We start from the raw sequence: 144,179 nt of genomic DNA, 5'->3' as shown, positions 1-144,179 counted from the left end.
TGGTGAAGGCTTGTGGAGGACGCACCGCTCACAAGTAAGTTGCTTGTCACCAATATGTTTTATAAACCATAAACAAATAATAAACAAATCACATGAATGTGTCTATCTTGGTGCGTGCTGTTGATGAATAGTTTGAACCTGGTCTTGCATGTCTTAATAAGGAAGCTAAACATTGGTTTTCCCTATTTCTGTTCCCAACAGAGGAGCCAGGCACGGCCTTACCATGAGTGCCAAGCTAGCCAGACTGGAGCAGCAGGAGCAAGAGTTCATGGCAAAGTATGGCAAGAAAAACCAACTAGCGGCTGCAACACCAGATAGCGTCACCACTACCCAGCCAGCTGCCCAGAGCCCTGAGGATGAACTGACGGACAAGACCCAGGGGAAGAAGGCCAAAAAGAAGAAGAGGAAAAATCACTCCGAGGATACCCATGAGAATGTGGCTGAAGAGAATGCTGATGCTGCTGTGGTCTCCGGAAGTACCAACATGGAAGTAAAGGTGAAAAAGAAGAAGAAGAAGAACAAATATAATGAAAGTTCAAAGGAGAACACTGGGGAGGTGGTGGTGGTTCCTGAATAACTAATGCCTGTGGATAATACAGCAGACAACGCTCAGCCAACCAAGAGGAAACGTTCAAAAAAGAGGAAGGTGTTGGAAGAGGGCGAGAGCTGTCATCTAAATGGAGAGGTGTGTGAAACTGCTGTCATTTCTATAGAGAGTGAAGCTGGAGGAGGCAGTGAAGAGGCTTCAGAGGGAGAAGGTGCCACTCAGCAACAGACTGACTCAGACACTACTACCAAGAAGAAGAAGAAGAAGAAGAAGAAGTCGTCCTCCAAGAACAAAGAGGAGCCTCCAGTGGCTGAGGAGATGGACCACACTGATAGAGAAACCAACCAATCAGAGACTGTGGAGGACTCCCCTCCAAAAAAGAAAAAGAAACAGGATGCGGCAATAGAGGAGAGCGAGGAAGTGAGAACGGCGGAGGAGGAACCTAAAATAAAAGGTAAAAAGAAAAAATGCAAAGAGGACAAGCAGACCGTAGAGGACAGGTTGCACAATGTATCGGACTCCATACCTCTAAAAAAGAAGAATAAAGCTAAACAACAGAAAGCAGATTGATGAGGACTAGTGGTTGCCTTGTTGGAGAGGAAACAGGTCAGGGATTTGGGTCAGCGCTCTAATGCATCTCATAGACACATGAAACCATATAATGAAATGCAGTATATTTTTTATTAATGCTTAATGGCCATTATTGCAACACCATGCAAAAGCAAAAAGGATGTTTTGTTTCTTGTCAACATATTTATTTGTATGGAAAGATTCAACTACAGACTGTATAAAAAAATATATATATTCCAACCGCCTGTATGGTGGTCCTGTATTGTTAATGTTCTCAACATGGATGTTTTAAACAATGTTACATCAACATCAGATATGAGGTTGCTACATATGAACACAGTAATGTATTTTCTTTGCTCAAGAAACTTTCCTTACTATCTGTTGTGAGGTACATTTGCATGATGCTTAAAGAATTTCCTGAAGTGCCAATTAAAGCTGCTGATTTAGAATTATTGCATCGTTTATAAGTGATTTTATTAAAAATGTAACCTATGAAAGCCCTACACAATAGTTTTTTTGTTATACTGCTTTACAATACATCTTTGACTGTGTGAACGTGGCTCAATTTACCCTGACCATATTAATGCTCTACTCTCACAGATCCATCGGTTTCTCTGGCCACATAATGCAGCATTCCAATTAGCCAAAGGTGCATTTGTTTGGGTTAGTTAAAGCATAATCACGACCCCACACAGGCTGACGCTTCCAAAACCTGTGAAAAGAAAACATAACCAAATAAAATAATGATTTAGGGCTGGATTCAATTCGTATCGCGGAAGATCCACGTTAAGATTTAAAGATAATGGTTTCCGACATGCAGCATTGACTGTGAATGCAGTCTCGAAAGTGGGAACATAGATTTTCAATTGAGCTATAACGTGGATCTTCCGCGATACAGATTGAATCCAGCCTTTAGTGAAGCGTTGTTCTAGGTAACATGCTTCTTTGTTGTTTCTGATGACGTCCATCAACCCAAAGCCATTGACCGTCTTCAGCTATGTCAGTCAGGCCGATCCAGTACCCATGTACTTCATCATAGTGGGCTTGAGTGTTAAGAATGAATTCCTAAATGAAAAATTCATGAAACCACAAGTAGAAATAAATAAATAGGCTGCATTTAACAGTAATCCACAGTTTTGGGAGGGAGCGTTAGTGTCTAAACGTTATGGATAAATGCATCTTATCGGGTCCAAATGAAAGAGAATAAGGTATGAAAGTACTTCCTGTTTCCTGTTGTCAGCCCCCTACTTGTTTTGAATGGGCTTCAAGCTTATATAATCAAATTCATGAAAAGGTGGTTATACACAACATTAGGAACACATGCTCTTTCCATGACATAGACTGACCAGGTGAAAGCTATGATCCCTTATTCATGTCACTTGTTAAATTTACATTTTAGTAATTAAGCAGATGCTCTTATCCAAAGCGACTTACAGTTACTGAGTGCATACATTATTTTTATTTTTCATTTTTTCCCCGTGGGACACGAACCCGCAATTTTGGCGTTGCAAGCACTCTACCAACTGAGCTACATCTCTGCCGTCCATTCCCTCCCCTACCCTGGGCCAATTGTGCGCCGCCCCATGGGTCTCCCGGTCGCGGCCGGCTACGACAGAGCCTGGATTCAAACCAGGATCTCTAGTGGCACAGCTAGCACTGCAATGCAGTGCCTTAGACCACTGCGCCACTCGGGAGTACCTGATTAAATCCACTTTAATCAGTGTAGATGAAGGGGAGGAGACCGATTAAAGAATAATTTTAAGCCTTGAGACGTGTGCCATTCAGAGGGTGAATGTGCAAGACAAAATATTTAAGTGCCTTTGAACAGGGTATGGTAGTAGGTGCCAGGCGCACCAGTTTGAGTGTGTCAAGAACTGCAACGTTGCAGTTAAAAAAAAATACTCAACAGCTTCCCATGTGTATCAAGAATGGTCCACCACCCAAAGGACATCCAGCCAACTTGACACAACTGTGGGAAGCATTGTCAACTGTGGAACGCTTCTGAACACCTTGTAGAGTCAATGCCCTGACAAATTGAGGCTGTTCTGAGGGCAAAATGGGGTGCGACTTAATATTAGGAAGGTGTTCCTAATGTTTTGTACACTCAGTGTATAAGATATATATATATACAATTCTATTCGTATTCATGTATTGATTTGCTCATACCCAATTCCTTTTATCAAAATATTTGACGCTCAAGAAGTAAGACACATCGGCGAAAGTTAGAAAAGTCTTATTTGAAGCCCATTCTTAGCCTACAAAACGAGACAACAGGAAGTACCACTTTCATACGGTATAACAAAGAGTACAGTTGTAGCAGTGTTAATGAACTTCATGTTATAAGGGGATTTCCTTGAACATACAGTAGCTATATATCACATATTTTAATATGGTTCCTATTTCACTTTTTGGACATTTGTATTGCTTGAGTAACCCTTTAAAGGTTGTGTGAATCTCCCTTAAACCCATTTACCTGTAGCAGTGTCCTACCTGTTCCTCTTGACTGTCTATGTCAACCAAATCGGCATTGTTGTTCTTGCAGTGCTGTCTGCTTCCTTGCCAGGTCCTCCAAAGGTGACCAAATGGGACTTTAATGTGCAGAAACAGGTAACAACTGGATTGGAACAGCACCCAGCCAACTTGACAAGGTTAGCACTCTCTGTCTGTGCAACATGAAACATGCAAAGTAATATAATAATAATATATACCATTTAGGAGATGCTTTTGTCCAAAGCGACTTACAGTCATGCGTGCATACATTTGTTGTACGAGTGGTCCTGGGAATGAAACCCACTATCCTGGCATTACAAGTGCCATGCTCTATCAACTGAGCACCAGAGGACCACTACAACCAGCTACATACTGTTTTTGACATTTAAAGCAACATAAAGCATCACTGTGACATACATTCTGGACCATCAGCATATGAGACAATTCATATGAATGAGAAAATATTAACTAGGATGTAAACTTTACCTTTGGTGTTGGCATTTTTATATGGGCAGTAGTTATCAACTGGGAAATTCTTCAACTGAAATATGACCCCAAGAGTCCAATTGAGCCCATCTCTGTCTCTTGACAAGTTCATCCTCGCTGCCTTCAATTGCTGGTTTTCAGTAGACACATTGATGTAATCGCTCTGCAAAATGTGATTGGCTGCACTCAGCTTGCAGTAGAGATTCATTAGGTCCTGATTGGCTGCCAGTAGGGATATATGGTCATCTGTTAGCTGCTCCAGTTCCTTCACCAAATGTGCGCTGTGCTCTGAGAGGGAGATGCTGACTGTGTAGAGAGAAGGACATGCTTACTCAACCTGCACCTCTCCATATTATTTTGTCTTTATGATCCACATACTCACAGTAGACACAGAGAGGTATAATTGTTAACACCAACAGGACACAAATAACTCCCAAACACACTGCCACTCCACCAAAGGGTTGAGAGTGGGGAGTAGGGCCATCCTTCACTAGGAATAGGCCCTCCTTCACTAGGAATAGCAAAGATAGGAGTGAATTATTATAGCCACATTTTAATATGCTTCATTAGTGAATCTGACAGTATGCCATTATTTGAATTAGTTTTTACTGTGGTAAGAATGTAACTTGTCACAGAGAGGTACTTGATCAAACCTTAATTTACAATACATTTGGCATCAACGTTCTCCAACACAGAATTGATCAAACATGAAAATAATCAGGAATAAATAGCTGCATAACTTGCTCGCTTGTTTTAAGCATCCTTCAATTTGAATATTTAAAAACATGGTGATTTAAATAAAACTGTTTTAGTGCTAGGTCTGGCAGTGAGAATTAGCTTAATTGATAGAAATGAACTAAAAGAGAGTAAGATAGACGAAGAGAGAAAGAAATGCTAAGACTCACCTTTTGGTGAAGTAAAATGTGGATTTTTTAAAACCACTGTAGAATACTGCAACTCTTCAGTTCTCTGTCTGCACTGATCTGTTGTATTTAAAGCAACAGGCTTACGTTTCAGCATTGGACGCATTCATAACAGCCTTTTCTTTATTTTCCAGTTTATTTAAATGTATTTATTTACCTGTTGAAGTGTCCAGGGGTGATGAATGTTTTGGGGGATTTTCAAGTCCCTCAGTCAAGCACCTTATTACCTTTTTTGTTCAAGCTGAAGCGTGTTTGGTTACGCTTTCTTTCTACAAGTGTGACTAATGTTGTTATTATCCCCAGTAGGATCTGTATAAGTACTTCTGGGTTGACTCTGGTCTGCATTAATTACTCACAGATAATCTCCACCCAGCTGGCTCTCTCTCTGTAGCAATTGAACCTGGGGACGAGGTTACTTCACAGACAAAAACGTCACTGTACAGATTCACACATTTGACTCAGGAAGTTATGTTTACGTGTCATGATAGTAACATCGTTGTGTGGTACTCAATATGGAAAACTGTACAGCTGTGGGAAACAGAAATAACTATGTGCAGAAACAGAGATAGGATTGTCTTTCATTACTCTGTTGTTTTAATGTGAGCATACCTCTGAAGACTTTTAATACCCTCCTTATCAGTAGCGGTGCGTGGGTAAAATCACTGGGGAAGTCAATCAAGAATTTTCTTGCTGTATTACAACCTATGTGTTGTGATAATTGAGTTGTTTGCTCTATAAATCTTGTTAGTTCATATTCCTTCACACCGTAATATATAGGCCGAGACAATAAGAAGACACAGTGGCAGAATAAATTCAACCACACCTTTGTTTCAACACAAAACCGTTGAGCAACATCTGTCCGGTGAATTCCACAAAACATATTGCATGTAACAAACAGTTACATGACCTACAGCATGGTCAAGCAAGGTAATGTTTCCGACATCTTCAGACAACTAAACAACTATTGATTTAGAACCACGGAGAGTTACCACAAGTTGCAAAGAAAACCGTGTGTGTGTGTGTGTGTGCGCTTGTGTGTACAAGTAGAAAAAACATGTTGACTCACCCTACTTGTAGAGAAACGGCAATGCCATCCTCTTCTTTCATGTTGCCTAAATGGTCTATGACTCTGTCATTCAGTACACGCTTTTACACTGAACATACAGTGGGGGAAAAAAAGTATTTAGTCAGCCACCAATTGTGCAAGTTCTCCCACTTAAAAAGATGAGAGAGGCCTGTAATTTTCATCATAGGTACACGTCAACTATGACAGACAAATTGAGATTTTTTTTCTCCAGAAAATCACATTGTAGGATTTTTAATGAATTTATTTGCTAATTATGGTGGAAAATAAGTATTTGGTCACCTACAAACAAGCAAAATTTCTGGCTCTCACAGACCTGTAACTTCTTCTTTAAGAGGCTCCTCTGTCCTCCACTCGTTACCTGTATTAATGGCACCTGTTTGAACTTGTTATCAGTATAAAAGACACCTGTCCACAACCTCAAACAGTCACAATCCAAACTCCACTATGGCCAAGACCAAAGAGCTGTCAAAGGACACCAGAAACAAAATTGTAGACCTGCACCAGGCTGGGAAGACTGAATCTGCAATAGGTAATCAGCTTGGTTTGAAGAAATCAACTGTGGGAGCAATTATTAGGAAATGGAAGACATACAAGACCACTGATAATCTCCCTCGATCTGGGGCTCCACGCAAGATCTCACCCCGTGGGGTCAAAATGATCACAAGAACGGTGAGCAAAAATCCCAGAACCACACGGGGGGACATAGTGAATGACCTGCAGAGAGCTGGGACCAAAGTAACAAAGCCTACCATCAGTAACACACTACGCTGCCAGGGACTCAAATCCTGCAGTGCGAGACGTGTCCCCCTGCTTAAGCCAGTACATGTCCAGGCCCGTCTGAAGTTTGCTAGAGTGCATTTGGATGATCCAGAAGAGGATTGGGAGAATGTCATATGGTCAGATGAAACCAAAATATAACTTTTTGGTAAAAACTCAACTCGTCGTGTTTGGAGGACAAAGAATGCTGAGTTGCATCCAAAGAACACCATACCTACTATGAAGCATGGGGGTGGAAACATCATGCTTTGGGGCTGTTTTTCTGCAAAGGGACCAGGACGACTGATCCGTGTAAAGGAAAGAATGAATGGGGCCATGTATCGTGAGATTTTGAGTGAAAACCTCCTTCCATCAGCAAGGGCATTGAAGATGAAACGTGGCTGGGTCTTTCAGCATGACAATGATCCCAAACACACCGCCCGGGCAACGAAGGAGTGGCTTCGTAAGAAGCATTTCAAGGTCCTGGAGTGGCCTAGCCAGTCTCCAGATCTCAACCCCATAGAAAATCTTTGGAGGGAGTTGAAAGTCTGTGTTGCCCAGCGACAGCCCCAAAACATCACTGCTCTAGAGGAGATCTGCATGGAGGAATGGGCCAAAATACCAGCAACAGTGTGTGAAAACCTTGTGAAGACTTACAGAAAACGTTTGACCTGTGTCATTGCCAACAAAGGGTATATAACAAAGTATTGAGAAACTTTTGTTATTGACCAAATACTTATTTTCCACCATAATTTGCAAATAAATTCCTAAAAAATCCTACAATGTGATTTTCTGGATTTTTTTCCCTCATTTTGTCTGTCATAGTTGACGTGTACCTATGATGAAAATTACAGGCCTCTCTCATCTTTTTAAGTGGGAGAACTTGCACAATTGGTGGCTGACTAAATACTTTTTTCCCCCACTGTACTGAGACTGAGGGGTGATGTTTCGTCCGCTCAGATGCTTTCTCCGGTGAGATACATTCAGCCTCTTTTGCGAATTGAAGAACATTTATGAAACAGAGAGAGACGAAAGATACAAAAAAATGTATGTTTTTTTTCTTGGTCATTTTGTTTGGGAACCATGGCTTCTCTTGGCATCCATGAATACACGTCATTGCTCCTTATACAGAGACAGTCTTCTAAACAAAACAGTAATGTCAATGAAATCGTGAATTTTTCCCAGTGACTGACAGACACTATTATGAAAAAGAAGAAGTTGTCCAAGAACAAAGAGGTGGCTCCAGAGGCTGAGGAGATGGAACACACTAACGATAGAGAAAACCAACCAATCAGAAACTGTAGAGGACTCCCCTCCAAAAAATTAAAAAATAAACGGAATGCAGCAATAGAGGAGAGAGAGGAAGTGAGGACGGTGGAGGAGGAACCTAAAATAAAAGGTCAAACTAAAAAATGCAAAGAGGACAAACAGACAATAGGTGACAGGTTACACAATGAGTCCATACCTCAAAAAAAGAAATCATATGTAACAAGATTGATGAGGACTTCAATGGTTGCCTAAGATTGTTGGAGAGGCAAAGAGGTCAGCCATTTAGGAGCTTTTGGTCAGAGCTCCAATGTTCATTGCATCTCAAAGACAGATAAAACCATCATATGAAACACCGTATATTTTAATCTGGGCTCAATGGACAGTATTGCAACACCGTTAACATAAAAAGGCTGTTTTGTTTCCTGCAAAAATTCAACAATAGACTTGATAGTGAAATGGATATTATAAATAAAAATGTTGAGTCAACTGGTGTTTATATACCTCTAAACACTGGGATATCAACCTCAGATATGAGGTCGCTAGATATGAGCACAGCAATGTCCATGTTTTATTTTGGTTTCCTTACTTATCTGTGATGTCACACATTTGCATGATGCTTAAAGGGGCAATCTGCAGTTGCTTCATCCATTTTAGGACATAAATTAATGATATGTACCTGTGGATTCTTGAAGAATATAACTTGTAAATGTCTCATGAGCTTAGTTCAACTGCCATTCTCCATCACAACCCAATATATAAGCTTGTTTTCCTCCAGAGTTTGTAATCAAATAAAATTTAAACAAACACTCATAACACGGTTACAACCATAAAGTTTATATCATGGGTGGTCAGTCCTTGCACCCATAGCTCTTCTATGAATTTGACAGTGGTTACATTTCTCCAGCCCCATCCCTCAGCTTTTTACCAAAACAGGGGCGGGACACAAGCTTTGTTATTGTGTCAACTGCTGATTGCCGCTTTAAAGAAAAATGTTGTCAAGTGCCTAAAGCTGCTAATTTAGAAGTATTGCATAGTTTATAAAACTGAGTGATTTTATAAAAAACGTAACTTCCATTCTATTTATTACACTTTTACTTCATTTATTGTCAAAGTGAAGTTATTGATATTAAAGAAAATGTGCCTGATTTATATGAAAGCTCAAAACAAAACATACTTTTTTTAATACATTATAGCTACATCACAACAGATCCTTGATTGTTAACGTGAAAAATTACAAAACAGACCCTTGTTGGGGTCAATTCGAATTCAAGTCAGCCAATGAACGTTTTCCAATATTTACATACTGTTTTACCCACTTCATATGTATATACAGTACTGTACTTTAGTCAAGGTTCATCCTATATAACTACAGCTGCACACACCTTTTCTATACACACCACTATATATGTATATTTATATTCCGGACCTAGACATTGATCGTCCTGATATTCCTTAATTCCTTTATTTACATTTTGGGGATTTGTGAGATTTTTTTGTATTGTTAGGTATTGCAATAACATCTGCAAAATGTGTGTACCAGACAAATAAAATGTGATTTAATGTAAATTAAAATCACTTCCTGAATTGAGTGAATTCGAATTGACCGCAACAAACAGATGCAGGGGTCGTTAAATTAGAAGAATACAACTCAATTTAACCCTCAAAGGAAGATGCAATAATATGAGTTTAGTATGTGAGCATACCTCTTAAGAGAGTGTCCCCGCAATTTCATCTGACAATATTAATGCTCTACTTTCACAGATCCAACGGTTCTGCATGCTACACGATTCAGCATTCCAATTATCCAAAGGTGCATTATTTGGGACAGTTAACACGCAATCACCCCCAGTTTGTCTCTTCCAAAACCTGTGAAAAGAGAACACCTCCATGAATGAAAAGAAATGACTGAATCAAAAAATGATTTAACAATCCTTCTTTGTTGGATTTACACTGAATAAAATGTCCTTACCCATCAGTCAGATTCTGATGACTTCCACTAACCCAGAGCCATTGGCCGACTTTAGCTATGTCATTTAAACCGATCCAGTACCCATGATCTTTATCATAGTAGTATTGAGTGTGGTTATGAATGAATTCCTGAATGTGAAATGAATGAAACCATAAGTAGTTGAAAAAAACGGTGTTTAACAGTAATCCACAGTTTTGGGAGACAGTGTCTAAACGTTATGAATAAATGCATCTAATCAGGTCCAAATGAGAGAGAATAACAAACTGCACAACAGGTAGCAGCAGTGTAATGACCTTTGTGCTTTTGTCTTTCAGTAACAACTGGTTTACCTTGAGCTCATATCTATATATCACACATTATAATATAGTTCCATTTCACTTTTTGGAGATTTAATTTGTAGAGTTCCCCATTAAATGTCAAATGAATCTGTCCCTCAAAACTCTAGTCTGTAGCATTGTCCCACCTGTTCCTTTTGACTGCCTATGACAACCAAATCAGCATTATTTTGTTTGCAATCCATTCTGCTTTGTTCCCAGGTGTTCCACGGAGCGGGAGGGTACAAAATCTGGTAACAACTAGATTGGAACAACATCCACCCACGTCGACAAGGGTTACACTTTCTCTCTGCAACAATGATGAATTACAGTATGAGGTAAGTATACTACATACGTATTACCAATATTAGAGAGTAAGATACAAAGTGCAAAGTTTGTCTTCAGTGTACACTAGGGGTGTCAAACTCATTCCACGGAGGGCCGAGTGTCTGCAGGTTTTTCCTTTCAATTAAGCCCTAGACAACCAGCTGAGGGGAGTTCCTTACTAATTAGCGACTTTAATTAATCAATCAAGTACAAGGGTGGAGCGAAACCCTCAGACACTCGGCCCTCCGTGGAATGAGTTTGACACGTGGTGTACATTATGATGAAAACAAGGGTAACAGGAAGGAGGCTTACCTCCTGCGCCATCTTTTGGTGAACAATATTGATTGACAGGAAAATCTTCAAACTGATATATGACCCTAAGAGTCCAGTTCAGTCTATCCCTCTCTCTTGACACCTCTTCTTTCTCAGCTACTAAACGTTGGTTTGCAGTGCTTACATTGCTATAATCACTCTGCAAAATGTGATTGGCTATACTCAGATTGCTGTTGAGGTTCGTAAGGACCTGATTGGCCGCCAGTAGAAATGTACGCGCATCTGTTAGTTGCTCCAGTTCCCTCACCAACTTTGTGTTGTGCTCTGAGAAGGCAGTGCTGACTGTGGAGAAAGACATGTTTACTCTATGATGTCATCCTGCACCCCTCCAAAATCCATAATACTTTATGATCCATATACTCACAGTAGACACAGAGGCCTATAATGGCTGAAAGCAAGAGGACACAAACAACCCCCAAACATACTGCCACTCCTCGAAAGGGTTGAGAATGGAGAGCAGGCATCTCATCCACTAGGAATAGTAAAGATAAGATTCATGTTATTATAGCCATATTGTTAGCATAAGTGTATACATTTAATGGTAAGCGTTATTCCATAATTTTATGAAATCTAATAATTGAACAATAAACGGTGGATAATTTGACTATAGCCTCCTCGATTCAATCCAGACCACGGAAGATCCGCGTTACAGCGTGATTGAAATGTAAAGGAAATCGCGGAGACCGAATTCACGGTGAATGCTGCATATGTCGGGTCAATAGGAAATTGATTTACATTTTGCTATTTACTATTTCTTATTTTATTCAAGCGGATAAGGTAGTCACATAGGCAGTGACGTAGTTCCTCTATGCCAAATTGACGTTCAGACACAATAACGCGGATCTTCCGCAGTTCGGTTTGAATCTAGCCCTATCTCTCAAATGTACCTGTCATGGCAGGACTTTGTTGAGTGACTGCACTTCCCTTAGCCTTTACTTCAGCATATACTGTTTCTTCCTCTTTTTTCTCTGTGGGGAAGAGAAAGGGCAACACATACATATTCAATAATATTAACCCATTTGCGAACTCATTTGTTACCAAATCTTTGCCAGACATGCCACTATGCAAATATTATGCCATTAGTAAACCTAACATGTAATCCATATTGCTTTTTTAAAATAAAGATGTAAAAGTATGTAAAAACATATGTTTTATTCTCGGTCAATTGTGACCGATGTGAACGTACAGTGCTCTGCCTATAATAAAATTAACAGACATTCCTGCTATCCCTCAGCTCCAATATCTACTGTATATACCTCAGTCCACTTACCCACAAACCAAACTCAATTACCCACACATCCCAGCCCTGTTACCCCCATGCCCTAACCCTAACACCCACAATTAAGTACTGATACATCCATATCCTTAAAAAATGTCCTATTTGTTACTCATAGACCCCAGCTTCTTTGCCAAAACTCCTCATCCCTGTTACTTTCCTATCTCAGCTCTGTTACCCACTTTGCCTTGTATTCCCTAAGTCACCAACAGTAACCTATATCCAGCTATTCTCTGCACATCCCAACCCTGTTATTAGCATATCTTAGTCCTGTGACCTCTGACCTGTATACACTAATCATTTCATAGATAAACTCATTGTACAGTGGTATAACACTATTGCCCCATTCACTTTTTTTCCTACCACAAACTTGCTGCTAGAAAGGATTTGAATGGGCAATAGACGTCCATCCAGACCCAATATGAGCCTTGTGCATCCATACACCCCATTACTGATATAAACCAGGTAAAACCATGGGCATACTCATATAAAACAGGTCTAACCCAGTACCCAAGCCTCAACATTCATACAAACCAGGTCTACACTTGTACTTCAGCCCCAATATTCTTACAGACCAGGTGTACACCTGTTTTCTTTCTATTGGGTTAGACATGCAGGTCTACTGCTACATACCCCAATTGTCATAAGAATAGGTGTTCTTCTGCCCCAATAGTCATACAAATCAGGTCTACACCTGTACCTCAGCTCAAAAGATGTATGCACCTGTGCTTGAACCCAATTAGTCAACTAAGCCAGGTCTAAATATGTGCCAAAGCCTGAATACTCATAAACTGTTAACCAGGTCTTCACTTGCATCTCAGCTCCAATACTCCTGTAAGCCAGGTCTACACCTTTGACTGAGTCCCAATACTAATATAAACCAGATCTACACAGTACAGAGAGTGACATTGATGAAGAGATGAGAAAGAAAGGCCAAGACTCACTTTTCAGCGAAGAAACGATGGGATTCTTGAAAACCACTGTAGAATAATGCAGCTCTTCTGCCATCCTTTAGACTTCTCATCAACAGTTTATTTCTTAGAGATACAAGCACGGAGAAACCTTACCCAGTGTTGATCTACTGTATATGACACAGTGGATCCTTCTGTTTTTATCCCTAGTAGGACCTGTATTAGTACTTCTGCTTTGACTCTGGTTTGAATCATGTCACAGAAAACTATTTCACTGTTTCATCTGACTGAGAGGAGGAAGTTATGTTGACGTGTGATGATGGTACTGTCATGATGGTACTGAATGACACTGCAGTACTCAATATGAAAAGCTGTATGGAAAGCCGTAAGCCTACAACTGTGAATGGAAATCAGAAATAGTTTTGTACAGAAACAGAAATCGGAGTGTCTCTAATTCTTTGCTCACTTGTTTTAGTGTGAGGATACCTCTGAAGGCCTTCCATATCCTCCTCATACCCTCTAGTCACTGGTTGATTGAGAAGTGTATTGTGAAGTTGCCCCACATTGTGGTTCACTGGTTAACAAGTTATAAGGAAATGCCCTGACTTGCTAAGGCATCAGAATATTTAGAAATGTGTAACAGTCATTTCCCATATGTCTGCAATAGAGCTTCAGTAAGGGATAGTGGGGTAAGTTGAGCCATTTTTTATTTTTTTTACATTCAGCATATAGTATTCTATCTAACAAAGATACCCCCGGGTATGGGGTAAGTTGAGTGGCGGGACAGGGTATGTATGTTAAGCTGCCTACAAATTTCTGTACTGAATGAAATATTACCACTACCTTTCTAAAACAATTTCAATTTTTTATTTCACAAACACATTTCTACACAATCACTTTTAGCCTTTTAATCATTTTAAGCATATTTTAAACGCAGACTTAACACCTAACAAACACTTTGTACTTTTGTAGCCCTTTCTTGCAGTCAAATGACCTAGTGGCCTTATGGGTGTAATGTTATTAATATTGTTCATAATTTAAAAAACATTATTTTTTTAAACAGCCAAAAATCCAGTGTTTCTATGTCAAGCGGTTTTGTTATATTTCAGTCTTCTGTGATGTATATAGAGTGTAATATTGGGATGCAAACTCAAATTTGAATATATTCCAACTCTATATCTGACATTGTACAGGTGTCTTCTTTTTTTAAGGCCAAATCTATGTGTGTGAGGTGTATACTTTTGTTTCAAAGTAGATTTGTTTAAGACTACTTAGAAACACTCTGTGTGCCCCTGATTTATCCCACTGCAGTAAAAGGTTAAACACTTTTAACACAGGCCAGGCCCTGTTGTTACTTTACAGTGCCTTCAGAAAGTATTCTGACCCCTTGACTTTTTCCACATTTTGTTACGTTACAGCCTTATTCTAAAATTGATTAAAATAACATTTTCCTTATCAATCTACACACAATACCCCATAATGACAAGGCGAAAACAGGTTTGTATTAAAAATAAAAAACAGAAATAACTTATTTACATCAGTATTCAGGCCGTTTGCTATGAGACTTGACATTGAGCTCAGGTGCATCCTGTTTCCATTGATCATTCTTGAGATGTTTCTACAACTTGATTGGAGTCCACCTGTGGTAAATTCAATTGATTGGACATGATTTGGAAAGGCACACACCTGTCTATATAAGGTCCCACAGTTGACAGTGCATGTCAGAGCAAAAACCAAGCCATGAGGTCGAAAGAATTGTCTGTAGAGCTCCGAGACAGGATTGTGTTGCGGCACAGATCTGGGGAAGGGTACCAAAACATTTATGCAGCATTGAAGGTCCCCAAGAACACAATGGCCTCCATCATTCTTAAATGGAACAAGTATGGAACCACCAAGACTCTCCCTAGAGCGGTCTGCCTGGCCAAACTGAGAAATCGGGGGAGAAGGACCTTGGTCAGGGAGGTGACCAAGAACTCGATGGTCACTCTGACAGAGCTCCAGAGTTCCTCTGTGGAGATGGGAGAACCTTCCGGAAGGACAACCATCTCTGCAGCACTCCACCAATCAGGCCTTTATGGTAGAGTGGCCAGACGGAAGCCACTCCCCAGTAAAAGGCACATGACAGCCCGCTTGGAGTTTGCCAAAAGGCACCTAAAGACTTTCAGACCATGAGAAACAAGATTTTCTGGTCTGATGAAACCAAGATTGAACTCTTTGGCCTGAATGCCAAGCGTCACGTCTGGAGGGAACCTGGCTCCATCCCTAGGGTGAAGCATGGTGGTGGCAGCATCATGCTGTGGGGATGTTTTTCAGCGGCAGGGACTGGGAGACTAGTCAGGATCGAGGGAAAGATGAACGGAGCAAAGTACAGAGAGAACCTTGATGAAAACCTGCTCCAGAGCCCGCAGGACCTCAGACAGGGGCGAAGGTTCAGCTTCCAACAGGACAACAACCCTAAGCACACAGCCAAGTCAACGTAGGAGTGGCTTCAGGACAAGTCTCTGAATGTCCTTGAGAGGCCCAGCCAGAGCCCAGACTTGAACCCAATCAAACATCTCTGGAGAGACCTGAAAATAGCTGTGCAGCGACACTCCCCATCCAACCTGACAGAGCTTGAGAGGATCTGCAGAGAAGAATGGGCGAAACTCCCCAAATACAGGTGTGCCAAGCTTGTAGCGTCATACCAGAGCATATGTGCGGAGTGGAGCGGTGAGAATCTCAGCTCCTCGCTCACGGAGCTGTTCACCCGCTCAAAACCACATCAGGCCAGTCCGCTCATTATCGCTCAGCGCTCAACGCAGTTTGCATCGCGCTCCACTCAAATCGCCCCCGCTCACTCCAAAAAAGGAACAAAATCTGCATGTATTTCACTTTTAGCTTAAACCACAGCCTTACTTTATCTCCCCGAATTTGTTGCATACAGACTCATCTCGGATTATCCATTCTGTCTTGAAACGGGGATCTAACACTGACGCTAAAATGAGATGTTAATCAGTATAGTATATTCCATAGCGAATTGACACGTTGTTTGCCAATGTTTCTGCAAAAGCAGCGATGCCCATTGGAAGTGCAGCGTGAGTGTAATCGGTGAGCAGGGATTTGATTTCTGTGACAGCAGGGAGGATCATCCCCAGGTTCCCCAGCTCCTTCTGCATTTTGTCTGTGAGGTCTGCTAGTGGTGTCAGCACACTGACAAGGTGCGTCAGCTGCCGTACTTGATTCAGGGTGATGTTAGCAACATTAGACTTGAGTTTGTTTTGCCATAACGGGTCTTTTTGGAACAACCGGATGAACGACTGAATCATCCGCAGCTGGCTGCTCCATCGAATGGCGCAGGCATTTGTGGGGCGGACACCTAATTGCTCGGTTTCCTCTGTGCTCTTGCGTACACTTTTCACCAGGTGCCCGACTTTCACTAACAGCCTATTAATGTTGTCGTGCTCGTTAACGGCGTTTTTGATCGCCAGCTGAAGCATGTGAATGGGGCATCTCAGATGTAAATTTGACAAAGTAAAGTACTGATTTATCATAGTTTCTTGGGGGGGTGTAGCACGGTTGAGCTGCGCTGGCGAAGTGTTGCATCCCTTCGCGTTCTCCTTTACTCAGCGGTTCATAGTCCATGAAAATCATTTTAAAAAATGCTACATCCAGCTCTCTTTTTCTCTCCCTTGTTATGGTTGGGCCTTTGCGTGCAGTGAATACACTTTTGAATTCCTCAACCCTTTTCTCTTGTTGCTGCTGCTGCTCCTCTCGCTCTATAAAATACAAATTCATGGACGACACAAATTAAATTAAACAGATGGATTCTGGGTCAGGCTTGAGCATGCTTCAGACTCGTGGTGTGAGCGAGCGAAATTGGAGCGGGACATAGGGCGACGCTCCGTCCTTTTAAAAATGCCGCTCTGCGCTCTGTTCAAAATCCGTCCGCTCACGCTCCACGCTCGCTCCACTCCGCTCATATGCTCTGCGTCATACCAAAGAAGATTTTAGGCTGTAATCGTTGCCAAAGGTGCTTCAACAAAGTACTGAGTAAAGGGTCTGAATACTTATGTAAATGTGATATTTCTTTTAAATGCGATGTTGAGACTGTTCTGTTATTTTTTTTATTCATGGAAATTCACTAAAAAGCTGTATTCTATGTGACATAAACCTGTATTTGATTTGGCATTATGGGGTATTGTGTATAGGTTGATGAGGAGAAAAAAAACAATTTAATCTATTTTAGAATAAGGCTGTAACGTAACAAAATGTTGAAAAAGTAAAGGGGTCGGAATACTTTCTGAATGCACTGTAACTATGTGCAGAAACAGAAATAGGATTATTTTATTCCTCTCTTGTTTTAGTGTGAGCATACCTCTGAAGACTTGCTATACCCTCTCTATACCCTCCAGTCACTGGTTGATTTATAAGTTGACCAAGCCACATTGACTGGTTACAAGATAAAGGAAATGCCCAGACTTGCTAAGGTGTCAAAATGTAGTAATCGGTTTCCCATTTGTCTGTAATATTAATTAATGTCCCATATGAATGCAATAGATCTTCAGTACACTAATGAGCCAACCCTAGGAGGTAGAATGGAAACGGTGTTGCTACAATATGAACGTGGGGCAGCTGCAATGTTGAAATATTGTCACCAGAGGACAGTAGTGAGGTCGAAATGGATCAGAGAATATAGCTACACCACTTGTTTAATGAAGATGGCGTCCAATCCTTTATTCTGTCCATCAATTACCCAATTAGATTAATTTGATGAGAAGTTATTTTGTACACAAAATAGTCTCACAATATGTGTGTATCAGATAAACTAAAACCATTATGTTCATATTACATAAAATACTTGCAAATGTATATGCAGAGACAGTCTTCTAAACACAACAGTAATGTCAATCAAATCGTGAATTTCTCCCAGTGACAAAACCAACAAGAAGTCGTCCAAGAACAAAGAGGAGGCTCCAGTGGCTGAGGAGATGGAACACACTAATGATAAAGAAACCAACCAATCAGAGACCGTGGAGGACTCTGCAAAAAAAGAAAATGAAACGGGATGCAGCAATAGAGGAGAGCGAAGAAATTAGAACAAACAACAACAAAAAAAAATGCAAAGAGGACAAACAGACAATAGGTGACAGGTTACACAATGAGTCCATACCTCTAATAAATAAATCATATGTAACAAGATTGATGAGGACTTCAATGGTTGTCTAAGATTGTTGGATAGGTAAAAAGGTCAGGCATTTAGGAGCTTGTGGTCAGAGCTCCAATGTTCAGTTCTTCTCATAGACAGATGAAACCATCATATGAAACACAGTATATTTTAAGCTGTGCTCAACGGACAGTATTGCAACAATGTTGTTTACATACTGTTTTACCCACTTCATATGTATACACTGTATTCTAGTCAACGCCTATCCTATTTAACTATTGCTGTACATATACTATTCTTCAGATATACTACACATTCTATCCATATACTGTCCATATTGTCTATGCATCCCTTCACACATACGGTACCAGTCAAAAGTTTGGACACACCTACTCATTCCAGGGTTGTTCTTTATTTTCACTATTATTCTACAATGTAGAAAATAGTAAAGACATCAAAACTATGAAAAAACACATATGGAATCATGCAGTAACCCAAAAAGGGTTAAACAAAACAAAATATATGTTATATTTGAGATTCTTCAAAGTAGCCACCCTTTGCCTTGATGACAGCTTTGCACACTCTTGGCATTCTCTCAACCAGCTTCATGAGGTAGTCACCTGGAATGCATTTCAATTAAAAAGTGTGCCTTAGTAAAAGTTAATTTGTGGAATTTCTTTCCTTAATGTGTTTGAGCCAATCAGTTGTGTTTTGACAAGGTAGGGGTGGTATACAGAAGATAGCCCGATTTGGTAAAAGACCAAGTCCATATCATGGCAAGAACAGCTCATATAAGCAACAAGAAACAACAGTTACTTTAAGAAACGAAGGCCAGTCAATCCGGAAAACTTCAAGAACTTTGAAAGTTTCTTCAAGTGCAGTCGCAAAAACCATCAAGTGGTATGATGAAACTGGCCCTCTGCTGCAGAGCATCAAAAATCGGCTATTAACTGCACCTCAGATTGCAGCCCAAATAAATGTTTCACAGAGTTCAAGTTACAGACATCTCAACATCAAGTTGAGAGTTCAGAGGAGACTGCATGAATCAGGCCTTCATGGTCGAATTGCTGAAAATAAACCACTACTAAAGGACACCAATAAGAAGAAGAGACATGCTTGGGCCAAGAAACACGAGCAATGGACATTGACTGGTGAAAATCTGTCCCAGACACACACATGCCGCACACACACTAAAACACTCACACACGTATACGCAATCACGCACGCACACACGTACAAGAGGGTGGGGGTGTGATATAATCAACTACTAGAGGACCATTTCTCACAGCTGTTTTAGTGGGAATTACTGTATCAGTATGACATGTTAAAAGCACATAATTACATTAAAGGGGCAATCTGCAGTTGCTACATACAATTTGACCTATTAACGTATGATATACAGTGAGGGAAAAAAGTATTTGAACCCCTGCTGATTTTGTACGTTTGCTCACTGACAAAGACATGATCAGTCTATAATTTTAATGGTAGGTTTATGTGAACAGTGAGAGATAGAATAACAAAAAAAAAAATTGGTGGCAAAACCCTTGTTGGCAATCACAGAGGTCAGACGTTTCTTGTAGTTGGCCACCAGGTTTGCACACATCTCAGGAGGGATTTTGTCCCACTCCTCTTTGCAGATATTCTCCAAGTCATTAAGGTTTTCGAGGCTGACGTTTGGCAACTCGAACCTTCAGCTCCCTCCACAGATTTTCTATGGGATTAAGGTCTGGAGACTGGCTACTCAGGACCTTAATGTGCTTCTTCTTGAGCCACTCCTTTGTTGCCTTGGCCTTGTGTTTTGGGTCATTGTCATGCTGGAATACCCATCCACGACCCATTTTCAATGCCCTGGCTGATGGAAGGAGGTTCTCACCCAAGATTTGACGGTACATGGCCCCGTCCATCGTCCCGTTGATGCGGTGAAGTTGTCCTGTCCCCTTAGCAGAAAAACACCCCTAAAGCATAATGTTTCCACCTCCATGTTTGACGGTGGGGATGGTGTTCTTGGGGTCATAGGCAGCATTCCTCCTCCTCCAAACACGGCGAGTTGAGTTGATGCCAAAGAGCTCGATTTTGGTCTCATCTGACCACAACACTTTCACCCAGTTCTCCTCTGAATCATTCAGATGTTCATTGGCAAACTTCAGACGGCCCTGTATATGTGCTTTCTTGAGCAGGGGGACCTTGCGGGCGCTGCAGGATTTCAGTCCTTCACAGCGTAGTGTGTTACCAATTGTTTTCTTGGTGACTATGGTCCCAGCTGCCTTGAGATCATTGACAAGATCCTCCCGTGTAGTTCTGGGCTGATTCCTCACCGTTCTCATGATCATTGAAACTCCACAAGGTGAGATCTTGCATGGAACCCCAGGCCGAGGGAGATTGACAGTTATTTTGTGTTTCTTCCATTTGCGAATAATCGCACCAACTGTTGTCACCTTCTCACCAAACTGCTTGGCGATGGTCTTGTAGCCCATTCCAGCCTTGTGTAGGTCTACAATCTTGTCCCTGACATCCTTGGAGAGCTCTTTGGTCTTGGCCAATCTGATTGATTGATTGCTTCTGTGGACAGGTGTGTTTTATACAGGTAACAAGCTGAGATTAGGAGCGCTCCCTTTAAGAGTGTGCTCCTAATCTCAGCTCGTTACCTGTATAAAAGACACCTGGGAGCCAGAAATCTTTCTGATTGAGAGGGGGTCAAATACTTATTTCCCTCATTAAAATGCAAATCAATTTATAAAATTTTTGACATGCGTTTTTCTGGATTTTTTTGTTGTTATTCTGTCTCTCACTGTTCAAATAAACCTACCATTAAAATTATAGACTGATGATTTCTTTGTCAGTGGGCAAACGTACAAAATCAGCAGGGGATCAAATACTTTTTTCCCTCACTGTATCATAAATTACAGACACTGTATTAATTCATATACCTCAAGCATCAGGGATTCAATGTATTGTTTTTAAAGCTGTTGAATACAGACTTCTGGTGCCAAATGTGTCTGTAAAGGTACATCTTTGAGAAATATGCTTGTGGTCTTGTGAACATTTTGAGAAATCATATGAAACTTGTCTAAATGATATGATAATGCATAATATGAAACATTTTATTATAAGTACAACTTTAACTTCTCCAGAGCCTGTAAAGTACAAACAAAGTATTCTTGCTATTGTGACCCATGATATTAAATGGGTTAAGAATGTAATTTGTACTTGATTAACTGTAAAGATACTTGATTAAAACATAATAGCAGAGTAGATTTGCCATCACAAAGACAAAAAAACATGATTCAGCATAAATAGCTGGCATATCTGCCTCACTTGCTTTAAGCACCCTTCAATTTGAATATTCACAAACAATTGTGATTGTTATAGTCTTCAGTCTGGAACTGACATTTTTGTAAACTGATAGAAATGAACTAAAAGAGAGTGATATTGATGAAGAGATGAGAAAGAAAGGCCAAGACTCACCTTTCGGCGAAGAAACAACGCGATTCTTGAAAACCACGGGAGAATAATGCAGCTCTTCTGCCATCCTTTAGACTTCTCATCAACAGTGTGTTTCTTAGAGATACAAGTACAGAGAAACCTTACCCGGGTTTGATCTCTATGAGAGGTGGTGGCCCTTGTTGTTTTTATCCCTAGTAGGACCTGTATTAGTACTTCTGCCTTGACTTTGGTTTGCATGAATCATGTCACAGGAAACAATTACACTGTTTCATCTGACTGAGAGGAGGAAGTTATGTTGACGTGTGATGATGGTACTGTCATGATGGTACTGAATGACACTACAGTACTCAATATGAAAATCTATATGGAAAGCCGTAGGCCTACAACTGTGAATTGAAAACAGAAATAGTTTCTCTGCTTACTTGTTTTACTGTGAGGATACCTCTGAAGGCTTGTCATACCCTCCTATCAGTTGTTGATTGAGTAGTTTTTTGAGAAGTTGGCCAATCCACATTGTGGTTGACTGGTTTACCCTGACTTGCTAAGACTTAACAAAATGTAGTAATTCATTTCTCAGTTGTCTGTAATAGATCTTAATTAATGTATTATAAGTCTGCAATAGATCTTCAGTGCACTTTTGAGCCAACCCTAGGATCGAGGTTGAATGGAAGTGGAGTTGCTACAATATGGACGTGTTGAAATACTGTCCCCAGAGGGTAGTAGTGAGGTCAAAATGGATCTGAGAAATAGCTACATCAAGATGGTGTCCTATCCTTTATTCAGTCAATCAATTATCCAATTAGATTGATTTAGCCTATGATTTCTAAACATACACCACATGTGACAATCGGAGTTGTCTTAGTACAAATACAAATGTTTCCTCTATGCTTCCTGTCAAGTCTCTCCATTTACAGTGCAGTATTAGAGTGTTGTATTCATGCTATTGCATTTAGCCTTACATATTGTACATTCAATAGTCTCACAATTATGCACAATATGTGTGTATCAGAAAAAAACTGCTGTAAAGAAATACATGATTTCATAAAAATAACTAAATATGTACTTGTAGAGAGATAACAGAAATCATTCAATCAAAATGTGAATTTCTCCCAGTGAATAAGCAGAAGACATTCCAGCAGTGCTAGAGTTAACCCCAAATGACATCACTGCTCACTCCCACCTCCCTCTCTTCCTCCCTCTCCATCCCTCCTCCCCTCTCTTCCCCTCTGCCCTCCCCCTGCATTAATTCCAGTATGAAAGGAGAGTATCTCACCAGCGGTCACACTACAGGAGGCAAGCAGCCTCACAGCACATTCTGACCCTCAAACACAGGCTTGGAGAGAGAGACCGAATCAGCACCTCACACACATTGACAGAAACTGCTCGCTCCAGAGTGAGGCTCTCTTTACTCAACCAGCATCACTATCTTTCCTCTCGCTCTCTCTCTCTCTGACATGGAGCTCCACAACATCCGACACCACCACAGCCACCGGACCGACGACAAGCTCCAGATGCTGAACCTCAACCAACGCCTGGAGACCTACCTGGGCCGAGTGAGGCTGCTGGAGGAGGAGAACAAGCTACTATGTCAGGAGATCCAGGCCCTGAGAGGCAGCGGCCAGGGGGGGCGGATGGGCCTGGAGGACAAGCTGAGCCTGGCCAGGCAGGAGGTGGAGGAAGCCTGGAGGGAGAAGGACCGGGTGGAGCTGGAGCTAGGGAGCCTGGGTGAGGAGCTCCAAGCCCTGGGGCTGCAGAGACAGTGGGAGGCGGACGCCCATGGGGAGGTGAAGAAGAAGCTGGCAGACAGCAGGAAGGAGATGGAGGAGGAGAGGAGGGCTCAGATCTGGTTAAGAGAGAAGGTGAGCCAGCTAGAGAAACAAATCCAGTTCCAGATACAAACCCACCAGGAAGATGTTGCCGGCTTCCAGGCTACACTAATCCATGTCAGACCTGCACTGCCACCCCCTCCACCCCAAACGGGCACCCAGCTACCCAGCCTCCAGGAGCTGGGTGAAGAGTACTCCCAGATGGCTGTCAGGGCGTGGCATGAGGCGGCCATGGTGTTTCAGGGCCAGGTGAACAGCCTGGAGGAGTCTCTAAACCAGGCCAGAACCCGGTTGGCCCAGGTGGGCCAGGAGAAGATTGAGAGCCAGCTGAAACTTCAGGCCCTAGAGAATGAGCTGGCATCAGCTCAGGATAGGAGGCAGTATCTGGAGAGGAGTGTGGTCCAACAGAGAGACAGGCAGAGGCAGGAGATACAAAACCTGCAGGTAAGAACAGTTAAAGTAGCCGACCCCTGGTCTTTAGTGTGGGCGTATTCATGGGTGTGTGTTTATTCATGTCAATTTCTCATAGGTAACTTTGTTATATCATTGTCATTTGCCAATTAAATCATATAATAGTATCAATTAGCTTATTTAGAACTCCTGTTCACCTGAACTGAGACTGAAGCCATAAAAGTGAAATTCCTAACCTTACTATTAAATTCCCTTGAATAATCATGCATTGTTTAAAACGTCTTGTGTGTGTTGTCTGAATGTGACTGCTGTCTGGGATTTAGAACCTTCAAATGATTTCAGTCCAAAGACAAATGACAATGTGCTTATTGTGTATCTTGCCAGTTAATCCAGACAGCTGGAGCTACTTCCAGTTATTTCCAGCACAGGGGGTGGGGGTGAGCAGACCAGAGCAAAACAAAACGTTTGAAATGTCAGTCATAGTAGAACATTTTTCAAATGGACATGGCCCAAATAAAAATGGGGAAAATATGGTAATTTTATTAAAACGAACAGAGGTGTTTTTATCCAAATGAGTCTGATGATATCTATGATGTAGAAACATGCCAACTGAGTATCTCTGAGAAGCCTTATGTTGTGCTCCCTTTCTTTTTAAATGCTAATTAAATGTTTGGACAGAAACGACATGGTGGGGCTCTGGGTATTAGTTCCAGGTCATAATTTGTCCAGAAAGGTAAAAAATCCAGACTGGGGCCCAACCATTAGATGCAGGGAACACAATATGGAACATTCTATGTTCTATTCTGGGCATAAGCTCTTGCCATGGGGCCAGGAACCAGAATTCAGTGCCTTCAATACCTGTTCATGTGCTATAGTTGGATGACAACAATGCCATTTCTAATAAATTATCTTCCCTTTTCCTGTTCCACAGGCCCATCTGGAGGTGTTGGAGATGGAGAAGGGGGCTCTGGGAGATCAGATTGACACTCTCCTGATAGAAAGTAGGGGTCTGCTGCAGCTGAAGATGTCTCTAGGCATGGAGGTGGCCACATACAGGTACGATACATCTCAGTACATATATCAGACACCACATACTTCTCTCATCATCCCTTTAGCACTAAACTATAGACATTTTGGGCCAAATGCTAAAGGGTAACTAGTAAATCATGCATTGATGTCAATTGGAGCTTTGCTTGAAAACATTAGTTGTATAAAATGATCTCAAGTTGGACTTCAGTCTTAACTAGCTTGTTTTCCTTGTCTGTTTTTCTTCCCAACCACTGATCTGATAGACCATGACAGGTGAAAGCATTATGATGGCAATCCATCCAAATATTTTACTTATCAGCTGTAGAGGAAAAGGAGACAAGGGGAGGAAGCCATGAAAGACCATTGGCACACAGCCAAAGGTGATCAGAGGTAGTCATTATTTTATGTAAGAGAGGCGTGGGAAGGTTCAAATAAAAGCGTCAACAGCTGAAAAAAGCAACACCAAGCCCACGTATGTTTGATATCTGTAGAAAAGCCTGCCGATCAGAATATGGAAATTGAGGTTAATGTTCCACTCATCCCATCTTCACTAATATTTTCCCCTTCTTCTTCGTGGTCCTCTGTAGCTCAATTGGTAGAGCATGGCGCTTGTAAAGCCAGGGTAGTGGGTTCGATCCCCGGGACCACCCATACGTAAAAAAAAAAAAAAATTATGCACACATGACTGTAAGTCGCTTTGGATAAAAGTGTCTGCTAAATGGCATATTATTATTTTCCAAGAGTTATTTTTCTTTTTTTGCCGATTTGTGAGAAAGCCATCATTATTAGCCCCATGCCAATACTGATTCAGATGTCTAGTTTACAACATTCAGAGATGCCTTTTCAACTGGGAGTTAAGACTGAGCCCCATCACCCCTCCCCCTGTGAGAATGTGGAACAATATGTAGATGTCCAAGGTCTGTTGTCCAATGGGGCTCAGCCGTCTGGCCTAAAGGTCATCACCTTGAAAAGGCCAGTCTCGGCTGTCTTGAGCAGGGTAACTTTATATGGGCCTCTATAGTGGCGCCTCTCTCTTTCCCTTGGCCTCTTCCCCCTCCATAGTGACCCCAAGGTATCAGCAGGGAATGACCAACGTATGAGCTATGGGAGTCTAGAGTAACAGGAATAAGAGGCAGGGGGAGAAGCAGAGAGCAAGTCTCAAAGAGATTTACTAAATGCATTAAATTCATATTATCTGCACCTATACAGTACAGAATGTCATTCTGGGATCATATTGGGATATTCATGTGCACCAGTTTATAAGTATTTATAAGTATTGTTTCATTAGAGATGCTGGTCTGAATGTGTGTTGGAATGGGCATGGTCCACATCTGTGAATACAAATTGTATTAGTTCTGCTTGAGCTAATCAGAATGTCAGGGCGTGCATGCCTGTATTTTAGGCTGTGAGTATGTGAGAGGGGGAATTGATGGCAGTGGTGTGCACTGCAGATGGCTCGTCAATGACAATGTCGTCCCTACATTTCCATAACAACAGATCTCATGTTGGCAACAAAAGCCCTCCCCCTTCACTCCTCTCACCCCACCCTATGACACATCATTTCAGAATACCCCCTAGTATGGCCAAACTAAAATTATTTTGGTTCTTTGTAATATTAGTATTCAAGCTGCTTCTAACCAGGACATATGATTTTCTAGATAGTGATGCAAAAAAAGATTACATGACTTTCCCTTTATGAATCCTTCTCTCATTTGTCTATGTGTGTTCTTTTTCTTCAGAGCTTTACTGGACAATGAAAGTCTGATGGGGGATTTCTCTTCAACAAATCAGCTAAGGAGTACCTACAAGTCTGGTAAATTATCACTTCATTCAGGAATCAACCAGCTATATCAGTGACTGTGTTGTAGTACAACATGATATTGACATGTACTCCTGTTACTGTATAATTTTACTAAAAACCAAGAGGCATCTTCCTTATCCTTAAGGTGGGCGAATCCTGACTCTGTATTGTACTGTATTGTAGTGCCTTTGGAAAGTATTCAGACCCCTTGACTTTTTCCACATTTTGTTACGTTACAGCCTTATTCTAAAATTGAATAAACAGTTTTTTCCCTCATCAATCTACACACAATACCCCATAATGACAAAGCAAAAACAGGTTTTTAGAAATGTTTGCAAACCCCCCCCCAAAAAACGGAAATATCACATTTACATAAGTATTCACACCCTTTACTCAGTACTTTGTTGACGCACCTTTGGCAGCGATTACAACATCGAGTCTTCTTGGGTATGACGATACAAGCTTGGCACACCTGTATTTGTGGAGTTTCTCCAATTATTCTCTGCAGATCCTCTCAAGCTCTGTCAGGTTGGATGGGGAGCGTTGCTGTGCAGCTATTTTCATGTCTCTCCAGAGATGTTCGATCGGGTTCAAGTCCGGGCTCTGGCTGGGCCACTCAAGGACATTCAGAGACTTGTCCCGAAGCCACTCCTGCGTTGTCTTGGCTGTGTGCTTAGGGTCGTTGTCCTGTTGGAATGTGAACCTTCGCCCCAGTCTGAGGTCCTGAGCGCTCTGGAGCAGGTTTTCACCAAGGATCTCTCTGTACTTTGCTCCGTTCATCTTTGCCTCGATCCTGACTAGTCTCCCAGTCCCTACCAATGAAAAACATCCCTACAGCATGATGCTGCCACCACCATGCTTCACTGTGGGGATGGTGTTCTCGGGGTGATGAGAGGTGTTGGGTTTGCGCCAGACATAGCGCTTTCCTTGATGGCCAAAAAGCTCAATCTTAGTCTCATCTGACCAGAGTACCTTCTTCCATATGTTTGGTGAGTCTCCAACTTGCCCTTTGGCGAACACCAAACGTGTTTGCTTATTTTCTTCTTTAAGCAATGGCTTTTTTCTGGCCACTCTTCCGTAAAGGCCAGCTCTGTGGAGTGTACGGCTTAAAGTCGTCCTATGGACAGATACTCCAATCTCTGCTGTGGAGCTTTGCAGCCCCTTCAGGGTTATCTTTGGTCTTTTTGTTGCCTCTCTGATTAATGCCCTCCTGGCCTGGTCCGTGAGTTTTGGTGGGCGTTCCTCTCTAGGCAGATTTGTTGTGGTGCCATATTCTTTCAATTTTTTAATAATGGATTTAATGGTGCTCCGTGGGATGTTCAAAGTTTCTGATATTTTTTTATAACCCAACCCTGATCTGTACTTCTCCACAACTTTGTCCCTGACCTGTTTGGAGAGCTCCTTGGTCTTCATGGTGCTGCTTGCTTGGTGGTGCCCCTAGCTTAGTGGTGTTGCAGACTCTGGGGCCTTTCAGAACAGGTGTATATATACTGAGATCATGTGACAGATCATGTGACACTTAGATTGCACACAGGTGGACTTTATTTAACTAATTATGTGACTTCTGAAGGTAATTGGTTGCACCAGATCTTATTTAGGGGCTTCATAGCAAAGAGGGTGAATACATATGCACGCACCACTTTTCCATTATTTCTTTTTTAGAATTTTTTGAAATAAGTTCTTTTTTTAATTTCACTTCACCAATTTGGACTATTTTGTGTATGTCCATTACATGAAATCCAAATAAAAATCAATTTAAATTACAGGATGTAATGCAACAAAATAGGAAAAACGCCAAGGGGGATGAATACTTTTGCAAGGCACTGTAATCACATTAGACCAAAAAGAGTGTGGGGGATGGTGTGGGGTGGTTAGGGGACTGAGCTAGGCACTTTGTGCTCTGTAACGCAAGCTAACTAAGAGGGTCCCCAAAGGTAATTGAGCCATATGGCTTTGCTTTCCGGTAATTCAGACTGGAGGGGAAGGAAGTCATGATCAATATCTCTCCATTACTGTCTAAACTCTGTTCAGGAGAACATGTTTCCTAATATTGCCTTTGGGTTGGGGTTTTCGAGATCTCTGTCAACCTAAGATAAAACTGAAGACATTTTGGAATAGGCAGAGATTTGCAATCAAAAAGCAATCAAAGCATTGGTGAATGTTTCCTGTTATTGCCAATATTATTGTCAGTGTCATTTCAACTTTATTGATGTCTATCTATGATAGACCCTGGCCTGTGGTCTACTATTACCATTATGTATGGTATACCTATTCAATAGTCTTCCTATGCCATTCACAGATGGAGTGCCCAGCTCTCGAGGGGTTAAGCAAAGCTTCAAGACACAGCTGGCTACCAGTCACATTATCAGTCCTATCTCTACCATCCATGGAGCAAGCCCACGATCCAATGTAACAATGATGTCCGCATCACCAATCTGGACTCAAAATCGGGTAACCCTCAATGAAACACCTGAGAGTTGTCGAAAGACAGAGGAAAGGCAGGTTGACTTTGGCGTAGGGTCCAACCGGCAGGTAAGTTGGTCAACACCTTACGCCAAAGTACCACAGGACGGAATATCAGTCGACCACTTCAGACCCCAAGATGTCCATGAAGAAGTCAACTATGCTGAACCTCTCTCACCTCCCACTGAAGAGGCAGGAGCTGATGTTGTATCTTGGCTTGGATCTGACCATAAGGAACAATCCATGTGGGATATGGAAAAGGAGGAAGAGGATCAGAACATAGTCAGAACCTGGGTTGCTGAAGAGAAACCAGTTATGGAATCTACCATGAGCCACCAGGTTGAGACCAGCTTCAGTATGCCAACTGTGTTCAGCACTCATGCTCAAGAGCTCTACAGCCCTTCAGTGAGCTATGAGAGAGCACATTCTACTGGTTCAGTGACAGGGGCACATTCTGGTTGCTCAGCGAATAATGATAATGATGTACGTTTTGAAATGTTTTCTGAAAAAGAGGAACCTCTACTAGATCTGAATGCATCGGAGGAAAGAGATCTTGAAACAGCAAGGAAAGATGCTGAATGGGTGGGAAATGAAGGCTTGGAATCTGAAACTGCATCAGTGCTAGAACAAGCATTTGAGACATTCACAAGCAGTCAAGCTTTTGAGTATGGGGTGGGGAAAAGTGGTTACAACAAGCCAATAGAGTTCAATCAAGAGGACAATATGTCATATGAATCTGCTCAAGCATCCCACGGTTCAGACGAGGCCTTTCACCATGTTAAAAGAGTGGAGGAAGATGTTATTAATCTCACAAAAGAGGATGATGAAAATGATATGTCTAACAAAGATGAGGAGCAATCGGAAGCTGAATTGCACCCCTATGGGTATGGTAAGGATAATTGGGAAAGACTGGGAGGGTTCAATAAGGAACATGATATGACAGAAAGAATCGATGAGTTCAACCAAGAGGAGAATATCTCATATGAATCTGCTCAAGCTTCTCACTGGTCAGAAGAGGTATTTCACCATGTTGAAAGAGTGGAGGAAGGTGATATACATTTCAGAAAAGGGGATGATGAAAATGATATGTTTAATAAACGTGAGGAACAATATGCATTGCACCCCAATGGGGATGTAATGGATGAATGGGATAGAGTGGAAGGGTACAATGAGGAGAATGGAATTAGAGAAAGAACGGATGATTGGAAAGAAGGAAAGGATCACATGAAAGCGGAAGAGATGAGGAATAACAGAGAAACCCAACCCAATCGGTCTGATCAAGAGTATATACCATCAGGCGGAGAGAAACTGAATCAGTCTGAGCAAAAGCATATACCTTCAGGCAGAGAGAAACTGAATATATCTGACAAAGAGGATGATGATGAGGCAAACTACTCTCAAAATACTTCTGTTTTATGGAGGGCTGAGCTAGAAGGAAACAGCTACTCTCAGGACAACACACTGGCCGACACACACCCCCTGATCCGTTACAAGAGCGACGAGACAGATACCAACACTCAGGCTTCACACATGGGCGAAAGTGACTCCAGTGATGGTGAAGAGGACAGGGAGGTTGGCCAGACAGCAACAGGCACCTGGGGCGAAGGCAAGTCCAAACAGTTTGACACCATGGAAGATCTGTATGAAGAGTCAGAAGGGGATGTCATAGATCAGGAAAGTAACATGGGCTCCACTCACACAGAGGACATGGATGCTAGCCAAACAAAGGAGCATGCTACACAGGAGAACAATGAGGAGAATGCTGTAGATCAGTTGATTCAGAAGGCAGAAGAGGAGCAATCCTATGAGGAACTTACAGAACCTGGAGAGTACTCCATTATGTGCTCTGATGAGGACTATAATGAAGAAATAATTGATAGATTGGTGGAGCAAGAGTTAGAGAATTTATCTATATCCAGTTACAATGAACACTTTACTGGGCAGATGATTGAGAGCGAGTCAGTACTGAGTCTTCAAATTGAGTCTCACACTGAACTTTCCCAGACACAAGACATGTTATACAGTGAGGAGGTAGAGCAGATACACTCAGAGAGACTGAATCAAACTGAGCAAAAGCATATAACCTCAGGCGGCGAGAAACTGAATCAATCTGAGCCAGGGTATATAACTTCAGGCGGAGAGAAACTGAATATATATGAGCAAGAACACATACCCTCAGACGGAGAGAAACTGCATCTATCCGAATCAGAGTATATACCTTCAGGCGGAGAGAAACTGAATCAATCCGAGCAAGAGAATATACCTTTAGGCGGAGAGAAACGGAATCAATCTGAACATGAGTATATAACTTCAGGTGGAGAGAAACTGAATCTATATGAGCAAGAACACATACCCTCAGACGGAGAGAAAATTAATGAATCAGAGCCAGAGAATATACCTTTAGGCGGAGAGAAAATGAATCAATCTGAACAAGAGTATATAACTTCAGGCGGAGAGAAACTGAATATATATGAGCAAGAACATATACCCTCAGACAGAGAGAAAATGAATCAATCTGAGCAAGAGCATATACCTTCAGGCGGGGAGAAACTGAATCAATCCGAGTCAGAGTATATACCTTCAAACAGAGAGAAAATGAATGAATCCGAGCCAGAGAATATACCTTTAGGTGGAGAGAAACTGAATCAATCCGAGTCAGAGTATATACCTTCAAACAGAGAGAAAATGAATCAATCCGAGCTAGAGAATATACCTTTAGGTGGAGAGAAACTGAATCAATCTGAACATGAGTATATAACTTCAGGTGGAGAGAAACTGAATCAATCTGAAAAAGAGCATATACCTTTAGGCGGAGAAAAACTGAATCAATCTGAACAAGAGCATATACCTTTAGGTGGAGAGAAACTGAATCTATATGAGCAAGAACACATACCCTCAGACGGAGAGAAAATGAATCAATCTGAGCCTGAGTGTATACCTTCAGGCGGAGAGAAACTGAATAAATCAGAGCAAGAGCATATACCTTCAGGCGGAGAGAAACTGAATCAATCTGAACAAGAGTATATACCCTCAGGTGTAGAGAAACTGAATCAATCTGAACAGCAGTACATACCTTCAGGTGGAGAGAAACTGAATCAATCCGAGCCCGAGTATATACCTTCAGGTGGAGAGAAACTGAATGAATCCGAGCCTGAGTATATACCTTCAGGCGGAGAGAAACGGAATAAATCTGAGCAAGAGAATATACCTTTACGCGGAGAGAAACTGAATCAATCCGAGTCAGAGTATATACCTTCAAACAGAGAGAAAATGAATCAATCCGAGCCAGAGAATATACCTTTAGGTGGAGAGAAACTGAATCAATCTGAACATGAGTATATAACTTCAGGTGGAGAGAAACTGAATCAATCTGAAAAAGAGCATATACCTTTAGGCGGAGAAAAACTGAATCAATCTGAACAAGAGCATATACCTTTAGGTGGAGAGAAACTGAATCTATTTGAGCAAGAACACATACCCTCAGACGGAGAGAAAATGAATCAATCTGAGCCTGAGTGTATACCTTCAGGCGGAGAGAAACTGAATAAATCAGAGCAAGAGCATATACCTTCAGGCGGAGAGAAACTGAATCAATCTGAACAAGAGTATATACCCTCAGGTGGAGAGAAACTGAATCAATCTGAACAGCAGTACATACCTTCAGGTGGAGAGAAACTGAATCAATCCGAGCCCGAGTATATACCTTCAGGTGGAGAGAAACTGAATCAATCCGAGCCCGAGTATATACCTTCAGGTGGAGAGAAACTGAATCAATCCGAGCCCGAGTATATACCTTCAGGCGGAGAGAAACGGAATAAATCTGAGCAAGAGAATATACCTTTACGCGGAGAGAAACTGAATCAATCCGAGTCAGAGTATATACCTTCAAACAGAGAGAAAATGAATCAATCCGAGCCAGAGAATATACCTTTAGGTGGAGAGAAACTGAATCAATCTGAACATGAGTATATAACTTCAGGTGGAGAGAAACTGAATCAATCTGAAAAAGAGCATATACCTTTAGGCGGAGAAAAACTGAATCAATCTGAACAAGAGCATATACCTTTAGGTGGAGAGAAACTGAATCTATATGAGCAAGAACACATACCCTCAGACGGAGAGAAAATGAATCAATCTGAGCCTGAGTGTATACCTTCAGGCGGAGAGAAACTGAATAAATCAGAGCAAGAGCATATACCTTCAGGCGGAGAGAAACTGAATCAATCTGAACAAGAGTATATACCCTCAGGTGGAGAGAAACTGAATCAATCTGAACAGCAGTACATACCTTCAGGTGGAGAGAAACTGAATCAATCCGAGCCCGAGTATATACCTTCAGACAGAGAGAAACTGAATCAATCCGAGCCCGAGTATATACCTTCAGGTGGAGAGAAACTGAATCAATCCGAGCCCGAGTATATACCTTCAGGTGGAGAGAAACTGAATCAATCCGAGCCCGAGTATATACCTTCAGGCGGAGAGAAACGGAATAAATCTGAGCAAGAGCATATACCTTCAAATGGAGAAAAACTGAATCAATCCGAGCAAGAGAATATACCTTTACGCGGAGAGAAACTGAAACAATCCGAGCAAGAGAATATCCCATTAGGCGGAGAGAAACTGAATCAATCTGAACAAGAGTATATACCCTCAGGCGGAGAGAAACTGAATCAATCTGAGCAAGAGAATATACCTTTAGGTGGAGAGAAACTAAATCTATATGAGCAAGAACACATACCCTCAGACGAAGAGAAAATGAATCAATCTGAGCCTGAGTGTATACCTTCAAAGGGAGAGAAAATGAATCAATCTGAGCCAGAGTATATACCATTAGGCAGAGAGAAACTGAATCAATCTGAACAGCAGTACATACCTTCAGGCGGAGAGAAACTGAATCAGTATGAGCAAGACCATATACCTTCAGGTGGAGAAAAACTGAATCAATCCGAGCAAGAGTGTATACCTTCAGGTGGAGAGAAACTGAATCAATCTGAACAGCAGTACATACCTTCAGGCGGAGAGAAACTGAATCAGTCTAAGCAAGAGCATATACCTTCAGGTGGAGAGAAACTGAATCAGTCTGAGCAAGAGTGTATTTCCTCAGAGGTTATGTATTCGGTGCACTCTACGATTCTAATGACATCTGAACACACATCTCTTAGAGAAAGTTCAGTAGAAATGTCCAAAGCAGAATATTTGGCTCAAGGTAAGGTCTTCAGTAGGGGACTGGGAACTGAAGTTGTACCAGACAAAATAGGAGAGGATGACCAGAAGCTTTCTATGCTGACTCATGCAGACTTCACTGAAAGCCATTCTATCCACAGCAGTTTAAATAGCAGGCTTGAGAGTCAAACCAACATGAACAACTTGGATATAGAAGAGTCCAACAGCATAGATGATGAGTCGCCAAATGCAAGCCAGTATTTGCAACCTGTCACCAAAGCAAATCTAACTGCAGATCAGAAAGACTTGTTAGATGTGGCGGTCTCCCACTATGAGGATTGCAATGCTCTTATAGAACATTCTTTAGAGGAGGTCACTAGCAATCAGGCAAGCCATGAATGTCTTCAGACAGATGAATGGGAAGTCTTAGAAAGTCCAAACAAACACCTAGAATCTGGAGATCCTTTTGCAGGTCACAAGAGAGACTCAGAGAGATCATCCAAAACTGACAGCAAAGGCCGGGACCTCCACAGCTTCCTCAGCTCTGGTGTACACAACAACTTCTGGGGTTCCAATCTGGAGACAGGAGCCCCCTATCAACCGGATGAGCCATATGACCATGTGACCGAGCTACCCAATCAGAACCTAGACTTGGCTGACAACCTATCCTGGGTGGATTTGGAGAATCCACAGGCGGCCAATTGGAACACCAAGATGGACAGTGACACACCTAAAGCGTCCACCCTTGAAGAAGAGGACAAACAGATGCCCCCACAAGTGAAGCAGCTGGTGTGTAGAGAAGTGGTGGAGGGTGTGAATGTTACTTCTGAAGGTTCTGAAGATGAGGGAGACTCCTGGTCATCTGGGGAAGAATAGGAACAATTTCAGCATGGTTTCTATAAGGAGTAAAGTAGAAGTACCAAATGTTATTGAGAGTGTAAAACTATTTACACTTTATAGGCTTTGAATTTGAGCATTGATTCATATTGATCCTCAAAGTGAAAAGTAAATGAAAAGATAATTTCATCCAAACATGAATGTACTATGTCACAGAATGTCATGACAATTCAATTTGTAATTGGCTGAGCAGTAAAATAGGAGTCAGTGCTATCCGGAATCCTTGGGACGTCCCTACCCTAAACCCTAACCTTAACCCCTACCCTTAACTTAACCCTAACTATAACCTTTACCTACACCATTAAAAATGTCAACTTCAATGGGGTAGGGATGTCCCAAGGATCCCGGATAGCACAGACCATAAAATATTTCTGCTGTTTTCAAAAACCAAAGTTGTGCCTTGGTGAACACCCTGCTGATACAAACCACCATTGTACCTACTCCATCGCAAGACATTGAGTGCCATTTTTTTAGGTTTTACAACTTGATGTTTGAATAGCCTTTTTTTTCCTTCTTGTTTTTATTTTGTATTTTTATTAGCCCATCCACCACTCCTTGTCTTTGGAGGACAAAAGTAACAATTAGAAACCAAATAAAGGACATTTGAAAGTCAAAGCATTCCGAACTGCCATTAATTGATACTTGATTTGATTGCACTGTTTGAAGAAAATCTATTAGAGCAAAAGTGCCACATTCCTCTTGAGAACCAAGGTATTTCACTGCACAACACCTAGGAGCTTGTTTTTCTAGTGGCAACTTGTATCTTAACATCTTAAGTAAGTCAATTTCATAAGGACTCCAATTGATATATATACAGTGCCTTCAGAAAGTATTCATACCCCTTGACTTATTCCAGTGAAAAGTGTTATTTATGATTATAATTTGATATTTAAACTCACACACAAGCAGCAGTGCATGGTTTGAAATCTTAGAAGAACAGTTTGCCTTACTTTTAATAAAGCATTTCACAATACAGTGTCAAAGTATAACTAACATACAATAAAACAACATGTTACCATATTAGTCTTAATACCTTATTAGTCATATTAGTTACACTTTGTTTACGATAACAGCAAAATACACTTGTGTTGTTTTTTGGCTAGTGTTCTCTATGTAGAAACGCACAAAAAACGTACATTGTAGCAAATGGAAAAATAAAACAAATTGACAAATATGTTTTGTATTTTTGCTTACAGTTTTTTTTGATTGCTTAAGCACGATTTTCAAAACAGGGCCCGTGTTTTCAAAACACTACACACAATTAGCACAACCACACACCCAATTAGCAAAACACTACAGATCCTTTGCAAAATTAAACACTCTTGTAAAAACTATACACTTCTTTTTAAAAACCACACTTTGTTACCATATGAAACACACATGTTTCACATTACTATACTCTGTTTGCACGAGTTACACTCTGCTGTGATAAACCTAAAACACTTTTAGCACTTCTACTTCCCTATGATTAGAGTAGGCTACTCTCAACAAAGTACAAATATAATGTAAATTCACCAAACACTACACAAGACCAATGTTGCAGACTGAAGAAACTCATTTATTTCTCAACACGCCCAAAATGTTGACATGGAGATTCATAATACTGTAACCAAACGTCACTTTACATATTGTAAGTTCAAAAAAATTTAAAAAAAAAAACTAGACATTGTCTCTTCGCCTAGCTGGATCTGGCCAGAGAATTTCATCAACATCGCAGGCAATGTTGTCATTAGCAAGACACCTTGGAAAGAAACGTCTTGAATGACGAATCCATCCTTGCATTGCTGCTACCTCCATCTGGTCACAGGCCTCCTCCATGGCTTGGATGAGGGGTACCTCAGCCTGGAGACGGAGATCATATACCTTCCACCGCCATGCCGAGAAAAACTATTCTATAGAGTTGAGGAATGGAGAGTATGGTGGAAGATATAGGACGGTGAAATGTGGATGTTGCTGAAACCAGTTCTGAACCAGAGCAGAGCGGTGGAAAGACACATTGTCCCAGACAACAATGTATTGCATATGATCGATTTGATTTGCTGCTGTTATGTTGTGCAATTGGTCCAAGAATGTAAGTATGAGTGCTGTGTTGTAAGGGCCCATATGGGCATGGCGGTGGAGGACCCCATTCTGTGTAATGGCTGCACAGAGTGTTATATTACCCCCACGTTGCCCTGGGACATTGACTATAGCCCTGTGGCCAATGATGTTTCTTCCCCTCCTTCGTGTTCTCGTCAGGTTGAACCCAGCCTCATCTACGTAAATGAACTCATGCTGGATCTCCTCTCCATCCATTCGTAAAACTCTCTGAAAAACAGTGTCAGGCAAAATTGTGTAGTTCAGTGTAGATCTAGTATACATATTACAGTACAGTAAAATATTATGAGACAGTATGCAAGATCACACTGCTAAAGTGAATACATACCTCTGCATAATCATGCCGCAGTCGTTTCACCCTTTCGGAATTGCGCTCGAAAGGCACTCGATAAATTTGCTTCATTTGAATATGTTTTTTTTTTAGGATGCGTGCCAGTGTTGATGTTGAGACCTGATGGATATCGTTGAAAATGGCGTGGTTATTGACAATGTTAGCTTGGAGCTGCTTGAGTGTTATAGCATTGTTGGCCAAAACCATGTTTACTATCTCCCTCTCTTGCTGTTCTGTGAACATAGGAGGCCTTCCCCCTTGTCGTCCCTGACCCTCAATCCTATGTAGAAAAAAAACAGTATACAATAGTACAGTAATTTCACAGGAAAAGGTAACAGAAGTGCTGATAGTGCATAGAATATAGTACTGTAAGCAGTTACTGAAACCGTGCAGATGTTTTTGATATGATGATATTTTTACAATACCTATTTTCCAGTCGAAATGTTCTCATCACACTTGCCACTGTATATCGGCTTAGATTTGGCTGTACTCGCAGTCCAGCCTCCCTCAGCGTCAGGCCGTGGTTGACAATGTGGTCAACCAGTGTTGCGCGGATCTCATTTGTCAGATTCGGTCCTCTTTGAGCACCTTCTTGTCTTCCTCTTCCTCTTCCTCTTCCTCCCCTTCCTCCTCCTCCTCGTCCTCCTCCTCGTCCTCCTCGTTCTCCTCGTCCTCCTCGTTCTCCTCGTCCTCCTCCTCGTTCTCCTCGTCCTCCTCCTCGTTCTCCTCGTCGTCCTCCTCCTCCTCCTCCTCCTCGTCTTACTCTTTCTCTGACTCTTTCCATTGTGCTTGAAGACCGATGAACTCACCTGCTGCTTTTTATAGTGCTTATACGCCTGATTGGTGTGTCTACAATTAAGCAAACAAGTGTTTGCACACCTGATGACTGTGTTGAACCAATTGGTTGGACGGTGTGGTAATTTGACAGTCAGTGCTTTGGTATTGCAAGGACGTGACTTCATGATAGATTTTTGTGTGTAATGTATGTTAACTGTGTTTAGTGTTTTGCAAATCACTGTGTGTAGAGTTTTGCAACAAGTGTAAGGTTGACAATGTGCTTATAGTTGTGCAAATATGGGCTGATGTTTTGCTTCTTGAGTGTAAGGTTTTGCTAATAGTGTACTACTTTTAATTTTAGTGTGTAAGCAATCCAAAAAAACTGTAAGAACTTTATGACTTATTTCATGATGCAGCTTTGATATACTCTACATTTAAATATTTACATTTGATAAATAAAGCTTTTGTAAAATTAAGGGAGAAAAACATATAGAAATATAAACAAATTATCCAGTAATCTCTTCTGAGGAAAGACCAGCGCACAACGGGTTCTGAGAATAATTATCCAGTGTCTGTTGAAATCTGGATGAAGCTCTTTAAAGACAGAGGAAAGCATGCCCTTAGACCAGGCCAAGAAAAGAGCTGGCTTCTCCCTCAGCATCTATCTGTTTCCTCTGTGTATTACATTAAAGTGAGTGAGACACAGGGGCGGTGTGGGAGGTGAGATTTGGCACCATCCCAGCTTTACTGACCTCAAAGCAGGCTAGCTAACAAAGCCGCACTGGGCCCTCCGTAACAAACAACCATCCCATGGGAAGACCGAGGGAAAATAAAGGCAACAAGGAACAATGGATGACCTCCCCTCACCTCCTCCTCTTCCCGCCTCACGGCCTTCTTTCCCCTTTTTTGTCATTCATTAGTCCATTTTCAGAACAATGGCGGCTATTTTAGCTGCTGGTTGCCTGCTCACTGCCCAAATCTGTGCAATGACTGATTGAATAAAGGGGGAAACCACAGCCATTCACAGAGAGAAGGGCTGGGTGCAGGAATGGCATTACGGCAGCTGTCTGGCATGCACTTATTCTCTAACATCTATGGCTCTTACTCAGCCTTGTAACTAGCTATGACAATACAACTTTATGTATTCAGTTCTGGGAATAACAATAAACTAACTAGGTTATATAGGCACAAGATGAACTACAGCATATGAAATAACAATAATTATATAAAGATATATTGTGGATGGATAAGCTATGTCTACCCTAGGAATATATGCCCAGTGCTGTTAATAGACTAATAGTTTCCTGACAAACAGCCAGGATGACAACATCTGATGCAAGAGGCTGAAAGGGCTTGGTCACTATGTCCGGCTGCGACCAGAGGCTCCATTTCAGCTGAGACATTCCGGCTAACCTGGGGGGAGGGGCTCAGCTGGAGGGCTGGGGTGTGTGTGTGTGTGTGTGTGAGAATTTGACACAGGAGGGACGTAAAACTATACCAGCTCTCTATAGGGAGTGTGTTTGCTCTCCTCCGACAACCATCTGTCATCCATTATTCCCTTTCTATTGATTTACTCCACATGTCATGGATGTGATGGAAGACCTGTAAAATCAGACGGAGGAAGGGGTGGCCTTCCTTTTCTCTGTTGTTCTAAATTTACGACTGGCCCACCCCCTGTAAACAGAATAGAAAAATATATACAATCAGTGCCACCTGATGCATATATACAGTGGGGAGAACAAGTATTTGACACACTGTCGATTTTTCAGGTGTTCCTACTTACAAAGCATGTAGAGGTCTGTCATTTTTATCATAGGTACACTTCAACTGTGAGAGACGGAATCTAAAACAAAAATCCAGAAAATCACATTGTGTGATTTTTAAGTAATTAATTTGCATTTTATTGCATGACATAATTATTTGATACATCAGAAAAGCAGAACTTAATATTTGGTACAGAAACCTTTGTTTGCAATTACAGATCATACGTTTCCTGTAGGTCTTGACCAGGTTTGCACACACTGCAGCAGGGATTTTGGCCCACTCCTCCATACAGACCTTCTCCAGATCCTTCAGGTTTTGGGGCTGTCGCTGGGAAATACGGACTTTCAGCTCCCTCCAAAGATGTTCTATTGGGTTCAGGTCTGGAGACTGGCTAGGCCACTCCAGGACCTTGAGAAGCTTCTTACGGAGCCACTCCTTAGTTGCCCTGGCTGTGTGTTTCGGGTCGTTGTCATGCTGGAAGACCCAGCGACGACCCATCTTCAATGCTCTTACTGAGGGAAGGAGGTTGTTGGCCAAGATCTCGCGATACATGGCCCCATCCATCCTCACCTCAATACGGTGCAGTCGTCCTGTCCCCTTTGCAGAAAAGCATCCCCAAAGAATGATGTTTCCACCTCCATGCTTCACAGTTGGGATGGTGTTCTTGGGGTTGTACTCATCCTTCTTCTTCCTCCAAACACGGCGAGTGGAGTTTAGACCAAAAAGCTCTATTTTTGTCTCATCAGACCACATGACCTTCTCCCATTCCTCCTCTGGATCATCCAGATGGTCATTGGCAAACTTCAGACGGGCCTGGACATGCACTGGCTTGAGCAGGTGGACCTTGCGTGCGCTGCAGGATTTTAATTCATGACGGCGTAGTGTGTTACTAATGGTTTTCTTTGAGACTGTGGTCCCAGCTCTCTTCAGGTCATTGACCAGGTCCTGCCGTGTAATTCTGGGCTGATCCCTCACCTTCCTTATGATCATTGATGCTCCACGAGGTGAGATCTTGCATGGAGCCCAAGACCGAGGTTGATTGACCGTCATCTTGAACTTCTTCAATTTTCTAATAATTGCGCCAACAGTTGTTGCCTTCTCACCAAGCTGCTTGCCTATTGTCCTGTAGCCCATCCCAGCCTTGTGCAGGTCTACAATTTTATCCCTGATGTCCTTACACAGCTCTCTGGTCTTGGCCATTGTGGAGAGGTTGGAGTCTGTTTGATTGAGTGTGTACAGGTGTCTTTTATACAGGTAACGAGTTCAAACAGGTGCAGTTAATACAGGTAATGAGTGGAGAACAGGAGGGCTTCTTAAAGAAAAACTAACAGGTCTGTGAGAGCCGGAATTCTTACTGGTTGGTAGGTGATCAAATACTTATGTCATGCAATAAAATGCAAATTAATTACTTAAAAATCATACAATGTGATTTTCTAGATTTTTGTTTTAGATTCTGTCTCTCACAGTTGAAGTGTACCTATGATAAAAATTACAGACCTCTACATGCTTTGTAAGTAGGAACACCTGAAAAATCGGCAGTGTATCAAATACTTGTTCTCCCCACTGTATACTCGTTCTATTAGACTCATATAATTGTATGAATACATCACCAAGGACAGACAAATGACAAAGCACTTTAGACAGAGCCGCTTCTGACAGGGTTTGGCTCCAGTTGCTATCTCACAACCACATCAGCTGCTCCAAAGAATGTGTGAATCATTCTCACATAAACGGTACCCTTATGATGGGATAAGGTCATGTCTGGCAATCAGCAACAGGGTAACGGAAATAATCACACGCGCCCAGCCAATGACCTTGATTAAAATAGAGTATAAGTTCTTCTAAAATGTGCAATCGTCTAATGGCAAAGCTGATATGTAGGAAAGAGACTGTCAGGCTCTCGACCCCTAGCTCCAAAATAAGGGTTTATTTACTATGGTTATGACTATGATTTTGGCCTTACTGACAAGAATCTGAATAATGACAAAAATGTTTTTATACTGAACAAAAATATAAACGCAACATGCAACAATTTCAAAAATGTTACTGAGTCACAGTTCATTTAAGGAAATCAGTCAATTGAAGTAAAAAAATTAGGCCCTTATCTATGGATTTCACATGACTGGGAACACAGATATGTGTCTGTTGGATCAGAAAACCAGTCAGTATCTGGTGTTTCCACCATTTGCCTCATGCAGCGTGACACATCTCCTTCGCATAGAGTTGATCAGGCTGTTGACTGTGGCCTGTGGAATGTTGTCCCACTCCTCTTCAATGGCTGTGCGAAGTTGCTGGATATTGGTGGGAACTGGAACACGCTGTCATATACGTCGATCCAGAGCATCTCAAACATGCTCAATGTGTGACATGTCTGGTGAGTATGCAGGCCATGGAAGAACTGGGACATTTTCAGCTTCCAGGAATTGTGTACAGATCCTTACGACATGGGGCCGTGCATTATCATGCTGAAACATGAGGTGATGACGGCGGATGAATGGCACGACAATGGGCCTCAGGATCTCGTCACGGTATCTCTGTGCATTCAAATTGCCATCGATAAAATGCAATTGTGTTCGTTGTCTGTAGCTTATGCCTGCCCATACCATAACCCGACCGCCACCATGGGGCACTCTGTTCACAACGTTGACATCAGCAAACCGCTCGCCTACACGACGCCAGACAGAGACGACAGAGGAGTCTGCGGTTGTGAGGCCGGTTGGACGTACTGCCAAATTCTCGAACATGATGTTGGAAGCGGCTTATGGTAGAGAAATTGACATTCAATTCTCTGGCAACAGCTCTGGTGGACGTTCCTGCAGTCAGCATGCCAATTGCATGCTCCCTCAAAACTTGAGACATCTGTGGCATTGTGTTGTGTGACAAAACTTCATATTTTAGAGTGGCCTTTTATTGTCCCCAGCACAAGGTGCAACTGTGCAATGATAATGCTATTTAATCAGCTTCTTGATATGCCACACCTGTCAGGTAGATGGATTATCTTGGCAAAGGAGAAATGCTCACTAAAAGAGATGTAAATAAATTTGTGCACAAAATCAGAGAAATAAGCTTTTTGTGCGTATGGACAATTTCTGGGATCTTTTATTTCTGCTCATGAAACATGGGACCAACACTTAGATTTTAGATTTTAGTCATTTAGCAGACACTCTTGTCCAGAGCGACTTACAGTTAGTGAGTGCATTATTTTATTTTTTCATACTGGTCCCCTGTGGGAAACGAACCCACAACCCTGGCGTTGCAAACACCATGCTCTACCAACTGAGCTACACAGGACTGTTAAGTTTATATTTTTGTTCAGTGTACATATTCGGATGCATATTTTGTCCACACTGTGACGCAGGAGCCAATGGATTATTTTATCTTGCCTCGAGAGAGCCGGATGGTACCAGATGCCCACTCTAATCCAATCAAAGTTGGCCCCCTGTGAATTCACTCTATCAGTTATATACAAACAAATGCTATCATGCATAAAAGAGGAGCCACACGCTGGCCCATCCCTGGCCATGTGATACACACACAATCGTAGCGTGCTCTCCGTAAATAGTAGTAAAAGGATGATGTATACGCAGGTTGACGTTTATTGTCATGAGTCTTGTCCTGGAGGCAGAACTGAGTGATTTCCCCTTAGGCCAGCTGCAAAGTCCAAATTGGCTATATTGTAATAATTCATGAAAACAAAAATGCTATTTTTGGTCTTCATTTAAAGTTAGGCATTAGGGTTAGCAGTGTGGTTAAGGGGAAGTTTAAAATAAGATCGTATGACTTTGTGGCTGTGCCAGCTAGTGACCACTCTGCAGAGCTGCCTCCAGAATAAGATTCATGACAAAAAACGCTAACCTGCGAGGTATACCGCCACAGACTGAGTGGTCTGGATTATAAATTATTATTAGTTGGCCATTGCCACTGGAGACAGAAGTGTATGTCTGTCTGAGACATGAGCTCATGTGCTACACAGGACAGAACAGCTGCCACTATGGTCAACTGTCTGGAGGAGGGGACAATACACCCCCACCACATCTCTCCAACTGGCTGGAGGAGGGGACAATACACCCCCACCACATCTCTCCAAATGGCTGGAGGAGGGGACAATACACCCCCACCACATCTCTCCAACTGGCTGGAGTGCCAGATTAAAACTGAGACATCCTGCCTTTAGTCCCTTTTCCCCTGTGCCACGCCTTAGAAACTACACTTCACAAGACACACACACTTCACTCTCTCTCTCTATCTGAAAATTGGGTCTAAACAGGGTCTTATTTATTAAGTATTTGTTTACTGTGCAATTTAATGTCCAATGATACATTTAGAAACTGAAATCTTGCACTTCTTTAAATAATAGAGATTATGTCAGTGGAAAAGTTATCATGCAATGAATAGACGCCTCAATACAACATTTCTCCATTAGAACCCCAAGTCTCGACTTCCAAGATCATTTGGCTTTTCTCTTTTCCTCCCATAACAGTTATGATTTAGAAACAGAGGAATTTTATATGAGCGTTAGTTGTTTTATTAGTATTAATCTTAGTCGTCATGTCATTCAAATACTGTGGCGTAGTGTCTCACATAACATGCAGTTTAAGTCAATTAAGTTTATCACTTTTCTTGCGAAAAATGGAATGTTTTAAATGTGATTTGATTTAGTAAATTATTCCTAGAAATATTTCCATTTTTGGAAACTAAGAAAAACCAAAACAAGTAAAATAATTCAGTAGATCTGAACACATGATAATGATGCCCAAAGCATTACCAGCACATGTAGTGACATTTTATGGTGAAAATACATCACTTCACTTCACATATCCAACATCTCTGGCAATTAATGAGATACTCTCTCAACAGTCCCATATTGTCTGTCACTTACCAAACAGATGATACATCACGTTTCATTTTTTGTTTAGTTTTTTGTATTGATAAATTATCAAATGTTTTGATAGTGAACAACACAAATGCACATTCTAATGTAAATCATAATAATAACAAACCAAACCTCTTTGTAGGTCAACTTGTCTATTTAATATATAAAATACGATAAAACATACGCAAAAAGGGGAGGGTAAGAAGGGACAAATGGATACTTTGGTACAATAACAAACACTTTTTTTGTAAAAGCAGTATAGAATTTGTAATAACATATCAGTGCATACTTTATTTATGAAAATATACACAAATTGTATATCATTCTCCAAAAACAACAAAAAAGTTTATTTTTTTTTACAACAAAAAGCAGACTAGCCGAACACAATATATTAGCTACAATTTATTAACTTTTTTCTTCAATTTCTATGTGATGTATATTCTTATTGATATTACATTTCATAATTTGTTTGTGTTACGCCCATGCATTGACATCTTTGTGTCTGGTCAGAAATAAATTAAATGTGTCTTGTCCCCACTTTACTATGTGTAGACTAAGTTTTGTACATTTGACAAAAAATTGCAGCATTGAACTGGTCATTATATTCAACTTGTTTACCACCTTTCATGATCTCACATGTACTAATATTACTACAGCGGTTTTGTTTTATGTCATAAATCGTGCAATATTAGTACACCCTTTGAAGAAAAAACAAACCAAAAAATGAAAACAAAACAAAAATATATTTATATAATATTTATATATAATAAAATAAAATTCAAATAAAACAAGATTCCTAACCTACACAAAACCGCAAAAAATAAAATTGTATTTTCTATATCATCATTACAATTACCATCGATGGTCACAATAATGATAATATTAACAGTAATAATAGCAATTATCATAGAACAATTATAATAAAAACAGACAATACAACTGAATAGAACTGTCACCAGCAAAAATTAACACTGGAAAGTGAGATTCTCTAAACATCATTCATTATACTTGGGTAATATGGGGGCGCAGGTTAACTATTGTCATGACGATTGTCTTTTCGTTTGTGATTACAGTTACCCTTAGTGTTGTTCTGAGATAATGTCAGAGCTTTATACAACACCTCGATTGGCCAACGTCCAGAGTACTAACCAACCACATCTCCTCATAGTCTGCTTCCACTAATCACCATTTAGTCTAGAGGTATGAAACATTGCTTCATGTATTGTGGCCCTATTCAAGACATAGCTACCATTATTATTTTAAAAAACATCAGGGTCAACGTTTTGTTCAAAGCTAAGGACACAACAGTCTTACAGTCTAAGGGTGTGCGAATATGCCGGCAGGCGTGATCGCTCGCTCTCTCTTTTTGCCAACCGTCTCTAGATGATCGTCTAGACTCCTGAAGAGTCAGGCTGCACAATTCCTACGGCAACAACTACAACGATATAAAACGATAAAGAGCCAATGGGAGGTCATTTGAACCTGTTCTGGACGGAGTACAGAGTGCAGAGTATATGTGAGTGTGGTATTTGATAGTGGTGGGGGTCAAATGAGAGTGAGATGGACTTGTATTTTAAGTCACTGGTAGGGTGCAGTCGAGTTTACACAACAGATCAATGAGTGAAATGCTGTAATTACTAAATGTGGCCAGGGAGGAACTCTCCTCTAACAGAAAGCATAGGGGATACTTGTCTGGCTAATGTGTGTGTGTGAATGTGTTTGTGTGTGTGTTGGATGAGTTTGATGTGCCTGAGGACATGCAGACATGACTGTCCCATTCTGGAGGACACCTGGCTTTTAAAGAGAGGGGGCATTTTGGGGGCTTGGGGGGAGGAAGGGGTTAAAGTGCGCTCTGTCAGAGTACTAACCACTGCCCACTCAAACAGTCCAATCAACTGCTACTTCCCTTTCTGTCCCTCTAGCACCCTCTCTTGGCTTTGCAACATAGTACCCTTATGTACACACACATAACTAGAAAGACAGATCCACTGAGAAGCAACACATTAGCTTTTAGGGATATCCTGCTGAACATATGTGAACATATATTTCTATATACAATCCCTGTCTATCATTTTCTCTGCATCGTATGCAGTTCATCACTTACTCTCAAAACCTGCTATCGCTGCTGTTTAAATATATATTTATATATATATGCTCTATATGTTTACTCTCAAAAAACGATGTCCCTGCTATACAAAAGCCATACAGAAAGACACACAGTGAACAAATTGTTTATATATACAGTTCTTCGCTTTTTCTCCCAGTTTACATCTCTTATTCAGAGCCTTCCGAAACACAGGCATTGTTTAACAAAAATACTTTTCGTGTGTGTGGATGGATTTGAGCGTGGGGAAAATCGAAAAGTCCAGAAGGTAGTAACAAAAACCTTTACACAAAAAGAGCATTTGAAATAAATATCAAAGAACAGGAACACACACGCAGCATCTGAAGTTGATCTGTAGGTATCTGTAGCATGTGTCGTAGAGCTGGTGCAGCCCTTCCCTGATAAAACAGTATTTTACCTAGATAAGGTACAATGTTTCAGATTAAACAGCTATTTGCATGGTTCTGATTAAATACCTGGCTAAAACTAAACAAGACAAGGATCATCCACTTTAGAAGAGTAAATCCTGTCTTATAAAATGGATAGCTAGTCAGCTTGACTCAGTGAATTTTGCGTTCTCAAATCGAAAATCGAAATGTTAATAGAAATGTAAAGATGGCTGATGGACAACAGTCAGACAGAGAGAGGACGTAGTATTCCATATACACCAATCTCATACTCTACAAAAACACCAAAAGCTGGATATAACAGTGCACTGGGCAGATACAAAGAAGTGGATTCATTTTGGTTGTCGTACTGTTTCTCAACAGCGCAGTGCAGCTGGACTAGAGACCTACTGTGGATAAAAGACAGGAGGATATCAGGTGTGTATTATTTGATGTAGAGGGGGAAGAGAAAACCCAGCAAAGCCAATAGTCAGTCAATTTTCGAGCTGCTCTCGTTCCTTTCAAAACGAAAAGGAGGCAGAGCGAGCTTGAACAAAAGAGAACTCATTCACTCCAGTCCTATTCTTGTCCAACACACTATGTTGACATGTAATCCCTGGTTCGGTGACTCTGCCCCTAAAGAGGGTGTTTGTGTGAGCATGTGTGTGTGTGTGTGTAGTACAATATAGCATAAAACAGTATGCAGCTTGGGTGTCAATGCATACATTTGTGAGAGAAAGAGGGTGTGTAAGAGCATGCGCAAATGGGCGTGTCCGGTGCATGTGAGTGAGGTGGAGGCGTGTGTGTGAGGTCAGCATTTACTGTACATACGGTAAGTAGGTGGGGTTGGGGGGAGGGGGGGGGGGGAGAGAGGGGGGCATCTCTCCCCTTCACTCTCTTGTTTAACACATCTATGTGACCCAGGTGTCCAGTCTCATTCTCTTCACGTTGGCCCCCTCCTGCTCCTGCTGCTCCTGCGTGGATGAGGGCCTCAGCAGCCCCATGGCCGAGGAGGCCCCTCCCTGGTGGTGGAAGTCCTGGGCCCGCCCCTGGGCCCCATCGTCCCGGTCCCCCTCGTAGGAGCTGCCGTTGCTGCTCAGGCTGCCGACGGGTGAGCGGCCCTGCATGGTGGATGGCTCCAGGCGCAGGGCCCCTGGGTACTGGCCTGACATAGGGGCCCCTGTGATGGTCACTAGGCCCCCTCCTCCGCCACCCCCGGCTGTGGAGCATGGGGTGCTGCGGTCACGGTTGGGCGACACGGGCTCCGACTTGATGCTGATGTTGGGGTTGGGGTTGGTGTTGATGGTCAGCATGGTGCCCTGAGGTAAGTGGCCCACTGGCCTGGAGGGACAGAGAAAAGAGAGAGAGAGCGAGAGAGAGAGCGAGAGAGAGAAATGGTGAGACATGTGCTGACATCTGCTGGTCAGCCAGGGTAACTGCAACACTCCTTATGAACACGCATATCAACATCACCATGAACATTACTTTAAACACAGGAGCCCAGACAGGGACCTGCAAACCAGCACACAGTGCAGTAAGCGCTGATGGAACATAGAGTCAACACCTCCACACACTAGGTGGAGGGGGGAGGGAGTATCCTAGATGACAAATGTGTCAGCAAATTGAGTAGGGGAAAAACAATCAGAACGTTGCAGATAGAAAGGATATAATTGTTTATGGGAGTGGTAGATAAGTGTCCTTTCTATGAACGGTGTAGGTCTTCATTTCTATGTGCAGTGCTCTATGTGTTCCACCCTACTGTTCACACACACTCTGGGCTGACAGCTCATCTTTTGGCTAATTGCTAACGACAGGTAATGTTTCACTGCTAATGTTTTAGGGAACACTGCGTCATGATGTAGATTCTACAAGAGACTATACTGAAGGGAGGTACGAATGATGGACTGAGGTTAGACACACGAACAGAGATGCAAACAGACTGGATGAAAAGGCCACACGGAAGCGCACGGTCCACAAGCCATGCAGACTGACTCTGGATTCCGAAAGACCACTCCCATAGCTTGCGTCATGTGTCCACAGTCACTTTTATCTTTTGCATGTAGTAAGTGATGCAATTGTACCCAGACATCTACAACTAAACACCCCTCCAACATCATAAGGTGAATGCACCAATTTTTAAGTCGCTCTGGATAAGAGCGTCTGCTAAATGACGAAAATGTAAAATGTAAAACAAGGCCAATTGGTAAATGCACACAGCCCTCAGCACCACCCCCCTCGATTGGAAAAGCCTACTCACTTGAATCACTTCACCCTTAAAATCAGGTCACCCTTAAAGATCCAATGTAGCCATTTTTATCTCGATATCAAATCATTTCTGGGTAACAATTAAGTACCTTATTGTGATTCTTTTTGACTATTTTAATTGAAAACAAACAAAAATAGCTTCTTAGCAAAGAGAAATGTCTCAACAGTGTGGAGGGGAAAACTGAAAACTAGCTGTTATTTGCAGAGAGGTCTGGAACTTTTTTTCTTTATTTTTCTTCTTTTAAACAGCTCTTACACTTGAAGGGTGTTATCATAATTCTCACAATTTCACAGTATTATTCCAACCCTCAGTGTGGAAATATACAGTGAGCTCCAAAAGTATTCGGACAGTGACACATTTTTTGTTGTTTTGGCTCTGTACTCCAGCACTTTGGATTTGAAATGATACTATGAGGTTAAAGTACAGACTGTCAAGCTTTAATTTGAGGGTATTGTCATCCATATTGGGTGAACCGTTTAGAAATTACAGCACTTTTTGTACATAGTACCCTCATTTTAGGGGACCGAAAGTATTGAGACAAATAAGAATAGAATATATTTCTAAACACCTACATTAATGTGAATGCTACCATGATTACGGATAGTCCTGAATGATTACGGATAGTCCTGAATGATTACGGATAGTCCTGAATGATTACGGATAGTCCTGAATGAATCGTGAATAATGATGAGTGAGAAAGTTACAGACGCACAAATATCATCTCCCCAAGACATGCTAACCTCTCATCATTACAATAACAAGGGTTAGCATTTTTGGGGGAGTATGATATTTGTGCGTCTGTAACTTTCTCAGTCATCGTTATTCACGATTCATTCAAGATGATCCATAATCATCCTAGCATCCACATTAATGTAGAAGTGTTTAGAAACATATTATATTGTTATTTACAATAAAAGTGACTCCAAAATGACACAATACATTATTTACCATTCATTTCTACTGGGCACAGAATAATCTGAAACACAACCAAAACAAATATCAAATGCATCCAACAAGTTTGTAGAGTCACAAGCTTGACGTTATCATTGCATGCAAGGAATATGGGACCAAATACTAAACTTTTTACTACTTTAATACACATAAGTGAATTTGTCCCAATGCTTTTGGTCCCCTAAAATGGGGGGACTATGTTCAAAAAGTGCTGTAATTTCTAAACGGTTCACCCGATATAGATGGAAATAACCTCAAATTAAAGCTGACAGTCTGCATTTTACCCCTATAGTCATTGTATAATTTCTAATCAAAATGCTGGAGGAAAGAGCCAAAACAACACAAAATGTCACTGTCCCAATACTTTTGTCGCTCACTGTATATAAAACACAGGAAAATCATGGTTTTGACTGCACTGGACCTTTAAGCTAATGCAATTATAAGGCACTATGACCCATTCATATTCTTGTATATTCTCTCAATTCCTCAGAAACAGAAAAAGTAAAAGAAGATGCAAGAATGTGCGTCTTTACCCTACAACACACACACATACCTTCGCTCATGTGCACACTCACACTCCCTAATCCCTTCACAGAGTTACTCTGCCTTTCTCTGTGCCAATTTATCAAGTGTAAGCCCGGCATTATGGACTTGTACAGGTAGATGGATTATAGTGCCACAGGGGTCCTGTTGCTATGGAGAATAAAACGGGCAGAGTCAGCAGGCCGGTGACAGTGATGAAGGCTCGCTCTTCAGGCTAGCTCAGAGCGCTAACACAGCTAGATCAGCCAGAAGCACACGGTTACAGTACAGTACAGTATAGCGCCGTTTCCCAAAACCTGGTCCAGAAGGACCATTGTGTGCACAGTTTTCACTTTAAACCAACCTCTCAATAAATTAGCTTAAACTGAGTTGATAGTGAGTTTCAAGGATGACTATTACCAGCAGCTCCATATGAAGCCTCTGTCGAATAATTATTGGATCTGGTTTTAATTGAAAACCAGCATGCATGGGGGTCCTCAAAGACCAGGTTTGGGAAACAGTGCCATGCTGTGTGGCTAGTTATACACTGAGGATAGATGAGGCTGGTGGGAGGAGCTATGGGAAGATGGGCTCATTGTAACGGCTGGAATGGAATTAATGGAACAGTTTCAAACACTTCATATGGAAACCACATATTTGACTCAGTTCCATTTATTCCATTCCAGCCATTACAATGAGCCCATCCTCCTATAGCTCATCCCACCAGCCTCCTCTGACTGAGGAGATATACAGTACCAGCAGAGACCCTCTTCCCTGCCAAATAGCAAGTTTGATTGGGAGGCCATGCTGTAAAGGGAGGGTAAAAAAGAATGTTTGAGAAACTAACACAGGGAGGGTGAATCAGAAACCTGCTCTCCATTGATGTACATAACAGACAGCCAAAAAACAGAGATAGAAAATAAAAAATACTTATTATAAAAGTGACTAAATCATTTTACATTCAAACTTAGTCAAACATTGGGTATTCATTTACTAAATCAAATGTAATTATAGACTCTCATCATTTGGAATTTAGTGACCAAGTCATCAATCTCTAAATAATTTTTTTTTTTAAATTATTTTTCCCTTTCCTGCAATGTAGTGTAATCAAGCTGGAGTGGATGTGTTGACACAATGATTCCCTACCCTGTCGTCTGTGCAAACACACAACTATTCCATGAGGAGAAAGGAGCTTTCTCTGAACTAAATAGGATATTATGAGCACAGCAAACAAATCAGCAGTGTGTACACAAAAAACTATTCATTACTGTGTACATTGTAAAACGTGTGTAAGGTAGAGACATAAAGGTAAGCCTTTCCCTGAACAAAACAGCTGGAGACAGAGAGCGAGATTTATAGAGAGGGAGAGAGAGACAGACAGAGAGAGAGAGAGTGAGACAGAGAGACAGAGAGAGACAGAGTGACAGAGAGACAGACAGAGAGAGAGAGAGAGAGAGAGAGAGAGAGAGAGAGAGAGACAGACAGACAGACAGAGAGAGAGAGAGAGAGAGAGAGAGAGATACAGACAGAGAGAGAGAGAGAGAGAGAGAGACAGACAGAGAGAGAGACAGAGAGAGAGAGAGATTGAAAGGAAGAGACAGACAGACAGAGAGTGAGTTAAGAGTGATAGACAGATAGCAAGGTAATGGCAGCAACTGCCACCTGTAAAAACATACTGAGGTAGCGAGTTGTGTGTGTGCACCATTTCTCCCATGCAAAAGGACATGTCCTTAATGCAAGGACACACTGACAGACAGACATGATCCCTAAACAGGAACCATTTCTCCAAAACCCCTTAAAACTCCTCAACTCAGACCCTTTCTCGCCTGAATGCATCATCTGGGTTCCTCAAACACAGAGACCAACACATCCTGCAAGGCTGAATTGACGTGTGGAAAATGATTCAAAACAAGTAAACAAAAACAAGTAAACAAGTCAACGTGGGAAGGCTAGCGGGACGCCCTTGACACAGCATTAACATTTAGATTGGTGTGCTAGTCAACAGGTGCATGCTAGTTGCAGTGAGTCTTTACAGGAGGCTCTGGAATGATTGGCCACTCAGTGCAAGAGAAGGAAGGGGAGAAAAAAACGGCAGAAATCATTTCCCCCCTCGCTTCCCACGGTGAGTAACCAGGGCTGACAGGGAACGCGAGGCTCGCGGCGAAAAACTGTCAATCACCTTTGATTGGAAGTGTCTGCTCACTGCGACTACCGTGCAAGGGAATAAAAAACAAAAGAGTGGGACTGTACGTATGGCCTATGTAATCAAACGCTTGTGTGAGAGAACAAATCGTGGGAGGAATGTGCTCTTCAGGGTAAAATGAGAACGGTTTGTTCAAGTGCCTTACTTGGAAGCAGCAGTTTCACTGATCTTTATGAAGTATGGATGGGTGAAATCTGACTATTGACCTTACTGTCAGGCCATCCATCTGCTCTGAGTTTATGACTGTGAAGACGAAAAAGGAGGACTACATTACTTATTCTTGGTGTGTGTTTGTGTGTGTGTGTGTGTGTGTGTGTGTGTGAGTCAGTGCTGTCCTGTGAGACTGACACACACAGCGCGGGGCGGCTGCCATATTCCTGTATATTTCTCTCTTCGGTCACAAGACTCAAAGCCTCAGAAACAAGATATAAAAGGAGGAGGAAAGACACAACTTCTACATCCAATTTCCACCACATCAAAGACCAAACAAATAAGCAAGAAACAAATGTTGGTCAAGAACAATTCCAGTGTAAATTACATGAAATCTAATTGAACTGTTATACCTTCATTATGTTATTTTGAATTGAGCCCAACCTGAGAGCCGCACAAACTTAATTTGATACGACATACAGTAAAAGCATGACGATAACCACACATGCAGAGCTAGATGCTAATTCGTTCACCTCAGGTTAGCAGCGAAATTGGAGATGCAGTTAGCCATCTCCCCATTCTGTTTCTCTGCGCCCCACATGCTGTGGACAAGAGGGGGAGAACAAACAGGCGGTTACATACAGCTATCCCGCAGCTAGCCTAGCCGCCGCAATCATAGAAACCTGCATTTAGCTCTAACAATGCTAGTAAAGAGACAAAGCTGACGGCTAATGAGGATCGCTAGCTAGCATTAGCCTACAGCAGGTGGTCAACGCACACCTAAACCTAAAGCGCTCTCGGATCCACGTGGGGAGATGTTAATGGAGAGGGAGTTATTTAGGTCAGCCTCTCAGACATACTCAAACTCAAAGTGGAGGTACATGCATACCAGAGGAGGCTGGTGGGAGGAGCTATAGGAGGACGGGCCCATCGTAATGGCTAGAATGGAATCAATGGAACTGAGTCAAACATGTGGTTTCCATATGTTTGATACCGTTCCATATATTCCATTCCAGCCATTACAATGAGCCCATCCTCCTATAGCTACTCCCACCAGCCTCCTCTGATGCATACTATACTATAGCTAGTGGATGCCAGTGACGGTCTGAGGTGTTCACAGTTTGGGTCTTTATTGTAGCTAGCAACCATGCTTCGCTGCTCTCGAGGAAAGATGCTTCATTTCATGTCAAATGCCAATGATGCACGGCTTTAGTGAGTCAGACTTGCTGATGAAATTGTGTGCATACAGTAAGTGCATGTGTGTTTAAGGGCTATGGTCTATAGAACAGGTAAGTACAGAGGGGTAGTCTGTATGGCATGGGTGAGGAGTTACTACTAGATGATTGGTCACATAGTTTGGGGAAAGTTTTCGGTTAACTTCCTTTTAACTGAATCTCATGAATTGAGAGCAACGCAGATATTGGTTTAGGGCAGTGGTATCCAAACTTTTTCAGCGGGGACACGATTTTTTCAGCAAAAATTTCCGGGGACCCCAGAAAAAAAATCTAATGCCACAACCTTCAATGAATTGCATTTTCATCTCTTATCAAAATGAAAGCATTTAATACATTTACTCAATAATTGTTTTTGTATATTGTTCCATACAATAAATCTGTACTCATAATTATTATTATTTCTGGGGGGCGAACCCACTGCAGTTCCCCTGTGAGCCCATTAGGGGTCGCGACCCCGACTTTGAATACCACTGGTTTAGGGTGCAGCTAGCTACACTTATACAATAGGGTGACTGGGGAAGTGTACTTACACCAAGTTACTGAGTGACGCCAAGCTGATCTGTTGTTGTTGTTGTTGTTGTTGTTGCTGTTGTTGTTGTTGTTGCTGCTGTTGCTGCTGGGATACTGCTGGTTGCTGTTGCCAGGTGGACATGTTGCTAGGCAGCAGCCCTGATGGCGTGAATGTCTGGAGCGCTGTGAGATCTGCACTTGTCAGCTGGTACTCTGAGATGGAGGGAGGGGAAGAGAGGGAGGAGGGAGGGGGAGGGTGGGGAAGAGAGGGAGGGGGCGGGGGAGGGAGAGAGAGAGAGAGAGAAATACTCACACATTGATCAAAGTGAATATGCATAGGATTCACTTACAGTGGTAAATTGTGCTCCTTTCTGCCTTTGCCAATTTGGGCAAATACATAGCACACTGACAACAAGAGAATAACTGAATAAACTAATCAAAAGTATTAACCCTTGTGTTTCTGTCATCCACTGGTCCTAATACACTTGCTTTAAGACACACTACAGACATACAGTGTGTGCCCAATTCCCATATTCTGCAAGCTTTGCCCGTGAGCAGCGAGTACCCTTGTCCTCTTTTACTCACCAGTGTTGTAGGCCGTCTGCATGGAGGAGAAGGGGGCTAGGAGACTGGGCGTCGCCACGGAAACCACTGGCGTGGACAGGTTCCCTTGAGAACCGCCTAACCGCTGAGCATTCTGGGAAGACAGAGGACACAGGAAAGATGCTTGAACATCAGGACGCAGGAAGTAAAGACTTATTTTACCCCATAATGTTTGTGCCCACGCAGTACCATGACATTCACGAACAGAATCAAATGCAAACAAAGGTGGAACATCCTGACCTGTATGGTTATTGACTTTTATATGACACGGAAACATCAACATTCAAGGAATCCATCTCAATAGCGTTGGCAAGGCAACACCATCACCACAGCCACGTGAAAGATTAGTTGGTGGAGGTGTTAGGAAGTGTTCCACTCAGTGGAGAGTCATGCGGATTGAATGAGAGGCATGCATCGGGCAGAACAACCAGAGAGAGCAATAAAGGGATTGTGTTTATGTGTGTGTGTGTGTTGGTGTGTGGTGATGAGTGTGTGTGTTGGTGTGTGGTGATAAGTGTGTGTGTGTGTTGGTGTGTGGTGATAAGTGTGTGAGTCGGGGCACAGATGCTCCAGGGGTGGAGGTCATTGTGCCATAGGTGTCACCTTGTAACTGTTTGTCCTAGTCAATGGACACACACACTCCAGAGAGTACTGTAGCCTATACACTATGACCTCCTCCTGCTCTACCCGACATGGATTATACACACATGGAGTTGACCCATGCACATGCCAAGATACATACAATGCATTCACTGAGAGAGCTTTTAGTCCATTTTGGATTCACCACACATAGTATGTATAAATGGCTACACACTATGCTAAAACATACATTGTACTGTGCTACTATTCGACTGATACTGCACTGTAAGTACTGTATACTAATGATCTACAAATATACCAGTATGACAGTATATCAGTAGGACACTCATGCCTGTGAGACCACAGTGTTGACACAGCAACCACAGTCAAGTCTAGGAGGAGTTTCTATTCACCTCACTCACCAACTCCAGCTCCTCATCGGTCTGCAGGGGGCAGTAGGATAGAGAACACGGGTTACAGCTTTGTACTAACCCGCTGATCTAGGATCCGCCCCCTATCCTAACCTTAACCATTGGGCTCATTAAGGGGAAATGCAAAACTGAACTCAGATCAGCGTCTGGGGGGTTACTTTATCATGCACTCACGAAAATATCAAATTTAGAATGGTAATTATAACGTGATCCTTCCTTAGCACAGTCTAAAGCCACACTCAAGTTTGAGTGGTGCCAAAATCAACGTTTTAATTTAATCTTACTATAATTGCTGTCCTATTAATTACTTTATAAACTAATAACAATGACTCAGCATCTGTTTTGTAGAAAAATATGTGAACTTCCGAGGGACACCACTCTGAGGAACAAAACGTTGTTATTACTCTAGACATCCTCCTAAATGGGTTGAGTTGAGTCATAAGACACAATAATAAATACATACCTCTCATATTTCAACTGTTTACAAATCAAACAGCGTTCGCTTCGTTTTGGTATTAAATGTTTATCTCAGAAGGAACAGAGATTCATAAAGATTCATCACCCCATTGTTTTGTGACTGGCGGGACACCAATAAAGTATTTATCAACGTGAGAAAACAACAGACTCAGTTTGGGCCAGTAGGGCTCCCATAGTGGATCTCTCTGTGGCTCACCAGCTGCATCAGGTTCTTGCCACTCTGGGAGGTGATGACCCGGAGATCAGGCTTGCGGCTGTTCACCATCTGAGGGCTGGGCGGAGGGGTGGAGACTTGGCCGGGACTACTTCCCCAGGCTGTTGCCGTTGGAGACGGAGAGAGGAGGCCGGGGGGAGGCCCTGGCACTGATGTAGCCGTTCGCTGGTTGAGAAGGAGACGGAGAGGAGATATTAATATTGTGTTAAGGAATGGATGGAGTGGTTGGTGTATGCCTCTCCCTTACTGTAGGACAAATGTAACACTGTGAATAATAGTATGAATCTGTAAACATTACTTGTTTTACCCTTTCACACATTACACTAACACTATTGACAAAACCTCATATCTTTTCACCACAGGAGTAATGTCACTCCTATGTCAACCCTACGTCATCCCTATGTCAACACTCAGACAGTCCACTTCAGGTCACGTCATGTGACACACCCCTAAGAGGAACAAAACGTTGTTATTACTGTAGACATCCTCCTAAATGTGTTGAGTTGAGTCATAAGACACAATAATAAATACATACCTCTCATATTTTAATTGTTTACAAATCAAACAGCGTACGTGTCGTTTTGGTTTTCAAATGTTTATCTCAGAAGGTCCATCTTTTTCCATCGAACGGCTCAATGGTGAGCAGTGTTAATCTGGGACAGCATCAAGCTACTCAGACAACAGCATTCCTTCTTGCCATGGGACAGACCGTCAGGCTGACTTCCCCTTACTGGGTTAAAAGGAGCAGTTGACTCAAAGAAAGACAGGCTCACTGTGTGGATGGGGGAGCGGGGGACTTTCCCAGCACTGTCAGGCACACAACCAGGCAAACACAGACAGTAGACACATACAGAGAGCGAGAGTGAGAGCGAGAGCGAGAGAGCGAGAGAGACAGCGAGAGCGAGAGAGAGAGAGACAGAGAAAGAGAGAGAGAGAGACAGAGAGAGAGAGAGAGAGAGAGAGAGAGAGAGAGAGAGAGAGAGAGAGAGAGAAAGAGAGAGAGAGACGGAGAGAGAGAGCAGAGAGAGAGAGAGAGAGAGAGAGAGAGAGAGAGCGAAGAGAGCGAGGAGAGCGAGAGAGACAGAGAGAGAGCGAGAGAGAGAGAGCGAGCGATGAGAGAGAGAGAGAGCGAGAGACAGAGAGAGAGCGAGAGACAGAGCGAGAGAGAGAGAGAGAGACAGAGAGAGAGAGAGAGAGAGAGAGAGAGAGAGCGAGAGAGACAGAGAGAGAGAGAGAGAGAGAGAGAGAGAGAGAGGAGAGAGAGAGAGAGAGCAGAGAGAGAGAGAGAGAGAGAGAGAGAGAGAGAGAGCGAGAGAGACAGAGAGAGAGAGAGCGAGCGAGCGAGAGAGAGAGAGAGAGAGAGAGAGAGAGAGAGAGAGAGAGAGAGAGAGAGAGAGAGAGAGAGAGAGACAGAGAGAGAGAGAGAGAGAGAGAGAGAGAGAGAGCGAGAGAGACAGAGAGAGAGAGAGACACAAAGTGACACGCACACATACTGTGGGCAGACACACAGTCAGACACACAACTACGCACGCAAACACACTCCCTAGAGCTGGGCAGTGTTCTGCGACAGCAGATAAAAGTTGCTCCATGACGTGTCCCAGATGCTACCAGCATGTGACATCGTTTCATCTCACTCACACATACTTCAGTTCAGACACACACACCTACAAACACACACACACACACACACAAACGTACACACTGATGGGTGACAAGGACAGAATGATGTTGTTTGTTCCAGACTCATTTGTGTCAGCAGTACCAATAACACACTACTTCCATTAAACATAAACTCAATGCGTAACAGTTATCATAAGTTCGCTCACGCCATTCACAACTGGATAGAGAACTCTGGGCAGCCAGTGGTTACTTTGTATTGAGGTGTTTTGGGATGGGAATAGTGTGTGAGCCACAACCAAGGGTAAAGTGGAACAGGGCGATGGTGGCTTTTTGTATTGTACCCGACCTAGCAGACACAGACACTCACTCAATCCTTCCTCTAAGAAACTGGACACTCACTCATCTACCCCAGCAACAGAGGGAGAAGGAGGAGGAGAAAGAACGTGTGTTTGTCTGTTGTTGGCCCCTTGCCCTGGGCTCTTTGAACAACAGGGCTCTAGTGTGTAAGAATTCACACTCATTATGTGTCTATGTGAATGTTTATCCATGCATGTGTTTGTGTAAGAACATGCTCATGTATGTTTCTAAGTATTTATGTGTTGTATGTGTATGTACCTCTGTGTGTGTGTGTGTGTGTGTGTGTGTGTGTGTGTGTGTGTGCTCTCTCTCCCAGGCTCTACTCCTATTACCCAGTGTCGGGCGTGGGAATCTCAGGAATGCCGGGTGACGTCAATGGTGACATTCCCTGAGCCCAGAGCCTGGGCCTGTGTTCAACAGCTGAGAACGACAGAGCGAGAGGGAGGAGGACGGGATGTGGAGGGAGAGAACGAGGGAGGAGGGGGAAGAGAGAGAGAGACAGCGGGCTAGCAGGGTGAGTCACTTGAGCTGTGTCTTGGGACCACCGCTCTGTTTACTGCACTGGAGGGTTATTGAGACAACCCCACTTTAGAGAGAGAAAGGCATTGTGATTACTGTGTTCCCTGTTCCATGACTGTGACTTGGGTCTGATTCTGAAACTTGAGATATGAGTGTGTAACTCATTGTCGTACGAGTCTTTCATTGATATCCATGTGAAAGCCGAACCTATGTTCACAAAATATAAGTTAAGATTTGGTGCTTAGTGCCTTAGTCACAAATAGAAAAGCATATTCTTATCAATACAATAATACAGCCATTCAGCTTTGGGGAAGATGTTGTAGCACAATATCTGATAATATTGTCATCTACCTATGACTGTATGCTGAGAGGAATTAGATTAGAAGTGAGGCTCTGGCCAGTGTCAAAGTCACCTCTGAGGAGATGGCTCTGCCAAGACAAGGTACAGTTTGAACCAGGGGGGATTGGAGTGTGTGTGTGGAAAGGGGGGGGGGGGGGGGACATGCGGGAACAGCTGCGATAGAGGGAGAGAAGGACAGAGAGAGAGAGAGAGAGCGAGAGGGAGAAAGCGGTTTCAGGGGAGACAGATGAAGGGGGTTGAGGAGACGGTGGAGATGTTAGGCCAGAGTGTTCATGTCATTCATGTCTCGCTCTACCTCTCTTTCTCCCATTTTCCCTCAGTCTTTCATTCTCTCTCGTTCTCTTTCCCATCAACCCCCTGGGCTATTTACAAGTGGCTTTCCTGTGACCCTCAGCTGTCGCTGGCCAACAGGTGTGTGTGTATGTGTGTGTGTTTGAGTACATAAGTGCCAGTGTCAGTGTGTGTGGCTGTTGCCATCCACCAGCTATCCTGACATCTTTTTCTCTGTCATCAAACAGTGGAGTCTGTCCCAAAGTGTAATCCATACACCTTTTATGCTTTACTATAACCCACAACTCCCATCACATCAAGGAAAGCCATGTTGGGTAAAAACTAACAAGCTAATAATCTATTTTCACAGCTACAACAGAGAGACGCAGTTCACTGTGTATACGGTATCATCTTATTTGCTAAGTAAAAACTACTCAAACACAACTAGGCATTTTAGCAGAAGTAGACGTCACTTACGAACTGGGCTCGGGCATCCTCCGTTGGAGTTGTTCAGTTCACCTCCTAATAGAGCACCTGTGGAAGGAAGAACAGAAGACGGCGGCCATGTTGTAAAGGACAAGTTGTACATACGAGTTGATTTTAATGGTAAGAATTGCTAAGAAAACATGAAGAACATGAATAATGTTGAATCCATAACACTGTATAACATTGATGCTGTTTAATCGACTACAGCTCAGCGTTCAACACCATAGTGCCCTCCAAGCTCGTCACCAAGCTCGGGACCCAGGGACTGAACACCTCCCTCTGCAACTTGATCCTGGACTTCCTGACAGGCAGACTCCAGGTGGTAAGAGTAAGCAACAATCCCTCCACCATGCTGACCCTTAACAGGGGGCCCCCCAGGGGTGTGTGCTTAGCCCCCTCCTGTACCCCATGTTCACCCACGACTGTGTGGCCACGCACAACTAACTTCACCATCAAGTTTGCTGACGACACAACGATGGTAGGCCTGTTCACTAACAGAGAGGAGGTCAGAGACCTGGCAGTGTGGTGACAAGACAGCAACCTCTTCCTCGGCGTCAGCAAGACCAAGGAGCTGATTGTGGACTTCAGGAAACCAGGGTGGGTGCACACCCCCATCCACATCGACAGGGCCGTAGTAGAGAGGGTCAAGAGCTTCAAGTTCCTTGGTGTCCACATCACTGAGGACTTAACTTGGTCCTCTCACACCGGCACAGTCGTGAAGAAGGCAGTGCCGCTTCTCCCTCAGGACGCTGAAATGATTTGGCATAGCCCCTCAGATCCTTAGGAACTTTTACAGCTGCACCATCGAGAGCATCCTGACTGGTTGTATCACTGTCTGGTATGGCAACTGCACCACCCTCGACAGGAAAGCCCTACAGAGGGTGGTGCAGACAGCCAAGTGCATAATTGGGGGTGAGCTCCTAGCAATCCAGGAAGTACATGCCAGACGGTGTCTGAGAAAAGCCTGAAAAATTACCAAAGCTTATATCCCCTGGCCAGAAGACTGTTAAATGGCTATCAACTACTACTGTCCCTCACACCTACGCTGCTGCTAAAATGATTATTGATTAGATCTATTACTACCACTACACTGCTGTTCATTGATTATTGATTGCCATTACCATTAGTATTGATCTATTTATCTTTCTACTGGTCACTATTACTCCTGTTTACATGTATATATTGCCACTAGTATATTACCATATGTATTTATATATTCCTACTACCAGTCACTTTTCAGCCCTGTTTACATGTACACAGAGTAATCCAAACCCTAGGAACACCTTCCTAATATTGAGTTGCACACCCCCTTTTGCCCTCAGAACAGCTTCAACTCGTCAGGGCATGGACTCTACAAGGTGCCGAAAGCATTCCATAGGGATGCTGGCCCATGTTGACTCCAATGCTTCCCACAGTTGTGTTAAGTTGGCTGGATGTCCTTTGGGTGCTGGACCATTCTTGATACACACGGGAAACTGTTGCGCGTGAAAAACCCAGCAGCGTTGCCGTTCTTGAGACAAACCGGTGCGCCTGGCACCTACTACCATACCATGTTCAAAGGCACTTAAATCTTTTGTCTTGCCCATTCACCCTCTGAATGGCACACATACACTGTCTCAAGGCTTAAAAATCCTTCTTTAACCTGTCTCCTCCCCTTCAACTACACTGATTGAAGTGGATTTAACAAGTGGCATCAATAAGGGATCATAGCCTTCACCTGGATTCATCTGGTCAGTCTGTCATGGAAAGAGCAGGTGTTCCTAATGTTGTGTATAATCCGCCTATCACGCCTACATTGACACTCATGCACACACACACACACACACACACACACACACACACACACACACACACACACACACACACACACACACACACACACACACACACACACACACACACACACACACAGCTGCCATACTGTTTACTATTATTATTATTATTATTATTATTATTATTATTATGTATCCTGCTACCAGTCACTTTCTCCTAATCCCTGCCTACATGTACAGTACATCTCAAATACTCCAGTATCCCTGCACATTGTAAATGTGGTACTGGCACTGACCCTGTATATAGCTTCCTCTCTTATTTCTCGTGTTTTGTATTTTTTGTATTTTTTATTATTAGTTATACTATTTTGATAATGCATTTTTTCAATATTACTGCACTGTTGGGTAGGGCTTGCAAGTTAAGCATTTCACTGTACTTGTGCATGTGACAAATAAAACTTGAACTTGTGCTGACATCAACCATTAACCACTGTCCACTCTGTTCCTTACCTGCGCTGGCCGGTCGCTGTGGTAACCCTGGAGACCCAGCGGTCCTCTGGAGAGTTGGTTGCTGTGGTGACAGCAGGCGGGGGTCTGTGAGGGTGGAGGTGACGAAGGAGGTGGTGACCAGGCCGCCAGAGTTACTGAACTGGAGAGAGTTCTGATTGGACACCGGCACCGTGACGGGCATGGAGAAGTTGGGCTGTGGGACGGCTGACTGGAGGAGACAGGAAGAGGAGGGGCTTAGAAATGTACACGCACGATGGGCACATGTATAATGGTACAGACACTAAGACACACTCTCAGAAGCATGTGCACGCACAAGCACACACACATACAAACGGACAGGATTCATTAGCATGCAAGTGACTTGTGGAAACAAGAAGCTGAAAAAGTGTTTGCTTTCAGATCACATGCAAGGTTATGTGTACATCATAGAAGCTACATGGGATTGTTATTGCATTGGTTATTGGTGACATGTCATACTGTACATCACATTATACATCTCATGACCCCATATAGCATCTTTAATTGCAGGGTAAATTGAAGAGAAACTATCGGAAAAAAGTCAGAATGTTTTGTCTGTTTATTTTTTTATTTTTGCACAGAGCATGGAACTTTGAGTATCTGATATGTAGCCTCTACCTGAGAAGTTGACTGCTAATTTGCTTACTTTTACCTGGAAGTAAACGTTCACCCTTAAAAATGTATATAACTAGTCACTAAAACGTTCTCTAAAGTATCAAGGAGTGCTTTCTCAAAGTATAAGAAGTGTAGTTGGCAAATAGCTTTGAACAGGTCCTGAGTCAGCTAAATAATACTAGCTGTGTGACCCAGCCCAACACCAGGTCCTAGTCAGAGACAGGACCCAGACCAGGGTTGTCCCCTCTTCTGCCTGTAACCCATTTCACCCTGTTCCTCATCATGGCAGAAAGCAGGCAGGGCCTCTATTTATAGAATATGGGCCAAGCGTGGCCTGGTACTGCATGTGATGAGTGGGACCCAGTTTAAAGAGAGGAAGAAGATGCTCTACTCTGTCCATCATATCGACCTTCCTTCCCGTTAGCATACAGTGCATTCCACAACTTTCCATCTGGGATGTATGTGTGATGTTATACAGTAGAAGAGATGGGAGCAGGGGAGACTTGTGTGTTTTGTAGTATATCTGTCATTATCTGATAATAGTCCTGTCATTCTTGTGACACACCATTTGTCAATGTGGAGACTGAGTGTAACCTTTTCCTTTCTTTATAGTATTTCAGTAGACTGAGTATTAGTCTGTGTCTGCATTATCTTGTTCTAGTGACGAACAACAACAGTGCTTGGTAATGTAAAGACAGAAAGGCATCCAGGCTGTCACTAGTGCTGTAGCTACTCTGACCCATAAGACCTGCGAGGCTGTCATGTCACGTACACAACTTCACTCAATATGCTGTATATGGCGAGAATGTTCAGGGGACTATGGAGACAAAACCAATCTGCCTTGGACTCCGCAGTAATAGAGATGTCTCAAATCCCAGATCACCAGAAACGGAGTAGAGAGAGGCAGAGAAAGAAAGAGAGAGAGAGAGAGAGAGAGAGAGAGAGAGAGAGAGAGAGAGAGAGAGAGAGAGAGAGAGAGAGAGAGAGAGAGAGAGAGAGAGAGAGAGAGAGAGAGAGAGAGAGAGAGAGAGAGAGAGAGAGAGAGAGGGGACAGGAGAGAGAGAGAGAGAGAGAGAGAGAGAGAGAGAGAGAAAGACAGAGAGAGAGAGAGAGAGAGAGAGAGAGGGGAGGGGAGAGAACGAGAAGAGAGAGACACACAGAGAGAAAGCGAGAGAGAGAGATAAAGAGAGAGACAGAGAAAGACATAGAAAGACCAAACAGGTGAGCCTACTGGGCATGCTGGTGGGCAGGTCTGGCGTCTGGGGAGGTAGTCTACAATATAAGGCAGCAGGTTACAGCACTGCAGCACTGCACACTGGCCAGGCAGAGAGGAGGGAGGGATGGATGGGTGGAGGGATGGATGGTTGGGTTAGTGTGAGGGGGCAGAGGTGTGGAAACGTGGAGCATACAGCACTGGGACAGCACTTCCTACACACACTTATCGTATACTCATTAAAACACTGTTTAATACTACACTGATGTACATTAAACTGTGCTGTGGTGTGCCGTTTGGACGGATGTCTCTTGGATAACAAGTTATGCAGTGGTATTGCTATGTTAGGTCAGATAACTGTCAGTGTGCATAATCTTAATACTAGAGTAGACTGACTCATTCGTTGTGTCAAGTACATGGCATTACAAAGGCCCGAAAATGAATCATATTGGATAAATAATAGTCTTTCAGCTTTTCCTCGGGCTAAGTGGGTTTGTTGAAGGCAGCTCAAGGCCTTCTACAACAGCATAACAAAAAACGAACCTATTTTTCTCAGCGGAGCTCTACATTGGTGTATTTCCTAGATGCGAGGGTATCAGAATGAATTAAACTCATGCTCTACTTTCCTTCCCTCCCTCTTGTCCTAGAAGCCTTTGAAAGTTTCCCTTTCAACTTTAGGGAACGTCTCATCCTATTTGTTTAGCAGTGATGGATTAAAACCACAAAAACAACTTTCAAACAGCGTTCGGTTGACCTTTAAAGGTCCTTGACATTTGACTACAATGTTGATCTCACCAGTGAATACTCTGTATAATACAATTAGATTGAATCGTTTTACAAAAAGAATGCTCAGTTTTTCTCTTAGTATTGTTGGAATACAGGAGGGAAAATGAGTGCTTTGAAGATTTCTAAGAATTTCAATAAACAGAGAAATAGGTCAAATTTGTCTCTCTTTTTAGTAAAAAATGTCTGACAGTCACAGCCTATTTCAAACAAACACAACAGGAAACACATAACATTGAAAACACTATCAAGGAACATCACTTAAATCTGAGCAGCTAAATCCGCTGTGTCACCAATGGCCAAGTTCCAGTCTTGCGTTATAATCCTGTACATGCCTATAGACTGCTTAGCCTGGCTAGCCTCCCCATGCTCCCCTAGTGCTTTCTACTCGCCTCCGGGGATTGCAGTACGAGTGGGATTAAGCGTGTATATCCCAGCCCCCTAGCTGTCATGTTGGTGGATTATGATGCTGTTGGGGAGATTGGTGCTGTATGCTTCCGTTTGCTCCAGTAGGCCCTGTGAAAGGTGTGCCGGGCAAGATGGGGGATGGGGGGCCAAAGCCAGTGCAGGCTTCCAATCGACTGGGGCGGGAGCTACACTCTCCAAGGGGTGGCAGATTAAATTCTATTCTTCTTCTTTCTACTCAGAAATGCTTTTACGAGCCATAAACACCAGTTCAGCTCACCACAAACACCAAAGTGTTGGAGATACGGCTTAGGTTAAATGCAGGATAAGCGGTATTCACTGAATTGATTCTATAGAGAGACATTCAACTTTTTTGCTGAACCGCTGCTGTAATGTAAGCGAGTGGTTGGGTGTGTGATAATATTATCAGTTTTGGATAACAAAACCTTTCCATCACCATTGGATTTTTTGTCTTGGTGACAATATCCTGCATAATACAGATTATGCAATACATTGTAGTACATGTTGCATAATACATTCTAAGAAACCAGGACTTATGTCAGGGATAGGTGTGTATATCTCCAGTTCAGCTCCTCCTGTGAGCAGTAAAGTCCTTCACATTGGCCCGACGGGAACTCGATTGACAAAGTCCCATCCATCGTGACCAATAGGGAGGCCAGATCAGACAGGAAGCCTGGTTGTAAATTGAGTGCTCCTCATTAAACTGACGTTAATGGCATTATTGAGACCTGGTGGAAAATAATGAATCATTAAAAAATTGGCACCAGAGAGAGGAATAAAGGGGCGATAAACTGTGGCAGCGTGCCAATTATAAGGCAGCCCTGGAGAGTGTCTGACAAACACCCTGGAAAATGAGGAACGACCTATCCGAACCTAGAAGGTCACACTTTATCTGTAAAACTAACGCCCTTTAAAAGCATTAATTTGTAAAAAATTTCTCACTCTAACGAAGTGGTGACAATGCATAATGAGAAGTATTGCTTTGAATGTGCTATGCCCCGTTTGCCATGGCATCATCATATGCCACTTTTATGTAGTCTTTATGAAAACTGTCAATAGCTTATGACTGATTCCTGAGACATGTTATGTCATGTTTATGAAGCCTTTACGATGACTTCCTAAATGGTTGGTTGTGACCACTCTCCAATCAGACTGTTGAGCTCCTCCCCCCGACCTCCTTGCCCGGGCACACACGATCAGAGGGGGATTGTGGGTAAAGAGGTGGGTGAGAGATGGAGGGGAGTGGGGGGTGGTGGGGTGCTCTGTGAGTATTTGGGTTGCTGTCTGCAACCGGCTCTGGGTAAAATCCAGTCCGGTCCGGTAACACAGCAGTTACGGTACAGCTCACGGTACTCACTGACAGCCTATAGCTCTGCATCATTTTATCAAACTCCTCGTCAATTTTTTTGTATTTCTCCTCAGTGTGGGGGGTGAGGGAGAAGGGCTCCTCGGGGTCTGGGCTCTCTGAGTCCCGATGCTCTTTCTTGTTCAGAGCCTTGGTCCGTTCGTTCCCACAACGGAGAGAGAGAGAGGAGAGAGAGGTAGGTTAGAGAACGTGACGAGAGGACGATGGTACTCACGCCATAGCGCTTGAACAGGATATCCAGGTCCTCATTCTTGCGGTACTTGTCGTCATTTAGCGGGCTTTGGTCGATGGAGTCGTCGCAGTCCGGCTCGGGGCTGTTACAACCGTTAAAGCCCTTCTTTCGCAACGTCTGAAGCAGTTAGAGGAGGAAGAAGCAGAGGAAGGAGGATGAGGGGGGAAACATTTCATTTTCACGCACAATTTTGTCAACAACACCCATTACATTTTACATTTTAGTCATTTAGCAGACGCTCTTATCCAGAGCGACTTACAGTTAGTGAGTGCATATATTTTTTCATACTGGCCCCCCGTGGGAATCGAACCCACAACCCTGGCTTGCAAGCGCCATGCTCTACCAACTGAACTACACGGGACACCAGACTGTACCACCATTTAAATTCTAATAATGATAAAGAAAAGGATATCAATTTGGGTCAAGAACAGTGATAGCATTCGAACAAGACCAATAACATGATTCTGAGCCTCAGATAATATTTCATCCATCCGTTCCAGGAAGGTCAATGCCAGTGTTTACAACATCTATGACCATCGTTTCAAAGCTAACCACCTTTAAAGGTCTACTCTACACAAATCAACAAAGATGTCTGAAATAAGGAGTTACAGTGCCTTGCAAAAGTATTCATCCCCCTTGGTGTTTTTCCTATTTTGTATATTTACAATCTGTAATTTAAATGGATTTTTATTTGGATTTCATGTAATGGACATACACAAATAGTCCAAATTGGTGAAATGAAATGAAAAAAATAACTTTTTTCAAAGATGTCTAAAAAATAAATAACTCAAAAGTGGTGAGTGCATATGTATTCACCCCCTTTGCTATGAAGCCCCTAAATAAGATCTGGTGCAACCAATTACCTTCAGAAGTCACATATTATTATTATATTATTACATAATTAGTTAAATAAAGTCCACTTGTGTGCAATCTAAGTGTCACATGATCTGTCACATGATCTCAGTATATATACACCTGTTCTGAAAGGCCCCAGAGTCTGCAACACCACTAAGCAAGGGGCACCACCAAGCAAGCGGCACCATGAAGACAAAGGAGCTCTCCAAACAGGTCAGGGACAAAGTTGTGGAGAAGTACAGTTCAGGGAAGGGTTATTTAAAAAAATCTGAAACTTTGAACATCCCATGGAGCACCGTTAAATCCATTATTAAAAAATTGAAAGAATATGGCACCACAACAAACCTGCCAAGAGAGGGCCGCCCACCAAAACTCACGGACCAGGCAAGGAGGGCATTAATCAGAGAGGCAACAAAGAAACCAAAGATAACCCTGAAGGAGCTGCAAAGCTCCACAGCGGAGATTGGAGTATCTGTCCATAGGACAACTTTAAGCAGTACACTCCACAGAGCTGGGCTTTACGGAAGAGTTGCCAGAAAAAAATACATTGCTTAAAGAAAAGAATAAGCAAACACGTTTGGTGTTCGCCAAAAGTCATGTGGGAGACTCCCCAAACATATGGAAGAAGGTACTCTGGTCAGATGAGACTAAAATTGAGCTTTTTGGCCATCAAGGAAAACGCTATGTCTGGCACAAACCCAACACCTCTAATCACCCGAGAACACCATCCCCACAGTGAAGCATGGTGGTGGCAGCATCATGCTGTGGGGATGTTTTTCATCGGCAGGAACTGGGAAACTGGTCAGAATTGAAGGAATGATGGATGGCGCTAAATACAGGGAAATTCTTGAGGGAAACCTGTTTCAGTCTTCCAGAGATTTGAGACTGGGACGGAGGTTCACCTTCCAGCAGGACAATGACCCTAAGCATACTGCTAAAGCAACACTCGAGTGGTTTAAGGGGAAACATTTAAATGTCTTGGAATGGCCTAGTCAAAGCCCAGACCTCAATCCAATTGAGAATCTGGTATGACTTAAAGATTGCTGTACACCAGCGGAACCCATCCAACTTGAAGGAGCTGGAGCAGTTTTGCCTTGAAGAATGGGCAAAAATCCCAGTGGCTAGATGTGCCAAGCTTATAGAGACATACCCCAAGAGACTTGCAGCTGTAATTGCTGCAAAAGGTGGCTCTACAAAGTATTGACTTTGGGGGGGATGAATAGTTATGCACGCTCAAGTTCTGTTTTTTTGTCTTATTTCTTGTTTGTTTCACAAGAAAATATATTTTGCATCTTCAAAGTGGTAGGGATGTTGTGTAAATGAAATTATACAAACCCCCAAAAAATCCATTTTATTTCCAGGTTGCAAGCCACTGTATTACTGGACAATGACTAACATTTTCAACAACAAAAAAATATAGAAATATATCTATAGATATGTTTTACTGTCACATACACCAGTTAGATGTAGTGAAATTAGTTGTTTTACAGGGTTAGCCATAGTAGTACGGCGCTCCTGGAGCAAATTAATGTTAAGTGCCTTGCTTAAGGGCACATCAACATATTTTTTCATCTGTCGGCTCAGATATTCAAACCAGCGGCCTTTCGGTTACCGGCCCAACGATCTAGTCATTAGGCTACCTGGTTGACATCTCTGTACAACTTGCAAAGTAATTGTAATGCTGCATATTGTTAAAGAACACTACTACTACACTCTTGCTGTATGATAATCAACAGCACCTCTAAATTGGTGTGAAGCGTCACGCCAACAAAAGCCATTGAGCGAAGTAAAGGGTAAGGGGTGAAACGGAAGCACACCATGGTGTTAGCCAGCCACAGAGCTAAAGTAGTCAGGCCATTTCAGCTCTAATGTACAGTGGAAAGGGTCTTCTTTTGAGATTATTCTGGAAACAAGCTTTACTGTAAGTAGGTTTGCCAGTGGGATCTGGACCAAACAGCAAACCAGATCCCAACACTAGCAAAATGGACTCTAACCTAGAGAGTGGCAAATTATTTTACATGACAGATGTACTATTCTGTTCAATTGTATATGCAAAGGGGAATGTGTATTTAGGTAAACCAACATAAATAAATGGGTATCTAAAGTATTGTGTGGCAGAAAGATGACTGTATTATCCACCATACAGTGAGTGCTGCCTGATGGAGATTTGATGACCAGATAAGTGGATGTTCTCTAGGACACCCACTAGGGACGATCACTGTTCTCTGTGTAGAGAGGATGACTCAAAACCATGAAATTCAATGCCAAGCTGAGAGGCAGAGAGAATAAAAGATGTAAAATGACTAATGCAGTCATTAGCTACCAAACTGTGAAGTTAAATCCAGGTTTACTGAGCTAAACCCCTCAATACAGATCAAATTAACTTTAAATATGATGCCAATATTATTATCCATCATATATAGTATGATATCCATAATATATATTATATTCATATTTTTACACACAGTATGAAATACATTCCACCCACATGGGGATGATTCTTTCATCAGTACCCAATTTCTCTGTTCAGGCATATACATTCAAATCAGTGCACTGATTAAATTAGACACTAGAACTTCCTGACACTGTCCAGCCATCATACTGTTTATTCTGCACTGTTCATGGAAAACATGATCTGTGTGTGTGCTGACCTAAAAAGCTAAAAACTGACAATGACAAAACTCTGTTCGGGGACGTGGTCATGGACATATGCAGCAGACTGTCAACAAAAACCTAAAATCGCTACATACAAAACTACCCTGACAATAGGACCTGGCAGTCCTATATAATGGTACACACACACACACACACACACACACACACACACACACACTGGCAGAAGTCGGTCAGCTGATCAGCTTGTCTCTCAGTCAGCTCCATCTGTTCACCGGTCCCTCCACACCTCTCCCCCGCTGGCACACTCTTTCAAGTGCTGCCCTCTATTGTGTTGCCAGGGTAAGATTCCCCTGCAGAGCAGCACAGCCTGACTGGCTGGGCTGTGAGCTTCCCTGCCCCTCCCCCTCTGGCACATCTTCTGCTCTCCCTCACCCTCTCTTTCATTCTCTCGCGGTCGCTCAGTCTTTCTCTTTCGGTCTTCAGCTCTCCATCGGTATCTCTCGCTTTCCATCACCTTTCACCCTCTTCTCTTTCACTCTATCCATTTATATCCAGTTCTCTTTTTCTCTAGATCTCATAATCGATCCATACAGTCCTCTCACGTCATCCTCCTATTCTCCCACAAGCTCTCCTTTGCTGCCCTCCTTTATCCTCGTATCCTGCCTCCTCCTTCCCTCCATCTCCTGTCTATCCATCTCTCTCCTCACCCCTGTCTTCTTTTGACCTGCTCTCCCTCTTGCTCTCTTGACCTATTCCCACAGCTTCCCATCCTACTTTTTGCTCTCACAATGCCATCCATCTCTCCTTTTCTCCAATTCTACCTTATCTCTCTCTCTTTAGAATGGATGTATGTGGTGAGCAGTACGGGCCGGGGCCCTTGTCCATAAAGGCAGAATGTAATGTCAATTCCCATTTGCAGTTGCCCGCATTCAGGTACATGGAGCCCCCCAGGGCATCCTGATGGAGCACAACTAAAGCCTCTGCTTGCTACACTACTGGGCTGCCAAAGAACACATCACTAACATGGCAGCATCGGGGAAACTGAGTGGCCATAGCGGCTCTGTCCTGCTCTATCCTCCTCATTCATTTGACAGTAGTACATCCCTGAAGAATGTCTCCCACCATTATCACAATGGCCAGCGGTGGGTGTTATTACTTATACATGTGGTTAATGGACCCCTCTATCTCTATCACACCATCTCAGGAGGGGCTGATTGCTTGCTTCCTCAGAGTACAGAGGTAGCGGACCATGCCCTCAATGGATATGGATGGTCTGGAATCTGCCGGATGTCGGATGTCAGATAGCAGCTCGTCCTGTGCTTGCTTCATAGGATGACAGTGTACTTATGCCTATGAGGAGGACCATATGATCTGTATCAGAGACCGAGCAATCACATCCTGTTGTATTTAACAGTCTGTCTAAAATGGGCATAATGCTGCATAAGCTCTTTAAAATATTGAGATTCAATTCAACTCAGGCATCAAATCACACTATTTATTTAGCTTGCCGTGATGAATAAATAAATGCTAATGACAGCAACAACAACAAACATGATGCAGACTAAGTGCCTGTTTAACAAAAACAAAAAACTGAATCTGATTTGATGCCATTTACCATCACACCCTGGTGCATCATCATAAAACCTATTACCGTCTCCATGGCGATCATGGTGCGTCATGTGACCTTTGGAGGCCACGTGATAAGGAGAAGCCCCCATTGACCCTGTCCTGTCCCGATTAGGATATTGGGATATGACAGGTCTTAGGGGACGTCCCAGGAATTTGGTTGACATGGCAAAACGGGATTAGTCCCGGGGGAGGGAGCATCGTCAGGCCAACAGAGGGAGGCCCGCCTCCTAGGGAACCATCAACGTCGTGATAGGACAGTTCTGAAGGGCCCTGGCCTCTACCCAGAACCCTGGCCTCTACCCAGAACCCCTTTTGGTGGTGGGCCTCTATATCGGAAAGTGTTGGGCAATTGTTCTAATTGGAATCAATTACTTAGGGGGAATCTTGTCAAGTGCTGTTTTGTGGTGCGTGTCGTGAGGAGCTCCTCTCACCGTGACCTTGAATCGGGGCAGTGACAAAGTCTTTAAGCCATGCTGTGGGAAGATCTTCCTCCTTGAGCTGCTTAAGAAAAAGGGCATCCCCTCTTCTTCTTCTCTCCTCTCCCTGGCTATTCATCTCCCTCCTCCTTCAGAGCTCTTTCTCCCTCGCTTTTCCTTCCCTCGCCCCTGATTGGGATCTGCAGTCAAGTGGATTAAGACGTCCTGGCAGTAGAGGCAGGCTGCCCACACACACACACACTACACACACAACACGTGCAGCACAGAGAGAGGCTGTGTGTGTACATATGCATCACCACCCAGCCGTGTACTAGAGTGAAGGAATGCCTAACTGTGTGAAGAATATTGAGTGTGTCTGTGAGTGTGTCTGTGAGCGTGAGAGAGAGAGTGTGTATGTATACACATTTCAGTGTTAGTATGAGTGCTTTTGAGCATTGGGTCTGTATATTTATGTGTGTGTATATTAATGTACTGTGTGTGTGTGTGTGTGTGTGTTTGTGTGCGTGTGTGTGTGAGTGCGTAGGGTATATAGTAAGCATAACGTATGACTAAGTGTGTGTGCGTGACTGCATCCAACTCCATAATTCAGAGACGCGGGGAGGCAGAGCCCCTCTTCTCTCTCTCCCTCCGTCTTTCTCCTCCTCTTTCCCTGCTCACCAGCGCCAAACGAATCATCTCAGCTCTGCCCCTCTCCCTCGCTACACAATACAGATGAAACTAAACAAGCGGTCTGGGGATTGGCAGCAGAACAGTGGTTTGCCTCTGGGCCTGAGGCTTGCAAAAGGAGATGGAGATGCATTGGGGAACCCTCATATGGATTCAGGCAGTGACACACTCCCGCACTGAGGCTCTCATCTGGCCTGAATATTGTATGAGGCATTCTCACGGGCCACTGCAGAGCAGGCGCATGCACACATACATGAAGGCTTACACACAAATACAGGCAGGCATACACACATTAGGCACACACACACACACAGAGGCATACACACACACAGCCAGTGGAGCTAATGTGGCCCGGAGTGGCCAAACGCCCTGCCACAGCACACTAGCACACACACTTAAGAGCCATCTGCAACTGGAGCTCCATGTAGCTCTCCCACTGAAAGCCTTCACCTCTGCCAGACAGACAGACAGACAGACAGACAGACAGACAGACAGACAGACAGACAGACAGACAGACAGACAGACAGACAGACAGACAGACAGACAGAGAAAGAGAGAGAGACAGAGAGCGAGAGAGACTCATTTACACTCTGAATGCCATCTCAGTTATTCCACGTGGTAATGGACAGCTGCAACTTCTGTAGCAAGTATTTCATGATCCAGTGACATGGTCTTCATAGAGCGAAAAGGCTTCACTGCATATAAATTATAAATGGTAAGTTAATATTTAAATATTTAAATAGCCAGTTAAAAACGTATTTTCCCATTTGTTATGAATCCATGAGGAAACCTTTATCAAGGCAGATAAATTAAACCGCACATCCATGTTGGTGAACAAAAGATATCCCTTGACCACTCATTCGCTCAATGTAACCTCATTCACATTCCCTATATAGAAAACTATCTCTATGCTCCTCCTCCTTCATGCAGCCCTCCATTTTGTGACAGAGTGGTTCCAGGGGGACCGGAGGCTTTTTGTTGGAGTGGCCTTGGAGCCCCGGCCAAGGCCAGGGGGTGGTGACAGCAGGTCCAGCTGTCCCTACCTCTGCCCTCCCTCCATGATCCCAGGCACCAGGCAGCCGGCCAGGCCTGGATGGATACTGGAACAGGCCCCACACGAGCCTGTAATCTGTCCACAGCACACTGGTACATTTAGGGCCTTCTAGAGCCGGCCCATGCTAGCTGCCCTCTCCATCTCCCTCTCTCCCTCTCGATCTGTCTCCTTCTCTCTCTGAGATAATGTCATGGAAGATACTGTAGCTGCCCTCTCACTCCCTCCCTCTCTCTCTCTCACTAGACATTTGCTTTAAGAGGAATGAATGATGAAGGCTTGTAGCTTGTGTTTATATTCATCTACTCTGGCTATGACAAACACAACATCCAGACAACTCTGGATTTAACCAAGGATTCAACAGAGAAAAGCACAAGAAACTAAAAAAGCAATCTTGAAAACTCGAACAGTTACCTAAAAAAGAAAAGAGAAAGTAAAAAACATCCTTTTTCCTGCTACATAAATGAAGACCTGATGTCTATGGATTGAAAGCGCTCCTCCAGACCAGAGTGGTGGTAGTCAAACATAAAACAGCTCCTGATATCAAGAAAACATCACATCAGGTCACATGGGCCTGTTATCAAATATAAATCATCAAACACTCCAGAAATATTACCAACTTAATTTATTAACAAAATGTAAAAAAAATTATAATGCAAAATCAGTTTATAGGCAAACCATAAAATAAAGTGTTATCAAATCTAAACTACCTTAAAAACTAGCATATTATGACCAAATTACAACTATATTACAACCACGGCTGTAAAAACAAAATGAAACACAGCGAGACATTTCATTACCGCCTCTCCTCCATGGCACTGTACTAAAATGCCATATTATAACACCTTTCCCCTCCCCCCATCTCCCCCACTACCTCAAAACACACAACCACCCTGTTCACCATCTCCTGCAGGGAATTTCACAACAACACCTCCCCGCTCTTCCCTCCTCCTCTCTCCCCCCTCCATTACCTCCATGATGTCGACGTTGGTTCGGCTCTCGTGGGGCTCGTTGTACTCTGTGTATTTGAGCAGGACCTTATCCATGTCGGTGCTGGCGTACTGGAACAGCTTGTTGGAGTGGTTGAAGATGATGAGGGCGATCTCACAGTCGCACAGCACACTCAGCTCATAGGCCTTCTTCATCAGGCCAAACTTCCTCTTGGTGAACGTCACCTGGGAGGGGAGGGATGGTGTGGGTATGGGGGGGTATATTAGAGGGTGGTAGAGAAGGGATGTTGTGGGGGAGGGTATTGGGAGGGAGGGGGGAGATTGGCAGGTGATATTGGGAAGGGGAGGGGGATATTTGGCATAGAAGGAAAGAGGAAGAAAAATAACATTAGCGATACTATAAAAGTGAAGGAATTTCTGGTACTGTATAATAATTGGTTAAACGTAATAAAAGTGTGAGGGAATATATCAATAACAGTAATTAAATACGTCTCTTAGAGAACAGCCAATGTGTGAACAAACAAGACATTACAGATAGCTAATTAAAGGTGACAACAGGGATGAGGTCCTGCAGTGTGTTGTGGTGTTGTTTATTACCACTCCCTTGGTATTGTGAGGCATTTATGCAAATGAGGGATTTGAATTTGTTTGTTTTGCTGTAGACAGGATCAGAGAGGCGCACGAGGAAGCAGATGCACGGAAAGGAACCACACATGCAGATTCTACAGCTGCCATGTGAGACCTTCAACTGCTCGCTCTCTCTCTTTCTCACTCTCTCCCCTCTCCCTCTATAATTGCTTGAGCACCCCCATGTTATACTGATACCTCTCTGTGGGGCAGGAGCCAGCTTGTGTTCTCTCCTTGTCCTCTCTCACTGTCTACGTCTCTCTCTCTCACTGTCTACGTCTCTCTCTCTCACTGTCTACGTCTCTCTCTCTCACTGTCTACGTCTCTCTCTCTCACTGTCTACGTCTCTCTCTCTCACTGTCTACGTCTCCCTCTCTCACTGTCTACGTCTCTCTCTCTCACTGTCTACGTCTCCCTCTCTCACTGTCTACGTCTCTCTCTCTCACTGTCTATGTCTCCCTCTCTCACTGTCTACGTCTCTCTCTCTCACTGTCTACGTCTCTCTCTCTCACTGTCTACGTCTCTCTCTCTCTCACACTGTCTACGTCTCTCTCTCTCACTGTCTACGTCTCTCTCTCTCACTGTCTACGTCTCTCTCATTTTCTTTTCTCTCCCTCCTTTTCCTCCTTTTCTCTCCCTGCCTTGTTCTTGCTCACTCATTGCTTCCCGCTGCCACAAATCAAATTATATCGGGGTCGTATCCATGGGCAACCGCCTACCACCCCCTCCCTCAAACCCCATCACACACACTCACACAATCATCTCCTTGCGCACACACACACAGAAACAAGGGGAAGAAAGTTCAGTGAGGACAATGGCAAGCCAGGCTCACAGAGCTGATAAACAATACAATTCCAATGTTTTTCATAACCAATTATAAGCCTGTTTATTATGAAGAGAAATACTCTGATTTGTGGGAGGCGTGAGGTACACCGAGTCTTCGACAATAATTAGTCTTGATCCTTCCTTCGACATGAATGCCAGGATAAACAAGCTGAACATAATTGACATTAAGAATAGAATTGCAAGTAACCAATGGCAACGAACGACAGAACAAGACATCCTCCATGAGAGGGATGAGTTGTTTCATTACCGTGTCCTCGCATGAGTGTGGTTGTGTGGCGAGGAGAGGAGGAAGCCACAGTGACAACCACAACCTCCCCAGCTGCTCTACTTTCTGCACCTGCATTGTTTCAGGAGTGTTCATGCTCTCTGTAGCATTCAGCGTTCAGTTAATAATCCATTACTATGTCAACTATTAGTGGTTCTAAAGCTCTCTGTTCACAACATGTATTTCATATGCAGTTGAATTTCAGTCAGAGTCCATAGCCTTGGGGACGGGGCCAATCCAATTGTGCTATTGACAGTATCTTGTAATCAACATCTAGTAGGATGATGGATCACCAATATTTCTCTCAACTTTTCTTGAATGATGAATCAACATAATGCTTGAATGCCTGAAGCATTTTGAGTCTGTGTGTGTGCTGTTCTATGAAAATGGGCATCCGTAAAGATTTAACAGAAGAAATGTAAGATAATTGCAGGATCTCAGGCCACCTAGTGTCTAAAACACTCAGGTTTTACTCAGCCAGGGATTTTGGGGGGGATGGCAGAGGCATCACATCCATGACTCAATAAGCTCAATCAACCAAAGCCCATTAACCGGTTGACTCATTTACCCTTCCATCGTCTTGGAACAATACTGGTGTAGTCATAGGCATGATAAGAGTTTTTACATACAAAGAAACATAATCCACACACACACACACACACACACCTGTCTGTTCCGTTCATCTGTGATCCTCTGTATTTGGATCTTTTTCCTTCCCATGGTTCCGGTCTGGCGGTGGGAGGGGCGGGGGGCGTGGCGGGGTCGGAGGGCACGGCTGTCCTGTGGAGGTCGTTGGTGGGCACTGTTGCCGACTAGGCTCCTGGCTGTCACACTCTTTCTCTTACACACTCTCTCTATCTCCCTCCGCTCCACCTGTCTGAGGCAGCTGCTCTAGGAGCTCTTACCCCTGCAGGAAAAAATGAAGAAGAAAGTCTGGGGCCACGTGGCGGGGCCTTCAGATCATGGTCTGTACAGCAGGCAGGTCATCCACTGGTCCTCTGAATTAGGATCCTCTTCCCCTCTTTACTGCACGTGTGTTACTCCTGGAAAATAGAAGAGAGCATTGGATCAGTATGAGATTCAGGAATTACAGGTATTGTTCATGTACCATTCTTGCCAACGTCCTTCATAAATCAACAATTGTCTTAGCCTTTAAACCTCCACAGTACTCGACAGAGAAACCAAAGCGATGCATTTAAGTCAGGGTTCCTCTCGGACAAATTAGAAGCACGCTTCAAAAGAGCAGCCGCAGCAGCGGGGGGAACTGAAGGACGGGGAACCCTTCTCTTGGGGTTAGTGTTTCCCATGGGGGCAAGTGAGCCTGGCGCGCACTGCGGGAGCCCCTCGGGGGGGGGGGGGGGGGGGGGACTGACCATCTATAACAGGGTTCTTCAATTCCGGTCCTGGAGGGCCGTAACACTTCTGTTTTTTATTTCTACCTGGTAGTTAATTGCATTCACCTGGTGTCCCAGGTCTGAATTAGCCACTGATTAGAAGGAGAGGATGAAAAACAGAGGTGTTTCGGCCCTCCAGGACCGGAATTGAAGAACCCTGATCTATAATAATCAAAATTATCGTTTTAACCATGTTTTTAGGCTGTACAGTGTTTGTTTACATTTATAATGTTTACAAACATTGGAGTAAAACAAGCTTATATTTTGGGTTCTGATGGGGTGTGACAGTTGAACTAAGCTCATGAGGCATTTCTAAAGTTATATTCTTTAAGAATCAATACATATATCATTAATTAAATTAGTCCAAAAGTGGGTGTAGCAACTGCAGATTGCCCCTTTAACTAAACAGGGATTTATTATTACTTTTTTTCTAATGTATAGCAATTTGTAACAGCAAAAAGAGAGACGGCAAATGAGAGAGTGCAGAGTACATGTGTGCATATGAATTCATGAATGAACGAGCAGACCGCAACCCGGGAATGGCAACAGAGGCATGGACCATTTTAATTAAGCCCCACTACTACTATTTGTGGTTCAGCCTTAAAAATAGCTCTCTATATATACATCCAGACTGTGTACTATTCACACACCCGCATGACAGTGGGAGCCGAGTCACTGCATTAGAGAGTGAGTGCATCTGGAAAGCCTTGAGTACACTTTCAACACTACATCACCCACATTGTTTACCTGAGAGAACAGTGAAACCACCCCCTGATTAATGCCTGCTCTGCTTCCATTACAATAAAAAACAAACAATGACGTGATAGAACGGATTCTGTGTGTCGGTGTGTGCACGGACACGGACCACACATTTGCTTTTAGTTGATGCAATTGCCTTCACTATGGCAATGAGTTCTTCATGAATTATGCACTACGTATTTGGCTTGGAGGCAGGACAATGGGAGAAGTCTGAGAAAAGGGGGTTATGCATGTCATAATGGTTCTCTTAAAAAGAAAGCCCTAACAAAAGAACTAGAGGCAGCTTCAGCTCTCGTTTTACATGGAAAATATGGAGGGGGTTGTATTAGGGCATTTCCACGGTAACGGAATTACGCTTTGAGATTTTTCACTTTCAAAGTTTAACAAACCATACAACTTAATGCACAAGGACTACTTTGAACAATTTACACAGAACATTTAAGAAAAACACATTTACTGGAAGAACTGTGCAGATGCAAAGTTTGGTAACATAATTACTGTAAAATTTCCCTCAGTGTTTTATGCGACAAAGTTTTCCAAAAACTCTTAAATATCTGCTCCGATTAAGATTCAAAGATGTCTGCAGAAAGAACAGGGTGTCAGCTATGACATGACACCTTTAGTTTAAAAATATATATATTTTGGTTATTGAACTACAGTAAGTGAAGTGGATTTACATCTGGTAACAGAATTACGGTAACGGAATTACATCATGAGTCCCTGATCTGTACTATACAGAAATGCATAATTATGGATGTGAATATCATTCTCTTCATGGTAATGTATCCTGAATAGGTACACAAAAAGGTAGAAATATGCAACATCCTTCTTTTGCATATTTGGGTATTATTCTACACACTGGCTATTATTGTAATGAGCTGCGCCCCCAAACAAGACCACATTTGGTTGGTCCGGACCAGACCAAATCTGAAACAATCATAGACGTCTATGTTTCACAAGTTTGGACATCACAGTACAGCACAGTAGAGTCGAGTACAGTACAGTACAGCAGAGCAGAGCACAGTAAAGTAGATACGTTCAGTACATTAAATTATACTGTACTTTACAAGTGTACTGTACTCTACTTCTTTACTTTACTGTACTGTTCTCTACTTGGTCTATTGTACTGTCCAAACTTGTGAAACATAGACATGTATGATTGGTTGACATTTGGTCCGGCCAGGGCAGACTGACCAAATTTCAACATCCATGGACGTGCGATGTTGGTCGGTGTCCAGTGGGTGAGGATGCTTGTTACAGTAAATGGAAAGAGGGTAGGTGGTAGGTGTCATGGTAGGTGTCAGGAAGAGCCGGGAGACGTGACATTAACTCGAGATAGAGAATGTGGCAGAGGGAGAGCGAGAGAAAGAGGGAGAGTTAGTGAGTGAGTGAGTGAGTGAGTGAGAGGGAGGGGTTGTCCATACTGTTTTAACAGTCTTGCTTTGACCACCAGATGACAGAAAGAAAGAAAAAAACAGTGGAAGGGAGGACAGTAGCAGGTGACCTGTGGTTTGTGACTACTATGATTTCCCATTGTAGCCAATTCAATTGCAGCAATTCCATTACAGATTTTTCGGTAATTCGGTTAACGATTTGGTAACAGAATTACGAGTTTGAATCACTTAATAATTAATAAACAAACTTGATATCAGTAAAAACACTACAACTAATTGGTAGGTCTTCCTTTACTTGTTTCTTCTGTTCAATTTCATTATCCTCCCTCCTCATGAGGGAGATAAATAAGAACATTTCTTCAAGATATGAGGGTTTTTGGTAATGGAATTTCAAGGCACAAGTAGGGCTGTTGCGGTGACCATATTACCGCCACACCGGCGGTCACGTGTCATGAAAGCAGTCAAATTCCACGTGACCGTTTAGTCACGGTAATTAGGCTTCTCCAAGCTCTGATGCTGCTGATTGTCATTAGTATCCCACCAAACTTGCTAACTGCCTGGTACTCAGCACTCTATTGTCCCTCTAATCACTCTGACATCAATGCAAATGTGTTTGAAAATCTAATCAAACACTTCATGAGAGTCCATGAGCTCATGTTGCGCAACATTTCAATAGGTTAGGCAATTGCGCGAGAAAACAGAGTGATGGCCTCTACTAAAAAGAGGAGGATCAGCTTTCTATAGGCTAGGCCTACTATATTTATTTTTCAGCTTTCCTAATATTAAGCACATTGCTTATATTTACAAAAGGAGTATAGCCTACCTGTCTGGCATGAAAATAAACCACGGGGAAAAGCATCCTCCATTCGCTATTGAAGTGCATAGATGACATGTATTTTTTCCCGCTGTCCCTATTACGATACAGGTGCATGATAATAGTCTATTCTAAATCAAAACAAATTTCACAAATATATTATTTAGTATATGTAAAGACAAGATTACCCTGATGGGTGACAATCACTTGTGAATTATATATTATCACTTGTAAACGATCCTCAGCATAAGAAACAATGCCTTTTTTTTGCTACTTTTTCTAATCATAGTCGCACACCTCATGTAGCCTAGCCCATAGGCCTAAATGTTTTAATAAGGTTTGTATCACAACTAAAGTGGCCAAATAACTTAGTGTAGAGAAGGGTTCTTTAATTCCGGTCCTGGAGGGCCGAAACACCTCTGTTTTTCATCCTCTCCTTCTAATCAGGTGCTAATTCAGACCTGGGACACCAGGTGAGTGCAATTAACTACCAGGTAGAAATAAAAAACAGAAGTGTTTCGGCCCTCCAGGACCGGAATTTAAGAACCCTGGTGTAGAGCCTGGCATACATAAGCTGCGCATGAGTTTCAAGTTTGGGGAAGATAATTTTCACCATAAAAATGCACCTTTATAATAAAAGCATTACATGCATAATTGCATTTGCGGTCACTTTTGATAATGGTGTTTTCCGCTAATGGAACATTTGCGCTTATAGCCTACTACCATGTGCTCATTGCGGCGCTTATAATGTAAAGAAATAGCCTAATAGTTGATCAACATTTGAAGCTAAACGTTCTGATCTGTTGCGTCAGCCACATTGCGTAAAAAATGTTTTTTTGACGCTAGTGGTTGTATTAATTTGGGATCTATCGCATCCCACAACTGTCCCAGACTATGTTTGGAATATTTATTTCTCGCACAGAATAGGTAAACCTTTGTACTATGGGGAATAGTAGATTGACATAGGCTAGTGCTTTTGCCGTTCGTTAGGCCTACTCATCTTGTTGACTGATGAAAAGTAAATGTGCACAGTTCTTCCAATATCTTCAATATGCACCTCGGAATTGGATAAGGACGCGCGTAGTTCCGTCCCCGATGTGTCGGTCTTCACTTGTAGCCTGTGAGAAAGACCTGATCACGTGATGGAGCGCACAGCACTCAGGGAGAAGGGCACAACAGCCACTGGCCGCAAAAGGCATGGATTTTTTTTGGGTGCATTACAGCCACACAAAGGGGATGCCGCCATGAAATTCTAGGCATTATCAAGTGCTTGTCAAATTGTGAATGAGTGACTGATGTGTGCACAGTTTGCGCAAAAAACAAAGCAGAGCTCAAGCCTTTCAAGCAACTTTTTTCAAGTCATCATTAGAGTCGCATCATGCAGCCTTACAATGTATTCAAAATCAAAACATATAGCCCAACGTTTGTAGAACAACTAAAAGTTACATTAATAACTCTAAATTAAGCATATAGGAATACCTATTTCTTTGTTAAGCATGCAACACAGAATAGCCGCAAGTGCGCACTCCCTCAAATCGTTTGGAGAAAATATCCTTTCTATTTTATTCAGCTTTGTTCAATTGTATTCTTCATACTATGAAATAATGCCAAGGAATTCTAAGTAAATCTTGTCTGCTAAATGAACTAGTGTAGCCCACAGCCATTTGGCATAGCCCGGTTAGGATCTAACATAAGGACAACTCAGAGTATACTATTCTGTTCTTCTGAAATAGACTACATTCTCTTCATATCATGCTTCTTTAGACCTGTCTAAAATAAATAACAGATTTATTGTGAAGGTGTAGGCTATATTACATGGATTTATTAGACTTTTTTAAATGTAGATGTTCCAAAGGACTGCATCAGTGGCTTGTGTGGAAGCCAGGAGATGCTAAATGTGTTTATGTTAATTAACGGTCAATTACCGTGAGACCGACAATTATTTGCTTGACAATCACCGGCTGATGAGATTTCATGAACGCCACAGCCCTAGGCACAAGGCAATGTTTCTTAAAAAGTTACAGAAGGCAAATAATTTATCCAAAACTAAATATACAGTGCCTTCAGAAAGTATTCCATTTCAAGTCTTGCCATAGATTTCCAAGCCGATTTAAGCCAAAACTGTAACTAGGCCACTCAGGAACATTCAATGTCGTCTTGGTAAGCAATTCCAGTGTATATTTGGCCTTGTGTTTTAGGCTATTGTCCTGCTGAAAGGTGAATTTGTCTCCCAGTGTCTGTTGGAAAGCAGACTGAACCAGGTTTTCCTCTAGGATTTTGCCTGTGCTTAGCTCTATACCGTTTATTTTTATCATAAAAGACTCCATGGTCCTTGTCGATGACAATTATACCCATAACATGATGCAGCCAACACTATGCTTGAAAGTATGAAGAGTGGTACTGATTTGTTGTGTTGGATTTGCCCCAAACATAACGCTTTGTATGCAGGACATAAAGTTCATTTCTTTGCCACATTTTTTGTAGTTTTACTTTAGTGCCTAATTGCAATCAGGATGCATGTTTAGGAATATGTTTTATTCTGTCATTTAGGTTAGTATTTTGGAGTAACTACAATGTTGTTGATCCATCCTCAGTTTTCTCCTATCACAGCCATTCAACTCTGTAACTGTTTTAAAGTCACCATTTGCCTCATGGTGAAATCCCTGAGTGGTTTTCTTCCTCTCCGGCAACCGAGTTAGGAAGGACGCCTGTATCTTTGTAGTGACTAGGTGTATTGATACCCCATCCAAAGTGTAATTAATAACTTCACCATGCTCAAAGGAATATTCAATGTCTGCTTTTCTTATTTTTCACCTACCAATAGGTGCCCTTCTTTGTGGGGCATTGGAAAACCTCCCTGGTCTTTGTGGTTGAATCTGTGTTTGAAATTCACTGCTCGACTGAGGGACCTTACAGATAATTGTATGTGTGGGGTAATCATGTTAAAAAATAATCTTAAACACTATTATTGCACACAGTGTGAGTCCACGCAACTTATTATGTGACTTGTTAAGCACATTTTTACTCCTGAACTTATTTAGGCGTGCCATAACAAAGGGGTTGAATATTTAATGAATTCGTAAACATTTCTAAAAATTCCACTTTGACATTATAGGGTATTGTGTGTAGGCCAGTGACACAAAATCTCAATTAAATCCATTTAAAATTCAGGCTGTAACACAACAAAATGTGGAAAAAGTCAAGGGGTGTGAATACTTTCTGAAGGCACTGTAAGTGTTGATATTAGTTGGCAGGGGTCTTTACTTCAACATTAGTGTTTTGATGTACATCTAATACCTTTCAATAATTTTTCTGGTCGATGTTGTCCAAGACCCCTTTTTCTATCTGTTTGACCAGAAATGAAAGCTTTTGCTTATTACACATTTTTAGGATGGAAAATGGTTGAGAAATGTATATATGCCTTAATTTCTAAAACTCTTACCGTTCATTTGACACCCAATTTGACATGCTCCTATGAACTTCACATGTGTGTGCTCATGGGTCCTTTTAGATGGAAATGCCCATTATATACAAGCAAACAGGAGAAACTCTGGAGGGGGTTGTTATATTTGCCAAAGACTGTAGAAGAGACAGGTTTATACTGAAAATACTCAAACTAAAACAGAAAACACTTTTGAGTTTTATGTTATACACTCAGATAGTAGAGGCTCCTGCCATAGGAACATTGGTCTACAGTTCAAAGGCAGCGGTCAGTGGGATTTGTTTTGGGCTGCAGGGAGGTCACACATGAAAAGGCTGCTTTATCTGCCTGGGGTGTTCAAGCCTCAACCTTTTACCCTTCATGCTGCGGGAGTCAGCCTCCCATGTGTGATGTCAGGCAGAATCTCTGCTCTCACATTGAAGGCAGAGGGCCTGGAGAGTGTCTACTGACTGACTGAACTAGGGAGAGTGTGTGAGACACTTTAGACAAGGAACAGATTAACACAGATAAAAGCTATTCTGCAGTGGTCTTTGCATTGAGCCCAGAGGAACCCCCTAAAATATATGCAATTTGTATCTGTATTGTTGATGAAGATAGTATACTGAAGATAGTAAAATATCAACAGCTACACTACATGGGGAAGATCTTTGCATGTAAGGTCAGAAATGTAAGGCACTTTTATAATCCATAAAAGAACGGATACACATTGGTGCATCATTTGTGTGCAAGTTCAGAACATCTGTTGCTGTTCTTTCAACCATTTCAGACGACCACTTCCTGTTCAGCCTATGAGGGAGCAGAGCCATTGGCTACAAGGTGGTGCAACACAGTAGGAGCCACAGTGTTGCACAGAGTTGCCACCACCTTATCCACCCTGCTGCATGTGTCATAGCCTACAGTGCAGAGGCACAGGGGTCACGACTGAGTCATGACATATAGCACTAATGACAATTGCATGCCACAGCAGCAGGGCATATGGGCAGAGATATTTGTGTTGGAGAGGTTTTGTGCATGTGTGTATGTCCTTCTGTCAATGCATATATACGTGTATGTATGACTGTGTGTCAGCCTGTCAGTGTATTCGGCTATACATGTGTCAAGCTGTCAATTATGTATATTTGCGAGCGTGTGTGCGTGTGTGTGTGTGTGTGTGTATGTTCATCTCTTTGTAAGTTGGATCAGAGCACCCACAGAGATAACAGTCAGTGGTAGGGGCTGCTGGAGTCAGGCCAGAGCACTGCTGAGAAATCCATCACCTTTCCCACTCAGCACCAGAGCCTGCCAGGACTGACCACAGTCTGCTCATAACAAACACTGCTACACTATAGTTAGGAAACTGTTACTTACACCCATATCATGAGAGAATGAACCATTAAATGTAAGTTGCCTCTCATTGGCAGCTAATTAATGGACACAGAGTGGGTTTTGTTTTGTTTTATGTATCCAGATCTGTTTATTGAGAGCAGTTACAAGCTTCGCTGTGTATATGCTTACGCTGCCTTGTTGGCAGACATCACCAATATCAGGGGAGTCTCCTACAGCTCTGCTGAAGCCTCAGGTTTCATTGGGAGCAGACAGAATCTCCCTCTCCGGCTGCATGGGGGCTACGGGCTCTGGGGAGGCTATCAACAAGACAGATCTCTCTCTCAGTTCGTAGTCCAGGCAAATCAATACTTATATTCAGTATCACCATGGTCACCCTAGCTAGGGTAAAGGTATAATCCCTTCTCCCTGTATGAACGATAAAATATTAGATGATGGATGACAGTCTGGCTGCTCCATACAAATGAAATTGCTACTCAGAATTGAATTGAATCCAATCAAACCAGAGTGCCACCACAGTATTGCGTATAATCATTACAATCCACACCTGAGGCATGGAGGCCACCTCAACAGAGAGGCAGGAGTCTGATTAGTTAGCCCTTCATTGGGGCAGACATATCCGCAAATACAGGCAGTACCTGGGCTACTGATCTCTCTCTCATCCTGCCCAGTGGGACCTTGGGCTGTACTCCCAGCACCAGCTGTTGCCTCATGTTCCGGGACAGCCATCCCGCTTCGCTCTGCCTGTTGACTGACCGCTTGTTTTGGTCAGACGGGTGTGCATTGTGACTTATTACCGAAGTATTCAGTGTGAAGGTGAATCTGTGTGAGTGATATGGTGGAGAAATGTATGGTGGTGGGCTTGGATTATTTTGAGGAGAGGAAGGAAGGAGGGGAGCTGGACCTGGGTCTGCTGTTTGGCTTATGACTGGGCTTGTGCCTGTGTCTATGCTGCCAACATTGGCAGGGGAATATGATCCCACCCCCCTCCTCGTCCTCCTCTTCACCAATCGTAGGGAGGGATTTGGTGAGGGGGTAGCTGCAGTGCAAGAGCAGCACTTCTAGAAGGGGGTGGGAAGATTGGAGGAGGTTGGACAGGGTTGGGATGGGCGGTAAAGAGATCTGCGCTCCTCGGCTCGTGAATCACGCCCCCGCTGCCAGTCTTGTCAATACTGCAGTCTACCCCAACAACACACATACACACACGATACACAAACACAGGCGCACAACCTCAAAGCACCCAACTGTCACGAAACTACCGCCACCACACATACAACAAATCACAAACTCATACACAAACACAAGTTTATGTCGCAGAAGGCACTCTCACTTAACTGTACACAAACACACACATTCATATGCACAAAGAGGGCCAGAAGACTGGTGTAGTCAGGTTTGTTGTTGACAGTGGCTTGTCTCTGTCAATGTGTCATTAGTGTGGCGATGTGGTTTGACCTGTCAGGTGACATCAGACTCACGCACAAACAGGACCACACCCACCCACCCCTGGGAGTTGGCAACTGCTCCCATTCACCTGGAACGCTCCAGAGGCCATGCCAGAACAAAATGAAAAGGTGCCTCGGTAGAGTAAGTATCCTTTGCTGCTTTCCACAGGTTCTTCCCCCAGTATGTCTGTAATGGGAATACTCAATTCATCATCTTTCTTTCGGTTGGAGAAACCCAATGGGTGCCCCTCCCCCCAAACCTTCCCTTTCACCTCGCATCAGATGAGGGCCAACCAGCGCTGAAGGTCTGTTAGAGAAAAACACCCTCTAGACAAAACACTGATGACATCAATATGACATTCGGGGAGACGGTGTGTGTGCACAGGTCTGTGTGTGCATGCGTTGGTTGTCACCAGTCGAGCATATTTTGTCAATGAGGCCTCAAAAAAGAGCTAGACAGACAAGATCCAGATAGTTGACTGGCACCTAAGTATAGCCATCTATCACTAAATAGTATCACGTTTGTTTATTTTTAAGACTACAGGTGAGTGGGTGTTGGAATGTCTTGGTTCAGTGTTATGTCGAATTTGAAACAGTTTTCCTGCTTTTACAAGTCATTAGTGAATAAAAGCTAATGTACATAGAACCGTACCTTGTTTCTATGGCATAAATATGGCAATGAGACCGTAAATACTCAGCAGCACATTAAGAGAAAAATGACACTTTTCTATTCCTTCAAACATTGTGATTTTGTTTTCAGGAGATTACCTGTGTTTAGCACAACTCAACGTATAGAAGGAGATTGCAATGTATTTACCCAACATGTGTAATAATTATACATTTTTGGTTAGACAACCAAGGTTCTTTCACTAACCTCATTTGAAGAGTTCAACGTACTTACATTGTATCCTTCACATCCCCTATGCACCTGCAGTGACTCTCACAAGAGTTCTCATCATTCTGTTATTCATCTGAGGAATATTTATTGAGGCTGCATGATCATTAGCAGGGGCTTTTGCTCAAAAGTATATGATCAGTGACTTTGTTAAGCATGCTAAATGAATATAATTAAAGGAAGTAGAATTGACATGACTTGAAAAACTCAACTCCTTTTCAGTTAGTGTCTCAAACCCCTATTGAAAACACAGACTCTCAGTGAGCAGCCAATTGCAATGGAAACGTGGAAAATTGGAGTTAACTAACTTTACTTCACAGATCAATAGCTTGAAAGAGTTATTTTTCTCACAGTTATGCGAGTCACGAAAGAACAGACAAAAATAAACGATAATGTAAGGCAGTGGCGACCCATCATTCAGGGCAGGTGGGGCAGAGCCTGTTTTGCATGTTATTTTGGCATTAATACGTGTCACATATCAGTTGGTAAACAATGTAAAAAATATATAATAAAGCCGCATACAAACGTGGTCTCTTTTTTGCTTTCTTGAGTAAGGCAGCTCCAAAATGCAGGTGTTTCAGCCTAGCTCAGTTGTTTCTGTGGTGGTGGGGCAGCCAGCGGAAAATACAGAGCGTAGGTGTTGGTAATGTTCTCTAGTTGCGCCGTGATTAGCTTAGTGTTCTGTCACTCGTTGGGACAGTACGTCACCACCAAGTCTAAGGGTAGAGCTAAAAAATTCAAGCCCCTTGAAGGCTCAAGGTCATTGGCCACAGATAAAATGACGTCAAAATCACGTTCTATCTACAGTAGCTTTGATTGTCAACATCATACTTTCAAAATCTTAGCTAGCAGTCATTATCATGAATCAAGTCAACAATCTACTGGCAAATATTTTTGAATCCTTGTCATATGAAGAGAAATAATGAAGATAAATTATAGATAAAACGTATGGGTGCTCATCGGCCATTGGACATAAACATTAGGCCCCGTGTAGCTCAGTTGGTAGAGCATGGCGCTTGCAACGCCAGGGTTGTGGGTTTGTTTCCCACGGGGGGCCAGTATGAAAAAATGTACGCACTCACTAACTGTAAGTTGCTCTGGATAAGAGCGTCTGCTAAATGACTAAAATGTAAATGGAAAATGGAAAATGGAAATCGCAAATTCAACAATGAGTGGTTTGGAAGGAATCAGTGGCTAACTGCAAGCATTGCAAAGCAATCACTAGCCTGCTACTCAGTGGAGTGGCTGTGTGGGCCCAAATCTGGGATTAAGGGTCTATTTTCCAAGTTTAAAATGAGAAACATTCAACATTGGCCATGCTGTCAATGAAGCATGATTTGTGGCGCGCTCAAAACAACTGTTTACCCGGACTGCGAAAGTGAGTTCAAGACAACTTGTGAACTCGGGAAAAAACAAGCTCCGACTGGGGAAATAAGTTTTGAGCGGTCATCCAACTCAGAATTGTAAATCCGGAACTCGGGCCTCCTTCTAGAGCTACGACCTGAAGATCAATGACGTCATCATGATTCAACCTTGTTTTTTTCCAGAGTTCCCAGTTGTCTTGAAAGCACCATAAATCCAGAGAATGCCAGACTTTGATAACAAGATTTGCCCACGAAGGACCGCCGCGGCTCCTTCCTGTTCAAATGAGCACAGCACAACAAGGTGAGTCCAAAAATGTATTGTATGCTGCTGCATAAATTATGTAATATGCCAGGGAGATATGTATACTGTAGCTAAGAAAGTAATACTAAGTGTTTGTTGTGTAGTAAGCTGTTAGTAGCCCATGTGCCTCACCCTAATAATTTGGTCTATTTTCCCCCTCTTAATTTCGCGTACTGTTCTGACTTGGTGGTGCACATGTAGCCTATAACGTGTTTTAGAGAAATGTAATCATCGAATAGTGTAAGAGCTTTCATTGTCTGCTTATATGCCCCCTTTATTTATCCTACGGTTCTGACTTGGTATACAGGCAGAACACTAAGAACAGCCGATGTTCTGAATTCTGTAGCTGTACATTTCAAAAGTGTTAAACAAATAGTTATATTGACTACGTCAGTCCTAGCTCGCTCATTAATGTCTTAATCCAAATTACGGATTGCCTGTTATCCGCTTGTCTTCCCCTTATGCCATAGTTTGTACATCTCAATTGTCATTAGAAACCACATTTGTTTAAGCAAGTCAGCCATATCAGCTATGTTTTTTAAAAGGCAGTAAATGAGGCTGAATGAACTGTTTCGCTGCCAGACAAGGCTCAGCTGATAGCCAGGTGTAACAGTGGTAAGATGTTGGGACTGCTGTTTGTGGGCACCGTTTGTCACCGTTGTAGTGCAATTAATGTATTGTTTAGTGTTGTGTTGTGTAGTGGCTTTGCTGGCATACATCCCACATTTTGTTATTTTTGCCCCACCAAGATTTACATGCTAAAATCGCCACTGATGTAAGGCCATATTTCATAGCATATTAGCACATTGCTAACATTTAAAAACCATCAAAGTGCAAAAGCATACCCTTAGGCTACTACTGTATGTAGATGGCACTTGGATGAAAACTGGCTATTAAATAAACCAAATGTCACTTAGGCCTACTGAGTCGCATGAGCTGCTGTAGAAGAAATGGGGAACTCACAAAGTAGGCTTTACCAAACCACCAGTATGGAAACTGTTAGTAGTGTTGGCCCCACTGTGTGGTTGACAGTGAATCACAGGCCACACAGTAAGTCACCTCACACTCTTTGACATCTGCCTCGTAAAGTCCTGATGTGCCATCACTAGCTTCCTTTACTGATTACTAAACCACACAAGCAAAACAAAAAATATAGTAACTACAATGAACTTTTGGCTGTTCTGTGAAAGAATATGCTGAACAGTATAGTAATATTATTCCACCAAGACAACCTTTTTTCATTAGAACTTAAGCCAGAGGAGAGGCCTCAGTGGAAAGTACAAATAGTAACGCTTCATGCTACGACAGTGCTCAGGAGTGACATTTTTCTGTTTAAATTCATTTGCCATTTAGCCGGAGCAACATTGGAGTCAATGCACAAGTCACGTTGTAAGGAAGTAACAAACTTATATGAAAATGCAATGCCGATATTGGTTGCCCTTACCCTTGGCTGATCAGTGGACAGCAGTCAAAAATCAGAGGCACGAGTTTAAAAAGACTCTTTAAAAAGGCAGAAAACACCAGCAAGCACACTAAATTGAATCCAAAAGACTCTCAGTTACAGTGGCACAGAGAGTATTCTAAGTCAAAGTTCAGGCATATTCCCAGTTAGACGGGTCCAAACAAAGTGTGGTGTGTCCCGTCCTGCACACGACTGGTAGAAATGACAACTGCAGCAGTGCCCCTCACACTGGAGACCCCATCCCCAGGCTCGCCTTTCCTCTGGACAACCACCCCCCTCCATCCGTTCGTCAACCCCACCCCACCCCATCCCCTCCCCTCCCCTCCCTCCCCTGGACAACCCCCCCCCCCATCCCCTCCCCTCCCTCCCCTGGACAACCCCCCCCCCCCCCCCCCCCCCCCCCATCCCCTCCCCTCCCTCCCCTGGTCAACCCCCTCCCTATCATACTCTTCACAGGTCACCCTTTGCCCTAATATGCAGTTAGGCTGTAGGCTGTGTAGTTTGTCAGATCCTCTATACCCCTCCTCTATACCCCCCCTCTATTCCCTGGCCTGTACACGTGTGTGTACATTCTCCCTTCGGATTCACAAGCTGCTGTAAGTACAGTGGCAGCTGCCCCTACACACCTTTTGTTCCAACAGCCACTCTCCCCTACCCCCTGTCAACCACACACATACTCAGCTGTTGAAATGTTGGACACACCAGACTAGTGCTATTCTATGCATTCCCAATTCTGTAGATGTTCTGAAATTGTATTTTGACCTACCTATCTTTTCTTTTACACATGTTGCGTGTAGTCATTTTTTGCCTCTAGAATTGCTATTGTGTCATGCAAGAACGGTACGACTGAAGGCTCTGACTTGATTAGCTCTAATCTCACAATCATGCCCAATTAAAAGCTGGAAAACTGGAGAAATCTACACATGAGAGTTGAGAAGTGATGCCATATGTACAAGTTGTCATTTGTGTCTGTTTTCAAGAATGACTCTGCTTCCCAAGGAGTAAATCTCAGGCTGTGCCCTTTCATGACCTTCAAATCTCTGAGGGGGTCGAGAGGGTGTGGGAAATGAGAGGCCAGGAGTCTGTTGAACAGTTGTGTCATTGAGGTTCCACAAAACACAGCAAATATCTTTATGGGTAAAGGCACGTCTATGCCCAGAACCCAACGGGTTAACAAAGGGTTGAAATTCCGAGGAGCAATCTCGTCTCGAAGCAATAACTTATATGGATACATCTGAGGGAGGGAAAATAAATGTCTCCCTTCGAGTATCGGAGAGGAAATCTGCACATGGATGGGAAAAATGCACAACAGCCCTAAACACAAGACATTTTGAGGACACATTTATTTCCACAACACCAGTGATTGGTAATGGCCTTATCTCGCTGCCCCTCTTCAGGTTTTTCCCTTCCTCCCCCTTATCGTCTGTATGCTAGCTAGGCAGCCTGGGGCTCTCCATGTTGAACACATTGTGTTGGCCCAAAGCCTAATAAGGGGATCTATGTGACTGCCTCCTCTCTTCCGGTGACTAATGTGAACGCTGCCCAGGATTGTGTGGTGCTGCTGGCCCATGTGTGGTGGCAGAGTATGGGCATCAAGAAGGGAGAGGGATGGTGGTGGTAGAGCTGCAGTATGGAGAATATGGAGAGAATAAAAGAAAAGGCTTTTATTTTGTATCTTTCCCCTGAAAAAAGTCACAATACCAAATTGGCAAAGTCACATTATTATGCTGGAAGGCAGTGATGGGGGAAAAATAGACAGTTACATATCGGGATATTATTTTTGACGACATATTGTATTGGCTGTACCTGCACCAAAACTCCAGTATTTTTCCTTCATAGCTTGTTCTCAATCTTCTTTTTAAACAGGGAGCCAATTAGTTTTCAGCACTTATTTCCATGACTGATCAAAACTTTTCTCATGGCTCTCTTTGTCCCTCTGCAGCAGACATAGGATGAGCAATTAGTTTAGAACATCAAATCTCAATAAAGTCACAGTATCAAATAGCAATACATATAGAATCGTGAGAATCCGAATACATATCGTATCGGCACCTAAGTATCGTGATAATATCGTATCGTGAGGACGATTGCAATTCCCAACCCTCCTGGAAGGGACATTTTGTTTTAGAAAAGGACATGCAAATAAACATCCATAGAGCTCTTACACCTCTCTGTGCTGGACAGCTGCTTACCCTAGGAGTCCTGACTCACTTCCTTCAGGGTCTACCCAGGCAGAGAACGTGGATACTACTTACACTAGCGTTGACAGCATACCGAAACTTCAGTACTTTTGAGATAAAAAAAAAAAAAATGGTTTGGTACTAGAATTTTTGTTACGTGCGGTACTTCTGTCAAACATCTGTCTATCAGTGCACTGAGCACAGCCCCTTTAATAAAGCAGGTACTTTGCTCTTTGCGCTATGGCTTTACAGCCCGCAGAGCAAAGCACCTGCTCCACTTACTCATTCCTTGCTAGAGCTGTCTGGGCTGCATTAGCTTCCCACTCATGCTGCACAGAAGTTAACACACTTGAATAATGCAACACAGCATGTAGAAATGTTGAAACTGTTCATTACTGTTCGCAAAACAATGTCCATACAGGCTAGAATACTTTTACAATGCAAGACCATACCGGTAGCTTCCAGCTTTAATTGTAGGTTAACTTTCCTTGCTAGTTTAGGCTACAGCTGAATTCACTACGCTAGTACTTTGTTTGTGATAACCATAACGCAAAATATGCTGATTTCAAAGCTGATTGTCACCAAAAACGTTATTAATTCACCTCGTCTCCCTCGCCACCAAAAACTCATTCACTTCTTTGTCTCCCTTGCCTCCTGTCTGGTTTACACTAGATTCCATAGCCACAAAGTCAGATTACACAGCCACATTCTGCCTCAGCATATGACCTCATTACATTTCTTAAAGAGGCAGCGCACACTTTTATAAAAGAAGAGATTGCTTCTTTTATGCAAATGTTGATGATCAGTACAATAAAGTAATGTTCTCTTAGCAGTTGCCAATAAAATAAGTCCTAAATGGAAGGGATTGTTTGTCATCTGTAGACCCATGAAATCAGCTAAAACAAGCTCAATAACTCAATGCATGCACACACTCTTATTGAATAATATGCATTCACCTGTATTGTGAAGACCTACGCTACATCTTGATTTACCCAGTTTTATCAATAGAGATTTACCATTTAAATATTTTATTACCATTGTTTTTACCAATCTAACTACAAAACAACAAAGTCAAATTGATTGTATCATTGTATAACTGATTGAATTAATGCATATATGGCTCTAAAAAATAGACAAACATTTTCAAATGTAATGATATTGAACTCAAAAGATGCCCAACAATTGAACAGAGCAGTAGCTGAGTTTATCAAAATTCTGGTATCTTGACTAATTTACAAAGTACACTTTTAAAATAAAATAAAGGAATAGAAAATGAACCATGAAATGTGTGTCTTTAGAAGGAACTCTCTGCTCTAAAAGTATAATAGAACATTCACGGATGCTTTGTTCAATACAAGCCCATTTGCTACTCTCTTTGTAAGTGACTAATAGGTTTGTGAACAAACATGATATGCTTTCAAGTGTTTGACAATGAATACCCTAATTACGCAAATCTGCTTCCTTCTCAGGGACTGCATAAAAAAAGCTAATTACAAAGAAACTGCAGTACAGCATTTTAATTTAGTGACAATTGATATTACAATTGTGTCAACCATAACAACAATAACTTTCCAATAACATGTGAAAACAATGTTCTCTAATGCATTATTATAGGAGAATAATCTGCAGGGTAAAAGTAGTAACCCCCGAAGCTCTAATCTGAGGTCTGATGTGGGACTTGACAGACATTACTTCAGGGTTTGACCATTCAGCACAACTTTCAGTCCTAGGTGGCAACAGCTGCCACTAAGATATTTGAGGATTCTCAAAAGAAAGACGCCAACACATCCAACCCACTTTACCCTAAACAGCCTTACAACATCATTAACATTTAGTAACTAATATGATCTCATTCATGAATATCAACACAGTGCTTGGAGAGACAACCAAAGGACTTGACCCAAATTCTTTGAACAAGACTACTGTCCAACAACAACAACATGGATTTCTGTTAGTGGCCCTCCCTGAGAGCCTTGCCTCATTCTCCTAATCAGGGGAAATGTGGTATCTCCCAGCTCTGGGAGCTGTCACAGCTAAAGGGTAGAGGTCAAGAGGAGCGAGACGAGTCCTAACAGACGCAGTAACCTGTTCCCTTCAGCCGCGCCTCGCTCAGCTGCCACCACAAAGGTCCCCTGCCTTCACACACGGAGGCAGTCGCCAGCCACGACACTCGGAGACTACCACACACCAGATTGACCAACCTGGGAGGTGGAAGACGTTTAGTCTAGGCTGAGACAGAACGAGACATAACGTTTATACGCAAAGGTTTATCAACAGCGGTATACCGCCCAAGCCTTTTGCTTCAATAGAGTGATCAGGGGCGTGCAACTATAGTTTTCCTTCACAGAAAATACATTAGTGCAACTCATTCAGCAGAAAATAGCTTCATTTTCATTAGATGACAACAGAAGTGCAACGCTTATTGGCTGGCAGCTACACAAGTAAATGAGCTTACAATGAAAAAGGAAGGTGTTTTTTTTTTTTTAACAATGCACAGCCATCATATTTCTAATGTTTAGGCCTATCATAGAAAGAATGTAGCCAGCTACATTTCCTAATGTTTTGCTTGAAGTTAATCTTGCATTTTACCGGATAGAAATTGGCTGGCTACACCGAGAAAAGTATGGAGAAAAGTAGCTCCACATCAGTCAGAGCACTGTCTGCAGATAGAAGGCCCGTCTGGGATTTGTCTGATGCAGAGCAGAAATTACAATGAGAAACATTTTAGATCTGCGTTTACAAAACACAGCAAGATATTTATGCGTTTTATCTTTTTTTCCTGAGTGAAAAACACAGAATTATACGTTAACACGACCCCTAATTTTAACTTGCCAACTAAGTAAGTGGCTGAATGAATAAGGTGACGGGGTATCATATTGTGTTAGCTTTCTGCCATATTTGAGAAGTCAAAGCCCTTTGGATTAGTTATTTGTACATCTGCCACTGCCATCTTGATTTCCTTGCGTTGTTTTCTCCTCTCCATTCTCGGCCTGTCTGCTCCTCCCCCCTCTTCTCAGAGCAGAGCAGGCAGGCCCGTTGCCCTAGTGACTCCAGACTCCACACAGACACAGCGTGTAGACATGCTGCTGGAGAGCCAGTACTGTTCTTCCTTCAGACATGCATGCATCAAAATTGTGTTAATTTGCAATGTCTCTCGTTCACATTTGTTTGTAAATGTCCAAACTCACCAAAAACGAAATTTGGTAGCTCCTACATATATATATGTATAACTTCATGAGCTGGTTTGCCTGTCTTTGCAATTTGTTAATTTTCGTTTTCGCTCGTTAGCAAATTTAGCTAGCAGCCTACATGGAAATTCACCATTACTTGTGCTCATTTTATTAGCATTCTGGTAATAGACGCCCAATCGGCTTTTTCACGTTTTTTGGCGCCCTCTTGTGTACTAAGCCTGTAATACCGTAAATCCTGGGGTGAGAGAAGGACGGTATGAAGATATGAAAATCTGGATACCGCCCAACCCTAATGGCTATTTCTAGCCATTACATTCAAAGGGAATGTATTGTCCTAGTCTAAGATTCAAGATAGGATTTAACAGAAGAGGAAACCTGTGCTTTTTCATCTTGGGTCCAGAAGTCTGTCCTTCAGAGCACCATGGACTGGTAAGGACCACAAGAGCTGTGCTAGATGACTACTTCGGTATTTAAGATGGAGGCAGCTGATCCTAAGGGAAAATAAGACTGGGGGTTATATGAGCTGCTCAGCATGGCACGGCGCGACATGGCCCAACTGTCATTGCGCACAATGCAGATGAGGCGCTGTGTTGTGCACAAACAAATCCCCCAGGCGACGAGACGTTTGATGTACACAGTGGGGCGGAGAGGCCTCCACACACACACACACTCCTCCCTTCCTTATCCCCAATCTCACAAACACACACACACACACACACTTCTCCTCAGACACAGCTGACGTTTTAACAGGCTTACAACAGCTGACAGGCTACAGGTGGGGCAGAGGGGACCCTTTATAACCCCCCTTCCTCTCCTCTTAGTCCCCAGCTCCATAATTCCTCTGAGCTGCACACACACACACACACACACAGACAGACACGCACACAGATAGGCACACAGAGTTCCAATTCCACACCTGTTGTGACTCCACAGGAATTGTCCTGCATGAAAAACCCAGCTTTACCAGTAACCACATGTCCAACTTAGTTGACCTCTCCATCTCTAACCCATCTATACTCCGGTCCTTTAAAAGAGAGCTTTATGACCTGACAGCATGTGTTGGAGAGGCTTGGTTTGACCATGCGGCTCAGTGTGTGGGCACTGTGTACAGTATGAGAGCAGCAACACATGCTACTCTAGTGTCGACTATAACTATGGTACAAGCAAACCCGGTAAGCTCCTTTGCTGCTTCCCTTACGAATGTCCTGAGTGGTATTACCAAACAGCAAGATTACAATGGAACTAAATCATTGACTACGGTTTTAATCCGGAATAATTTCAATGTTTTTATGTAATCAGTAGACATAATGTTACATGATGCCCTATTTTGTATTACATTTTTGCTTTCAATTATTAAATAATACATTAATTAAAGGTATACAAGCAAGATGTTCTTAACCTTCTCAGGAGCATATTAGACTGACACACACATGAAGTTCACACTCAAAATAGAATGGACAACAGTGGCCTTATAAGAAAAGACTGTCCAAAATGACTTGCAGCAAGATGTCAGTTTTACAGGTAGCGGTAGAAGTTAAAGCAGCTGAAGGGGCCTTGGGCTGCAGTTGAACTACCAGTGGTTGAAGTGCTCTTCTTACAGGGAGCTGTGATCACTAGGGGGACAGACTGACTGAAAGACTTGTGAAAGTTGAATTGTGAGGGAATGCTGTCTTGATATTTAGGACAAGTAGACAGTTTGTAAAGGGGTAAAGCTCTAGACGAGAGGGGATTTGAAAGCACAGCACTTCTTTGGATTGGATGGGAAAACCAACCATGGGGTGAAAAAAAGAATTTAGGATTTAGGTATTCTTGCTGTGTGTGCAAAATGGAGCAGAAAACCTTCTCACTCGTCACTTATCTATTCTTGCTGAATCTCTTTCATTTACTACCACCATTTTTCTTCCTCTCCATCCTTCTCTCTATTTCTCTTTCTTTCTGAAGGAAATGAGTCTGTTGGCTTTTAGCTGTAATGTGATAACCATTTAAATTATATAAACAATAGCCAGACTCCTCCAGAGGAAGGAGTGGTTAAGATTCACTTGGGGTGTCGAGGCCAAAGCGCACATGGAAGCTGACTTGTAAACACATAGTGTGAGTGTGTGTGTGTCTCAGTGGATATATGTCTCTGTGTGTGCACATATGAGAGTGTGTGTGGGATGAAGAGCATAAGAGGCCTGGGAGAGAGAGAGACAGAGAGAGGTGAGGACGAGTCAGTCAGCGAACACTATGAAATGAAATGTTATCTAATACATGGAGAGGAATGGCTATCGGTTAAAAATAGTGTATTTTTCTCACCATCTATAATGTCACTGCATTTTCCTCATAACAAACTAACTGGATGGATTTCCTGTGGGATTGCATTGTGGTGAATAGGGGAAAGGTTGAGAGTCATAAGCTAGGTTTCCATCCAGCTGGCGAAAGATTTTCATAGCGAATGTGCCCACTCTGGTATTGGCATGTGCGCCTTAGCTAACAGCTCGCAGATACAGTGCGGGTATAGCCTACATGATGAGATTATTGTGGACAAAAGAGCTAGATTATTTTATTTGTCAAACGGCAGCCAAGCATCGATCACCATGTCACCAGAATAAGACCCTAGATATTTATTGGAAAGGAGCATCAAGCTCATCACCGGGCACTTTCACCACCCTGTGAAGTTCATCATAACTTATTTCATCTGTAGCCTAATAAACTGTATGCTTTGCTGAGTCATAGTGGGAGGACCACACAGACTTACCACCGCCATTTCACGCATATTTAATTGTACATACATAAACAGATCCCACCTTGTCTAGCGTATTTAGTTCGGTCTATATTTGGAAAGTTTACCAACAAATGAGCTGTTTCCATCAGACCTGTCATGACATTTTTATTGGACACGTACTTTACTCACATAAAAAGGTTGGATGAAAACCTGGTTATAGACTGTATTTCAGTCGTCCAAAGGCTGTATTATTATTTTTTATTATTTTTGTATTTTTATTTAACTAGGCAAGTCAGTTAAGAACAAATTCTTATTTACAATGACGGCCTACCCTGGCCAAATCCGGATGACGCTGGGCCAATTGTGCGCCGCCCTATCACAGCCGGATTGTGATAAAGCCTGGAATCAAACCAGGGTCTGTAGTGACGCCTCTAGCACTGAGATGCAGTGCCTTAGACCGCTGCGCCACTCGGGAGGCCAACATTATAACACGCAGTAGTCTGCCATTTCAACACTTGTTCCATGGTAACATCAGATTGCCCTTCCCAGTTGTTGTCCGCGCTACTCAGATTGATGCTGGGGATCTGTACCAGACCAGCATGTTCACTCACTCACCCCCTCACTCACTCACTCACTCACTCACTCACTCACTCACTCACTCACTCACTCACTCACTCACTCACTCACTCACTCACACACTCACACACTCACACACTCACACACTCACACACTCACACACTCACACACTCACACACTCCCTCACACACACACGCACATGCTCTCACTCAATCACATACACACACGCATACATTCAAAATCAGGCATACAAATACTCAAGCATGAATACACACGAACTCACCCCCTCACTCACTCACTCACTCACTCACACACTCACTCACACACTCACACACTCACACACTCACACACTCACACACTCCACATCACACACACACGCACATGCTCTCACTCAATCACATACACACACGCATACATTCAAAATCAGGCATACAAATACTCAAGCATGAATACACACGAACTCACAGGCACAAATGCACATACAAGCATACATTCACACACAATGGGAAGTGTGTCACTTTGGAAGGGTGGAGAGGGGATTTTTTACACTCCCTCTCCCTCTCTCTCTGTCTCTGACTCACTGGAACCATTCCCAGCTCTGGGTAATGGCTGCTTCACAAGAGAAGAGGAATAAGCCTTACTTTACTTCTGCTCTTTTTTTCTCTCAACACTTTTTTGTTGTTGTTTTATTTTACTTTTTTATTTAAAATAAATGCACTGTTGGTAAGGGCTGTAAGTTAACATTTCACTGTAATGTCTGCACCTGTTGTATTCGGCGCATGTGGCCAATAAAATTTGATTTGATTTGAAGCCAGCCATCTTCCCTCCCAATGTAACCCAACACACTACGCATGGAGCGCACGCCTAACACAATGAACCCTGTGCAGATGGCCCCATTACTGTACCACATCTGTACAACCATAAAACTCTACCATGCCCCAGTGAGGAAAGGGTGATAAACATTCAATTGAGGGCACAACTTGCAGTACCGTTACAGCATATACCGTAAGTCAGTGACCTGAGAAGTGTAAGACAGGTTTGGGAGGAATAAGACGGGAGGGGAGTTCGGAAAAGATGAGGAGCAAGAAATGGCAGGACTTGAGATCAAAGAGAAAGAGGGAGAGAAAAAGAAGGAGAGAGGAGTGTGAGAGGAGGAGGTGTAGTGTTTCAGCTCCTGGCCCTGGCGCTTGCTGTTTCAGCTGTGCCGAAGTGATGGCCAGCCCCTGCTCTCACACCACGGTAACCCCGACAGCACGGCGGCATAGCTAGCTCGGTCTCACTCGCTCTTTTTCCTCTTTCAGCCTCAAAGTTGGGATTATTATATTTCTCTAAGGCTGTGGAAGTCTCTTCTCTCGCTCTTCCTTTCTACTATCGTCTCTCTCCTGGCCGCTTTTGAACTCTCGTAACAATGACAGACTTTACGTTTTCACATTGTCCAATGGATTCAGCTGCATTTTCCAAAGAACACAGGTTGGTTTTCCCAAAGGCCTGATCCTATACTCTGATTAAATACAGTTCACTGGTGGTCGCTGATCCTGATCCAACGTCCTCTCCCCTTACATTAAATCTAACATTAACTGAACACACTGGTTCAGGTTAGTTATGAGCCATGTTTGTTAGGGAGCCGCTGTGAGGAACGGGGACAAGACCATCACCATAATTACTCTGCATTGAGGGAAGATGGCCTCTTTCTGGTTCCTCTAAAAAGCTCCCCCATTTGTGCTCGACTCAATAGTTTTTCTAAATACTGTTCTCATTACCTTGTTTCTTTGAGATCTTTTATGTAGAAAATAACAGTAAAAAAGGCTTGCCTGAGTTGAACTGAATGGACCCAAATGTAATTAAATTTTGACACCACAGTCAAGGTCACACAGGCCCCAGTGTGGTGTAGTGTAACACTTTGTGTACCGAATCCCTGCTCATCTCAGACTCATTTGTTAATGATAATCTTGCATATGTGTACAGCTAAGTTGCATTTAGCCTACATAGGTTGTGATGTCTTGATCCCACCTGCCCCTTGATCCCACCAAAGACCCCCAAAAAGACCATTCGGTTAGCTTTATGCAAGATTACCCTTTCTATTCGCAAAGAGTATATTAAGAGGAGGGAAAATTAGACTTAATCTGGATAAAGCCTCTGGCAAGACAACTGACTGCAAGAGAAGAAGAATGAAAACAAAAGGATATGGACACCGTCATGAAACGGAATGAGGGAGTTTTAATATACTCCTACAGATTCCATAATCCCAGATAAAAATACATGGTACGTGCATTCACCATTTTCATCTATTCATCTGTTTCTACCTACTAGCCAAAAGGAGGTCAAACCAGATTTCAATGTTATGCTCCAAAGCTGTATATTTCAAGCAATGTCTTTAGAGGCGGATTGGATAAATGTAGTGCTCTGAGCAGAGAATTTTTAGAGAAAAGCAACAACTGGGTGTAAGGATTTACCATTCTTTTTTTTTTTTTATCTTCAGCAATATTTTTATGTAACAGATCCTCATGTAATTATCACTGTAAACTATAACCTGATGCATGCTTGACATACATATAGAAACACAGTGAGCAAACCAATCACAAGACAATGGTATCTGATGATAAACCAACTGTTGAAGACCTGTTGAGATGGGTCATTTCAGTGAATTTAGCTGTCCTTACAAGAACCACGGAAGATCTCTTCATCTTTAGGAGTCCATCTAATCGACATGAGATGTTAACATGCTAACTTATGCTGTTACCACAATAAGGATCAAGAGTGACCATTTAGAGCTGAGACATACATAAAAAAACACGTTATTTTAGCTATGGTAGACTATGGTGAGAATTGATGAATGCTGAGAATTGATGAATGCTACAGCATATCTTAAATTAATAGGAAATCATTGGTATGCTTTGATGACCGGCAGTTCAATGGAACGCTAATCGCTAAACCATTTATGGCTTTAAGTCTATGGTTGAATTCTAACAAGCAGAGATTTGGAACCTAACTTCTCCTTCAAGAGGCGAGCAGCTGCTATTTTTGCTGTAAGCTGACACCGGTGGTCGCACAAAAGCAACCACCTTGTTTCAGGGAACTAGTTTTTCAGAGTGACACCAGTCAGTCCTCATAGTTTTTCAGTTCACACTCAAGTTTCATGAGAACTGATGTAACAGATTAAAATGCTCATGAGATTACTCTTTGGTGTGTTGGAGCCGTTTGATACATTGCGTCCTTGTACCCAATTAACTAGTGCGAAGTTCTACATGCTCAGGTCGAAGGTGTTCGAACCTCCCCTAGAGAGCAAGCAGCCGTTTCAGTCAAATAAAATGTCAAGTATTTCTAAATAAAATGAGAGAATTTCAGCTGTTTCTCACTGCTATTCAGATTATTTCATAACATTCAATCATGTCTGCTTATTCGAAATGACCAAGAAAGGTGGGTGGGAATCAAATCTGAAGGTTAGTAAAAGATGCAAAATGGGAGCCTCAAATAGGCTACCTACAATTGTGTTGAGAATATGTCAATCCTCTCTACTTCACCTTTAGATTGGGGGTATGCCAAGAACCACCCTCTGGTAATTAGAATAACACTCTACTCCATCAGACCTCAACTCTACCAGGCCGTTACCACTCACGATGCCAGAATTCTGACTTCGATACCAGGTTTAGAATCACGATACTCAATACCAAAACGATACCATGTCAAAAAAAGAAGGTGTATTAGCCAAAGTCACAGAATGGCACTTTTTACTTCGTTTTTTTTACCACATAATAGTCATCATTTATTTGAATGGTAAATCTCTAGTCTATTTATAAAATGGGTAAATCAAGATGTAGCCTAGGCCTATTCACAATACAGGTGAATCATATTCAAAAGGAGTGTGTGTATACATTGAATTATTGAGCTTGTTTTGGCTGATTTCATTGGGCTACAGAAGAAAAACAATATGTTCCCCTTCCATTTGGAACTTATAATCACTGATCTGGCTTTCAAGTCTGTCTATGAAAATGTCCTTTTTGTTAGATTTAACTAGAACCATGCATAATGCACATTCACTTATAATGACTAACTTCTTGTAGCAGGCATTATAGAAAACTAACACAGGTCTCATAAACAATCTCTCAAGCACAAGCACAGGTGCTAGTGAGTTAGTGATGGGAGGGAGACAAATCGATACAGTTACATATCGGGATATTATTTGACAATATATCGTATCGTTTTGACAATATAGCAATATTATTTTTGCGCTAGTTGGCTGTACTTGCACCAAAACTCCAGTATTTTCCGTTCATAGCTTGTTCTCCGTCTTATTTTTAAATAAGAAGCTATTTGTTTCCAGCACCTTTTTTCTATAACTGATCAAAACTCGTTTTTTCATGGCTCTCTCTTGTCCCTCTGCAGCAGACATATGGTGTGCAATATGTTTGGAACATCGAATCGCAATAAAATCACAGTATTAAATCGCAATAAATATAAAATTATGAGTCGGAGTACATATCGTATCGCCACCTAAGTATCGTGATAAAATCGTATCGTAAGGTCCCTGGCAACAGCCATCTAATCTTTATACTTCAAGTTTAGCCAACTTGGATCTATTTGCTAGCTAACAAGGTAGAACAGTTGAATTGTTGTGAACACACCCTTCTGTCCGTCTCCAACTGTTTGGACAGCATGCTAGCCTGTCCACTTTGTTCAGATGTTGAAATCAAGCGACCGACCTTCTTTCTCAGAATGAGTTGCCAATTCCTTATATAAATTGTGCTTTTTATGGTTATTGCACATTTATAAAACACAGACTAGACAGCTAGTATAACAGTCTTTGGCTAAAATGCTGCTAGCAGTACATGGTACCGCAATGCCGTACGCGACAAACTGAGCATACATTTTCCAGAATCAATGTTAATTGATACTCCCATTTTAGTAGTGTCTGCTCTGCATGCAAGGAGTTGAGACATAAAAATGGTATCGTTAGAAAGGTTAACTTCTCCTCTATTACAGTAAAATAATGTCTCAATGTGTTTCGGTGTCCATATGACCAATTATGTTGGACCAAACCTCAAATACAAATAGCGAGTCTGAACCGCTTGTCAGAGAGGAAGAAGTGATCTCTCATCTTTGTTGTTGTGAGTGGCAGGGGGAGGGGCTTGGTATGTGTGTAAATGGAAAGGTGCACACAGCACAGAAGGAGCAGAGGAGGCAAGGCCAAAAAGACAACATGAGAACAAGCGGACAAACGCTAATAAAAATACAAATAAAAACATGATTCTTGCGATACGGGCATTTGAAATATCGCGCTAAAACATAAATTAGAATTAATCTAAGCCCTGAATCCCAGCCCTAACTGATCAACAACATTTGAATAGAAGGATCAAACTCTTCTTCTATAAAAGTGTGCGCTGTCTCTGTAATTAAGAACCCTGACGTCATTCACACACACACAGTCAGTTCAAGGCTCCAGCAAAGATGATACTGACTGGGAGAGAAGTGAGGCGGGGGACACGAAGTGAATGAATTAAGTTTTTGGCGAAAATCTTCTTTGAAATCAGCCTTATTTTGTGTTATGGTTTGCATATTATCACAAACAAGGTACTAGATAAGTGAATTGACGTTAGCTTCAACTGTAAGCCAGCAAGGAAAGTTAGCCTACAAAACTGGAAGCTACTGGTATCATCTTCTTGCATTGTAAAGTGTTCTAGCCTGTAATGGACATTGTTTTGCAAACAGTAATGAACAGTTTCAACATTTCTACATGCTGTGTTGCATTATTCAGGTGTGTTAACGTCTGTGCAGCATGAGTGGTGATGCAGCCCAGACAACCAGTGAGAACAGTGGTTCCTCAGGACAGTCTAAAGCTAGCAGTGAGTAAGTGGACCAGGCACGGTGCTCTCGCGCTATAAGGGGACATCGGCTGCGCTGATAGACAGACTTGATCCTCTCTCATCAGTAGACGGCGTGAGACACATTTGACAGAAGTACCGAAAGTAACAAAAATTCTAGTACTGAACCATTTTTCATGTTCGATTATCAAAAAACTACTGAAGTTTCAGTATACCGTGCAACACTAGTTACCACTGATCGGTAGAGAATCTCAGGCTCCAGCATTATCACCATTAACCTGCTCCACTCCATGGTCCAAACCACTCATCCCTAATCGGGCACTTCAGATCTCCACCTCTCCCACAGCATCCTAACCCCTCCACTGGCCCACTCCATCCCCTTCTTTCCTTCAGGGACCCTTGGGCCTAGTTGACCTCCCCTGCCCTCTGGAATGGTGCCCTTACTCTCTCCGCTATGACTCTCTGCACATTACCTTAATTGATTTTTAACCCCTGAATCAGCTGCTGATGATGGCTCAATTAAGAGCTTGCTGGAGGAGAGATTAGTCCTGGGTAAGTAAGGTGTTTTCTGCCCTATAGCCGAGGAGAAGCAGAGCTCACTAGGCCTTAACCCTTGGCTATGACCAGGGAAGCAATGTTGTAAAAGGGTGATAAAGAGGGACGGTTGGGAGGCAAAGCTTGCCAGGACTGCTTCCCACATTACACCTCTGTAGGTCTTTGCCCTGTGTGGAGGTCCTCTGGCTGCAACTTCAGGATGAAGCATTGAGGGGAGGCCATTTTGAAATGGCATGGAAAGAAAGGGGATGGAGAGGCGAAGATTGCCAGTATACTTCCCACTTTAAGCGGCTGTTGGTTTTTGCCATGATGAAAAGCACCTTTGGCTTGTGGCTCCATTAAGCGAAGAGCGAGGGTGACATTTCTTTCCCTTACAGTGTGCTGGGAATAAAAGTGAGGCCCTGTGATGATTGAATCACAGCCATAATGGCAGAAGGCAGGACCGTGCTGTGCAGTGGAGTTCTTCCTGCTCTCCACGCTCAGCGTGAGAAAAGCAGTGGGCAAAGCTGCCCTGGAATAAAATAACACAAAAGAGGCCATGAAACGAACACGGCAAGAACACACACTCAGTATGTGATGCTTGATATAACAAAAATGCTCTCATTCCTTCCAAAGCTGTTGGTTTGTTACAGGTGGAACAATTGGGGGTTTTGGCGTGACAATAAGCAGAGGCTATACTTATCTGACCTGACTGAAGTGAAAATAAGATGTCTTCCTTCGCACTAGAGTGAGATAACATGAGGTCAGCTGTAAGCCAGTGCATGGGAGGTCAGACAGACATTTAACTTGAACTGTCCAGGCATTATTTCAGCCTAGGGTTAAGCAGTGATTAAATCACATCAATATTTGTGTCAGGCAAGGAGTGGCCAGTACACCATTGATTGTTCCAGAGATTAGTGCTTAATTGAAATTACACTGTAATTGGAGGAGAGAAGGCCTTGACCAATAGAATGTTCTGGCCAGCAGGCATCTTAAGGATTTAGGGCTATGCTGACCACTCACTCTTTAGTCTAATCCATAGATTGCTAGACCCCCACTTCTATCCCTTCTCAAATATCCTTACTCTCTCTGTGTCTCTTTCATTCCCTCCCTACACAGATGCTTACGCCATAACAAATATTTTACATTCACATTCACACACATAAAAATACAGTAATTGTATGGGCACATACTCAAACACTTACATAAAAAAAATATTCAGACATTATTTTATACAGACTGCCACATGTGAGATGTCTGAAGAGCACAATAGCTGACCTTCTGTGTTTGCAGTTCAGCATGACACTGCAGCATGAGATGAGAGGATGATTGTTATTCCTTGGAGACTGATTTAACAAGAGGAATCTTATTTTTTGACTGGAGCCACAATGTGGCATGACTATTCAGATGGTGCCATATAAACATTATGTTTTTACTTGTGTAATTACAGCGTTATTACATAGGTATAAGACCAATTTAATGTAAAGGGTTACCCATTTAATATAACTTAAGTTAGATTTTTGAGTTGCCCGTTATTAAATAGTAAGAGACTTCTCTGGCAGAGGCTAGTAGGATGCCCCCTTGCTTGCGGGCACGCTTCTCAGGCACACAAAAAGCGATTACTTTGCTGAGCCTAAAAGTGATATGATGCTAAAGCCTTTCCTTTTACTGCATGAGGAGAAAGTACACTAGTCTACTTACACTCAATCTGCCAATTTAGGACTTGTATGTGTGTGTGTGTGGAGAAAGAAAGGGAGAAAGAAAGAGGGTGCAAATCATTCAGTCCAATTGCAATACCCAAACACTTTCAACTATTTCATGACATCCTACCGTGTCCTGTGGCACATGTGGGAATGATGGCGGGAGTCTCTAATGATGTCAAAATTGAGGCCAGCACAGGAGACTCATGAGGGCCAGTGTCTTCCAGAGAGACGAGAATAGATAAGGTACTGGGAGCTGTGAGGGGGAGGGGTGTAAAGCTCCCATTAGCTCTGACATCTTGACAATGTCAGAGACAGCAGAGTTCTTCTGTATTGGTTGGAATACCCAGTCCATGGCACTGGTCCTGACCCATACCGTCTCAATGATGAAAACAGATTAGCCTTTATCTTTTCATCAGGGTGAAAGGTGTAATTTACTTTTTTTTCTTATTGGTTTCTGATTGTGTTCCCTGTCTTACCTGTAAGTACTCCTCAGTGGGAAACACAGGGGCATGTCATTACGGAGACAGCTCATTGTCCTGTAATCTCCTACTCGGTCTCTGACTGCTCTGATGCTTGCCAGGGCTGGTGAGAACCTCTATCTGGACTGCGTCCCTGAGGACCCTGTCTCTGCCACGTGACACCCTGACTGGAATCACGACATGCACTATACCTGCGTGCATAGCTGAAACACTCATCAGTTTATGTCCCTCATTTATAGGGGGGAGGGGAAAGACATTAATACATTTAATCCCACAAGTGAGACACTAAACTGTGACATATTGAGGTTTAGGCAGAGCACTAATTCAAATCACTTGACTTCCTGTGTTACTGTAAAAACAACATGCAAGGGTAATGGAAAAACTGACAGAATATAATTTCTCCCTCCAAGAATATTGGGGAATAATTCCTATTACAACACACTAGTTACATTGAAGGTTTAGTCTACACACGCTATCTCCAACACTTTCACGCGCAAAATAGATTCCGGATTTGAGGAGAAATCAATAGTTTGTTGACACTTTTCCCTTGAGAAAACAGCAATTACACCACAGGCAACCATGTGAGATGGCATATAGCCTAATCTTGTCATTTTTACGCAGTCACATTCTTATACAGTCAGGTCAAAAGTGTTTTGTCAATGTTTACCATTTGATGGATGCAAAACACAAACGTAAATTTACATGCGCATTCATTTGATACAAAAGGTTCTTTAAATTACTTTTTTTCTGACCCCTTGATGCTCTCTCTGCGCTATGCTATGCTGTCACTCTTGCCGATGGAGAAAGAGACCATAGAATTGCGTGTCTGCCATGAAGGAACAACCAACCATAGGCTATTAATAGGAATAAAGTGGTCAGTAAACCATCCATTCTACTCACTTAAGTGAAATCAATTCATAGAAATTAAGAGTAATCGTGTCAAAACCTCGGTGACACTTTTCATTAATCGTTCTGACAGCTCCTGGTGAACGGTCACCACGGCTGTTGCGCACATGAAGGAAGATAATTCCAATCACCAATTATTAGCGGTTATTAACTGTGCTACTATCATACCATTGAGGCGACATAAAGTAATCCCTAGTTTGCAAGTAATACAATCCAGCAAGCAAACTCTCCATCATGTAGTCTACCCTTGACACTCAAAATAAAGCACGAGACAGCGCGCGACCACCACACCAAATTATGGTTGCTTGGAGTTGCCCTCCATACAATGACATCAGAAAGTGGCCATTCGTAAGCAACATTTTGTTAAAAATAAGTTTTTCAAAGTAAACAGTTGCCTAATGTTACTGACCAAACATATTTACTAGCAGGTAGCGAACCTGGGTAGCAGGCTTGTGAAGAGTGACTTACCCTGTAGAACTGTATCCACATCTGTCTGGTGAAACCGGAGATTCAAAAATATATATGACAATGTATTTCAAATGTTGATTGAGGAATAAAGATTATGTAGACAGGCTGTCTACCAACGTCAGTATAAATACAAAAAATCGTTCCTCTTGATGTACAAGGTAACTATTTAGTTCTGTCAAACGATACAATGTAGCTGCTGCTGCCCAATCTATCGTGATTGGCACTGCTTTATGATTGACACTAGCCGGACCAATAGGCAAGAGATATGTGTGTTGCTTAACCAATCACCGGAGACGTCAGAGGATTTGACTCGTCAACGTGAAGTTAGTAGAAGGTGAACGGTGAAGTAGGAAGAACTAATGGTGAGATCATGTGTGAGTGTATCCCTCCGCCTTTTATGTTTACTGTAAGGGATAACATCTCTATTTGAAGCATGATATCCGTTATCAGTATTGTCTTACTTCTCGATTTTACGCACAGCGTTTGAAACAATGCAGTGTGTCATTTCGATTGGGATTCCACTGATTTCTTATGTGTTGGCCTTGTAGCCTAATAGCAAAATAGATTTAGTATTTCCTGCTGTAAGGCTATTGAATATGGCCAATCATCTGACCTTTTATACGTGTGTGTTTTCCCCCAATACATTTCTCTTGCATTTTGTCTTATTATTTGGCTCTATGCTATTGGACAAAAGTGCATCCATAAGCGCTATAAAGTAGCATATAGGTACAGCATAACCTACAGAAAGTAGCATACAAATCCTGTACAATGGGTATCACCTAATGATAGAATTGGTAGAATTGGAAACTTTGATTTCTGCAGACTTGAAAGGTAGGCTGCGCACTGAGCTAAAAGCAAAGCAGCGTTTCAACGATGAACTACTTTATCTCATGGCTGCGGAAGGAAAGTGTGTTTACAGTGAAGAAAGGGGTGATGCTGGTCTGCATAGAAATGAAAATGTACGGATGTAGTGTGAAGCGCATGATACGCTTGAATGGCTATTTGCTCATAATCATCTGTAAAGTTTTAAGGCTACTTCCCCAGTATAAACACGTATTGTTATTTATTCCAGACTAATTAACATATGTATATAGTATTTCTATCTTATTTTGTTTCACATTACAGTCTGTCGAACATAGCCTACGTCACCACTTCGTCAGTGGCCTATGAAGCAAATGGTCAGGGCTGTAAAATGTAAAGTCACAGGACATGGTATCACATAAATATTACATTATATTGTATCTGAAAGTAGCCTACACTTTATTAATGATGTCAGTATCTCCATATTTGAAACAAATGTGTCCATTTATTATTAGACAGACTGATGACACAAATATTGAATAAAACGTTTATTGGGCCTACTTTGATCTTTTCCCACAGTTTGCATTTTATCAAACTGTAGTCACTTTTAGGGGCTCTCCTTAACTTCCCATTTCTCTCTCTCTCTCTCTCTCTCTCTCTCTCTCTCTCTCTCTCTCTCTCTCTCTCTCTCTCTCTCTCTCTCTCTCACTCACTCACTCACTCACTCACTCACTCACTCACTCACACACACACACACACATACACACACACATACCAATAATGTGTCGTATTTCATTCTTTGCTGCCACAATCGATGCAGAACAACATATGGAAACACCCAGCCAGGGAGGCTCGGCAAACGGACCATTTATTTGCCTGACACTTTAATCTGTGTATCCCTAAATGTACATTGGACTTTTTGTGACACATCAACGAGCAGCCGGATAAACAAAAAGAGAGATAATTGGGGGGTAATCAAGCAACAGTAGGAGTAGTGGGGAGGAGTTGGCTGTAGGGAGAGAGATTACACTGTGTTTTATGCTTTATGTAAGGAGCTTATGTAGTGGGTTTTTGCAGAGGAGAATTAATATAAACAGATGGGCACCCTGTTGGCCTCTCTCATGCCGGCCTGCTCCTAGAGTTGGACAGCATAGCGTTCAACCAATTGGCCTTGGAGCCATGGAAATGCCATGGGAAATGAAAACAAACCATTTACACTGGAGTGGGAATATGTCCCCAGAGACACCAATCAATCATTTTGACTTTGCAAAACAATAATATAAACGCAACATGCAACAATTTCAGTTATAGTTCATATAAGGAAATCAGTCAATTTATAAATAAATTCATTAGGCCCTAATCTATGGATTTCACGACTGGGAATATAGATATGCATCTGTTGGTCACAGATACTTTTTTTTTTTTAAACAGTCAGTAGCTGGTGTGACCACCATTTGCCTCATGCAGTGTGACACATCTCCTTCAGAATTGATCAGGCTGTTGACTGTGGCCTGTGGAATGTTGTCCCACTCCTCTTCAATGGCTGTGCGAAGTTGCTGGACATTGGTGGGAACTGGAACACGCTGTCGTACACGTCTATCCAGAGCATCCCAAACATGCTCAATGGGTGACATGTCTGGTGAGTATGCAGGCCATGGAAGAACTGGGATATTTTCAGCTTCCAGGAATTGTGTACAGATACTTGCGACATGGGGTTGTGCATTATCATGCTGAAACATGAGGTGATGGCGGTGGATGAATGGCACGACAATGGGCCTCAGGATCTCGTCACAGTATCTCTGTGCATTCAAAATGGCATCGATAAAATGCAATTGTGTTCATTGTCTGTAGTTTATGCCTGCCCATACCATAACCCCACTGCCACCATGGGGTACTCTGTTCACAACGTTGACATCAGCAAACCGCTTGCCCACATGACGCCATACAAGCCGTCTGCCATCTGCCTGGTACAGTTGAAACCGGGATTCATTTGTGAAGAGCACACTTCTCCAGCGTGCCAGTTGCCATCGTATGTGAGCATTTTCCCACTGAAGTCGGTTACGACGCCAAACTGCAGTTAGGTCAAGACCCTGGTGAGGACGACGAGCACGCAGATGAGCTTCCCTGAGATGGTTTCTGACAGTTTGTGCAGAAATTCTTCGGTTGTGCAAACCCACAGTTTCAACAGCTGTCCGGGTGGCTGGTCTCAGACGATCCTGCAGGTGCAGAAGCTGGCTGGCGTGGTTACAAGTGGTCTCTGGTTGTGAGGCCGGTTGGATGTACTGCCAAATTCTTTAAAATTATGTTGGAGATGAAATGAACATTACATTCTCTGGCAACAGCTCTGGTGGACATTCCTGCATTCGGCATGCCAATTGCATGCTCCCTCAAAACTTGAGACATCTGTGGCATTGTGTTGTGTGACAAAACTGCACATTATAGAGTGGACTTTTATTGTCCCCAGCATAAGGTGCACCTGTGTAATGATCATGCTGTTTAATCATCTTCTTGATATGCCACACCTGTCAGGTGGATGGATTATTTTGGCAAAGGAGAAATGCTCATAAACTAATTTGTGCACAACATTTCTGAAAAATAAGCTTTTTGTGCGTATGGAACATTTCTGGGATCTTTTATTTCAGCACATGAAACATGGGACCAACACTTTACATGTTGGGTTTATATTTTTGTTCAGTATACGTTATTATTTTGGTAAGGGGTTCACTTGCAGTTAGGAAACTCATGCAACAATATGATCATATATGTGTCCCCACAATCAGGATCCTACACATAGTGCTGCCTGAATATTGTCTACAGAACTAATATTATGGTGTCTCTGTCTCAGTTGATTTGGCGTTCAAGCTAAATGCAGTGCCCCTGGTGACCTAGCTGCCTCTCTCACCCCAGACTTCCGCGGGCTAGAGACCATTCATCCCATCCAAACACACACATTAGTAACAAGAGGCTTTGAGGGAGGGAAGCAGGCTGTTATAGTGATGTAACCGGATTGCTCTTTATCAGGGCTCTTGTGTCCAGCAGACCAGAATCAGTACCAATCAAAGTGGGTGTGGGTGTGTGTGTGTGTGTGTGTGTGTGATTGTGTGTGTGATTGTGTGTGTGTGGTGCCCATATATTTTTTTTAGACATAGGCTACAGCTAAATCTTTTCAATAGATGGTGTGGGACATGGATTTATCTTGATATTGGACCACTTTTGAGGTCAGACAATATCTGCCATACTTGTAAATATTATTTTTCAGTGCCTCACCCTTGCTCTCTCCTCTCACTCTCTCTTCATAAGCCAATCTTTTCCTTTCTTTTTTTCCATCTATTCTCCTCTCCCTCTCTATTTCTCTTTCTCTCTGTGTGGAGAGAGTGTTAGTCCACGTGAAAGGTGTGTGGGTGCAGCTCCCTCTCTCTGCAGTGACCCGCTGCTCCGCTGCACTTGGCTTCCAAAGCATCCTGTCGGCTGCCTAGCAACACTCAGTGTCTATGGCAACGGAGCCAACAAACCCTCCCACCTCCATCAGCTGTACCCCTACAATCAGAGCTTAAATGTGGCAATCAGGAGCAGGACTGGAATCCAGTATCAGGCTATAATGAACAGGTGGAGTCAAATGTTACTGTAAAGCAATCACCATGTGTTAATACTAGTAGTGTTTTTTGGATGAGAGCCCACCAATTTTCAGCTAAGACTACCAAACTGCTGAGGGTTCAAAAAGGGTGACAGGTTCTCGAGAACCAGGATGCCCAAATAAGAGAATAGAGGGAGGCCAAGTAATTGCACCAGCGTAGAGTTTCCAAAGTGCAGAGGTTTTACAGTATCAGTTATTTTGTAAAGAGAATACAACATAAAAAGTAAATAAGCCGGGGTCAAGTTCGTTTTTAACTTGTACCCTTTTGTCTTTCATTCCGATATGAAAAAACTATAAAACATTATGATTGAGATTGTCTTAACAGATGGTACAGAAGCCCACCTGAGTTTTCGTTATGATTAGAGACAGGCCTATACATTCATGTGAACAGTACATTTATGCCTCTGGTTAGAGCAGGCTCTCCAACCCTGTACCTGGAGAGCTACCCTATTGTAGGTTTTCGCTCCAATCCAAACCTGATTCAGTTTATCAACCAGCTAATTATTAGAATCAGGGTAGATTAGGGTTGGAGTGAAAACCTACAGGACGGTAGCTCTCCAGGAACTGGGTTGGAGAGCCCTAGTTTAGAGGTAGTGTGCCCCCTCTAGCGGGTGTAAGTAAGCATCACACCGAAGTGAAAACTGTCAGCAAGGTCCTAGTTCACCTTTTCCAAAGATATCATGAATTCACAGTTGACGACTTACACTATTTATGCCATTTTTACATTGTTTTGTAACTAGTTTGATATATGCTCACATTGAGATGAGGACATGACTGTGTGTGTGCTTAATTCAATTGAATCTGCATGTAGTATTTACACACTTGTAAACATGCCATTTCACCCCTGTTGTTTAGGGTTTGATTGATTCTGGTTCTACACAGTCAGCACATTAGGCCTACTCTCTCATTTGCTGTTGTTATTTAAAAGTAACCAATTTTAAAGCATCTTATGGATATAGAATGGCCATGTAATGTTACAATGAATGAAGGCTTAAAGGCCTATACCATTTAAAGGAAGTCTATGAGCCCATAATTTTTTTTTCTACAATGCTAGGATACTGCATGCAAATTAATAGAATGGAAATCGGTATAATTAGGCCTATTGACACCACTGTTTTTGGGAAAATACATAATGTAATGCACAAATAAAATCACTTGGGGGCGACCTCTATCAGGGAATTGGCCTATCCTGCACAAGCAATTTTTTTTAATCAAGGATAGGGGCTACATTTCTCCACTTTCAACACCCCTAGGCTCAAACAATGTTTACAGTAACCATGGCAATTAGGCTATGAAGAGGCTGTGATTCATTAGAAGTCTATACAAAAAAGTTACATACATTTCAGCTATAATTGTGCTTCTTTATGATAGTATTCCATGTTGATATTAGGCCTATCAATCAGATTTGCCTACAGGTAGATCCATAACAGAAGTAAACCTCAATATGAGGTTTCATTATCTGCAGCATTATGAATACTTACAAATCTTTAGGCAGATGATGCCCAATAACTGAAACTTATAAGACATATCTATATAGGGTTGAGTCTATGAGATCTACTTATATATTTTCCTTGCATTGTCATTTGTGAATAAATAATAGACACAAGTCAATGAGTAAGCACTTCATATACAGTCACTACACTCATAGAAAAAAGGTGCTATCTAGAACCCAAAAGGGTCCTTTCGTGGTCCCTTTGAAGAACCCTTTTGGGTTCCATGTAGGATCCTTTCCACAGTGGGTTCTCCCTGGAACCAAAAAGGGTTCTCCTATGGGGACAGCCGAAGAACCCTTTTGGAACCCTTTTTTCTGAGAGTGTAGTGAACGTCTACACACCCTTTGCACAATCTTCTAATTTTGTTGTCTTAAAATTAAATCTAAAAAGGGATTACATTTGATTTTATCTTCTTTTTTATATATACAGTACCAATCAAAAGTTTGGGCACACCTATTCATTCAAGGGTTTTTCTTTATTTTTTTACTATTTTCTACATTGTAGAATAATAGTGAAGACATCAAAACTATGAAATAACACATATGGAATCATGTAGTAACCAAAATAGTGTTAAACAAAACAAAATATATTTTATATTTGAGATTCTTCAAATAGCCACCCTTTGCCTTGATGAAAGTTTTTCACACTATTGGAATTCTCTCAACCAGCTTCACCAGGAACGCTTTTCCAACAGTTTTGAAGGAGTTCCCACATATGCTGAGCACTTGTTGGCTGCTTTTCCTTCACTCTGCCGTTCAACTCATCCCAAACCATCTCAATTCGGGTTGAGGTCAGGGGATTGTGGAGGCCAGGTCATCTGATGCAGCACTCCATCACGCTCCTTCTTGGTCAAATAGCCCTTACACAGCCTGGAGGTGTGTTGGGTCATTGTCCTGTTAAAAAACAAATGATAGTCCCACTAAGCCCAAGCCAGATGGGATGGCGTATCGCTGCAGAATGCTGTGGTAGCCATGCTGGTTAAGTGTGCCTTGAATTCTAAATAAATCACAGACATTGTCACCAGCAAAGCACCCCCACACCATAACACCTCCTCCTCCATGCTTTACGGTGGGAACTTCACATGAGGAGATCATCCGTTCACCCACACTGCATCTCACAAAGACATGGCGGTTGGAACCAATAATCTCCAATTTGGACTCCAGACCAAAGGACAAATTTCCACCGGTCTAATGTCTATTGCTCGTGTTTCTTGGCCCAAGCAGGTCTCTTCTTCTTATTGGTGTCCTTTAGTAGTGGTTTCTTTGCAGGAATTCGACTATGAAGGCCTGATTCACACAATCCCTTCTGAACAGTTGATGTTGAGATGTGTCTGTTACTTGAACTCTGTGAAGCATTTATTTGGGCTGCAATTTCTGAGGCTGGTAACTCTAATGAACTTATCCTCTGCAGCAGAGGTAACTCTGGGTCTTCCATTCCTGTGGCGGTCCTCATGAGAGCCAGTTTCATCATAGCGCTTGATGGTTTCTGCGACTGTACTTAAAGAAACTTTCAAAGTTCTTGACATTTTCCGTATTGACTGACCTTCATGTCTTAAAGTAATGATGGACTGTCATTTCTCTTTGCTTATTTGAACTGTTCTTTCCATAATATGGACTTGGTCTTTTATCAAATAGGGCTATCTTCTGTATACCACCCCTACCTTGTCACAACACAACTGATTGGCTCAAATGCATTAAAAGGAAAGAAATTCCACAAATTAACGTTTAAGAAGGCACACCTGTTAATTGAAATGCATTCCAGGTGACTACCTCATGAAGCTGGTTGAGAGAATGCCAAGAGTGTGCAAAGCTGTCATCAAGACAAAGGGTGGCTATTTGAAGAATCTTAAACATATAAAATATGTTTTGTTTTGTTTAACACTTTTTTGGTTACTACATGATTCCATATGTGTTATTTCATAGTGTTGATGTCTTCACTATTATTCTACAATGTAAAAAATATTAAAAATAAAGAAAAACCCTTGAATGGGTAGGTGTGTCCAAACCTTTGACTGGTAGTGTTACTGACCTACACAACATACTCCACATTTTCAAAGTGAAAGAATTAGAGAAACGGTTCCAAATTATTATAAAAATGAAAAATTACCCCAGAGTTAATACTTGGTAGCTGTAAATAATTTTGCATAGGATTCTACCAACCTTGCACAACTATTAGGGCAACATACACTGAGTGTACAAAACATTATGAACATCTTCCTAATATTGAGTTGCACCCCCTTCTGCCCTCAGAACAGCCTCAATTCATCGGGGCATGGTCTCTACAAGGAGTCGAAAATATTCCATGTTGACTCCAATGCTTCCCACAGTTGGGTCAAGTTGGCTGGATGTCCTTTGGGTGGTGGACCATTCTTGATACACACAGGAAACTGTTGAGGTTGAAAAACCCAGCAATGTTGCAGTTCTTGACACATTCAAACCGGTGTACCCCATTTAAAGGCACTTAAATATTTTGTTATTCATTCTGGTGTGTCTTTGCCATTAGAATGTGTGTAATTGTCCTGCTGAAAAATAAAACTGTACCCCAGGATTAGGTTTTCAGAAGACTATGTATGTTTTCCTCTAACTTTTTAGCTGGGCTTTACTCCTTTCATATTTCTGAGTGGTCCAGTCTCAGTCCTGATTTGAATATGCTTGAAAATCATAGACAAGGTTTGAATCTTGCTGTCCATATTTTTGATTCACAGCTGTAATTAATGGCTGCAAAAGGTGCTTCCACCAACTGCAGGAAAAAATCAAATGTAATCCCTTTATAAATTCAAGTTTAAGGCAGCAAAATGTGAAGACTGTGCAAAGGGTGTGTAGACTTTCACTAGGTACTGTATGGGGTAATAAAAAAAATATATATATTGTAAACCTTTATCCATATAATTATATACGACATAAGGGGTGGGGCAATATGTCAACCTTAAATGGACCATCTGATTATTACCATTTATAGTGCAATAACATTACTGCAAACAATTTCCATAATGATATGTTTTTTAATATAATATTGTATGATGTTTATGAAGTGGTTAAGTGGAAACGCCCACCTTTATGAGGAGCAAGGTATTCTGCATACCGTCATTTCATCGATAGGCCTACTATTGTCCTTGGGGAGAGTGGTGGGGGGCGGTATAGGGCTGATGTAGCCTACTTGCAGAAACACTTTCCTCCCTCCTTCACTAATTTAGCGTGTGAACAGTCTGCTTGTTACTCCGCCAACGGAGGCCTTTCTCTTCTCTCTTCTCTAGACCGCCTGTGCCTGGAATTTAGAACCCTCTCACTTTTAATTTATGTGCATATTAATTGCACGCCATTGTAATTTCCACCGTGGGATACAACATGCAAATGAACAGTGTGTGTTTGTCTGATTTTTCTCATCTGTTAATCCTGCACAACCGCAAGAGAGGGATGTTTCTAAAACCAACCCACATGCCCATAATTATGAAACATCATAAGTAACCCGCATACCCTGCCAATGGACATAAAACAAATTCTGAATTATGACTGCAGTTGGTTCAACTTTTTCTCATTCAAAATTTAAAATGGAGGGGAGGGGGGCAATTAGCACGTTTCTGCCATGCTTCTCAGTCTTTGGTTGCATGGAAATGTCATGAAATTAATATTCTCATAAATGAAAATTGTGCTAATTGTGTTTTTTTATACAAATAATACAAGTAATTATAGGCATAGGTAATGTTTATTCAATGGAATAAATGTTTATTCAATGGGATCCAAGGTAATTGAAAAAACCTACCTGCTGATTTTATAACTGCTGAGAGGTGGTTTGCATAATGGAAAATAGTAGACCGAAGTGTAGAGAGTGCTATAGGCTACATCAGCATGGGATGTTTCCATATTTTGATATTTCAAATATGCACTTTAAATTCCATCATTTCTGCTAAATGTAGCGTTGGCGGCACAACGGAGTATAGCCAATATGGAACATGATAGGCCCACTGAAGACAAAGCGTCTTCGTTGAAAACAACTAACAAAATATTTGATACCAAGGGAGAACCTGTAATTGACTTATTCCAAGTTAAAAATAATGGGCATTAAACATTTTATTCAGCTATCATTTCGCACCCAGGTAAGTTCTTATAAAAAAAAATATATGGAAGACTATGAAAGTGACTAGTTCATATTTGTTTCTCTCAGCATGAACATACAAATAGCCTTAAAGGTCCAATGCAGCTGTTTTTATTTCAAAATCAAATCATTTTAGGGTAACAACATTCCTGTGATTGTTTCCAATTAAAATGGTCAAAAAGAAACAAAAATATTTTCTTAGCAAAGAACAATTTCACAAGCAAGATTTTCGCTAGGAGTGTCTGGGGGTGGTCTGAGTGGGGAGGGAAATCTGAAAACTAGCTTTTATTGGCAGAGAGGTTTGGAACTCTCTTTATTATTGGTCTATTAGCTAATTTACTGCCTGGTGATGTCACCAGGCAGGCCAAAACTCCATCCCACCAAAACAGGCTGAAATTTCAGGCGATATTTTCAAACAGCTATTACACTAAAAGGGCATTATCATAATTTTCACAATTTCACAATATTATTCCGACCTCACAGTATGGAAATATATATAAAATAGAGGAAAATCACGTTTTTGACTGCACTGGGCCTTTAAAGAAATATGCAGCTAACTTCCAATCCCAGAATAATGTATAGCCATAATAGGCCTATAGGACAAGAATAAGTTTACATAAAGAAAATACCACACTGTGTTCTAAGGCTGAAGTTTGAGTGACGCGTAACTTCAGGTCCATGAGTGGACAGCGCCTCTTGACTGAAGGCTATACAGGTGCGGTTGCGCACTCGTGTCAGGTACTTCGTATTATACAATCTTATCTCTTCTCCAAGAATATGCCTATTTGTTGAATGCAAGGGGAAAGTTTTATTCCTGCAAAGAAGGGACAAACAGTCCATATAGTTCCATTTACTTTTATTCAGGAAGATAATGCAGCAGAACGTTCATGTATTGTCAATAGTAAACGTGTTGATCTCAAATATGCATTTTTGAACCGATTCATTTGACATATGCTTCTGTCTAAGGTTTTAGACCTAAGGCTTAGGCCCTGAAAAAGTGATGAATGAATAAAATAACACGGGTTGTTTTCTCAATAGACGAGACATTGAATTTATTTAATAATATAGCATCGACAAATAAAGCAAGTTCGGATGCTCTCCGCCGATTTAAATTATGAAAATACAGCCTTACATTTTTGCTATGATCTCACATGTCAGAAGGCACCGCATGGATTTAATACAATTTAGGATGTTGATGTCCTATCCATTTGAACAAGTCAGGCGATAAAGGCTAGTCTACTTGTTTGGTTAAAACCTTTTGTCCATTGAGATCTAATCAATCCAATTCGTCCAAAACAGGCCTAGTTAAGACTATAATTAACCCATAATCCCATTGTATTCCATCAGTAATTCAGTTAAATCTGAACAGTTTAACTCCCATTGATTCTCACACATGATTCCCAGATTAATATCATAATCAAAATGCATCTCCACCCCCTTCACTTAGGGCTACCCGCACTTAAAATAAACAAGAGCAACCGATGCAGGCACATAGGCCTAACCTCTTTTAAATTAGGCCAAACTCAAAGGATAGGAGGGGGTTGGTGCTAGGAAAATATAAATAATGTTGTCTAAACGCCCCCAGACATACATTCAATAAACATTCAAAACCACCACGAGCTCAGAGGTCCTATAATGAAAATTGGCTCATCTTCACGCTCGCGCGTCACCTTAAACATACAAAGAAGCTCGGTTTCGTGCAGCCCAGTGCATTTTTATTAACACGCCGACCTCCTGCTTTTTAATACTGTAGACATACAAGGAAACCACGCTGACAACTCAATCGCAGAGGTGAACAGTGCTCAAAAGACCGACTTTCACCATTGTGCCCCCTGCACTTTGCTCTCTGCAGAACATATTGTTTCAGGATGGGCGTGGTCGTATTATTACAAATCCTATTTTTTTCATTCGATTCTTTCTTTGGGTTATGAATGGGGAAGGGAGGCCGAGAGAAATAATTGCGACAAAGCCTTCCTGTCAGGTATGGTATAGGAGTGCCCGGTGCTGAGAAAGTTTAAATCGAGCTGTCTTTTACCACTGACACCGTCAGAAAGCAAAGGGTAGCCTGAACCCTAATCCCCAAACCCAATTAGTGCCTCAGCATTGGATTTACTCCAAGTAAATTCTTGGCCAAGCAAATTATGTAAGAAGATGGCAATGTGTGTTCAATATGCAGCCCATCATACATTCATACTATACAATAAAGCATTTGGTATCTAGGCCTAATGAGGACAGAGTATGACAAAACCGACAGAATGGGCCTAGAGAAATGCATTAAATGGGCCTCGAAGACTGACGTGAGTGACCATTACGAGTTTTGGCATTTGTCATATAGCCTGTATAACCTCAACTTCTCCAGTAAAATAAATGGCAACGGGTATGACACGCGAGAGATATTACGATTGTAATATTCGTAGTGCTTTCTCATGTTAAGTGTTGGCACCTGTTGATATTCCTCCTCAGAAACATGGCCTGTGATTTCCTCTCTTCACAACTTTGTCGTTCAAAGTGATTGTTTAGCCCGAATGCATTCAATTGCGTATGTATTAGCCTAGGATAAAGAGCTTATAATTGGGCCAAAGGCCTGTACAAAAAATGAATCTGATCAATCAAAATATTGTACACAAATCTGCACATATCCAGAATAGTGCAGGAATTCAACAATTGAAAGTGCTTTAATTAAAGTCGCTTTAATTGCCTGTGTATATTGGATCGTTTGGGTCGCCCCCTTCACAGTTTCAAAATATGTTTTTAAATTCTCCAACTATTCTATAATAATTTAGGCTACAGGTAAGCAAGTGGCTATTTAAAAAAAACATTAAAAAAAAAAACCATTACATTGTAGAAACTAATATTAAATATGAACCTACAGCCAACAATAAGATCTGTATTCTATTCTATTTTATTCGACATTGTGAGCAATACCTATTATGAAGGAGCTTAGCAACTTTTGGACTATGCCTACACCCTTATATTTGTGGTGAGGAACTCAATTTACATTTTTCAGCCACATTATTATACCATTATGACAGTGGCATCTACAGGCTACCAGCCTTTGTAAGGTTGTCATTCTGAAGCACTTTGTGTTCCCCATGATGACATCATGTAGCTACGTAAAGCTCCTACACGCATGTCAGCAAATTGGGGCCTCCTTGCATTCATATTTATGAACGCATTAATTAAGCAATTAATTTTGCATTAGGGCCTGCGCATCACTCTTCATCATTTCGAGAGGCCTGCTATGGGGAGGAGAAACCGGCCACAGACCTGCGAGCTAACATGATCCGCTGGAAATACTACTTTCGGTCAGTGAGAGACTGTATCTCAGTCTTCTTTTGAAATAGGTCTAATGCATTGGGGAAACAGATTTTTGACTCAGGGACAGATTTACTGAGCGTTTGCACCAGTGCAAAGCAAATACACATTGTCACATAACTTTGGTGTAGGCTGATACTTACTTATCAATTATTTATTAAATCATGATGTACCCTGCGTTTAACTATTTTGTTATGTGTTGTGTTGTCCCACCAATCTGCCTCTTTACAAAAATAAACGGGACCATTGGACTTGGACTGAAAACTGAACATGGTTTGTGTAAGGCATTCTGCCCCTCAAGTTTTTCAACGTCAGAAGTGCATCTGGGTGAGGTTGTTTCCTGCACACTGGGAGTGAAATAAAGCGCTCTCACACCTGTAAAACCACAATACATGCATTGTGATTGTTAATAGCCTATAACGTAAATGGCCCATAAACATTGTTTAAGATATTAATCATGAACTAAATGTATGCACCATTGCAATGTGACCATATACATGCATTCGATTGTTCTCTCTAAGATTAGGAAATCATTTTCGGAATTTGAACACACACAGACACTAAACACACACTGACATCAAAAATGTTGTAATCCCCTGTAGCTCATTTGGTAGAGCATGGCGCTTACAACGCCAGGGTTGTGGGTTCGTTTCCCACTGGGGGCCTGTATAAAAAAATGTATGCACTCACTAACTGTAAGTCGCTCTGGATAAGAGCGTCTGCTAAATGACTAAAATGTAAATATAGGCCTGGACTGCATTTTTTCTTGTGTGCAAATTTATATTTGAAGTGCATTGATAAGTAGACCTACAGTGAAGTGATAAGCTTGCTGTGAAATGTATTGGCATTTCTCATCCTTAATGCTTTCTGAACCTTATCTTTACCGATTGCACCAAAAACATATTATGGTTTTGCTTTTGATCCACACGAAGGGCCTCCTTCTTTTCTCCAATTGAGCGTCAAGATTAATTTTCAACTGATTAGCATATGCAAATGATTTTTTAATTGCAAGCGTAATGACTCTTGCGTGTGAGATTTTTCAACCCGCCATTTTTGTTCCTGCATGGTTTAGAGGAAACGTTTTTCAATAAACATACCTGGATTATTTTGTTATTCATAAGACATTCCTACACTTAATACCAAAGAATGTAGGCTTACTCAATTTAATTGTAAGTAGACCTGCAAGTTTGTATTTTTATCTGCATGAGTCATATATGCTACTACTGAAACGCTCTGTTGAAATTATCTCAACGTAATGCTATTCACACAATTCCAGAGCAGATTCAATGTTGATTATTTTTATCATTGTGTATCAAAAGGTGCAAGCAGACAGATGCAGCCCTATGGCAAACGTAAAAGTAAGACAAACATGGGAATATATGTAGGTATCATTTGTAGCCTATATGCAATAGGCCTATTTGATATCCGTGTTACAGAAATGTGTAGGCGATAGATTATCGCATTGTTTCTCGAAATATAAAATACCTGACTTAAAAACTTCCTCTCGGTTGATGAATGATATAGGGGGAAGGGCTCAATGGGCTCCCATGGGGTCTTGACAATATGTCCAGATTTAGGGGGACAAAAGATCGTTGAGCTTTGAGTTGCTAAGCACGTCTCAGATTCTAGCTTGCCAAGACAAGGGTGGCAATTTATTAGCAGTGGTGAGAAAACTAGAAAGAGCTAGGTTGGACTTGGGAAATACATTGCAAAGCGCATAATTTCAAGCCCTGACACACAAATATGATTGTGTAACGGGGAAATGTGATATGACTAAATATGATTGTGTAACGGGGAAATGTGATATGATGAAATATTGAGGTATTGTGGTTTTTCAATTTCCACACCCCATATCTGTATTTCTCTCTCTCTCTCTAACTCTCGCTCTCTCTCTCTCACGCACACACACACAAACATACACATGCATAAATATTATCAAAGTTGCATTGCACTTGTAGTCTATAATTGTCACATATTGCAATTCAAAAGTAGTGTACAAGCCCTAAAGGGATTGAGAGTGACCTGTGCCTTTGACCCCAAGCTCTTGCACTGGCAAACGTTGCTATTGCCGGATACACACCTCTGCTGTTTTGGGCGCGTAGCCTACATGCTATATTTTAAAAGAGTGAACGTTTATAAGACTTGGGCTCTGTAACAATCCTTGTCATAAGTCCCAAAGTCCCTATAATCGCATTGGGAGTCTGAATCAACACGTTTCCATGCTCAGACATCGGTGAGTATGAGGCTATTGCTCCACTAGAAACACGAGCAGAGATGGATCTCAGGCGGGTTGTCATTACGCACACACACACATGTTCTGCAAGGTTTACGTTTTCATGGTTGATGTTTTTATGTAGGCCTATGGGTGTTTTCCTTGTATGTTTGGGTTTTTGTTACAATTTGCCTAATGGGACAATAAAGATTTTCTGAATCTCAATCTCAATCTATTACCAGAAGCAGATAAATAAGGATATCATAGTCTATCTATGGGTGCACGGAATCGGGATAATATAACAAGTGTTTTGTCCTTTACGTAATAGTGAAGACAAGTGTGGTGTCACTCACAAAATAAGTTCATAATCAAAATCCTCCCTTGGCAATCATATTCCATTTTGTTAATACGTAAAGTCCACGAATGTAAAGTTACGTATGATGACATTGTGTATTTACCACAGCATTTACCAGCTAAAATATGGGCGTTGGCTAAACTGATAGGCTAGTTGTCCACAGGAAGCTGTTCAAGAAAAAATGAGAATAAACCCGTCAGTAGACACACCACAGAATGAGCACTACAGTACATATTCGATCTATGCGTAATTAAAGATAATTAAGAAATTATGCATGGCGAATTCCTCTCAAATGTTAGCCTAAAACATGCTACGACTAATAGCCCCCTATGAGAAGAGTGCAACATTTTTTGTGGTTTTAGTCTAAAGTTGGCAAACAGTGCTGCCAGGAGGGGGTTGGGAGACATGCTAGAGTTGCCTGACGAGTGATAATGAACTTGAGACGTGCCAATTGCCATCATACATTTCTGAACAATCTCTTGTCCACCACGGTCCCCGGGTTCCCATCATGCGGTCGCTGGGGGGAAACGAAGCCATTGTCCCAACCCATAACCCATTAGCCGCTACCAAAGGACGGTTTTAGGCTTGCCCTTGGTAACCCGTGCATCGTTGTGCGCTGGAGAGAAGAAAAAAAGCTTACCACGCTAAGCCCGGGAAAGAAACAGTAGCCGTATTTATAGTTTGATCTCTAGGAAAGCGTCCAAAATTAGGTGAGAATGAAATGGGGACCCCTGAACACTGATAGAGAGAAACCAACAACTGTGGCTGACAAAGTTGTCTCTTTGGCAGTCGCGCCTCCTATTGAAGAAGTAATTTATTCAAAGGAGATTTTTATCCCCACGATCTGATTATTATGATAATCAACCGACCTAGACCCCTTTCTTGGCTCTAGTCTGCTGGTCTGGACCCGGTGCTGACGGTAAAAGCTGATTTGCACGGTCTCACCCTGGCGATCCAGTGGTCACATTCCACGAGTCTTCTGTATCAAAGAGACAGACAAAGGGAATGGGGAATGCGCGCACTTGATTCATGCGCAGGAGTTAGTCCATAGTCGCAGGGGCCTTCATGTCAAACGAATACTGGTAACTAGACAAGATTACATGGAATTCATATAATCCCACAGGAGCCAGGATCTAAAATTCATTACTTTATCAGTGGCACTCCAACCAGTCATGCCAAACTTTTTAGACTTTCACAAAGCTATAGAGTTATTTCACTCAATATTAGAAATGTATCCCAAGGGGATTATTGAAGCCCATATCACTGGTTCATATAAACTCATCATCATACCATTGGTATGAAATCACAAGAAAATGGACGCCATAAACAGACATAAAGGATTGTAGTAGCCTAGCCTATATGAGACGAATATCTTGGACACGTGTATTCTTGAGGGCGATAACATGTACCGTTATACAAAACCATGGGTGGGAGAGATGTTGAATATATTCATATCGCAGCCCGTTTTCTTAATTTCAGAGGGGAGGGGACACAATAGAGCTGCATCGTGTCAGAGAGGCCCCTACTGTCGTGTCATAAGGGGAGGGTCTTGGCGATGCTATATGTTTTTTGGCAGGCATGTTTAAGTTCATATGCATTGTACACGAGGAATGGCGAGTGCGAGGCACAGCGAACAGTTCACTTCGCTCTACACGGGGGGAGGCGAACACCATCTCTATGGGAAATAATCTCGATGATAAACAAGGGGGGACCCGGACGCGAAAAGATGAATGGATGGGGCCAGCGCGACGTCACAGCGAGCTGCAGCCATGAACCTCAAGACCAGGCGCGAGCCAACCTACAAGCGCTCAGTTGTTCTTGACTCGCTCGGTTGATTGTTGTGGAGAGCGTTTCTAACCGTGGCTGGCAGACACCGGGGTGAGTATTGCATATATGATTAGAAAATGTATGTTCTGTTGCGTACTATTGACGCGGATGCGGACAACGCAGTCATAATTTTGCATGCATGTATAGCATAAAACAGAACAAATAAAAGAACACACTAGCGCATCCTTTTATCCCGGTGGGTTTGTATGCGACTCATGCAATATGGGGCGCGATATAGGCGTCTTTGGCACCGGTTGCCCTGTATCAATCGAATAGGCTATCAATTCTAATGGTTATGCTCATTTGAAGATTGTGTATGATAATTTCTAGTGAATGGTGTCCAGACATTAGATAGCCTACAAGACAAAAAACAACAACTAGCCTATCCATTACAGTTTGGCTTAATTTTGTAGGCTGAAATTATGTTTGTAGCATATGAAAACAACCATTTCGACATATCCATTATTTTGGATGTGGGCTCTCTTGAATTTAATGACTGGAAGGTCACGCTTACAATGTATTAGATACGATACAGCTCTCTCCTTCATTACACCCAACACTTCACCTATTCTGGTTTAATAATGTTGCGCAAACAAAGAAAGACGGAATATGGGCAATCTTAGGCTACTAGTGGGCATGATAACGACCTCCATTACGCTCAATGGAGTAGACTAACCATGCCACTCACACGGCAAGGTTCCACATACATCACCCAGACAGACGCAGACCCACAGAGGTAATATAACGCATATGTCATACCATACCATTTCTACATAAATTATGAATGTAGCCAGATATACTTCTAAAACATCACAAGGAAATTGTCTACATGTCATCCGGCGTGTAATTTGCCACATAATGTAGGCTACAATAATGTCGCCTATTATTCAATTTCTATAGTTTTAAAGAAAAGTTGCCTATTCGAAATGTAGACTAGGCCTCGATCAGTTGATCAATTGAGATTCGAGTCCAGACTATGAAAATGCGTAATAGCAATAGTATAAAGTCCAACTGCTCACACCCATGGCGGGTGGATGGAGAATCACAAGGCCATCCAGTCCGCACGTGCACGCCGAACACGCGGCCTTCTGAGCACAAGAGTGCGCGTTACGGGAGCATAGATCGTGGATATACACCTCCATTATGCTTTATGAAGTAGTACTATATATGTGACAGTGGTAGGCCTATACAGGACACTACTACATACGTTAATAATGCGCAATAGCACATTGCGTACACATTAGTTGTCATAGGCCATGGTATGCTGTGTAAGTAAAGAGACTGCAGAATTAAATGAAATGTAAGGATTGCATTTTGCGGCATAAAATCAAAAAGCGAATTGGTTTTGCACCGCCAGGTCTTGGTTGGTTTGGTTTTATAGGTCGTGCTACATCTGGTGACATTTTATCCATAAACGTGCGTGTTTTCTTTATTAAATTGCAAATAATTTAATGTTCACATCTCTCCCAAGCACTTAGCTGGATTGTGGGTTGTGCGTAATGTAGGTCTGACTCAGTTTTTGACGAGTATTGTTGAAGGCCTTGTCTAAAAATCGGTCTGCCTATTGGCTATATGTCTTTTAAAGAACTTTTGGAGATGTAACCTGAGGAGTGTTCTACTTCTAGACTCGGGTACCTATCTAGCTCAGGTGCCTTTATACAGGTAGATTACATAACAACGCTCTCATGAATTTTAGCCTACTATCTTGGACCATGTAATGGTTTTATGTCGCCTCAACATCATATCTAGAGGGGCAGATGTAGGCTTGAGGTCTCGTACCTGTCTGTAAGGGCCTACTAGAAAAAAGTAATATACTCACTTCAAACGAAACTGGGTTGTTGTAATTGTTGACTTAAACCGGACAGTTACCATAGGACTGCAGTTGGTTTGGAAAATAAGCGTTTCTTGTTTTTATTTTTTTCAGGTTTCAATGGAGAGACATATAGGCGCAACAGAGCACGTGGCATAGGTAATATAAATACACCACATTCTCTTACAGTCTTAATAACTGTGCAGGTATGGCTTAGACATTGTTCACTTTAACTCAGTTCAATCACTTGCACAAAATCCAATGAAATGTTAGTGCATGATGCAGCCCATAGACATTTTAGTCAGCAAATGGAAGAGACATTGTGGGACGTGTTTTGCTAAAATCGTAGCTTTTTGTAATTGGTCCGAGCTATCCGGGATCCTTGTAACGTCCCTACCCGGTTGAAGTTGAAATGTAAAATGGTTAAGGTAAGGGATAAGGTTAGGGTAAGGTAATGGGGTATGGTTATGGATATGGTTAAGGTTATGGTTAGGGTTAGGGTTTAGGGTAGGGATGTTCCAAGGATCCTCGATAGAACTGACATTTTGTAATTAGATTAGCCTATATGATGTAATTTGATATTAATACTGTATCAATCAATCATAATTTCACAAGAGAATACAGAAATGAAATGTTATTTTAATGCTTATCTACACCTTTATGTTCATACTTGTCAAGCTCGTCATTTTTCCGTAGCAGTGGACCCTGTTGGTATAATGACTCCACAAGGATCCAGTGTGCAGCCATAGGCTACAGTAGCCTAGGCCCTCTGCCAACAGATTGCATCGACCGCGCCAATTACATGTGATGAACATTTAGAAATTACCTCAGTTCGTGCCTCGTGCATAAGCATTGAGACCTGGGCAACAAAAATGTGCCAATAAATTACGGATCAGGTTGGATTGAATTATATCGATTCACGTCATATCTCAATGGCATACATTTATTACTTTATTATAAAGCTATAACTACTTTCTTTGTACCTAAAATAAATCTACAGAAAATAGGTGCGTTATGTATTGCTTCATCAAACATTTTCAATCTAGCCTATCCCTGTGCGCTTCAATTATTCCTAATCATCTATTTGAATGACGTCACCAACGTCGTATCCAATGGCGAGGAGTGATTAGGTTTGTTTGAATGAATAAGTTAACGAATGAATGGCTGAATGAGTTATACCCCTTGAAAATGATGTGGTTGGCAAGATGCAGTAATAGACAGTCGAACCGGATCTCTCCCTGGCACGTTACTGGCCATAGAGGCCTATCTGAATTTACCAAGGGGTAGGACTAGGTTAAACTGTTAAAACAAGAAGACAAAAGCAGTTATTTTTAACAAACTGATTGTATAATTGTTTGATAGTTAATATACTTATCGGGGATTTTGATACGTTATAGTGGTGTTTAAATCCTGGCATTGAAGGCTACTAAGAGACAAGGCCGCTGTCCACTGTTGTGGTGCTGAATCTGAGGTGAGCTTCCTTACATTTGCGCAGTGTGAGTTCTTTGTAATCGCATCTGGCGCAATGTAGGCCTAATATAAAATATATTCTTTCTTACTTTCTTTCCTTAAATAATGTTGATCATTATTACTTGAAATAAAGTTGGTCAAATGCATTGACATTATCAGAAGAAATCGTCAACTATTTGGAATTTGCGCAGTGTAATAATAACAATAATAATAATAATAATAATAATAGTAATAATAATACAGGTTAATAAAATAGTCTAATAAAAACAACAACTTTCCAATTCCAACTCTCCACTGCAAAGGATGAAATACATTTCTTGAAAATAACATAAAATACATGTTTTTGATTGTTTTCAATATAATGTTGAGAATATCATGTTAATTATCATTGGTGGTAGTATTATGAGTATTTATATTATCTAATAACTTAGCAATAAAAACATATATGAAAAAATATCACAAAACCGTCTCACATACTGTGTACAGTATCACAAAAACAGTAAATTATTATAATTTTTTTGTTGGATTTCAAATATTAATCCTGTGACAGTATAATTCAAAATAATTTCATGTATTATAAATACAATCAAGTGATTGGCTGTGCCAATAAATAGCACAAATGAATCACTGAGATAGATGTCTTGATAACCCTTTATGATTTTATAATAAATTCGTATTATTTAAACAAAGTTTATACAATATCCATGTCAGATATAATTTCAAATGATGTTGTAACATGTAAATTCTCTTGAAGACAAAATATGTAGAGATCAGGACATTTCTGTAACTGCATCAGTATTATGCTTTGATGGCATTTTGTCCTTGGCAGGATGAAATACCTTCCTGAGTGAATACTCACTTTTTCAGGAACGATAGTGGCATTTTTATTTCCAGCATGTGTGCATGCTTTTGTTTGGTTTGTACGTTTGTGTGTGTGCGTGCGTGCATGGGTGTATGTGCATGTACTGTATAGAATATGCATGTTTGTGAGTGCAGATGCTTTCAAAGAGCCTTGCTTTGTTCTTGTGTAGCATACTGTAGTAAGAAATTATAAAGGTGGTCAGAAATCCTTATGGTGACTGGTAGATTATGAACAAAAACAGGATTGAAGACATTTTGAAGCTTGAATCCTTGTCCTAGCTGACAGTAAGGAGAGGCTGTGTTGTGTGCGAACAGTATGAGACTACAGGTATAGGTAAAGATGTGTACAGTAAAGGGGAGAATGTTCTCTGTATTTCTCTCTCTCCCTCTATCTCTCTCCTGTCAGTCATTAGAACATGTATAGATGAGAGGAGCCTCGTTGTGGGGCTGGGCACACAGAAAATCTTTTAATTGGCCCTTGTGTCATGTGCCAAAAATGTGTGTACTCTGTGTTTGTGTGTGTGTGTGTGTGTGTGTGTAGGTTTGCACTTGTGTGTGTTTGTGCTTTTAATGCCGTATTCCGACCCCAACCTTGAACATGCCCTCCCCAATTTACTGTGGAATCTCTGATAGATATGCAAACGCAAGAGACAAACCCTTCTCTCTGTATCTTACAGTAAAACAGCTTTAATAAAAAAAATACATTTTGGACATGGCGGGGGGCGGCGTTTGAAGCCATCACCCTCCTATGGAGCCAGTCCTTGTGAGAGACTGCCTCGCCATAGGGGTGGGCACAGGGGCAGAGAGGGGTGGTCTGGGAAGACTGGCAACTTAACCAGTTTGGACTGGTACGCCAGCCTGTGTGTTTTGATCAAGCCTCACACTGATTATTTGACTTTGAGGAGTCAAGGCTTTGGCTGCCACGTTACCGGCTGGCCGTCCAATCAAAGGCTTTGTAAAAGCAGAACAGTGAGGGTGGATTGGCAGGGAAATGTTACAGTTAGTAAGTGGCTTTTTGGTGATGAGTACTTTAAGCAGAGGGTCAGGAGGTTCTGATATTATTGTGAACTGTTAAATACACATTTGTTTAAAGTTGATTCATTAAAAATAATCAGCATTTCTTACGTTTTAGGTACTGCATGAACGTGACCAGACCTCTCTATAGAACTGCTACAGTTTACTCACTGTGCACTTAAAGACCCATGGGGCGGCGCACAATTGGCCCAGCTTCGTCTAGGGTAGGGGAGGGAATGGCCGGCAGGGGATGTGGGTTCGATTCCCACGGGGGGGTATGAAAAAAATAAAGTAATGTATGCACTAACTGTAAGTCGCTCTGGATAAGAGCGTCTGCTAAATGACTAAAATGTAAAATGTAAATGTTAAGGTTGAAAAAGGAAATTAAAGTCTTAATTGTTCTGATTTGTAATACTATTTTTTCCCCGATTATAGGTCAGAATCTGGCCCGTGCGTATCACCTGTGGCACAAGAGGATGGGTAGCCTTAGGGGTTGGTTGTTATCTTTGGTTATCTAGCTGTATGAGTGATATACATTCTTCATAAAGCTAGATAACCGAAAGTAACAAGAATCCCATTACGCTCCTGAAAGGCATCAAGACCCCCAACACATATCCCCCATACCGCACCACCCCATTCTACCATTCACAGCAAAACAAGCAAAGAAAATAGCTGACATCATAGGACACGGAGCAGAAGAAAAAGTCAAGTAAGTCGTGTGACGTCATCCAATTGCACAGGTTTATGTGTGTATGTGTGTGTCTTTTTAACTCAGCTTGACAATTACAACTATCTTGTCTCTGTTATTGCCTCAAATATATCACAATTGCCTCTGAGAATTTTAGCCACAGATTTGAGAGTTTGAGTATTAGTTGAATTTCTTATAAATGTCCATCTTTGAGTATTAGAATTTTTGAGGCATTAAGATTTTCACCTGAGCCGTATGGTTGGGAAAGCATGATCTCTGAGATTGAGCTGTAAAAATAATGAGCTATACACATACTGCCATACACATATTTCCTCATATTTGCACATGGCTGGTGGCAGTGGTCCCTAGCAGCCCGGTTGGTCCAACAGGATCACTTATAATCTAATAAGCCCCTGATCCCTCTGTGTGGGGCTGCATGCAGCAGCTTATCCTTACGATCACATGGCCAGCAGTGGTGGGCAGGTCCCAAAGAACCAACGCCAACCTGAATGGTGCTGACTACAGACTTTGCCGAAGTGGTTAACAAGTTGGCCAGTCAGTAGCCGCAAGTAACACTATCCTACCATTGTAACAATTCTGTACTCGGCTGATGGGGTTTTAGTTAAGGCTGTTGGAAAACAGGTGAAATGAATAGAAAGTATGGTTGCTGATTATAGCCTCTAATGTCATACGTTATTTGGATTGTGGAAGTTTACATTGTACTTTTTAAGTTAATCCCATTATCATCTCCCCTGCCAGCACATATTCGAATGACAGATTTGTTTGAGGCCAGTTTTGTTAAGCTAGACAGTTGTTTATTTGTTTTATCCCCCTCTTTATTTCATATGGGAAGGTGTTTGATTTTGGTTTTGTTTGGGTGTTTGATTTGAGGTGATAGTTGGCTTGGTTGTGAATGGGCCATGGCGAAGCCTCCATTGCGTGAGGTGCTACCATGTGGAAAGGCCTGATGGGTCTTGTTGAATGCCACTGTGTGGGGCTCTGTGGGGGAGTGGTCCGAGGGCAATCAACCAGAAACTGCCTCCAGTGACAGAGCCATGAGAGAGGGAACATTCCGGGCCTCAGCCCATAGTGGGGAGTAATTGGTCAATCAGATCTTCACACCTTCAATCAGTCATCAAGGCAATGATGTTGATTTCTTTTCAACTAGAAAGAGAATCATGTCGAGTGAGGCCTCTAGTATGATTTTTCTGTCTTTTGGCAAAATCAGCCTTCCATAGCTTCAAGACATTAAAGGGACATTGGAGAGTACATTGTATACTCTAGCACCACTATGTTTGAAAACCACATTATTCATATGGTGATCAGTGGCCTAAACAGGGTTTCAATCACATGTACTCGGTTAAATTTATACATTTGAATTCTGCTTTGATAACAAACACAATATTGACTCCGACATGGCACGTCGGACTAGACTGAAACTCCTGTTGGAGCGTTTGTGTGGCAACAACACTCACAATGTCAATCTTAGCGGGTTGTGCAGCGGTCCCTGCCTGCTGCATTGCAGGTGCTGAGTGTGACATTTGAGCTCAGGGCTCAGCGAGGGAGCGAGAGAGACGAGGGCCTTGACAGGAAGTGACAGGCGGTGATGTCACCTCCTCCGGTGGCAGAGTGGTACCTTGCTCTTTGTCTGTTCTCCCTAGCTACTGTCATTACCAATGGAAGAATCCAGGGGAACTGGAACAAGGGCCCAACGACTATTCTTGGCTGTTATCTGTGGTTGTATGCCGTTGTGGCTGTTAATGTGACACATTGGCTTTTTACAAAGTGTTATGCAAGTAAAATTTGGTTGATTGAGGACATTTATGGGTAGTGTTTTTAGCTAAGTTAGATTAGCTCTCTGATATCAATTTGTGTTTATTTTTCACACTCTGTGTGTGGCACACTAGGGACCCTAGGGACCCTAGGGACCCTAGAGTAGGGTTGCAAAATTCCAGGAACTTTCAATAAATTCCCTGGTTTTCCCGAAATCCTGGTTGGAGGATGCCCGGAATATGGAGGAAATAAGCAGGAAATCCAGAAACTTCCAATTAGGATTTCTGGAACACCAGGGAATTCATTGAATGTTCCTAAAATGTTGCAACCTTACCCCAGATGAAAGACGGCCGTTGCACTGCCTGCCTGAAAATGGCACAAAAACAGGAGTTCCACAAAACCTCTGGGCCTCTCCTGTAGCCCTGTCTGGAGTGGAGGGAGGGAAAGAGAAAGGGGAGGAAAGAGAAAGGATGAAGGGAGGGAGAGGAGGAAGGAAGGGAGGCAGAGGGAGGGTTTGGTGGATTTGTCTTAGCTTTCAGGCACTAGGCAAGCAGATTTAGACTCCAAGTGTCAAGTAGAAAAACAGGCATTGTGGTCGGGCCCTTGGGGCTCCCCCACCAGTAGACTTTACAGTCAATAGAGCTAGTCCACTTGTCACAGGGAGACAATGGGCTCCTTTACCACCCTTTCAGCACCTCCGGGTCCTAGCAGCCAGACAGCTTTCTGAAAAAGGCCCAGTGATTCTTGCCCTTTTTTCCCTGCCTCTCTTTCTCTCAACGGAACACACCAACAGAGTTTGGAAAATGGCTTCACTGTTGGGCTGGTACGGAGGGGCAGAATTTGCCATTTCTAAAGTGGCCCCCGCCTCCCTGTCGCTCACAGAGAAGTGAATGTATTTCAGGCGTTTACAGAAGTCAATGGGCCCACCCAGACAAAGGAGATTAAGTTTGGTAACTTAGCAGTAACAGGTGTACTTTGACTTGATTCAGACCACACCGGAGGTGGGTGCTATTGTTGGACCCGTTGTTCTGTTTCCTCCCTGACAGTTTCGACTTGTGTGGAGATGAAGATGGGACTGCTTTACGTCCTTTGACAATCTGCTTTATATGTTTCGTCTTGGAAGTTAGTGCTGGGAGTTTGTTTGGCCTAGCTGTCCAAGATCAGTCTCTTCTCATTTCTCGGTTTTTGGAAATGCTTCTCAGTTTTGCTACAATTCATCATTGATTTTCCAAGAAGTCTCAGAAGGAAGACAGGAGTTATCTTTAGATCTCCCTCCACTGTTGCCCTAGGGAGCTAGTGAAGGGTAAACAATCCAAATAAAGAAATATCACAAGGATTATACACTATACATTCTAGCATTTAGAACAGGACTGCCCAACCCTGTTCCTGGAGAGCTACCGTCCTGTAGGTTTTTGCTCCAACCCTAATCTAGCACACCTGATTCTAATAATTAGCAGGTTGATAAGATGAATCAGGTTAGTAACACCTGGGGTTGGAGCGAAAACCTACAGAAGGGTAGCTTTCCAGGAACAGGGTTGGGCAACCCTGATTTAGAACGATGTGCTCAACTGGTAATGCTTTAACATAGGATGGATCTCTTGAAAAAAGCAAATACTTTTCTGTATATTTTGATAGTTAGGAAAAATAGCCTCTCAACAAACAGAGAAGGATGACGTTTTCAGAAGTTGGGCAAATATTGCACAAACTGAAACAAACTGTTTCAGTCTTGAACAAAGCTTTTGGACAGAGCCTGACAGAGCCTCAGTCCACAGAAGGCCATTCTGGTGAAATGACTTGTCAGAACATCATGTGAAGGGGCTATTCAGACCGAAGCTGCTTTGGCAGCCATTGTCTTGTTCTCGCTCACACACCTACGAGTCCAGAGTAAGCACACAATTTCATTGTTCCCTGAGCTGTTAATATCAGAGGCTTCACAATGGAGCCCATTCGCCATATTTGCATATGGCACTTTTCCAACAAGGACTCGGAGCAGGCTTGAAAGCCAGCCCACTTTAGTGCCAATGGCAAAAAAATGTCAAGTGCCAATTAGGAGAGGTTTGCCACCATTCAGTGGTACCCCACCCCCTCTACTACAGCCCTTCCCTTCCTCCTTGCCTACTCTCTCATACTCCAAGCCCCTTCCCTTCACCCCTATCCCCACTACCCTATTACAGCCTACAAAATAGTGTCTCCCTACTGGCACCCTGAAACAAATGCTGCCTCCTTCCTCTAGCAGCTAATGGAGGATCCTTTCTGCTGGCTTGAGCGTGAAAACAGACAGCAGCTCTCTCCTCCCCGATTAGTCTGTTGTCTTCGTTGGTTCACCGAATGTCATATATAGGCTAGGCTGGTAGCTAGTTAGTAGATTCCAACCCAGATTAGTGGAGTTAGTTTGTGGCTCTTGGGCTACTTGCGTGTGTAGCTTGACCGGAGAATGACATGGAAAAGCACCACTACAATATGCTTGACTAGTTTGAGTTTGTGCTAAAAGAATGTGAAGGCTAACATAATAGGTCCATCAACCTCTTCATCAACCTAGCATGTTGATACAATAGCTCCAGCAACCTCTTCATCAACCTAGCATGTTGATACAATAGCTCCAGCAACCTCTTCATCAACCTAGCATGTTGATACAATAGCTCCAGCAACCTCTTCATCAACCTAGCATGTTGATACAATAGCTCCAGCAACCTCTTCATCAACCTAGCATGTTGATACAATAGCTCCAGCAGCCTCTTCATCAACCTAGCATGTTGATACAATAGCTCCAGCAACCTCTTCATCAACCTAGCATGTTGATACAATAGCTCCAGCAACCTCTTCATCAACCTAGCATGTTCATACAATAGCTCCAGCAACCTCTTCATCAACCTAGCATGTTGATACAATAGCTCCAGCAACCTCTTCATCAACCTAGCATGTTGATACAATAGCTCCAGCAACCTCTTCATCAACCTAGCATGTTGATACAATAGCTCCAGCAACCTCTTCATCAACCTAGCATGTTGACACTGTAGCATTGTTGTCTTTGTTATAATGAAGTTTCACAACATTTGGTCTCTTAACAGCAAACCATCTGTGACTCCAATAGCATATTCTGGACAACAATCCCCTTCTAGGTCACAGCTGTTCTCCCACTGCATTATATTATATTTTCACATGTGATCACACAACCTTTCACATGTGAAATCATGTGGTTTTGGTGCCACTTACATGTGGGGATATTTCACATGTGGATATTTTTCACGAGATTATATAGGTGATGCCCTGCAAACCAAACGTCACACAGTCACAGTGTTTTCAATTTACATATTTTACATACCTTCACATTGTGTATGTTTATATATACAGTAATTATTATTCAACATGTCCTCACCTGGGATATGAACTCACAACCTCTTGGTTCACGGCATTACGATCTTCCTGCTACACCACCATGTCTGGTGTAAAAAGTAACACAATAAAATAACAATAACGAGGTTATATACAGGGGGTACCGGGACCGAGTCAATGTGCGGGGGTACAGGTTAGTCAAGTTAATTTGTACATGTAGGTAGGGGTAAAGTGACTATGCATAGATAATAAACAGCGAGTAGCAGCAGTGTAAAAACAAAAAAGGGGGGGTCAATGTAAATAGTCTGGGTGGCCATTTAATTAATTGTTCAGCATTCTTATGGCTTAGGGGTAGAAGCTGTTAAGGAGCCTTTTGGACCTAGACTTGGCGCTCCGGTACTGCTTGCCGTGCGGTAGCAGAAAGAACAGTCTATGACTTGGGTGACTGGAGTCTTTGACCATTTTTTGGGCCTTCCTCTAATTAATGTGTTTTTTACACAACAGAGCTCAAGTCCTTGTTGCATCCTTGAATGAAAGTGAAGACATTTATTGTGGAATGGCTGAAAAGCCTACGTTAGCTTGGAGCAATTTCCTTGGTTACTATTGCAGATGATGTGAGTCTGAACTTAACTTCATATGAAACTTGTATGATATCAAATATGATGTTAAAATACAGTGCAGTCAGAAAAAAGATAAGTCATCTTCATAATACAAAAGTTAATCTTGTTTGTCCAATTGGGGCCACCATTGTTCCTCCACATACCATTTACCTAACTTACCGTCTCCTGCCAATCAAAATAATTCCCCCCCTGTTCTTTTTCTCTTTCATTCTTTCATTCAATCTCTGTGTCTATTTTTTTTCTTCCCAGTCTTGATTCTCAGATGGTTGGATCTGATTTGCATGCATTTGCATAATGAAAGTCATTTGCATGCTCAGGGGCAGACTGTACCATGAGAAAAAGACATGAAAAGGTGTGTGTGGGTGCGTGTGTATACGTACATATGCATGTATGTGTATCTCCGCTGGTTAAACCGCATACTCACATTTTCTCTTTTACCCTATTCTTATTTTTTGTGCAGACTACCAACACCACCCGTGACAGAATTCTGGCAAAATGAGGCTGAAAAACAGGGAGAGGAAGGAGAGGTTGCTGTTGACTCCGCCTCCCTCTTCTCGCCCTCCTCCGCATCGCCTCTCCCCTCCTCCCCTCCCTCGCTTCATCCTCAGCTGCCTGCCCCATTCTCCTGTACCGCGAGACGCAGCCCACGCCACCATCTTAGGACGACGCACGCTGGCATGAAATGGAAGTGAGGACCAGAGAGAGCAGGTAACAACAACAGCCTTGCGCCCGCCATGCTGCATCACGCCTCCATAACACCACCACCACCACCATCACCCCATCCTTTCCTCCTCCTCCGGACCCTCCCTTCTCCCTCGCTCCCTCCCTCTGCCAGGCTGGCCTTGCCTTTAAGCACCTCAGATGTGTTTGCTAATTGCAGAAATCACGAGACGCGTTGATGGAGGGGGGAGGCAGGCTGGGGTTTTTGTGTGTGTGCTTGCATTAAATCACTCCTCGCTCTTAATGCATCTCTCAGGAGGCATTCAGTTGGCATCTGTGCTCTGAACAGACCAGTTTTCTTCCCGTTTGGGAATTGTTGTGCCATCCTCTTCACACACATGCCCGACATGGCGGTGGCTGCCATTTTGGTAGAAATACGCAGGCCGTATTCCCTGGCCAGAATAACCGAGACCACATAAAAGCATATTATATAAGATAGTTACACCCAGAGACTATTAACGAATATTAGCTAGGGCTTAATTATATCATCATCACTGTCCTTATTATCATTAGTAATCATAGAGACAGTACGCTTTTTGCAATATTTATTTTCACCAAGTCTTATCATTCCTTTTTTGTAATTAATTATCCTAATTTGCTGACATGTAAACATTTACACTAATGACTGTTTAGTTAAAAATGCTAAAAGCAGTTCAGAGCATATCTTTAAAGGAGAAAACTGTGACCTACATGAGTCAGTGTATGCTACTCAGAGATACAGCAGTACAACACCAACACAGAGAGAAAGGGACCAGGATAGTGAGTGTGGTTGAGAGACAGAGAGAGGGAGCGAGAGAGGCAGAGGCCAAATGAGAGTATGACAGCGAAGTCTCAGTAGCGGAAAGCTGTCTTTGTGTTGGTGGGTGAGTTTTTTGGGGAGCTGGTGCTGAGACAAGTCGTGTATTGTTCTCCTAAGCAAGCTTGTTGTAGCGCTCCTTTATTCCGACTAGGGAGCTGCAAGTTTAAAAAACGCTTAATACCCAAAACACCAATTAGAGTCGGCTGGGCCCGATTAAATAAGGCAGCCGTTAAACAATGTGTGCCATTGTCCGTGCCACACGGAGAGAACTCCCTTTGTTTGTGTCTGCATACTGGAGGTCGAGACAGTGCTATCGCTAAGATACTGTATGGTGCCAGAGCATTGCTAATGGATAGGCTACTGAGTTACTACCCATGCATGTGGACGGAGAAACACTAGAGTGCTATTAAGTCTGTCTCGTCGCCAATCCCACCAAGGTATTCCACTGCATGAGGTCTACAGAGACATTGCTGTTAGGACAAGATATAATGAATTTATTAAGGATATTAAAATAAACGATCGAAGCTGATTAAGCCAAATGTGGAGAGAGAAGAAAATCCTAACAAAACCACAACATTCCAATTGGAGCTTCATCGGACCATTAGCTGGTAGCAGTTTTTAATTAAAGTTGTTTTGTCTAAGTTTCTATGTTGGGGAGCCAGTCTAACAAAACATTGCATGAGAACCTTAGTAGTAACAGTGTCTAATCTAATGCAAACCCACTAATCACAGGCAGTCTCTGTAAACAGGTGGTAGATTGAGCAGGGGCCAGGGCCATTCTCAATTTACTGTGTAAATTATGCAGAGCCCAAAACAATACAAACAGTAGACAGTGGAGTGGCTGGCGTTGGGTAATGAGATGATGTGTGGCCTGTGCGGCCTGAGAGCGAGGCGAGTCTGAATGTGCGCGTCTGAATGTGTGGGTCTGGAGGGCTGGAGCTTGGGTAGGGAGCAGACACTGTCCCGTCTGCACACACCCCTCCTGCCTAGACTAGGGGGTTGGGGGAGGCAGCTGGGGCCTGGGGCACCCTCCCCCATAGCTCCAGCGAAGGCACCAGTCTTGGGAACTTCTGTGGCAGGCAGAGGTCCCCCCAATATTGGCACGTAGGGGCCCCCAAAAGTCTGGCTGTGTCTGTGGCTCCCCCACACCCCCTCCCTCCTTTCTCCCCACAGCCCCCCAACCCCACACCTCCCTCCCCACTCCCTGCCTCTCTCCCCAATGTGACGCTGGGGGCCTGGGAAGGACTTGAAGTTCACGGCCAGACCTCCTATTGAGCTGACAGGCTGACTGTTTGCTCAATTCGACTCCCTATTCAAGACTGAGCTAGAGGGGGAGTTTAAGGGGTGTACGGTGGGGGTGTTGCTGGGGGGGACACCATAGCGCTGTGACTATTCATTCAGAGAGAGAGACAAGTGAATGGAGAGAGAGGAAAGGCCAGGAAAAAGATAAAGGGTAGAAGGGAGGGGAGAATAGATGTGGTGCATAAATAAGAGTGAGGATTCCATGCCCAAAGTTTGCTCTGAGCAGTGTGTGCCCCCTCTCACACTCCCTTAGACTCTTAATTACCAGCGTCCTCCACTCTACTCTCTCTCCCTCCCACCCTCTCCCAATCATTCTCATCATCCTCTCTGTCCCCCTGTCCCCCTGGTTTTATTGGCCCACATGCTGGGGTTGTAAATTTACCATTAACTAGTTCATTCACTGTAGGCCACTCAACAAAAACAAGACCATGATACCCAATAACTCAAACCGACACCAATACTCTAAACCCCTTTTGTGACACCATTTCTGTCTCATTTTGCGTTTCATT

At 42.4% G+C, this 144,179-nt stretch overlaps 3 protein-coding genes and 2 pseudogenes across 5 annotated transcripts in view; 3 read left to right on the top strand and 2 right to left on the bottom strand.

Moving 5' to 3' along the window:
• Window positions 1-1,569, top strand: part of LOC311114465 (G patch domain-containing protein 4-like) — a 7,405-nt gene extending 5,836 nt beyond the window's left edge. Inside the window, exons 6-7 of the mRNA XM_084157194.1 lie at window positions 1-34; window positions 202-1,569. The exon at window positions 1-34 is cut by the window's left edge and continues 17 nt beyond it. Of these exons, the coding sequence (XP_084013320.1) occupies window positions 1-34; window positions 202-577 (410 nt within the window). The 3' untranslated portion in view covers window positions 578-1,569. The remainder of the gene's footprint in view (window positions 35-201) is intronic.
• Window positions 1,570-9,214: 7,645 nt separating this feature from the next.
• On the bottom strand, window positions 9,215-13,772 carry LOC311108466 (annotated as a pseudogene). The gene is made up of 7 exons: window positions 13,745-13,772; window positions 11,959-12,097; window positions 11,436-11,543; window positions 11,051-11,353; window positions 10,561-10,721; window positions 10,098-10,225; window positions 9,215-9,994 (listed from the first exon to the last, which is right to left on the bottom strand). The product of its transcript is annotated as an uncharacterized misc_RNA (transcript).
• A 9,527-nt stretch (window positions 13,773-23,299) lies between these two features.
• LOC311108459 (uncharacterized protein) lies at window positions 23,300-32,338 on the top strand (the record flags this gene model as incomplete). The annotated part of the gene is made up of 5 exons (XM_084151084.1): window positions 23,300-24,115; window positions 25,014-25,138; window positions 26,851-26,924; window positions 29,212-31,810; window positions 32,320-32,338. 5 exons carry the CDS (start codon window positions 23,300-23,302, stop codon window positions 32,336-32,338), a joined length of 3,633 nt encoding a protein of 1,210 aa, XP_084007210.1.
• A 1,162-nt stretch (window positions 32,339-33,500) lies between these two features.
• Window positions 33,501-35,263, top strand: LOC311108451 (annotated as a pseudogene). Its single transcript has 2 exons — window positions 33,501-33,849; window positions 34,480-35,263. The product of its transcript is annotated as an uncharacterized misc_RNA (transcript).
• Window positions 35,264-48,661: 13,398 nt separating this feature from the next.
• Window positions 48,662-111,742, bottom strand: LOC311123506 (myocyte-specific enhancer factor 2D homolog). The gene is given in 14 exon segments (XM_084158187.1): window positions 48,662-49,108; window positions 52,263-52,313; window positions 54,393-54,461; window positions 55,625-55,817; window positions 56,190-56,301; window positions 57,891-57,979; window positions 57,982-57,999; window positions 58,002-58,073; window positions 61,513-61,569; window positions 63,804-64,011; window positions 68,439-68,573; window positions 76,682-76,885; window positions 79,065-79,441; window positions 111,552-111,742. Coding segments are annotated over 13 exon segments (1,692 nt in total). The 5' UTR covers window positions 79,119-79,441; window positions 111,552-111,742; the 3' UTR covers window positions 48,662-48,678.
• Window positions 111,743-144,179: the final 32,437 nt, after the last annotated feature.

The sequence above is a fragment of the Coregonus lavaretus genome, assembly GCF_964263955.1.
Source record: "Coregonus lavaretus genome assembly, chromosome: 3".
Taxonomy (NCBI): Eukaryota; Metazoa; Chordata; class Actinopteri; order Salmoniformes; family Salmonidae; genus Coregonus; species Coregonus lavaretus.
This window is presented reverse-complemented; position numbering and strand designations above follow the sequence as displayed.